Below are 144179 nucleotides of genomic sequence, written 5' to 3'. Positions count from 1 at the left end.
CATCATGGTTAGGAGAATGACAAATTGAAGAAATAAAAAAAAAGAAGCGTCCGTTCCCTGGAATCGGACCTGAGGCGTCCGCGAAAAAACTAAGTGCGGTAACCGTTCGGCCACGCTCGGTCGGCGACGCTCGGTCGGCGACGCGCCTATGGTCGCGTTTTGCACCTTGAGTACGGTCTTATTTAAATAATTTTATCGTAATAACAGTGAAAACCTAAGGCGATAAATCTTTTTCCCGAGTTAGCTAACGAAACAGACAATTAAGACAACGGCTTAGCCTGGCACAGTAAAACTCAGCTGCACGTGTCCAGAAGAATCCTAGTGCCGAATTAAATCTTGCTATGGTGGCTCGTATACCCACAAACGTTCATGGAGCTTTTGATTATTTTTTTTTCGTTGGCGGGTTTACATCAGTTGTAGCAGATTTTCTACGAATAAAAGCGGAGAAGCGCCGGCACATGCTGGCAAAATACCCAATTAATCACATTGCACGATTCGAATACAGATTGCTCTAAACTCAAAATGTCTCGTTTTGCCCCGCCTTACCGTCCAAAACAAGCCACGCTCTGCGCTCCTCTCTAGGTAGCTATATACAGGAACTCTACGCTCCTCAAGCTGTCAGCGAAAATAGATATCAAGGCCGTAAGGGTAAGTTTGCTACGTCACCTAGAGAAGGCCTACACGGGTCCGAGCGCTCCCTCCATCGAATGTTATGTGTGCTTTGTAAAAAGAAAATGACAATGCTTTCAGAACTTCGTTTTTTTGTTGTACAAAAACATTTAATTTAGTTGCCCCTTTTTAAATATTAGGTTTGAAATCATGAATGATGTCTTTCCTAAGCTCGCTTTAGACTGAGACCTAGTTACGTAGTTAGGATGCTTAAGAGGCTCCAGCCTCCATTCCCCCCCCCCCCCCCCCCCCCCCACTCTTCCCCCTAAAATATATTTAGGCACTTTTTGGCAGCAATGCTGCGTTTATTTCCGCATAAAAAGAACCTAGAAAATTCAGAGATAGAAACGGCATTACTTACGCGAAGTCTATTTCTTGCGACACAAGTGATTCTAGCCGTTCTAGTATATCACCGCCCGAACGACTCTATGGGAACTCGCGACAGATACAGGCTCCAAAGCGTGACGCGAAAGGAAGTAACGAACATACGTACATTATTAATCTTGTCTCAAAAATAAACAAACAAGAAAAAGCAATAGCGGAACTTGCGCATTGTCGCCTGTGAATCCGCTTGGGTCACCGTGAAACACTGTCGCTCAGAGCCTTCCATCTTCCGGGAGCATCGTCGGTATCTTAGTTTAGATCCGCAGGATATTGCGCTGGCGAACTGTCACGTCGAACGTCGGTCTCGGGCTCATAGTACGTCGCAAGAAATAAACAAAGACACAGGAAGAGTACGCGGAGGCTCGTGAAAAGTAGGCATCACAATGTGGCGTCTCTCTGCCTGAGCATGTCTCTTCGGATGTAGATACTCTGACGCCATTTCGCCGCCCAATGCTATTTTGTGTATATATCTGCTTAGACACACTTGCTACGAAAAAAAGACTGCGTTATAACACGGGGAGTACCGTTACGAACACCATCAGCTCGGCGCTCGGTGGGGGCGAATAGCAGACAAAGCTGCAGCCATGTTTCTCGGGCCCGCTTTCTAAAGGGATTCGCCCGTCGACATCCCATAAATCAGGGTACAGCGACGCAAATGAATATTTTACGGCTACTAATTCGGCATTTACAAAACCACGTTACATTTCATCATGCACCGATCACAAACTAAAAGTACGGATCCTTGCGGGACATCTTTTAATGCCTCCTCTTTGCACCAAAACTCCATCGATTGGAATAGGCTTCCCGTAGTAATAGTTGGAATTACTAACAAAGCTGATTTTAGGAATACCCTTCATAATCTGTTAAATGATGTCTCGTACTATTTTTGTTTTTCGCCTTTTTATCGTTTTTATTTCTACACTGCCACGGTACAAAATGAAATCAAATTTCCTACTCCCTAGCAGTGCTGTGCCCGTTACCGTAAATAAGTAATGAAATAGCGTTACTGCTTAGTATGGACAAAAACTAGCACGTTACAGAGCTCCGTTACCATTCTTCAGACGTAAAAAAATACCGCGGTGTCTTTCCGTGCCATAACTAACGGACGTTACTTTTACGTTAGTTTGTCGTTACTTTGGCTTTCACTGTTAGTATATGACACCTGTTTTTTTCATAAACCGCCTCTATAAACCTCGCCAACAACACACTTGTTCAGGGGAGGAACTCACTTGATCGAATGACGCTTTAGCGAACGCCGACATTCCACCGAATGACATTTTAGCGAATAGTCGGCTGCCGTGAAGCGGCGTTTACGGGTGGGCCAGGTGGGTTAACATTTTTTAGGATTCACTGACGGCAGGATGTGTAGTGTTTATCCTCGAACACATGAGTCCTCGCGAGCGCGATTCGGAAAACTGAACTTTGCCCATAGCACCTGCCTGGGGAGAAGAAATCGCTCTGTAAAGAACGACCGGATGTGAGTTACGCCGCGTAAATGATGCAAAATAGACCTCTTCATGTACTCAAAGTTAATCCGGTAAAATAAACGTTACTTTATTCCTTCACAAAGCAACGTCACATTTCCAATTAACGACACGTCAGCACCCAGCCACCGCTAACAAACTTGTTTTGCTTGAAAGCGGTGGAATGTCAGCGCATCCAAATTTAGTTTATTATTTTTGTTGCTGGCAGAACAAGAATTAATTTGTTTTGAAGAGAAGGATGTGACCAGCTGGAGTAGCTAAGGATGCTGAAGAAAAATCCTTTGAGCGGCGGAAAACTGTTGTCTTCTAAAAGGATGTCTCTTTCCAGCGAGACGAATGCTCAGGGTACGGCGACGGTGATCTTAGCAGCTTCTATACAAAGACTGCACCAAGAACACTTAGGGGTTCCGCACAGCGATAATCTCGCGCCTTTTGGGCCCGGTCGTGGCGATTCTACCGACGTAGTGTCACATAACAATGGGGCCTCTTTAGACTTCGTTCGGTTAGTCACAATAAAGATTTATTAAACAACTGGCATAAAGTTAAACATTAAAATACACACATAAGAAATTAGACTTTGGGGGAAATAATTCTAACCTAAGGAAACTTTCCCTGCCGTCCTCCTTGACCACACACACCCTCAGCGGGGGCCCCGACCACAGACAAACTCAACAAACAAGGTTCCACACAAAGGCGGGCGAGCCAAACTCCTCCACAGCCGTAACGAGTCCCAAGTTTGCGAGCTAGCGGGCGGACGACTCCACAGCCGAAGGGGGGTTGGACGTGCAGGTTGGCGTCCAGAGGCAGAGAGATGTCCAAGGCTTGGTATCCAGGATCCAAGTGCCTTACGGCCCTTCGGCGGCCGCTTATATTGAGTTCAGCAGCATTCTGGGGTCCTCCAGAACACCAATCAGAAAGTTTTGGAAGGAACAATCAAGAGGGGTTTTCTTAGCACCAATCAAAAGGCTCGGAGCCCAAAGCAAATACGAACATTCCAAAACCACGCGCATATACGAGACAGAACACGTTCCAAACGATGCTCACAAGAGCAGCCATAAACAACAGAAAGCACATTCGTAGGCAGAGAAGTAATACACACATAGAGCATAACCACCTCCCAAGTAGAGATCCCAAAAGCAAACATACACAGGACGAAACATTTCCAACGCGGGGTTCTGTAAACTAAGTGTAGCGTTACAGCGTTGACGTTCTCCCCCATTTGGGGCCCCCCGCAACTTCGGTGGAATCCACAATTGAAAAAAACCCCAGACTGCGGGTAAACGACACAACACTAAAAAGTCTCTAAAAAGTACATTGCACATGGTTTTTTCAACCATGTGCAATGTACACCAGCTCGTTTGCGCCCTTACTTTTTGTTCAGGAATCCATGAGCCGTCCTGTGTAGACGGAAAGAACTCTCGGCGAAGCAAGAACATAGAGTGAAGCTAGACTAAATACTCGCGCGAGCAAAACTTCGCGACAAATGACGCCGTTTATACATAGCTTTCTTGGGGTTCCTTTGGCACTTTTGCGTAGTGTACATAATAGAAAATATTTTATTCTTAAACAATCATGCGGCCATTTTTAATGAAAAGTAACGTGTAACGGGTAACGTAATTTGATAGGAGATACCGTGTAATAATAACGGCATTACTTTACGCGCTATTCATTTGGAATTCTAAGGAGTATGTTAGTACGTTAGTAAAACAAAAACTGAGGCATTACCAGTAAGGTCGTTATATGTAACGCGTTAGTTTCAACTCTGATCTTAAGGAGCATGTTTCAGGCAACTATCACTTATAGCCGTGTTCCGATATCCGCTTTTCCTATTTATACTCGCTTCATTCAAATCATATTTTCCCTATTTCGGGGAAGAGAGCTATACTACGCATGTATGCTCAGATCGCTGCTATCCAGTAGACGAAGATGGCCACAAGGCGATTACTGGAATGGTCCGTGGCTCGACCTCGAAAAAGGCGCCATGAAACAGCGATTTAACGGAACACATAAACATAGCTTTCGCAGCGCCCCCATTTTCATTTGTGCACCTCTGAAGGGCTTCATAACCTTACACTATGCAAAGGACAGTCCGCAGACACTGTCTGTTTCTTCCTGGCATGGCGGTCACACAAAATCTCTAGATTCGAACCATAGATATGTGGAAAGCATGCATAAGCCGGGGTCACACCGCTCATACATCATACGCGAGTCACCGCAACATCCGTCTACCGAATGCCGCCTGCCCTAGTTTCCTCCTTGAACTCTCCGTCACGCGGCATTCGAAGCACGCATCACGTGGTGACTTTAGTTCGAATCTCTATTCAGGCTGTCTTTTGGTATGATTCAGTGGGACCCCGGCTTACAGGTGTGTTCGCAGACAGTTCTGTCATCATGTCTGCAGTGACGACCGTGTTTTTTGTATGATGTCAGTGTGGCGGCGGCTTTAGCAATATGGGCTTCGCCGTAACACTCCACGACTCTAGCACACTCTATAATAATACTGAAAGTGACGCAAGCATTCCAAGTATCGGGCTCGGTGTCACATCGGCGATTCCCGTCGGAGCGGGAATGGGACCTCGTGATCTCCGCCTCAAGCACCTATGCTTGCATGGGCGTACACGCCAGGGGGTCGCTCGAGTCAACCGGAAGACCGATTTCACGCAGAGTCGCTCTAGAAGTGACTAATGCACCGCCCGGTCTCCTTGACGTTTGCAGAAACGGCTTGGAGGTACCCTCGCCCTCGCAGCGGAAAGTGGGCACGTAAAATAATCACTGCTTGCTACCTAGGCTGGACTCAGGGGCGATAAAGAGAGAGGGATAGGGGGAAAGAGAGAGAGAGGTGACTGCAATGGGGAGTTCAACCAAATATTGTCCCTGGGAGCCGAGATACCAACACCGCGCGGAGAGAACGCAGACTGGGTTTAGAGACAGTACACGAGCTGAACTATGCAGGTGTATGAGCTAACACCTGGGAGGACGGAGAAAGCGATACCCGTGCTGCGTCGCCTTCAATCATCGCCTATCTCACGCGCGTGCATGGCTTTAGAGCCGCGACTGGATGGTCGAGTAAACTCGGTTAATTTCCAGACTTCCGCTGTCTTTTTTTTTTTTAAGTTTGAGATCTTCATACATCTAATTCAGATCTGCGTGTTTGGATTGCAAGTAACCCGCCGACTCGTAATTGGGATTCTTTAGTGTGTGTTTTTTTTTTTATAGATACATGCCTCGCATAATTCACGGAATAATCGTACAAGTGATTTGTTTTGCTTCCGGAGGCAGATACCTACACCAGATATCCGGGGCGCTTTGTTGTATAAAAAAAGCGAGTTTACTGCTATGCGAATGTTGTTTTCGTTAAGTGTTTCTCGAGGTGGGCGAACATTATATGGGTTTACAACCGACAGAGTTAGTGGCCTAACTAATTAAGATATTGTCGTGTACTATGTGCGTGTTCGTCACGTATAGCAAACACGACCTATTGAGCCCAATCGACGGCGGATACAACCGGAGACGCCGGCGGGGGAGAGCGAGCCACGAAGAGGCACGGGATGCCTGGAAGCCAAAGACTGTGGGCGCGATCCTAGACCAAAAAAGACGTTTCTCATGACACCAACCGATTGTAACCTAAACAGTTAAATAGATATAGCGTTGCATTATCCCAATTTGTGACGCAAAAAATAGAGACTATAACCAAAAGCTTAATAAACATTTACCCGACGTTTCGGGACCAGTTCGGTACCTTGTTCAAGGGGGAGTGACGAAAAAAAAATAACACGCGTCGCTTAAATTCACATGCGAATGTAGGGAGCTTTGCTCACGTCACGCAGCCCCGAGGCGTAGCTGCTGGGCAGGGAGCACGAAGAACGATCCCAAATTGCCGGTACATCACAATAGCGACGAGGATGGGATCCATGCAACAAAGACGGATATAAACAACTCAGCAACATCGGAACAAAGGAGAAAGCGGTAACTTGACTGACGCCCTGTCTCAAACCTAAAGAATGCCTCGCATCGGGAAAATGAAAGAGTTCGATCAGAAGTCGGAATCATGGTCTTCAAACATTGAGAGGATCGAAGTGTTCCTTCTTTGCGAACTACATTCCTAAATCAAAGCGAGCCGATGTTCTTCTCTCTATCGTCGGACGAGAAATGTACGGACTAATACGGAACTTGACGGCACCTGGCAAACCAAGCACCAAGACGTACAGAACAGATCGCTCAACTGGTGCAGAACCATATCGACCCAATGCCCAATGAAACGGCTTAACGCTACTAATTCCATCACCGAGAGCAGCTGGAGTCCGAAACCATCGCAGACCCTGTAGCTGCGGTCAAACAGACTTCGAGACAAGCTCATTGACGGCATGTTAAGGACGGAAACATTGTCGAAAAGCTGCTGGCTGAACCGTCGCTGACATTCAAGGCAACGGTGGATCTTGCCACTTCGATGGAGGTAGCCATGAAGGATGCGAAGGAAATAAGGAGCGAGACCGAGACCCAACAAGATGTCAATCGCTTGGCGCAAGGGCGGAAATAAAAGACGTCATTTCCGTAAAAGGTACGAGAGGGAAAAGGAAAATCTCGCACGAACAGGACCTCATGTCACCATTGCGGCAAACGGAATCATGACCCTAAATACTGTTTTGCAAGGAAAAAGACTTGTAAAATACACGGAAGAATAGTACACTTCCAAATGGTCTGTCGTTACAAGAAACGAAATCAAAAAGATTCGAGGAAAAAAAAAGATAAACCAAACTTCACCAACCATGTCACTACACAGAACTCAGAAGACGAAACTCCGTGTCACTTCATCGACTCAAGCTACCCGAAGCGCATCGCAGTATCGGTGTAGATTTGCAACATGTCTCCCCTATTGAAAAAAAAAAACAGCTAGAAAAGCTGGTCAAGCTGGCTTAGCTGGTTTTCTAAACGGATTCGGGCTGGTTCGAGCTGGTCTAGGTGGCAATCAAGCTGGTTCAAGCTGGTTCGAGCTGGTACTGAAGCTGGCCCAATCTGGTTCGAGCTGGTCAAGCTGGACTCGCTGGGAGCGCGCACGCCAAGGTCGGCTAGAGCTGGTCGAACTGCCATTGTTTGGAGCGCGCGCGTCAAGGTCGGCCTGAGCTGGGACGAGGCCACGTCCTGTTCTTTGTTCTCTCGTTTTTGGTAGACGACCGGGTGCTTCAGGCGCCCTGCGAGCTTCCTTTGTGTGCGAAAAAAGAGAGAGAGGGAGAGAGATTGGTAGGAACGCTGAATTTGAGTCACGTTTGGCTATCTTGGGCAGATTTTCGAAAGGACGGCTGTGTGCGCGTTGTCTGGAGACTACTTGAACGGCGGTGCAAGCAAAGCGAGATTTGAGGAGACAGCGAGCGGCAGTTCCTTCAGTGCGCGAAGAAGACTGAGGTGTCGTGTCGCGTATTCGAACATGCGTGTGCTCGTGCATGACGGTGGTGCCGAGAAGCATCGCCAATGCCATCGAAGCCACATGGATTTCCTGGCCTTTGCCGACTACGCAAGAGGCCGTTTCGCCCTCATTACTGGCGGGACCCAGGTTCGCTTCTCTTATCCGAGTAGTATTTTTTTATTGTTATTGCCTGTTTTGGGCTTGTGTCTAGTATTTCTCGTGTTGAGATAAGCAATCTAGTTTTAATAGCATTGTTTTTTTTTCACCGACAACCGCTGTCTATACTTCGGCTAGTACTGTGTCAGCGCCAGAGATGGAAGTAAAGACATTTCTGTAATGATGTAATGAAATTACAGTAATTAAATTACTTTTTGTGGTAATGAGTACTGTAATTAATTACTTTTCTACGCTGGTAATTTAGTAGTGTAATGAATTATTTTCAGGCAGTAATTTCGACAAAATTACTCATTCCTTTTGCAATTACTTTTATACCAAATGATGAAGTTGGTTTACGAGTTTAAAAAAAAAGAGAAAAATTATTTTGTCAAGTGATATTTCGTGAAATATACATGAGAGATAATGAACGACGGTCATTTGTGAGCAAAGCCTTGTACGAAGAGCTCGTCAGATGCACAAAAGCGGTCTGCAAAGGCGAAGGAAAGATTAACATTAAAAAACGAGCGTTTTGGTAAATACTTAAACAACCGGAAAGAATAAACACAAATTCGGGACGCAAACAAACGATACAACTCTTTCAACTCTCAACGACATTTATTTCGTCTCCGTTCTAACGACGGCCATCGAGCAGGTTCTGGGGAGGGAGCGGAGAAGGAAAAAGGGGAGGGGGGTTGAAAAAGGAGGAGGGAAAAAACGGGTTAGTCACGGCCTTCCCTCAAGGTCTCTGGTCTCTTCCGGCCAGTTCAAGACGGAGGAATTTCATCTCCCTGTCGGAAAGGGCCAGAGAGGCCGAGGCGACGTTAGTTACCGAGCTCTTGATGGCGTACGATTCGGCGACTTCCCTGCCAAATCTCTGACGGTGTCCTCCCAATACGAGCGTACCTTCGTATCTGGGCGAACAACTGTCGCACGTCATACGGTGTACAACTATTGGGTACGTGGAGTCGTCGGGGGGTTTGCTCACCTCCCGCGAGTGTTCCCTCAGGCGGTCATTTAGTCACCTCCCGGTCTGCCCTATATACTCCCCGCCACACGAAAAAGGGATGGCATAAACCACCTCCTTCCTGCACTTAACAACCTGCTGTCCGTGCTTCTTGTTGCATTGAGTCGCGGAGGTTGCGGTATTCACCATTCTGCACATTTGTTGAAGCTTTTGCTTGCAGCTAAACACTACCCCTACCTCGAAGCGAGAGGCGAGTCCCTTGAGGCGATGTGCGGTGTTGTGCGAGTAGGGGGTAACTGCAAAACGTTTTTTGCGAGGAACAGTAGCTGCTGGCGGTGCCCGGGAGGCGGTGATCAGCGCCTTTAGAGTATTTGCCACGAAGTCTTCAGGGTACCCTGCCCTCTTTAGCCTCTCTGTCTGTAGACGCACGCTGTGCGCGGAGCGATGGGGGCACGACCTGGTTCCAGAGGATTTTAGGAGTGATTTCACGAGGCCCCGTTTAACTGCTTTGGAGTGGGCACTCGTGAAGGGCAGGACCGGCTTTTGTGTGCGCTGTCTAAACTCCCAGCATATCCCATCCGAGCGCATCTTCAGGTGCAGGTCCAAATATTTAAGACCGTCTTCAGACGGGTCTTCTCTCCTAAAGGAAAGTCCGGTGGGTCTCGAAGCGAAGGCCTCAATCACAGACTCGGGAGAGGTCTGCTTCGGGTGCACGATCAGATAATCATCTACATACCGGAACACCCGGCTCTCCGGCGCGGTCTCCTCTATTCGGCGTCTAATATCCCGGTCCACATACATCAGGAAAATCTCGCTCAGCACAGGGGCCAGACAGGAGCCGATGCATACGCCTGTCCTCTGGGTGTAAACGCATCCCTCGTACTCCCCCAGTGTCGAGCGAAGGTACAACTCAAGGAGAGAAATGAAACCGCTAACAGGTATTCCCGACGAATTCTGAAATTTGCAGGCTCCATGTTCGTGAATGGCGTTGTTCACGGACTCGAGTAGAAACTCGTTGTCTAGACTGTAGAACATGTCCTCTATGTCCAAAGAAAACATTGCTAGTGGTGTGGGAGAGTCATGCAGGGTCTCAAGTTGGCCTATCAACTCAGTGGAGTTACTAACACAAAAAGGCTGGGAGAGTGTCAGGGACGACAAGTTTTCGAGGAGGAAAGTGGCCAAGTTCTTCTGCCAGCATCCGTTTTCGGAAACAATGCTGCGAAGCGGGACGCCGGGTTTTTGTGTCTTGGCCGAGAAGAATGCAGTGAGATACTGTTTAGCTGGAGAGGCGATCGCGTTCCTCAGGGAGGGCAGGTTTAAACTCATGCAAAGATCTTTGGCTTCGGACCTGAGGGACCCCGAGGGTCTTCTTTTTAACTTTATGAGGTTCTTCCCCAGGGCGGCTTCCACCTTCTCACCAAAGCATCCCTCGTCCATGATGACAAACACTCCCGATTTGTCCGACTCCAGTAGTTTCAGCTTAGAGCTTCGGAGCTCCTCTACAGCCGCACGCACCAAAGACTTGCCTGGCGGGGGAGGTCGGTGGGCACACACGGCCCTAACTGCAGACCCGACAAAGTCCTGGCGGTCCTGTTCCGGGATGGAAGCGGCGACTTGGTAAACGGAGACCAGCTGATCCACTCGTGATCCGGGCAGGTCAGGAGCAAACTTGGGTCCGTGCGAAAGGAGACGCACGGTGTCCGGAGAAAGCTGCGTGTCTGAGAGGTTCACAGGAGGAACCAGTCTAACGGGTGAATTCCCCTGATGAAAGGCGCGGTGCTCAGCTAGGATCTTGATCCAAGCAGAGTCCAGGAGACGAACAGCGGACTGCTTGATGAACTGCTACGACGGGTGTGAGCCGAATCGCGGTCCGAAGAGCGCTGTCATGTGGCCGGGAAGGATCCTACTCATCAGCTGCAACTTCTGCGATATCTCCTTCCTCGAGATCTGCATAATCCTGTAGCTTGATGCCCAGTTGTCGGAGTGGAACCCCAGAAGTAAGTCGACCGATGGATGGGGCCTACTCTTCCTCAAACACAGCCCAAGTGCTCGGAGTCGTAAACGCAGAAAGTTCGCAAAAAACGTTTTGCAGTTATCCCCTACTCGCACAACACCGCACATCGCCTCAAGGGACTCGCCTCTCGCTTCGAGGTAGGGGTAGTGTTTAGCTGCAAGCAAAAGCTTCAACAAATGTGCAGAATGCTGAATACCGCAACCTCCGCGACTCAATGCAACAAGAAGCACGGACAGCAGTTTGTTAAGTGCAGGAAGGAGGTGGTTTATGTCATCTCTTTTTCGTGTGGCGGGGAGTAGATAGGGCAGACCGGGAGGTGCCTAAATGACCGCCTGAGGGAACACTCGCGGGAGGTGAGCGAACCCCCCGACGACTCCACGCACCCAATAGTTGTACACCGTATGACGTGCGACGGTTCTTCGCCCAGATACGAAGGTACGCGCGTATTGGGAGGACACCGTCAGAGATTTGGCAAGGAAGTCGCCGAATCGTACGCCATCAAGAGCTCGGTAACTAACGTCGCCTCGGCCTCTCTGGCACTTCCCGACAGGGAGATGAAATTCCTCCGTCCCGAACTGGCCGGAAGAGACCAGAGAGCTTGAGGGAAGGCCGCGACTAACCCGTTTTTTTCCCTCCTCCTTTTTCAACCCCCCCCCCCCCCCTTTTCCCTTCTCCGCTCCCTCCCCAGAACCTGCTCGATGACCGTCGTTTGAACGGAGACGAAATAAATGTCGTTGAGAGTTGAAAGAGTTGTATCGTCTGTTTGCGTCCCGAATTTGTGTTTATTCTTTCCGGTTGTTTAGGCGAAGGAAAGCTTACGTGTAATCACATCGCAGGAAGGTCACCGCTCACGAACTGCACGCAAGACAGATTCACGGCGTCACGTCATCATAGCGGTAATATAACTTCGTTCATCCCTAAGCTGACAGCGCGGTGAGAGCTACGAGCTCACAAGAACCAATCAACCACCTTGCTTTCATCATCTGACTTCTCCCTTTCCCTGCGTGTGAGTACACTCTAAACACACCAGGGCGTCTACTCACCTGCAAAACACTCAGAGAGCCAATCTCTGCAATCTAAAAAATGAGCTCAGCGAATGATGAGGCGGAACATCCGTTTTGACCTCAAAATGAAGTCTGCGCTGTGGCATTACACTATGCAAAGCGTCATGCTTGCATTGGGTAATGCCACAACGCAGACTTAATTTTCGCGTCTTAACGGATGCTCCGCCTCATCATTCTCTGAACTGATTTCGTAGATCGCAGAGATTGGCTCTTTGAGTGTTTTGTGGGTATGTAGATGCGCAGGCATCTTTTAGAGTGTATGAACGAGAGCGCGGTTACGTGGCGAGAGGTAGCCGTCTAACTTTTCCAACGAGCACGTAGCTTCCACCTTACTGTCAGTTTAGAGATAAAGGAAATTTACGCTACAAGGGCGAAGGGCACATCGCCAGTGAAGTCAACATGTTTTAAAACCTGTGAGGGCCGGACAAACGGATCTCCAACCTTCTGGCTCTTTAGTCACGCTAGGTCAAACCGTAAGCTTCGATCATTCTGAACAACGAACGATCGGAATAAATAGCTAACCCCAAATGCCTTGTCAATGCCCCTGAACGTTTCGTGCGTATCCTTGGTCTGCTTTTTACATTCAGAAAAGACGGGAATCGAGCAAACCAGGTGCCGCCAGCGGTATGCCTCTCCGCCTTTTTTGGGGAAGTTTATTCGGGAATAAGAAAACGAGCAGATGTCTCCCTGTTTGTTGGGAAAGTACATATTTTAGAAAGCTAGCGCGCAATAACTTGGGCCCTTCGGGTGCTTAAGAACAACACTCCTTGAGAGGAATGATCGGGAAAACAAAAACTGGTGCCCCTGCAAGAAGAGGATTACACTGCATCCGAGGCGGAAGAGAACCGTTTCTCGTTGTAAGAACAAGCTGAAATGTCCCGACTTAACATACTGATACAAACTATGACTTCTTGTAAATCAAGAAGATGGAAACATGTCCCCCTTTAACTAAGGACATTTACCTTAGAATGAACAGCAAAACCGGTGAGTCGACTGTCTTTGAGTCAGATCTAAATAAGAAGCTATTCCTAATGTTCACCACTTATTTCGCGTGCCCCAGCAAAACAGCTGTTCAGTAGGGTTCACTTTTTGGCGCATAAGGTTGTTGCGGTGTAAACAGGAAATCTAGGCTTTGGTGCATATACTGTGAATAAAATGAGCACGGATTACTGCCTTAAGGTATCGAAAAGTAATGTCAAAATGATTTCATTACTTTTGGAAGGTAATTGTAATGTAATGTCGTCACTTTTAGTTTGTGGTAATTTGTAATGTAATTTGATTATAGTTTGGCAGTTTTCAGAAAAGTAATTAGGAATGTAATTTAATTACTTATTGAAAGTAATTTTGCAATCTCTGGTCAGCGCAGAGGATGTCTAGCATCTGAGCTCTTGTGAGGAGGCCGCGAGTGCGACAATATTAAATTGAATTCCGAGCTGGCTTTTCTGAAGAGTTTGGCTCGTATATCCTGTGTATCAATTTAAACTGGTTAAACTGGTGGCGGAGTGCACCAGCTTAACCAGCATGACCAGTTCAGCCAGCATGACCAGCCTGCCAAACTGGGCATGCTGGAGCAATAACCCAGCATGAAGCTAGGATGCTGGGACCAGCTTGTGCTGGTTTTTTCGATAGGGTCGTCAGATGGAGATTGACACAGGGTCGCCCGTGACTGTGATCAAATTGGAGACGTTTCAAGAAATTCTTTCAGACATTCAGTTGAAAGTTTCTCAAATAACATTGAAAACACGTTCATCACCCCATCGAAAAAACCAGCTTAAGCTGGTCCCAGCTTCAAGTTGGGTTATTGCCCCAGCATGGCCAGCTTTGCATGCTGGTCATGGTGGTTGATCTGGTCATACTGGTCATGCTGGTTGATCTGGTTATGATAGGGATGCTGGTTGATATGGTCCCAGCTTCAAGCTCGGTTATTGCCCCAGCACGCCCAGTATGGCATACTGGTCATGCTGGTTAAACTGGTCATGCTGGTGGACTTCCCAACCAGTTTAACCTGTTTAAATTAATACACAGGATAAAGAAGCCAAGCTGTTCAGAAAAACCAAATCGGCATCCAATTTATTATTTTCGTACTTGCAGACTGATCAGATGAGCTCAGATGCTACATATCCTCGGCGCTGACACAGCATAGTAACTGACGCACAGACAGTGGTTTTCGGTACAAAACAATATTATTAAAAAGAGACTGCTTATCTCTCAACACGGAAAATACTTGACACAGTCGAAAAACAGGCAATGTGAATAGGGAGCCTGGGTCCCGCTCAGTAAGGGGTGCGAAGCGGCCTCTTGCGTGGTCGGCAGAGGCGAGAAATCCGAGTGGCTTGGATAGCATTGGTGATACTCCTCGGCACCACGTTCATTCACGAGCACACCCACGTTCGAAGACACGAAGTTACGCGTCAGTCGGGACGTCCGGCCTCTTCCCGCACTGAACGGACTGCCGCTCACTGTCTCCTCAAAACCGGCTTCGCTTGCACCGTCGTTCAAGTAGTCTCCAAACAACGCGCACATAGCCGTCCCTTCGAAAATCTGCTCAAGCTAGACAAACGTGTCTCAAATTCTTCGTTCCTACCACTCTCTCTCTCTCTTTTCTCACACACAAAGGAAACTCGCAGCGCGCCTGAAGCGCCCGGTTTTCTACCAAAAACGAGAGGACAAAGAACAAGACATGGCCTCGTCGCGGCCCAACACAACCTTGGCGCGCGCGCTCCCAGTAGTGCCGGTTCGGCCATCTCTAGTCGACCTTGGCATGCGCGCTCCCAGTAAGACAAGCTTGACCACCACGGTTATGAGTTCAACCAGCTTCACCAGCTTGTCTCTCAGCTTGACCAGCTCGTCTCCCAGCTTGACTACGCTGGCTTCATGAAAAACCAGTTTGACCAGTTAGGACCGAACTGGCTCCCAGCTATACCATATTGAATCTAAAACCAGATTCTAGTTAGACCATGCTGGCTTAACCAGACTGATTTGCTCAAATTCTAGCTTGCCCAGTTTAAACCAGCTTGATTGCTAGTTAAACCAGTTTGACTTCCACATTGTCCAGTTTGACCAGCTTAGTTACCACCTTGACCAGTTAGATTTTCATGCTGGTTTTTCCAATATGGCGGCAAGTCCATCGTTCCAGAGGGAATGGTTCCAGTGAACATGCGGTACAACGAGCAAGTCAAGTGTCATGAAATTTAAGTGTCAAGAATGGGGGACCTCCTATACTGGGAAGAACATGGCTTCAGAATTTTCCAGTGAACTAGGAGGAAGTCCACATCGTGCCTACTGCTTCATGCAAAACTCTATCGATTACCTAAAACATGTCGTAGACAAGCAAAGAATCCACGTTCTTGAGAATGCGTCCACGTTCTCAAGAACGCGGACGCGATCCTACAAGCGAAGACGTCCAAAGACCAAAAGGAACTTGGAGCGCTTCTGGGACTTCTGGACTACTACGGAAAGTTATTCAGCAACGCAGCCGACATCCTGCCTCCGCTACATGAATTGCTGCGAAAAGATAAAAGGTGGGAATTCTCGAAATCGTGCCAGACAGCCTTCAGCGAAGCGAAGAAACAACTCACTAAGCAGAGTCTGCTAGTGCACCATGACCCTGCACTTTCTCTGGAACTGCACTGCGACACATCGAGCCATGCAATTGGTGCAGTACTTCAGCACGTACTACCCAACAAGCAACGGAGGCCGATCGCCTCCATCTCAAAAACGCTCTCGAAAGGTGAGCGAAACTACTCTCAGATCGACAAAGAAGCGTTGAGTCTAGTTGAAGAAGTAAAACAATTTCACCAGTATTTGTTTGGACGCCACTTCATGCTGTGGACGGACCACAAAACCCTGGTGTCGATTTTCAATCCTAGTAAGGGAGTTACAGGCGCTGCTGCAGCAAGAATGCAGCGATCGGCAATCATAATATCAGGGTATGACTTCAACATAAAGTATGTGTCGACCGATAAGAACTTAGTCGCAGACATGCTGCAGGATTTCCAATGACTGACGCCGGCGCTACAAAATGAGAAACTACAATAATGGACGAAATAAAACGTCTCCATCTGGAAAAGTTTGTGGCACTTACATAAACACATTAGCAGATCAGCAGAGAGACATGAAAGGACACTGTGTCCTTTCGTGGCAAAGTTCGTGGCAAAGTTCTAGGACTCATCATGGATGGATGGCCGGAACAAGTGAATTCCGATGACCTCTAGCCTTATTTCCGTCACAGACTGGAATTAACCGTGGAGCTCAACTGCCTAATGTGGGGAACACGTGTCATCGTACCCTCGAGGTATTGAAAACAGGTTTTGAGCGACTTGCATCAAGGTCATGCGGGTATGTCAAAGATGAAGGGACTGGCACGACATACGTGTGGAGGCCGCTTTTGAATTTTGACATCGAAACGATGGTCCGAAGTTATCGGCCGCGCCAGGGAGTGAGTAACGAGGCACCTAAATTTCCCATACAAGGGAACAGAAAAAGGAATACTGAAAATAGAAATGGTAACGTGTGCATGCACACTTCGCAGGACCCTTTCGAGGAAGGAATTTCTTGATGTTCGTTGATGCATGTTTGAAATTTCCCGAGCTAGTGCCCTTGACCTCGACGACTTCAGCAGCCACCATAAGAGTGTTTCTAGCTCTCTTTGCAAGATATGGACTTCCAGAAAGGATTGTGACAGACAATTTCCCGCAATTCTGATCAAGCGAATTCCGGGATTTCATGACAAGAAACGGAGTCCAGCAGCTATTCTCACCCCCGAACCATCCCGGAACGCAGAAAATTTCGTGGGGACACTCAAGAAGTCTGTAACCGCAAGCCTGAATGCTGACCATGAAAGAGGCCTGCCATAACTTCTTCGTGCCATACCAGACAACCCCGCACACGACAACTGGTTCAACACTTGCCAAAACGATGACAGGAGACGAATTTCGCACAAGGTGTGATGATCTTAAACAATCAATAACTGATATCGTGTGATCAAGGCAGGCGAAGAAACACGCCTCGTGCAACACTAAAGAACGACACCTACATCTGAACGAAAAGGCGTGGGCTACAGGAACGGCGAAAAATGGTCGAAAGGAGTCGTCGTCCGCGTTCTAGGAAACCGAACGTATGGGATTCGCACGAGCGACGGCAATACCTGGAAACGGCACATTGAACAGCTGAGACATGTACCCAAGAAGGAAGCGGGACTATCTCCGAATCAAGACGATAGCCTCAGGCGCAAAACCATCGAGAAAGTTCACCCCTTTCCGCGGCATCAGTCACCGAAAAACTTCACCGTCTTCGATTTCCAATGACGACTTTCCAACCACGATTGAAGACAGTCAGAACGATCCTGCAACACCGGAGGCAAACAAGCAGAACTCCTCTTCTCAGAAGATCAACACGGACGCGCCAGCTACCTATGCGTCTGGGCATTTGAAAACGTGTTTCTTTTTTTTTTTTTGTTTAGGGGGAGATATTGCCGTGTATTATGTGAGTGTTCGCACAAGTTCGCCACGTATAGCAAACACGTCCTATTGAGCCCAAACGACGGCGAATGCAACTGGAGACGCCGGCGGGGGAGAGCGAGCCACGGAGAAGCTCGGGACGCCTCGAAGCCACAGATTGGGAGCCGGTCGCAGACCAATCAAGACGCTTCTCATAAGTAACACACACCGATTGTAACCTAAACAGTTAAATAAATATATCCTTGTATTATCCCAAATTAACCTCTACATCACAGATATGTTATTAAGTTTTGAATAATGGTTTGATGGGTCGCTTTACAACTGCAGTGTTGACGGAAATTACTATTAGTGAGGGGGATCGGTGGCAGAGTACGGGCTAGCTCACACCAGCTCGGAGCACGTGGAGCGAAAGCTCGCGCTGCAGAACCCAGTATCAATCCCCACCTCTGCCCGTTTCGATCTGGATGAGCATCGTACCGGCATGCGGTCGTGTATCCCTACGGCGTGATGCACGCTAAAGACTCCAGGCTAGCGGTGGTACTGCACTGGCTGAATTTCTCATCTACAGCTGGGAGACTCGTCACCCGTTGAGTAAGACCAAGTTCTAGAATGTTACACAAACTCCGATTTTTTAGAGCGCAGCTCTTAGGTGCATGTTTCCGGCATGAGCGGCGACGGCGTAGCCGTCGCCGTCGGCGTAATTGCGCGGTGCATTATGGGAAAGGTCCCATAATGCACCACGCGAGACCCCAGTGACGTCACGTGACCCTTGTGACGTCACGTGACCCTCATGACGTCACTCGTGACGCCCCGAGTCCCACGCGTTGCATTATGAGACATTTTCTATAATGCACCGCGCCGTGAGGAGAAGGGAAAGGAGAAAGGAGGAGGGGGAAGAGGAGAAGGGAAGAGAGGAGGAGGAGAGAGGGAAGAGGAAGAGTACGGAGGAGGGGAGAAGGGTAGCAGGGAGGATGAGGAGGTGAGGAGGAGGAAGGAAGGGTATACCCTCCCCTCCCTCCTCCGCATCAAGAGCTGCGCTCTGATTCGGCGTTACAGGGTCTTGTAAACGTCCTTCTTGTCTTTTTACTATTAGTGAGAATTTCAATAGAACAAAAAAGATTGCGAGAAATAAATGGTATAAGGATATTAACCGATCAGTTTTCACGTTTTTGTCGACAGATTTTGAGATCTTACGCAAAAATGGCGCCGGAAGTCCTTCCTCTATTCAGTCGAGTGAGATGGTCGTTTCAATTACTTTGTCCTTATCTCGGCATATATTGTCCTTAGTGAATGCACCGACGGCGTGCTGCTGGGCTAGTGACGAGCGCCTGAGAAGAGTATGTCACCCTTCTGAGCATAGTACTGGAAAGGGCTCAGGTGGTACTTTTTTAGATCGGGTTTCGGAGTCAATTGGCAGAACTGCAAAAATCGATCAACGAATACGTCGAAGCGCAAAAAAAGGACAGTCGGGAAAGCGTATGTGCAAAATAGGACAGTACAGCCACGCTCAACGCTAGATGCACTGACTCTTTTCTTACTGGTTAAAGGGGCCCTGCAAGGACTTTTTTACAGTTTTTTTTAATTTGCAACGAACCTGAACGCGCTGAAGATAGTAACTTAATAAAACTTTTATTTTCTCGAATTTCGCTTTATTTTAGAAGTTATAGGCAAATAAAAATTACAAGAACAAGCGAAAAATAACCTCCTTCATGACGTGTTTGGTTGCTTGAGTGGCCGTGAACTAGCGGAGGGGTAGTTAGCTGAGCGAGCGCCCACTGCTGCCGCACTCCGTGTCCAGGGTTCGAGAGGGCGCCATTAAAGCATGTTCTGGATAGGCTGTACGAAGCGGGCCGCCAGGGCGGCTCGCATTGCATTTGCTGCGCGATTAAACACTAATTCGGCATGACACTTCATAGGCCACAAACGACAGCAAACCTGGGGTAAAGATCTGTTCAGGACGGGAACCACTTCTCGCTGCAATACCGCCAAAGGGCCAAACCGCAAGCCAAAGCTGCTCGCCGAAGGCCTTCGGAACGCTCGGAACCTGTCGGATCCTCGACTGCAGCGCCGCCGCGTACATCCGGGAGCTTTCTATTCTCGCCGCTCGTTTGCGCCTGATCCCACGTGACCTTTCTAGTATGCGCCGCCTTTTCCACCGTTTGATGAAGGGTATGTCGACGGGTAATTTCTTGTTTCCGTACTTTATAAACTGCATTTGTTTCTTTTTTGATCTAAAATACTAAACAAAAACTACTTTTATAAATAATTGAAACGACTCGCGCCGGTTATATTTCGTATTTCGACGAAACAGAAGCGTTTAGCGGCTCTGGCCAGTAGAAATGCCAGGACCTAAAACGTCACGATGTCGTCACATATTGCTCGCTTTAGGCGCCGCGGGTTGTCCCCGTAGATGCAGGAAGTTTTCGCGTAGTCCAATTAAAATATGACGGACTGATATTTAGTTGCTCTCTCCGTGCCCGCTGGCTTGCCCGAACCCCAAGAGACGTGGAAACCGCAGAAAAAGGTAGAGGCTTAAATATGATTGCAGGTTCCCTTTAACGAACAATAAAAATTATCAAGAAAATGGGTAAAATACACGAGGTGTGTTGCACCAGCAGTTCAGCGCTTCGTTTTGTTCTTACAGCCGCACCTTCTTTTGCTATACTCCGTTTCGGCATATCTTGGGTAGTGGCGTAGGCTACGGCCCCAGCTGTTCAATAAGCGCTTGGGAGAAAGACATGTCACAACGCAGCTGTGCCACTGTGTCGATTCTGACTCTACTCTTGGCTGGCCGTGGCTTTTGACGAATGCCGATATATGCTGAAACCAAATGTAGCGTCGCTTCGGCCTTCATTTTTGCTTCATCTTGAAAAGAAAAGAAACGCGCTGCAGTCTACGCACAGTAACGCCTTCCAGCCTAGACTCGGTAATGCAAGAAACTACTATTTGAGCGGGAGGACACTAACGTTTCTTGGTTATTTTTTTTTTTCTTTACCGCCTACGTGTCTGCTTCGCACCTTTTTAGACGGCCATCAATCATCTGCGGGTTGTCATATTCTGGAGCACCATCAGTTGCCTGGCGTCCCCTCCCCCCTTAAACAATAGAGAGCGAAGTTGTAGTTTTGAAAGTACTGAGGCTGGGTGGCAAGACCCGCAGCTGCTCGGTCGAGTTTCCAAACTGCCAGTTACGAATAAGGGCAGCGTGTGTATCAGGGCGACACATGGTTCACCCGTACAATTAATTATCTCAGAATAAGCTGAATTAAGCGAGAACCTCTCATAATAGACGGAAGTTTGCTCATTCCGCATTACCACCACTTTATTTCAATTCAGGTTTCATAACAGCTAGCAGCAAGTCGATGAATAGCACCCGTATTTTCCGCACCAAATTTTACACTCGGTAAATGATCAGCGGGAGCTAGTGCAAGTGGAATTTTAAAAAAATAGCTCAAACATGCTACCAAGCTTACATCCAGAGGTACAACACGCAGGAAATACAAATAGATTTGTCGGATATCTCCATTGAAAAGGTATTCTGTGACTACTTAACCCTAAATTAGGAGTCACAGTTATTTTAAAAATGGGACAACGAACAACTTGTGCCTCTATAATGCATAACGAAAAAAAAAAAACGGCAAACAAAATTACGAAGGAAGTCGAAGCTGGGAACATATAACCTGGAAAGATAATTTTCGTGCAGACTTCGGATTGACATCGGACGTTTTTCTGGGAGTTAACTTCTCTCAGTTCCGGGAGGCAGTTGGCTTCCGAGAAAGACGTCGACAGCCACTATGTTTTCCGATTCTTTTCAAGTATGCCGGACGTTCTACCCAGTTTCCCACGACTCCCAGCGTTGTCACTTTTTCGGGATACCCTTAGAGAGGCGGCGAAGTTTTATTTTATTAAACCTCGTATTTCTAGAGATATAAACTAAATAATGTATTTCCGATAAAAAAAAAAGTGGCCCGAGTTAGACGCAAATACAAAAACAAAAAAAAATAGTAAAATTAGTCGAACAAAAGAGCTTTGACTGAAGGTATTCAAGCCGTAGAGTATGCGGGTTGGGGAACGTCATTAAACGGTCTTCTAAAAAAATTGCTGTTTAATTTTGCAAGTAATAAGAGAGCATGTTGGTTGACCATTCTGAAAGGTTTTTGAACGCAAATATACGGACGAAGGACACACAGTGTCTGTCGCCATTGTTTGTCCTTTTGTCCATACTTGCGTTAAAAACCTTTCAACATGTTTAATTCCGTTCCTTGTCATTACTGGATCTATTTAGGTCCCTGTTTGCTCGATAGATTCACAAGAAGCACTTGTGGGATCAAATAAACAAATAAAGTAATAAAAAGATGAAAATGTCATAAAAAAAACGGTGTTCTGTCCTTCAAACGAAAATAGGATTCCTCACACGAGAAAAACGAAAATAAAACTATAACATATATTATATATTGTATATATATTCGAGCCTGTCCCTCGGATAGCTTCCCTGCATCGACAATGCAGTCAGACCTACAACATGTCGGTCAATTAAGCAGCCGTATCCCCCATTCAGAATCATCGTCATCCCCCCCCCCCACCCCCCCCCCCCCCCCCCCCCCCCCCCCCCGCGACAACGGCGTCAGTTCCGCCTCGCCGCAACCCCGGACGGCGAAGAACGCGCAACAGCATCCCCCTCTGGAACAGCCGGGAGGGATACGGCATGCCGTGCCGGAATCGGACGTACTCGTCTATAAAAGCTCGGCTCCGCCAACTCCACGAGAAACATCTTTCGCCCCCCGAGGATCCGGACGGCGCGTGAACGGTGTCAAGGGGGTCGTAGCCAGCAGACGTGGTTTTCGGCAGTGTCGAGGCGTTAGAAGCAACGACGTAGCGCGTTAGATTTTCAGTGGCGTCCTCACGTACTCGTTATAATCAGGAGTAACTGACCAATGAAGTAATTTTGTTACTATTTTAGGTATTGTCTATCAAATTACGTACTCGTTAATTCTAATTGAAAATAGTCATAGTCGCGTTTTCGGTCTCTTTAAATGTCCAACGCTCTATCGGGACCTCGCTTAATTCTACAAATTCAGTAACCGAAGGATACAAATATAGTGGAGTCGCTCTGTAATCATTTAACTGCTCTCAAAATTCGCAGCCGCGGCTCATTGCTGCCGAATTCCGAAATCGAAAGTAACGTAAAAGTAAAATTCGTTAGTCCTTGAAAGTGACGGTAACGATATTTTGTTACGTTTGCAGGACGATAACGAATCTCAGTAAGGCATTAATTTTCGGTGAGCTAACGAGCAACGAACGGTTTTCTAGGCGTCGTAGCCAGCAGTCGTTAAGCGGCGCTGACCGTTTCGCCGAAACAGCGGAGCAGCGCCGGCGATCCCGACCGCGTCGACCGCCGCCTGCCTCGCTCTCGCCGTCGGCGCAGTCACTAGTCGGAGCTCAGCTGCGGCGGAAGGGAGGACGCCGCTCGCCCGCCGCCGAAGGATACCCACGCTCTCGTTCCGCGGCCCCCCGGCACCGACGGCAGCGACATGCGGACGACCGGCTGCTCCGCACGCCTCCTCCGGAAACACGGTTTCGGACCGCGGTGAGTGTCCGAACCAGAGTTCACTCTCTATCCGCGCTTGCCGCTTCGAATTCCACCCAACCCGGCACGAGAGGGGGCGCTATGTAGCGTGCCGAAAGAGGCGACTTTCGCGACAGGGCATGACGTTTCAGCCGTCTTCGCCTGTTTGCGAACTTTTCCAACAAGGGGGAAACAAAAGAGCAGACTGCTTTCAGACAACGTAGTAAAGTTGGCACCAGGGGCATAGCCAGGGGCGGGGGGGGGGGGGGGGGGGGGGGGGGGTGAGGGCTTTTGGAACTTCTGCTCCCCCCCCCCCCCCCCCCCCCGAAAAAAATTCCTGGCTACGCCACTGGTTGGCACCTCCCCTGCTCGGTCTCGTGTAGTCTCTCCTTGTGCAACTTTGTTATGATGTCTGCGTGTATAGTTTGATGCATTATTCATTGTGTGCAGATTTCGTAATTGTACTTCATATCTGGTATACATGTAATCTATGCCCTCAGTTTGCTGTAGGCGGTCCCAGACAATAGGAACTAATTCCTGACTTCATCAAATAGACATTGAAATATCGAATCCTCGAGGTGGTACGGCAAATTTGGCGGCAAGTCATAGAACGGTTCCGGCTCTTCCCGCCGTTTCTGAACTTTTTCGACAAGTAAATTTTGGAGAAATGCTCGTGACGCTGATCTCAGCCACGGTGTAAGATACACTCTTTAGGTGAGGACACGGCGGGGCTGAACGCGCGGCGCGAGAAATCAGATAGTGTTCGTTCGACGGGCATCCGAAAGGCTGCATCATTCCGCTGCCACAGTGCCCGCGGCTGACAGTGTCGCCGGCGGCCAATCGGCGAAACTGTATGAGAGCGAAAAAAATGATCTCGTTGCCATGACACCTCGGTACACCGTGGTCTTTCTGCTCGTGCGACAGCCTCGCTGGAGCTCTGCGCGTGTGGTACATGAGGCGACACAAGGAGTCTTGTAGGTGCCCACGGGTCGACGAGTCACCTGCCGGCGTCGTTTCAAACCATAGTGAGAGAGAGAGAGAAGAGCGAACTTTATCGGGCACGTCGCGAGGAGCGCGCTGTCCTCACCTGAAGAGTATTATCTTACACCGTGGTCTCAGCGTACGTCATTTCCCGGACAGTTATGGAAAAAGTAACTAAGTATCGCTTACTCCGTTAGATGCGTACAGAGTAAACATACTATCATCACTGTCATGCCATTCCTTTCTTGTCATCGACAGCTAATAGCCTGAATTATCAAGCACTCGGGAGTTCCTACTCAGACGACTCGGGCCATGGAAATTGTGTAATTACTATCGTGGGAAAAAACAATACAAAAAGACGCGAGTTGCTATTTGTAATTCCCCTCAGTTCAGCTTTACTGAGTACCATACGCATAAATGTCAATCTAACTAAAGCACAAGCCCGGTAATTGGTTTGACCTGACGCTCGTTAATCCCTTTCATAATGCGGCCATCTATTGCGATAAGATATCCATTAAATCGCGTGTCCTTGTCTTGTGGGCAGCCTGGGGATTCCAAGCGTTTGTCCCAGTTTGCCCCTCCGACAATCATGTGTGGTCATCCTGACCACAAGTGTTCCAAGGGCGACTGGCCACGCGAGGGGCGCTCCGCCGCTGATAAAGGGCCGTCGCAGGCGATAGCGGTCATTAAATGTTTACGTGTTGTTGAACCGGGGTGCCCTGTCATTCCCCGAGACGAGTAGCAGCAAGAGAAATCCCACGTCTATAGACTGAGTTATACGTGGCGTACGCAGCCCAGACGTTCCTTACCGGAGTTCGACTTAGTAGACGCAGACACCAGCAACTCCTCGCCTACCGGCTGCACCGGCCACACGGCCAGAACATGCCGCCCTTGTTTGCCGGACACGCCGGATCCGCCCTTGAAAAGAGGTTTGCTCGCCCCTGTCCCCGAGCCTGCCCTAAGCGAATTACGGATCCACACTGGAGTGTGTTTGTTTTGCCGACCCCCGGATACGCTAAGCCGGACGGGAAGAACCGCGAGTAACGATGGTTGCTCTTCGGCGTCTCTTTGTAGCTTGGACCGGCGGCGCGCTTCCCCACTTGCACCTGGCTGCTCCTCGGTCCTGCTACTTTCGATCGTGGCTTTCTTTTCTTTTTTTTTTATCGCTGGGGGCAAATCCGGTTTTAAGGTTCCTTTCACTTTTCCGCGTCTTACGTTGTTGGTGCTGGGTTCTTGCAGCTTACACGAGCTACATGGTGTATTCGAAGTCGAAACATAATTCATTTGATCGTATCCTATAGGGATGAGAAAGAAATATTCCACCCTAAAAAAAACAAAAAAAGCAAAAAAAAAAAAAAGGCAGGATGCTATATTTTTTATTTTGTTCCATGAGTCTTTTTTGTTTCGCATCTCGCACCACAAGCATTAGTTAGTGGAACTCTCGTTTCTTTTCTCAGTCGAAGGTTGCTCTCTAAATGCAGCAACCCTAGTGTAGAAAATTAGGCAGCCCGTCCGACAGGAGGAAATAGTAAAACTTGACAAAATTAATATTGTTGGAGACTATCTCGAAGTAGAAGTTTTAGCGCGGGGCACATTTTTGACTCAGCTCGCATTTCGAAAGGAAATTTGCCGGCCCTTTTGTTGTCGGAAGCAAACATACTTTTTGTCGGAAGCAAACACGCACACCACGAACCGAGGCTCGGTAAAAACAGATTTAATACCCAGTGCTGTTTATACACCTGCAAACTGTATATCACCAATTAAGTTCAAAAACGTATCACTCCCAGTGTTATATTTTTAATGCTAAATTTGCTATTACATATGTCGAAGTTGAAAGCATAAAAATCGACTGCAGCAGAACTCGATGCATCAATTGCAAATAAGAAACAGCAAATTTTTTTCGGGTGATTATTTCCTGTCAACGCTTACTTTTATCAGCATGGTCCTACACAAATTTTGAACATTATGCTCTTTTCGACCTTTGTGACTTGCAGGCTTTTTGCCTTGTGTGGCTACCTTCACTAAAAATAAATTCCACAACAACCCCTTCGCATTGACACAGCGATATGAAAATAATTACAGTAATTTATATTTAAACTTTTGGCGAGCAATTTTCTCTTACAATATTTTGCCACCAAGGGGAGAGGCACAACGGCGCATGCGCGTCGGTTCTCTTGCAAAAGCGACGGTCCCTTCCCGCTATGCTTGTATAAAAGATAGCGTACCATTGCGATTAACACGATTACCAGCAACCTCCGCGCTTCCCCGCGCCCCGCTGTTCGGCAGCCCCATGAGCTGCAGAGTGAATTATATGACAGTGTGAAATGCGGGACATTTTTAAGATTCGGGAATTTCTCGCGGGACGCGGGACACGAGCCCTCAATGCGGGACAGTCCCGCGAGTCGCGGGACGGGTGGTCACCCTAGGCAGCCCATTTTCGGGTACTTAACGGAGAGGAAGAAATAGTAAAACCGGACCAAATTAATATTGCTAGAGACTATCTGAATGTAGAAGTTTTATCGCGGGGTACATTGTTGTTGGAAGAAAACATTGTTCTTCTTTTTCTCTCCATTTAATTTGACGTTCTCCTCAAAAATTATTGAACTCTCTAGTGTTCCCAACATCTCGCTTGCGGTAATAAATAAATTAAAAAAAAAGCCGAGTGCATATAGCTGATCTTGTAAGTAACAAAAGTGAGCGGATGAAAGCAAAATGCAAGTGGAATTCGATATATATATTTTTTTTCCTAATGGTGCCGCGGTATGTTCTTGATTCGCGGAGTCCGTCGACAGCCAATGAATGTAAAGGGCAACTGCTCGGCGCCGCTTAGCTATGCTTCCGATAAGCTCCGTGTTTCCTGTGTCGTGCTTTATTGATTACAACCGTTTCTGATAAGAGCCACTCCAGATACACAGGGCCAAAAAACGGGCAAATACGAGTTTTTTTTTTTTTTTTTTTTTTTTAGTTTTTAGAGCGGAAATGTCCTTTAGATATTTTTCAGAAACTCTAGAAGTACCCGACAAATCCCTTCAGCAGAAGGGCCAGGCGAGAAATCGCCTCCCTCGCAGAGAGAACGACAGACCATCTGTGAGGACTCACTTTGTGGCATCTCCGTAAGAACAGACCAAGGGAAGAACAGGTGTTGAATAACCCCGTATGCACAATAGGAGACATCCATATACCAAACGCAGTACTGCAAGTTCTCAGTCTTGGCCCTAAGTTTGCGGTGGAACCTACGAAGACGGCACCGGAGTTACTTTCCCTTGTGAGGGAAGACTCGAGACGAGCTCCGGAGACCGAAATGGATCGCTGCACCTCTGAAGGTGTAGACATGCTTATGCGGTACAAACCACCATCTACTCCTCTGCCCATCAAGAGAGTAGAAAGGTACCTGAAAGAAAATTCATTATATTTTTTGCCCGCTGACAAAGAAGGAGGTTTTGTCCTCATGCATACGGACACGTTTGGGGAAAAAGCATTACCAGCAGTCGAATCCCTTTTCAGCAAGCACTCTGAGATCTCCCTGGAAAAAGTTAAAAGGGAAGCAAAACAATTTTGTCACTTGAACGATTTAAAACAACTCTGCTCCTACATCGATCGCAGTAAAAATCTGAGTCTAGAATTATTTTTCAGCGCCAAAACTCACAAAGCGGATTGCCTTCTCCGGGTTATCGTTTCTGAAAGGGGAACATGGCAAAAGTTTGTTGCCTTATTTCTGCAAACACGGCTAAACCTACTTAACATGGATGATCCATACCTGATCCGCAGCTCCTATGAAGTTTTCAACTTTTTAGAAGAGCATCGTGACCAAGACCTAAAGGTGTTCTCCATCGACATTAAGGATCTGTACTATTCCTTGCCCCACAACCGCCACCTAAGGTACTTAGAGGACAGCATAGACACCTTCGGTGCTATTGCCTTTCGAAATGCGTCGTTCTTATCCCAAAGCAAGTTTTTGACCTGGATTAACATCTACCTCAAGTCGACCCTTGCTACTGGGGATCGCCAACCATACCTACAGAAGAGAGGTGTCTGCATCGGGTCCTGCATTGCCTCTGTCCTTAGCGATCTCTATCTAGCGCACACCGACAGGAAGCTAAAATAATCATTAGACACCTCCAAAGTTATAAGAGTGTTCCGTTACGTCGACGATTATTGAATTGTTCTGGCTTCCGACGATCGCAACTTCACCAGCATGGTTGCTCCAACTCGCCCAAACCTCTCTGTTAACGTTTTTCTTCTATTTCACCGACGGTTTTTTATAGTCAAGCTTTTCCAACAAAACCCAAAGATAACAATAAAAAAAAAAAGAACCTTGTGAAGCAATTTTTGGGAAACGAACTGAGAGCCAATGCTTCGCTGATTCGCTGAGAGATTTAGGTTCTTTGAGCTTTTGAGTATAGTTCCGAATAGCTCCGCTGAAATTTTTCTGCCGTCAAAAGTTACCTTTAAGAATATTTTTCGGCAGTGTGCAGGCAGGACAGCTTGAAATAACAAGCGAGCCGCGTTTTCTGTTTATCATTCTAACAAAAGAAGTAAACATACCAGTAGTCACCATCCCTGCTGGTTTTCTGCGAGGTGCTCCTCTGTACATTTAGCTTAGTGGGCAAAAGTTGATGTAATCGAGTAAAATAGAATTCAAAAACTATTTCCGGTGATGTGTCTGCGTTAATTGTGCAATAGGATAGAGGCCAAATACTTGGTAATTATGGTGAACAAACATTAAAGCAACAATTAACACAACTTTTAAATATGCATCGAAAAATTACCGACATAGCAACTAAATCAAGATCTGCAGATATATTTAAAAAAAGAATAAGGGATTATATTTTCGAGCAGATATAAAATATTGTGTAGAAATGCTGCCGGACAATTCATTGCGTTAGAAATATACAAATTTCTTGTAGTAATTCTGTTATGTTCTGGTGTTTCATTTGTATATATACTGTGTGTTCCTTGTAAGCGCTGCGCCCCTCTGAAACTTGCATGGTGTACGGGACCTGGGTCAGGTGCTTTAATACACCTTTTGTCCCTGCCACCCCGAAATGAAATGGCAAATAAATACAAAAAAAATAAAACTGTGTTCAGCAAGGTTTGTATGAAATTTGTAGCCTGTCTTGTTCATGCCTGAGAAAAGTTTTGTACCTTTAATGCTTATTAACATTCTGCACGCGGAGTCACCCAAATCCGCCAAATTTTGCAAGCCACACATCACCCGCCAAGCATAGCGGTTTTCACGTGATTGGAGAAAGTGTAACGTACGTTGCGTTATTTCGCTACATTATCCGGGTGTAGACCGAAGGGGGGTAGGGGGGGGGGGAGCCCCAAAAACGTATTCGACATAATAATACGTAAATACAAAACATGAGTTTAACGCGCTGCCAAAGATGACTCCTGAAATTATATTACGATGTACATTATCGACATTATGATCTGAAACGCCCGACCTCGACGTTCGCTACGCCTACCGTTCCCCCCACAAGCATCCGCTATCGCTGAAACTATCAAAAAGTTCAAAGACCTAATTGCTTCGCCTTCCAAATCCATTTTAAACAAAAGCTTTTTTTTTTTTTGTTTTTTTACAAACTGGCAGGGAAATTGAAGGAACATTGAGGGTTGTTTCAGATCATATCGTTCGCGGTAGGACGCATGCTTTCCGGGTTGAAGTTCGAATCACCGCTCATATTTCAGAATTACGAAAACTCGCGGGTACGGAATCATCAGACACAACACATTTTTCTAAACTCGGAAAGAAGAGTTTGTATTGTCGGAATTTTCTTTTAGGGGCGTGGAGGGGGAGGGGAGGGGGAGCAAGAGAGTGTGCGGCAGAGTCTCGTAATGTTAGCAAGAGCAAGAAAATGTGCGAAGGTCAATGTGAAGTTGAGCGATTGCGGCGAAGCCCCCGTTCTTTCGGCACCCCGCCGCTTGCCCTGTTTCCCGGCGCTTCGGTGCTCGAAATAACGAATGGAGGCTGGGGACGTGTATAAAGGGAAGCGGTGACGAAGAACGGGGGCTGTTCGGGGTGTCGGGACTGTCAGGGAACACTTTTAAAGCTCTGCTCGGGATATCAATTAGTCGTTACGGCCGCAGGATGGAGAACTCGCGTGGCTAGGGTGAGGTGCACGGCTGGAGAATTCCAACAAGTGTCCGAGGAAACTGAAGTGCCTTGCGAAGACTCGGATGATGCCTAGATATAAAGTGTTTGATTGGGGTCCAGTATAGGCTGTTTATTACGGTGCATATTAGTGTTCGAGTTGAGTTAAGCTATGATTTGTTATGCTGAACCTATTTCACTGAACGCCAAGCAAATTATGCATCGCAAAAAATAAAAAGACCAGTATCGAAGATTATGTTTCGTCACCGCCCAGGTTGCGTAGTAAGGAGGTGCATAGCGTTCGGGAAATGAAGTGCTTGAAAAGATTTGAAAAGACATATTTTTAATCGGTAGAGACAGTGCCAGTTTTAATCTTAGTTTCGAAGGGAATTACGGATATCTTTAAACAAATTAGTTAAGAAAAAAAACATTATGACAGGGTGCACGTTTTTTTTACCACGTTTACAAAAAAAAAAAAATCATCTCCGGTTTTAAAACTTTTTTCTGGCTAAATTTAGCGGGGAAATTGACGTCACGTGACTTCAACATCATTTCCGTTTTTCTGCAAAATTTAGCGCGAAAAATGACGTCACATGTCTTCGTTCACGTCCCCTATGAACAAATTGAGTTTCTCCTCTGGATTTAGCGGGGAAATCTAACAAGAGTAAGAGAGGAGGAGGAGGGGGCATATCCTCCCCTTTGTACCCTCCCCTCCCGTTCTCCTCCTCAAGAGGTGCTCTTTCATATCGCATTACAGAAATTTGTAAACGTCTTTCATTTTTTTATTTACCGTTCGTTTATCATTGGGTGTTTTCTATGTGCATTTTATTGTATTTAAATCCAAGAAGATTGAAGGAAGATTTATACAAAACTGAACGTCAGAAAAAAAAACAAAAAAAACGAGCTCTTCTGTTAAATTACAGCGCTGAGCTTGATTTCTACCTTTAACTCTGTTCGGCAGCTACGTAATGTTCTGTTACAAACAAGGCAGAACTCAAATGCGAATGAAAAAGTAAATAAAGCTTTTAAAATATATAAAAAGGTCGGACTGCTTTAGTTCTAATAGAGCAGGAAGTACATTACTAAAAAGTGGTTTATTAAACCATGCATTAAGTTCAGACTTGGACGTTCTTCAACTACTCTACTCAAACTACTGTAGTTTAACTACTTTCCGAGTAACTTGGTAACTTTCAATTACAACTTTTTGGGGATATTAAGTAGCTTAATTTAAGTACGTGTTTCAGGTAACTTCTACTCAAATTACTAACTACTTTCGAAATCTAGCGCTAATTTTGCTCATCCCAAAACTTTGAGCTCGAGCGGAGATTACGGCTCTGAGCTTGAGCGATTAGAAAACGTCTACTTGAGATAATGAGGGACAAGAGAGGTATGTCCCTCGTAAAATCGTCTCGGAATGGCGGGTCTGTTGGTGGCGTCTCAATGGCGCACGTCCCTCGTGGGACAGCATCGGACCGTTTCGGAATAACAAGCAGGGATGTCTGGCTCGGTAGACCGGTCTTGAGTGTCCCTTTTCTTCCGGTGGGAACGAACCCCGCGCGCACCAGCATGGAGCGAAGTCGTCTCGTCCTTTTTATTCATCGTCGATCCGAGTCGTCGGACGCCCCGGGGAAGACCTGGCAGGTGTTGCACATTCACGCGTACGACCAACACCGCCTAGAAGACAAGGCCTGCGCATGACGTCATCGTTAGTGGATCTCCGACCTGGCCCACTGCGGCAAGCACGTTAAAGCTCGACGAGAGACGCCGCAACGCGCCAGGCGCGTTCTTCATTGCCGCTTTGCCGCGTGCTCGCGTCGCCTTCGTTATCCCTGTTGGAAAATATCGATGATGGAAAGATGATGGAAAAGGCTCATACAAGCGTAACCGTAATATGGGACATCCTATACAAGCGAAAAGGCAGCTCCAGTATAGTGGATTACGGCGGAACGATACAGGTTGGCGGAACCATACAAGCGTGTCGTATTATGGGACATCCTATACCGGCGTAGTGGACTATGGCGGAACCATGTAGGCGGACGGAACCATACATGGATAACGTAATATGGGACATCCTATACCAGCGAAAAGGCGATACCGGCATGTTGGAGCCATATGGCTCCAACATGGTGGTTTCGCCTTTTCACTGTTGTACACGGCAATTTAGTTTTAAGCTTTACATATATGTTTAGAAAGGCCGTGAAAGCTAAATTAATGCGATTTGTGCAGGAGAGTTATATGGCCAGGCGTACGTAGTATAGGGACCTAGTCGTAACGATCAGTCATATAATTAAATACAATTTGTTAATTAACTTTTTAATTAGTGAAAATGAAACTATGGTTTCTATTGGAAACTTGCCGAGTCACTGAAAACCACAAAATCAACTCTTTTTAGAAGGATATAATGCAGGGGTAGCATTTTACGCGTTCTGTAAAAATGCTTTATTTGGACGAGTTTCTAGGTTTCAGTTTCTTATCAGAGCTCATCTTTGCGCCCACGGTCCTGTTCCCCAGGGGCTTAGACGCGCAACACACGTGCACCTTGCTTCCCTCCATCCTACGAGGGAGGTGAGGGGGCGGCTTCGCACTGCGGCCACCGGGCAGCAGGACCGTAGGTGCAAAGATGCGCTCTGGTAAGAAACCGAAGTCTGGAAACGCGTCCAAATTGACCATTCTTTTAGAACACCATAAAATGCTGCTCTTGTCTTATATCTTCACAAAGAAAATTGATTTAGTGTGTTTTGATGATGCTTAGAACTTTCTAATTGGAACCATGGGTCTATTTTCACTGATTAAAAATTTTAGGAACATACTATACTTAGAGAGAGGCTGAAGCGGTTTTGTATTTGAGAAAACACTTTTAAATCTTCTTCATTTGACCTCCAGAATCTCAAATATCAAAATTATTTGCTAATTTAATTAATCGAGGCTGCATAGAGTCATTTTTAAAGCGCTTTGAAAGCACTTCCCTAGAGAGGGACGTCACAAGAGCAGCTTTCAAAATCTTTGTTCACGCATCTTCAGTGCCTATGAAAGCTATGCACGCACATGCTATTTTTTAAAGGGGCAGAAAAATGTGTCACGACTGGTGCCAATGCGGGAGAATATACCTAGAAAACTTGCGACTGGACGCGCGGCCCTTAAGCGACATACACTTGGCGGCTGAAAGGTCTTCTTACGATGTCATTATTGGTAGGATGTTTTTTTTGTGTTTTCTCACGTTTAGTTATATCTTTGTGGAAAACGAACGGGATATTCAGATTCGCGAGATAAACCTATGCTACAATGAACCTCCATCTAGTTTTCTGAAAGAAGACTGGCACATCTCCGTAATAAGCTGACTGATCATTACAAATTAGCCTTTTATACTATGCCGCCCTGGCCATATAACTCACGTGCACAGACCGCGTAAATGTAGCTTTTACGGCTTTTTTAAAACAAATCTGTAAAATATACAAAAAAACACTCTGTAGAATGTCCCCCAATACAATATGATTGTATGGTTCCTTTCCCGCTTGCATTGTTCAAGAAAGACTTGTGGATATCCAGCGTTTCATTGGAATGCTGGATGTCAATAAGTCTCTACATCAGTGAGTGGTTTCAAACAATTATGATGTTTGCACCCCAGTAAGCTCTCATCCGAGGCTCACCAGGAGCACTAAGAGCAGAGGCAAAATGTCGTGACCTGGTAAATTTGGTTGCAGGTATTTATTTTTAGAAGAACTGCATGCAGCAAAGCTTAACTTTGCTCAAAAGAAGATAATTAAAAATTCAATACTGAACAATGGTGTCCCTTGAGCTGTCAGACCAAACTCCCACTCTTGTCACTCAGGAGTTCCTAACTTGTGCGTAGAGGATCAGCACAACCCAGATTTGTGCTGCAAGCGCACCTGCAATATAAAAGTTGAAAAAACATGAGATGAAATATGAGACGTTTACAATTCTCTGTAATGAGAAAATACAGTACAGCTCTCGAAGACGAAGATGGGAGGGTATGCCCCTCCTTCCCTTCCCCTCCTCCTCTTCTGCTCCCTCCCATTTAGGGGGAAATTTCCCCAATAAATTTAGCGGGTTAAGTTTCCCAATAAATTTAGCGCGGAAATTGATGTCACATGACCTCAACACAAATGCAGTTTTTCCGCTAAAAGTAGCGGGGAAAATGACGTCGCATGACCGTGTCACGTCATCCATAAAAACACTCAGTTTCTCAGCTAGACTTAGCGGAAATATTAACGTCACATGACCACAACATTAATTCAATTTCCTGCCAAGTTTAGTTGGGCGGTTACGCCGACAGCGACGCCGCGAAACGCGGAAACGGGTGCTAACAGCTGCGCTAAAAACTAAATGCATCAGGTGAAATAAAGTGAACATTAGATATACTGTAAGAAAAAGGAGAATCTAAGATACCGTTCTCAGATCCTTCCTTTTGTCCGTTCTCAAATGTTTTGATATCAAGAAATGTTTATCTCTTTATTCATACCCAGAGAATTCCTCCCAGTTTCAGCATGAATGCAATAAATCAATGCAGACTAGACCTAGTAAACTATAATGCACATGAAAATGAATGTTTGCCACATGGTCATGTATGAGTCAGTGGCTCAGATCTCTAAATACATTTGTATTGAGGAACATTCTTGAATAAAACTTCTGGGCTTTGAATTCGACAGTTTGTACTTCCATAAGGAACACTGTATGGCACTGATTTTTGTTGTGACACATCAGAAACAGCACAGCAGTGTCATCCTTGCATACCTAACAAGAATTTGTATTTTTTTTTTTAGCATGGCATGTGCTATTCTAGTGCTTATACAGCCTCCTTTAACAAAATTTCCTTTGTAGAGCTTTTTATTGGTTCTTATTTAACTCGCACGACAGATTCGGTACCTTGAATTTTCACTCGGCATCAACAGTTTAATATATTGATGTATTAGTGAAAGACAAGATGTATGGTCTTGAGTACGGCCCAACAAGCACAGATGTTGAGAAAAGTACTGAAGAAAACTCAAATGTCAAAATAAAAATAAGCTAGAATGTGGATACAATTAAGGACATGGTCATGAATACAGTAGCAGATTCAATATGAAGAATACGTGTTAGACGCACGCTCAAAGAAACCTGTTGCATCTATATTCATGCAAATTACTTCGCAGAACCCAGCGCTGCAGTCTCGGGTGCGAGTTCGCTGAATGAGTCCACTGAAAATGAGTGCAGACGGAAAAAGCAGTTTGATCTGCGACAATGAGCATTACATAGGCAAGTGACATGTCATTGTTACTGATACAGTGCCGAATGTTTCAAACTGCCAGTCGCATCATTCTGGAATTCCATCCGTATATTACAGGGTTTGGCTCTCTCGAATGCTTTGCGAGAAAAATTATCAACTGGAAATGTCTAGCGTAGTTCTAGAAAAACTACTTCCAGAATCCTAACTCAGCATCGTAAAGAATATAAAAAGTTTCTAGAGATAAGGTTAGTGCAGGAGTTGAATAAACTAAATACTTAGTTTTGCGAAACCATCTTGCCGTAGTAAACGTATGAAGTTCCCCTAGGTAGAGCTAGTCATTACGGATGATTGTGCCCATTGCATACTATAAAAATTTAATTTGCGACCTACAATATTTACAGACTCAACCAACTCTGAACAAGTGGAACACTTGGCACTAAAGATTGGTCTCACCATGACTGTCTGCAAACATCCACATAATAATTTCCACAAACCTACGTATTTCAAGAAAATATTTGGAGCGAGCTGTTTAAACTGACTTAACACTTTTTAACACTAATAGAAAGCCTGTAGTGGGCCATAACTTAAGCAGTTTTTACTTCATTATGAAGGGCAATAACAAATATGTGAAGCTTAAAACTAGGCCTGCACTGAATTGCTTTCTTAAGTTGAACGTGCTATGCTCGGTTCAATATATTATCTTTGCAGAGCTGACAATGTGCAAGTTCCCATTTTTTTATATTTCACATCTCCCGACTGCTGGGTGGGGTAGGTACATAAGATTGATGACACCAACGTAACACAATGATTATTTTAAGAATTTGTTTGTGTATAGCACTAGCGAAGCCATCTGCGGGAAGTTATTTCTGTGACTCTGTCGAACCTACATCCGTGGGCTTTAAGTTCACATGTGAATCATGTCTGCAGACGCCTTTTTGTAATTGGAACTCCATCCAACCCGAGATTTGAATGTTTTTTGCATTTTAGGCTTAGTAGTGCTTTTGCTGTTTCACTTCAAGAAGAGGTAAGAATGCTTATTTCGAGTAGCATACCTAACACTTGGTGGCATGAGGACTCCCTTGTCGTGATGCTAATCGAAAGTCACAGGCAGGGAGATACTGTGATGCTCTTGTTGCTGGGATTACCTCCCCCATGGTCCTGGCCGGACCACAGAAGAAGATTGAGTCCAAGCTTGTGGCCACTAGGATCTCCAGATCTTGAGGCAACCAAGTAGCTGGAAATAAAAACAAATCACAATCAAGTACTTGGCAGAGCTACATTAGAATGGCTAGCATATTCTTTCGTGATCAGCACATAGATCCTTTTGTTTTTATACTTTGTACGTGCACCTATTAAAAAACTGCTCCTTCACAGCCACAGTCATAGACACACCCCAGGACAAGGCCACACAGGCCTTGAAATGATGGGTACCGAATTAAGGCGAATGATCAAATGCATTCATTTAACCCTCTTTCACCCCAACCAGGGAGATTTCTGTCAAATATTCACATTTAACTCTAAAGACTATAAAAAAAAACTACTACTGCAATGCAGAGCCGTATAGTGGGAGAGTTTAACCAGTGGGTGTGGTGACAAACGTGACGGAGAGGAGGAAAAGGAGGAGAGCGCCGAAGGCGGGAGAGAGAAGGCAGCAAAAAGGAGACGACCGCTATTTTGACGCAACGCTGTTGGCGCAAAGCACTGCTGAGGCTATGTGTCGTCTGCTACTGGCTTAATTGATTTTTGCCTTTATAAAACTTTGCGTTTAAACATGAAGAAACTTCTTTCTTTAGGTTTTTAAGCCACCGAGGAATAACACTGTATTATTTTATTGCCAAAGCCTGCCAAATAAAAGCAAAGGGCAGGTGTCTGGATAGAAAGAGTTTAGTTGGCGCACCAAGAGGCTAACCAATAAAAATGGGTACCACTCTGCGCAAAATGCCTAAAAAGCGTGCATCTCTACTTGACACTAACAGCAGCACACACTATCTATTTTACTGACTAAAGGGTACTAGATCATTATTTTCAGCTAACTAGTCAAAACAGACAACGGCTAAAAAAAAAGCAATGGCAAAACCAACAATCGAATTCGCCTGCTCTCCAGTAGCACGACATCTATAGAAGGCAGACCTGCAGAATGAACAAGCAGTCTAAAGAAAAGTATGTCCCATGTATAATTTGTTTCCATGCTGCAAAGCAAGTGCTGGAAAGAGGTTTCACGACATTAACACAAAATTTCTTTCAATCAGTTGAGAACAAGTTAGAGCAGTGAACTTGTCCTTGCCCTTGGCATAACGTTGTTGCCCATGGAAACTCAAATAAATTTGTGAATAAAAACAAAAAAAGACTAACCTTCATAAAAAAATCTAACTTTCGCAAAGAAAAGTTATCTTGAACAAAATATGCGGGATACAGTTGTACAGCATCCATTTTTGTGCTGAACCAATTTTGAGGCAAATCTGCGACAATGAAAAGAAAACGCCCGAGTACAATTAAGGGAAAGACAGAAAGGATGCATACCTACAACAAAAAAATTTAGAACGACCACGGGCAGGAACCTCTGCTGAGGCTCTCGGAGTGACTCCCTGCAATGGGCCTGCGAAGACCAGAGAACAAGATCGGTCACAGCTTGCAGCCATAAGGTGCTTCATACCATGAAGTTTCAGAAGTAGCTGCACTTGGAAGCAAAGTGCATTTCATTTCTCTGCAGAATGGAGAGTTTAATAGCTAGTTTGCATTCATAAGGTGATACAGTCACGAATGCAGATTTTTCAATGCAGCACTATATCACCAAATTGTTAACCGTGCCGGGCAACACTAAAAACCGGGAGCATTATTCCAAACTATCTCAGTTTAAAGTTAACCACGGCAAAAGCTGCAAGCCATGTGACCTTCTAGTTGGATGCCATGGTACGTCGAGCTTATAATCATGTCTCACACTGTTTTTGCTGCAATGGCTTGTAGTGTCAAAAGTGGTCCAGCTTAAAAGAGATGCAAAGTATAGACGTTTGTGAGTGGGGCCCTGACCTAGTCTTCGGTTACATTGCGAGGTAGGATGTTCCAACCGGGATGTTTGCTGCCTGTAACCACACGACCAGCTTGTGCACAGCGATCGCTCGAGCCGAGTACATGTCCTCGACAGTGCCATTATTTGACAAGCAGTTTTATGAATGTTAAACATGACTGACTTGCAGAGAGACTGCATCTCAACGACTAATGACTTGGGATACCTAACTGAATACTGATATATTAACTGAATGCAAAACAAATTACCTGGCAGGCATTAAATTTATCAACAGGGTGGGTTGACTCCGCATTAAGTTGGAGTCGATGCGTCAGGCACGTAGCCAGGATTTTGTTTCGGGGGGGGCCCCCTCATGACAAAATGCTGTATGAGGGAGAGGGGGGAGAGGAGGAGCCATGCAAAATGGAAGATATCGGGGGTGGGGGGGGGGGGGGGCGGGCCTCATAAGCTTCCCCCTGGCTACGTGCCTGCGATGCGTAATAGGACAATACAAACAAAGATATGCCTTACAATTCCTTTTGCACCCCCAAAATGATGTGTTTTTGAAGGTAAGATACACAATGTTCTTGATTCAGAAAGTGCCCCAGCTGTACCTCGGCTATTCTACCTCAGCATATGCAGTAAGGGCACTCGCCAAGCCTATTCTCCTCAGCTCTGTGCAGGTTAAGCTAAGTTAGAGTATAGAGGTACACGCTCACTGACAGCATGAGAAAGGCAGGGAGAAGTCTCCGTTGTTCCACCACCAGCCCGTCTGCTACCTTCGATGACGTTTCAGCGCCTCATGAGCCTGGAGCAAGCACATCTGTCCAAAGTGGGGTGAAAAGCACAAGCACGTGCTGGAGGACGCCCAGCCATTCTCTTTTTGTCATCGGCTATTCTACATATTTTAGTATGACATATTTTTAAGTGAGAAAAAGTATTGCAAATATGCAGTCCAACTTTGACCATAATACAGAAGTCTGACAAAGATAACAGTTGCCATTCACCATTTTCCAAATAAGTGCTCCCACCTATCGGAACATCTACACATGTGGTGCGTGAGTGGGTTCAGGACTGAGACGCTAGAAAATGAAGCGCTCACAAGGCTTGTCTGGCCCTTGCAACCATGCGGGTACATTCATCGCAAATCCCAGATTTTTAGACAAAATGATTTAGAATAAGCAAATCTTATCTACGCCCGAGGTAGAACATTGAATTGTGATTCCCCCATATTGTGCCAACCATCCTTCAACCTGCGGTACCACCTGCAAATGAACTATGTTGTGCTGTGGCACGCGTCCATGCTGCCTGCTTGAGAAGAAAACCACTGCTCGTGTTGAAGACGACATCCCACAATGTACAGGCAACAATGTTTAACGAACTAAAACAAAATTGATATCATTCAATAGACACAGATAGGCTTACAAAGTGTCGACACCATGATTGTTGTTGTTGGTTTTACTCCTGCACACAAACATAAGTGACTTCCTCTTTCCTCCGATGTACAGTAAAACCCCCTTATCTTCGTGGCCCCTATTTCTTCTCGAATTGGTCACAGAGGACATAATCGCAGCCACTGAATTCTGCAAAATTAAAGGCCGCGAAAATGAAAGGTTCGCCAACATTAAAGAGTTTACTGTTCTTCCGTGTGTCACATAATGTTAACATTTCAAGGAGGCTGAAGGTATTGGTTTAAAGACCGACCAACGAAACCATTTTCCGCAAGGTAGGAAAATGCCCCTCGCGCCCTCCTCTTTACACCCTCTCCCAAAAATCACGTGACGGCAGGGGCTCGTTTTGTGTCGGCTTTTTCTGTAGGGATAATCCTCAAAAACCGCGAAATTAGCAGCTAGCTGCGAGCGCCACAACGACCTTGAGGCGTCCAGGTGTCCTCCCTCGTTGACGCGGGCACGCTCAATCCGCGAGCTTGAGGAAGCCGGCGCGACCGAACGCTTTTTCCCATGAGCTGCAGGTCCGAGGCCGCTCGGTCGGTGGAGATCGAGGGGTCTTGGTATGCTGGGTTCGTTCCAGCAGCCGCTCTCTGGCATCGCGCGGCTGCTGGAACCATTTCCGTGTCTGCACATGGACTGGCTTGCGCAATAAAGAGTTCAGGTCGTCGATAATACATTTATTTCCAAAACTTATCAATCAAGTGGCTTTCCCTAATTTCTTCATTACTGTTTGAAACACATCTCTTCTCATAGGTTGTTCATCCCATTTTGGACTCTTTTACGTATCTATTCGTCCTTACCTCTGCTTGATGACTGTTTTATAACTTGATAAAGACCTTTAAGTATTGGCGCGGGCTTGCGCGATCGACGCTGTTCCTTATTTACCCGAAATTGGAAAGATCGGCGTCAGGAGGAGTTGAAGAAGCAAACAAAAAATCTTGCTCCTAATGAAGACGGCACAATCGTAAGATCGGTCTATGCTTCACTTGCCTCCACAGCGCCCCACGTTTGCACTATCGCAACTTCTCAGTGGCATTGCTGTATACCACATTTTACTGATGGTTACTATAGATGTGGCCCCACAGGGTTTCCCGTTATCTGCGAGTCGACTTTTTAACGACCGGCGACTCACCTGACTGAGAATAAATATTATCACATTCCCACAACATCCACACCTTTCTCTCACCCCCCCCCCTCCCCTCCCTTTCCCGAGTTAGGGAAATATCAGGCCACTAGCACGAAGCAGCCGGCAGACTGCGCTTTTCGGCTGCTCATTCTCAACACATACGAACGTGGAAGTAAACACACCGCATGACCGACTCCCAGTATATTTGCAACCTAAATAATGTGGCTCTACTGTTGGGTCCCAATCAATTTCATCATCAATTATTATTTGTTATGACTTCATGGTGAAAGTGAGTTCATCGTGATGCCACAAAAGTGGTCGATTCAAAGGGAGAAATAGGTCCTCGTATTTATTTTGCGGAAATACGCCCTCTTGTGACGCTCTAGTGCGTAAGGTCAACGCACCCGAGGCAGCGCGTAATACTTTAAAACTGTCGTTGACGATGAAATATTTGTGGGAAGTGCGTAAAATTGTTTACACCACAAAAGCATACCAAAAGAAAACAAAATATCGCAATGGCTAAAAAAAAATAATAAAAAAATCAGCTTGCGAAAACCGTTGCTTTCCTCTCTCTCTCTCTCTTTTTTTTTTTTTTTCGCGCCACTACAGAAGATGGCGGCCGAGCAACGAAATTATATCAAAACCTCGCTTCTTGGAGAAAGGACAGTAGGCTATATGGTAGTGAATCTGCCAGGGAGTTTGTAGAAATAATAGGCGACCATTGAACCTAGCCTTCTGCACAAATCATGCCCGGGATATTTCCATTTTCCTTCCACGCGATTCGAAGGCAAGACGCTGGGAGAATTCATGTGCACTAACATGCTGCTTCTAAAAGAAATTACCAGATTTATAGTGCATATCAATTTAGATGTAAATAGTTTAATCACTGTGCACAAACATTCGCGGCCTGGAGGATGACATGGAAGCATGGCGGAAAGCAGCTCGCTGAAAATAGAAGTCTCTGTTGGATTGCAGTGGTGTGAAGAATTATTACGTATTTTTGTCTTATTTCCGTGCCAAAATAAAAGAAAATTGTTTAGAAACCGAACCCTGTGCGTCTTGAGGAGCGCCGAAAGCAAATAAAAAACCGGGACAACCAGAGCTTGTCCTGGTTCCTTGTTTGTTCGGAGGCTTTCAAAAGGGGATGAAAAATTATGAGCTGACTGACCCGACTTACCACATTAGAGCAGTTCATTTCCATTGCGACAGGCTGTCTTCAACCGTCTTGCATAGTCCAGCTTGTACTCGTCCGTTTTTATTTTCTGTTCCTTTCAAAACGTGGGCTCTAAGCCACTGGACCAAACTACCACATTCATTAACTGCGGAAGCGGAGAAGTGAAAATGCAACAAAAGAAAGAGAAAAGCGGACCGGATAGAAGGGGGCCAAAATCTCATTCAAGAAACAACCAATCTTCTCTTCAATTCTGTCTTGCAATTTGATGTGAAGGTGTACTTGGCTATGGCATTATTCGTTTAGGTATCAAGCGAAACTTTGTATCGGATCATTATACGTCTACGTTCGCTCCCATTCGATGCTTATCATGTTTTCGACTATGTACACGGGGTGGTTTTCAGCGGTAGTTTTTTAATCTGATTTCCCGCCAGAGTGCGAGCCAGAATTAACGCACTACAGCCGCGGGCTGTCGCGCTCTTCTGCTTCTTCTCCGTATCAATATACAATCAAAAACGCAGGCGGTGCCGTCAATCGTGCTGGTGTCGGGAACCAGTAGGTCTGACCCTTGAAATGCAGGCGTGACGCAAAACCCAGAGGCGTCTCGTTCGCCCACTTACGTTCTTCCCAGGCGGCGGAGATTGTCGTTTAGAGGGGATTATCTTCTGAACGGATCCAAGTTACTCGAGCAAGCTCGCATTCTGCTCGCAAAGCCCAACCGCTAAGCAAAGGTAACGGACGGTGGTTCGAGAGGCGTGCAACCCTTGCCCGCTTGGCCCTCCCAACCACTTCTCCGCTTCCGTAAATTTTGAATGTTGTAGGTTGGTCCAGTAGCTTAGAGCTCACCTTTTTGAAAAGAACCGAAAATAAAAACGGACCAGTACAAGCTGAACTATACAGGACGCTCGAACCGCTCATTCACACTGGAAGCGGATCCGCGTTCGCAAAGCGGTTGCGAACGCGGTTGTATAAAGATTCAGTGCAATGGCACGCGCACTCGATGGCATCAGGTGCGCGTGCAATTGTACTGAATCTAACCGCGTTGGCAACCGCTTTGCGAACGCGGATCCGCTTCCAGTGTGAATGAGTAAGAGAGCCTGTCGTAATGAAAATGAACTGCTTTAATGTAGCAAGTCGGGTCAATCGGTTCATAATTTTTCATCCCCTTTTGAAAGGCTCCGGAAAAACAAGAAACCAGGAAAAGCTGAGTGACGCAAGGCGCCTCGTATAGTTCAGGTTGTCCCGGTTTTTTATGTCCTTTCGGTGCACCTCGAAACGTACAGTGTTCGGTTTCTAAAGGCTGTTTTTATTTTCGCACAGAAATAAAAAGAAAGTACGAATTAATTTTTCACACCAGTGCAATGCAATAGAGACTTATATTTCCAGCAAGCTGCTTGCCGCCATGCTTCCATGTCATCTTCCAGGCCGCGAATGTTTGTGCACACTGATTAAACTATTTACATGTAGATTGACATGCATTAGAAACCTGGTACTTTCTTTTAGAAGCAGCATGTTAGTGCACATAAATTCCCTGCCTTCTAATCGCGTGGAAGAAAAATGGAAATATCCCGGGCATGATGCGCAGAAGGCTAGATTCAATGTTCGCCCTTTATTTCTACAAACTCGCTGGCAGATTCACTACCCTATAGCCTGGTGTCCTTTCTCTAAGAAGCGAGGTCTTGATAGAATTTCGTTCCTCGGCCGCCATTTTTTGTAGTGGCGCGAAAAAAAGAGAGAGAGAGAGAGAGAGAGGAGGGGGGGGGGAAGCAACGGTTTTCGCAAGCTGATTTTCAACAATTTTGTGGGAAGTGCGTAAACAATTTTACGCACTTCCCACAAATGTTTTATCGTCAACGACCGTAGAAAAGTATTACGCACTGCCTCGGGTGCTTTGACCTTACGCACTAGAGCGTCACAGGAGCGAGTATTTCAGTAAAATAAATACCCTTTAAATCGATCACTTTTGTGGCATCACGACGAACACACTTTCACCATGAAATCGTAACAAATATTGATTGATGATGAAATTGATTGGGTCCCAACAGTATAAAGCCACATTATTTAGGTTGCAAATTAACTGGGGGTCGCTCATGCGATGTGGTTTCTTCCACGTTCGAATGCGTTGAGAATGAGTAGCCGAAAAGCGCAGTCTGCAGGCTGCTTCCTGGAGTGGCCTGATATCTCCCCAACTCGGGAAAGGGAGGGGGGAGAAAGGGGTGGATGTTGTGGGAAGGTGATAATATTTTCTCTCACTCAGGAGAGTCGCCGGTCGTTAAAAAGTCGACTCGCTCATAACGGGAAAGCCTATGGGGCCACATCTATAGTAACCATGAGTAAAATGTGGTATACAGTTATGTCACTGAGAAGTTGCGATAGTGCAAACGATGGGGCGTTGTGGAGGCAAGTGAAGCATAGACCTATCTTACGATTGTGCCGTCTTCATTAAAAGCAAGATTTTCGGTTTGCTTCTTCAACTCCTCCTGACGCCGATCTTTCCAATTTCGGGTAAATAGGGACAGCGTTGATCGCGCAAGCCCGCGCCAATATTTAAAGGTCTTTATTAAGTCACCACACAGTCATCAAGCAGAGGTAAGGACGAGTAAATACACAAGAGTCCAAAATGGGATGAACAACCTATGATAGGAGATGTGTTTCAAACAGTAATGAAGAGATTAGGGAAAGCCACTTGATTTATAAGTTTCAAAATAAATGTATTATCAACGACCTGAATCCTTTATTGCGCAAGCCAATCCTTGTGCAGCCACGAGAATGGTTCCAGCAGCCGCGCGATGCCAGAGAGCGGCTGCTGGAACGAACCCAGCTTACCAAGACCCCTCGATCTCCACCGACCGAGCGGCCTCGGACCTGCAGCTCATGGGAAAAAGCGTTCGGTCGCGCTGGCTTCCTCAAGCTCGCGGATTGAGCGTGCCCATGTCAACGAGGGAAGACACCTGGACGTCTCAAGGTCGTTGTTGCGCTCGCAGCTAGCCGCTAATTTCGCGGTTTTTGAGGATTATCCCTACAGAAAAAGCCGACACGAAACGAGCCCCTGCCGTCACGTCATTTTTGGGAGAGGGTGAAAAGAGGAGGGCGCGAGGGGCATTTTCCTACCTTGCGGAAAATGGTTTCGTTGGTCGGTCTTTAAGAAAAAATTGACCTATGAAAAAAAATGCCCTTCTCCAGGTTAGGCACGCGAGGTTCTTTTGCACTACCTATAAGGCGGCAAGTTTGTTTCGGCAGAGCTTTTGGTTAAACGGAGTCACAAAAGTAGCTATACTTGCAGTCAACCATTTTGTGCTGCATTATAAAGCTAGAGTAAATTCCACTGTGCTTCTGCACAGCACTGTTTGTTGCGAGAGCATATGTGGTTTAGTGTTGCATCCCATTTGCATGATCTAGAGAAACTAGCGCTGACAGAGTTAGAGCACTAAAAAAAAAAAAAAAAAACAGCCGACTGTGGAAACATTGAGAGATGCACACATGCGAACTGTGCATTTCTTAAAAGTGGATTTGAGCAAAGGTAAAAACAATATCTATACTTACGGCGGCCATACTTGCCTTTCCCAAGCACGACCACTTTTCCCTCGGTAGCACCATCCAGTAAGCACCAGCAACACGCCCATGAGACGCCGCCGACTCATGGATTGAATGACGACCCGCCTGAGGTCTTGGAAGGAGATCCGGAACACTGCTTTAGGCCAGATGTTGTATCTGGAGGGGGCAGGGACTAAAAGTAAAAATTAACAAATTTATCTGAAGCGCTACATTCCTATAGCATAAACTCTAGGATAGCAGTATTTTTTTTTTGAGGTCAGTGATGCATTTTAATTAAACACAAATGGTTGGTTTATAACTTTATATGATGAACCAGCAGCCCCTACTTTCCTTAAGTGTAACGGAGTGTCTAACGTTACGTCCGACGGAACCCGAAATAAAAATTAAAGTTACGCCCAACGTAACTGTCAAGCATTCGAGTTGCGTCCGACGTAACCCAAAATAAAAATTAAAGTTACCGTATTTACTCGAAAATAGGTCGAACCCTATTTATTGGATCCACCCAGAACAAAAAAAAAAAAAAAAAAAAAAGAATTGAAATATAGGTCGATCTTTTTTTTTATTTTTAAGAACAGGGGAAATTTTGGGCAAAAGAAAGAAAAAAACCTTTATTTGCATCACTCTCAGCTAAATCATGGGGCGATGCCAAACACCTCATCACCGTCAGAACTTCTGGACATGTTATCATCGTCCCAAGCTTCGTCAGCTGGGTAGACATCCTCGCAAATTCGCAGCAATACTTCACTGACACCGTTGTAAAATGACGACAAGAAACGAAAAAAGGTGCGAAGCGACAGAAGACAAACTACGAAGACGCAAGCAAAGCCGCCGTGTCGCCATGAGCAACACGCGAGCCGAGCCGCCTCAAGCAACTAACAAAAATAACATTTTTTTTTTTTTGTGCGCGTTTGCGAGGATGGAGGGTAAAGTGCATGGCGCATCGCGTTCCTCTCCTTACCCGTTGCCCAGCAAGGGGAACGCTAGGGGCGCGATGTCGAAATCCGACGCCCGACCGGCCACCGCGGGCGGCGAGCCATTTCGGCAACCAAAAGCTTTTTGAAACAAGAAGCGGCGCGGCTCTACGGCAACGCCGGCTCGGTGACTCGATAGTTTCATGCCTCCGGTAGGGTCGCAAAATTTGGTCGCGAATGTAGGTGTCGAAATTCTTTAGTCACAATTTCCAAAAAAAAAAAGAAAAAGAAAAAAAAAAAAAAAAAAAAGGTCGATTAATATTGAATAAACACGGCAGTCAGCCGCGCGACGAGACACACATTATGAAAGCGATTGGTGCGAGCGACCGAGGCGATGAGCGACGTTTTCTAAAAGCCCAAGAACCGAGCGGCGCAAGCAGCGAGAGTGAGAAATCTTCGGCGCTCGGCGCCGGCTCTCGTAGCTTCTCGCCGTCGCTCGTCTCGTTGATCGCTATATTGCTAACATGCCGTTCAAAAAGGCGCTCTAAGTGCTTACCATTGCATTGGGACCAGCCTCGCTTCCAACCGTAACCAGTCTTTTTTTTTTTCTTAGCCGCCCAGGTAGAAGTTAACATCGTACATACACCGTTTTCAAGCATGGCTCCTCGTTCATTGCTCGATTTACATTTTCGGCAAATGACCGCAATGAAGCACAATTATTCTAGTTCAATATTGTCACGAACACTTGGCACGCATGCTTATACTGTAGCGCACCTAACGTAATTTAAAAGTAGAACGAAAACGGGACGAGATTCGCTTACCGTTTCACGGATCCTAGGCCTAACGGCCGTACTTGGAAGTCGCCTGCGGTCCGGCGATCGGACGAGTCGAGCCGGCCTGACGCAGGCTGACCACGCCTGGTTGAACTATGAGAGGTGCGGTCCAGTTGAGAGCCAGAGACGCAGTAGAAACGGACCGCAAAACATCTGTCCCGTAACCGTAAACGAGCCAACGAACCAACACACCGCTCTATCTTCGCCATCTCCGCGACGACCGGAAGTGGAAGCCGCGAAGCTAGAAAACCCGCGGCAGCGGAAGCCACTGGGCGGAAGCTTTCAGTTTCGGTTTCGCTTTTCTCCAACGCAGGCTACGGTCGCTACGGTTTCGGGCTGGTGGGTTTGTCGGGTTTGTGGCTGGCTGCGACGACGCGAGGGGCCACGAAAAGACGCCAAGTTGGCCGAGTACGAGTCAAGGCCCACGATACGAGCAACGGGCCGTTTGCCGTTGTCGACCGGCGATGAGGTATCCGCGGCTTCGTGTCACGATCGGTTTGTTGCCGTGCACGTTGACTCAAAGCTCGAAGTTATGCAGTTCCGTTCCGGCACCAGCCGCACCACGTTTTCCGGTGCATCGCACGTGGAGGCCTTTCGACGCATTCAGTGAACGTAAAGATCGTGCCCGCTGTCTTCGGTGCTGTGGAAGAAGTTGGGAGACGGAAGGCGTTTAGGACTCCAGGCCGGGCCGCCGGTTCACTCTGAACGAGAGGCGACGTGTGTGTGCACGCTTTGAGGAAGCCTCCGCGTTTCGCCGCGCTAGACCTCGCCGATCGCGACCAGACCAACCGGACCCCGAGTCCGAGAGGCTCTTGCGGAGCCAGGAACTGCACCGAGGTAGGAGCTGCTCGTTCTGCGCTACCATGCAGTGCTCTACAGTGCTCGGAGCTCCCGGTGTCATTCGTGCTTGCACCGAAGCCTTTGTGACCCCTTCGGACGCGCAAGTCGTACTTCGCAAAGGTTTGGACGGGGCCGCCCTCACCGAGCAGCTCCGCCAGATTCCGCTTACTTATGATCGCAATAAAAGCTTGCGTTCTCGGAAAAAAAAATTGCGGGACCGCTCTCCGCGCCGCCGACGAGGTTGGCCGCCGCCATGTTCTCAGCTGTTCACTCGCTCCCGCAGCGAGCGCCTTCCGATAATCCTCCCCGTTCCAAAATGCGATGCGCTTTGCGCATTATGCCGTTTACATGACCGCATATTGAATGCGGCAACTGGATTCAATACGACTAAGTCGCATTCGTGTAAACGTGGCTTGTGTTCTTTTTCGACATGTATGGTGTATGTAACGACAGCGGTGGTGAACGACGGACGTTTTTGTTGGAAGATGGCGGTCGTCTTTCTGCATGTATGATTTGGTTATACCGGTGGTCCCGTGGTATAAGCGTTTTGTTGGAACGACGGCAGTCGCCTACGTCATCGGACGCAAAATCATACCAGCCACACCGAATCATATCGGCAAGCAAAGTGGCTGCCAGTATAGACAGACCCGGAGCCATAGCGGTGCCGGTATCTCCAGTTACGCAGAACGCCAAACCAAACTTGCTGCATGCGTAACACAAAGAAATTACGGTGGTGTCATACCAGAACTGTACAAGCAGCAGGTTTGTTTCTTGTACGTTTTTCCAATAGGGATGAGACAGCGGAGAGTTTCAGACTCACATATGCGCAGTGCGCATAGGTGAGTGTAAAACTCGCATACACGCAGTGCGCATATTTAAGTGGGTTAATGAGAAATTTCTAGTAAAAGCGCACCCTTTGAATCTGGCTTTGCGGTTACGCTTGGGGGGAAAGACGCAGGCCCTGTCTTCCAAGTGGTATTGGTACCGCACCACTTTTTGTTTGGGTGTTTGTGTCACTATTGGCATTGCAGAGTTTATTGCGGTTACTTGCAAGTCTAAAATCAACTGAGCACCAATGAGCTCTGTTTATGCTGACATTTAAATAACTTGCGTCGCATCTGTCGGAAACGACAGATACGACGCAAGTTGTAATGCTAGTGAGTAATGCTAGCCAATGTTCACTTTATCTTAATATATCAACAAAATGTAACGTGTTTCTCCTAACATTCAGTGGAGGGATTTAATTAGGCAATTTAGTCATTATTTGAATGTCTAACCTGTTTTATTAATTTTTGACATGCAAACGTCCTTCAGTTTATAACGAGCTTCTAAGGCAGGGCAGCTTCCCAACACTGCAAGATGATCGATCACTTCCTTGTAATCCAGGCGACTCACTCCGCCTTGTTGCTTTCTCGGTTGCAGACCTTATTACATTCTTTTTTTTGTAGCTAAGCTCATTGTGATGTGTAGGCTGCAAGCCGTCTGACACAGAGCAGATTTTCGCGCATTCTTCGACTCGCTGCGTGCTGTGCGTACAATGTGTGCTCTGATCGAGGGGCTTATTGCTGACAGTTCATTGGTTCGACCAGTTTAGTTATAAACTAATAAACTAATATGACTAGGTAAGGGACTAAATATTAATTTCGTTACAATAAAATAGCCCCAACTGCAACAGTAAGATAACAAGATTTTCGGAGGAATTTGTACGTTCCGTCACTTCTATATCTAAAAAAAAAAAGTGACGATGTATACAGGAGATGATTTATATAAAAAAAATCAAGTTGCAAAACTGAACGCTTGCTCAGATATCGCAGCACCATCGACGTCATTAGATTGCATAACCTGCACTAGCGAGCAGAACTCGGTCATATATAGAAGCATTTGTAAAACGAGTGTAATTACGTGTACTTCGTAACTACGTGTACTTTGTAGCTAATTTCATAACAGGTCAAGTAACTGCAATGGTATGGTATTTACTTCCTAAAAGTAACTTTTCCATGTCTGCAGGCCCACACGTAGCCTCCGCTTCAATGTCAGGTGTGAAAACGAGGGCACTCGGCATGCAGATCAGGGCCTCTCGCCGACGTGACGCGCTTCTCGAGGATCTCACGCACTCTCCCTGTCAGGCCGCCACGCATTTCAAAGAGGGGTCCCTAAAGCCGAGACTTCTTGCTTTGTCAGGAACTCGTTACCGAGATGACGCAGAATTCGGTCTCAATTGCGGTGACTCGCGATAAAGAAAATAACAAATGTGCTTGGCTACCGTAGGGCCGCATGCACGAACTCAAGTTCCTGACGTGAGGCCACTGCGGTGTCGCTGCGGTCGGCACTGCGCTTGCGCAGATGCTTTTTCTCGAGCAAGGCTGGTTTCTGCGCAGGCGCAGTGTCCCCACCTGGTGTGGGCAACCGCCTGCTTGTTTGCTGACAGTTTCGAGGAAGGAAGAAGAGGAGGCGACGTATGGGCTCAAGCCAGCCAGACGAGAAAACGCTCAGTGAAGCCAGAAGTAAAAGTGAGAATGCACCACCAGGGGTGACCAAAAAAGCACATATATGCTCTTGGCGCCACATCAGCTATCCTTTCCGCGGCGTATTTTGGTTTTTGTCATCGTTGCGGGCGTGCCCCTTCAAACCGGAAGTCTCCCTCTGCTTCACTTCTGGTAGCGTCATGTTGTTTCCAGAAGCTTCCAAACTTTATAGTTAAGGCGTCACTGACACGACACCCCAACATTTTCTTTATATTTTTTTTTCAGGCGACTTAATATGGTGTCGGAGGATGACCCTATCAATATTTTGCTACAGCGCCACGTATAGTTTTTAAAAAGTAAAGGAAAAAACGCAACCGCTTGAAACCGAAACCGAAACTGGTCTGGGAAGGAAGAAGAAATGTAACGGAGGAGAGAGCTGCCGGATGTCACGTGACTACACCTGACCGCGTTTTCTTTTATTTTTTCCTTCGTTTTCCCGGCCGTGCGAGGCAGTCAAAAAATTCACACGTAGCAACAACAAACGTTTGTGCGTTTTCCAAGCTCTCATACCAATTCGTGTTCGTAAGATGAGCGATGTCTTCAGACTAGGGAAGGGACGACGACTCGGCGTCGTCTTCGCGCGAATCAACTCGGTGGTCGGGAGTGTCGTACGGAAATGCATCCTAAGTGTTCTGATTGGTAAACGATTTCTCAATCAAAGATAGACAGGTTCGCCAGTACCGCGAACAACAGTTCTGAAGTAGAGTTCCCACGCCCGTGGTCCGCCGCCCTCGCTTCGTCCACCTCTTTAAGCCGTCCATCATGCGACTCTCGCCACTCGCGGTACGACGCCATGTTGAGGATTACGCAGGGAATGCACAGAGTGCTTCCGGTTCTATGTGCAACTTTCTATATTACTCAACGTATTTCGGCATTTTAGACAAACAATGGGTCTCATATTTGTTTTTAAATTTTTTTTAATATTGGGTGTGTGCCTTCGATGACCCACGAATTTGATTATATTTGGTGCGTGGTGCGTGTGTCTACTACACCATAGAAAACTGCACGTGGCCACGTGCAGTTCTCTATGGGGGAGTGAGCGCGACCAAAAGCGGCCAGGGCCTCTAATCTGGACACTTTGACTTCGAGGAAATCGACCGCCGTGTTTGGACGGCGCCAAAGTCAAGCGCTGCGCTGGCCGATCCTGGCCGCCGGATTCCACGCCGACTTTTTCGCCAAGTGTCCAGGTTAGTGCCCCAGTTCTCGATGGGTGGTTTTGGGGCGGAAAGAAAGCGAACTTCGAACCGCCAATTGTGTTTAAGGTAGTTGGGCTCTCATATGTTATGTACAAATAGAAATCTTGGCAAACATGTATACCCTGTCAATAGGGAGCTTTAGTAGACCGTGTTTCCCCCTCCGCCAACCCTCCACAACGAAGAAACCGCCACTGCGCCGGCGTGCCGATGGCCTCGACTGTAGAGTTCCGGGTAGCGGAGGGGCGTAGCGGAGGGCAAACCACGGTCTACTAAAACTTTCTAACGTCCCTTTAACAGCGTGTTGCTCTCTATACAATACCAATACTTACCGGAACTGAAACGCCGTGTCGGTTCAGTTACGTAGATTTCTGAACATGGTGGTGAGCAGTTTCTGCCATTTGCCCTCTTCGCTGGCGTATAAGCAATTGTTTGCGTCTTTTTTTGTATGTTTGAAAAATTTGGGGATATGGCAAGCGCTCTCGCCGACGACCGAACTCAAGCGCCAGGATAGAGGACGTCTTTGGAGCAGCAATTGAACACTAGATTACTCTGTTTCCTTTTTTTTACGGTTTGCGTTGTGTTGCACAAGCATATGCTTGACTGCGAAGAGAGCGTTCAGGCTACGCAGGGTCATTCAATTCGAGGTTTTATATTTGACCGCTGCGCCTCGCCTAAACACGCATATTCCGTTGAGGTTGAAAAAAATGCAGTTCGCCCTAGAAGCGTGGCCGCTTAGGGTGCGGGCTAGTGATGTAAATAAAATATTCTTCTCGCGATAAAACACGAAAATTCAACCTAACAACAAAATTAAAAAAAAAAAAAAAAATTGGTGGGTGTGTTTTGTTTTCCTGGGTTCCGAAAATGCATCCAACTTCGACGCTCCCGAGCAGTTTTTCCATCCATCCTCTCCGTTTCCGTACCGCCAGCTTGGCGCCTCTAGCACACGGGGTAACCTTAGTGTACCACCACTTCTGATGCTCTCCAAATCTTTCTAAACTTTACTTATTTAGCGGTTTTCGAGCACGCTCAGCAAGTTTGTGGTTAGAACCAAATATTTACTTTCCCTAACTAAGACATTAATTAACACGTATTAGTAATTATCCGACCTATCATGACGATTAGCCTCCTACATTATGTCTTCTTGGCTGTATAACTATACATGCAGAGACCGGAGTAATGCAGCCTTCGGAGCTTTGTTTAAACAAAAACTTAAATACTAGGAACAAACATACCTATATCAACTCTCGGTGTACCGAGTGTATTGAGGTGAAGCCTACGCTGGGGAACTTGTGGGAGCGAACCAGCTTCGACTATGTGCTTTCGGGGCTTGGTTGGTCGCGGAGCTTTAAAGTGTGCACTTCTTGAAAGAGCCTAATAAGCATGTACACGCAAATTAGACGCTCTGCAGAAGTGCGCGGCATTTAATCTGACCACGAATCGGACATGAGCCTTGCGTGTACGTTCGCCGAGCACTCTGATCAAATCTCACGCATCGTTCCCGGGAAATGGCGACGGCCAATGTGGCTTGATGGGGTTTTGAAAAGGCCCCACCGACTGAAGACTACCGTGGCGGTTAATTCGCCAGTTCGTTCCGTTTGACAATCTCATTATAAAAGCCACGAAGAAACCGGCAATGAGCGCTCACTCCACAAAGCCCCGGCACTACCCGCCGGCCGTCTGCAAGGCGTGAGTATTCAGACGCTCGCCGGTCGCCGTCCTTATCGAGACACCGCGAAGTCGAATCGAGAGAGACCCGTATCTCGCGCAGAGACCCTCCCCTTCTTTCCGGCCGTGCGCGTCGGGCTCCTTCTCTTTCCTAATCGAGGATCACGCGTGCTCGATGCGGCGGCGATAAGCTTTATTGGCGTCCGTACCCGTTTCCAGTGGGCGGGGGTCGGCCGACGTTTACGGAGGTCGACGGTTCTCCACCCAGGGGGACGGCGACAGGTGTTCGGCGTTTCCGAACCATTGAGCAAGAGCATTCGCTCGATCGGAAGGGCGAAGCGAAAGCTGGCTTACTGTCTTGTTTTTGGGACGGCGCATTACGGCATTTTGGGAAGTCCCTTCTGGTTTCGGTGAAGGTCATAAAACCACGTAGACCGCTTGAAAAGCGCGCTGAAAGCGATTTTTGAATTTGGAAGTTAACGATGTGCCTTTATTGTTGCATCGAGTGTGCCCCCTTTTTGGTGAAACGGATACAGTTCTGCCGGCCGTCAACGCCTCGTTGTTAACAGAAACAAATGAAACCAGGCCCAGTAAATATATCATTCACGTCCGAAATCGCCGAAAGTGCCGAAAAAAACAAAATTATGTCTTTCTCCAGCTGTTTCATCCCAGCCATACTACATCTCATGAACATCTGCATTGCAGCACTGCCGATATAGGCACGGGGGCGAGCACGTACACTTTCGAAAATGTCTTTTATACGCGAGTTTTTATTTTTTATTTTTTGTACATGTAACACTCTACTGAGCCCGGCCCAAGCACCTTCGCGACCACTGTTCCAGCACCTCTGTCTGCATTGTAGACATTTATTAGAGGGAGCATAGTTGAGTAAAGAAAACAAACCAAAACACGAGAACAGCTTTGTTTTAACGAATAACAATTCTCACATTTTAGTTTCGAATACCCTTGCTGCACGGCAAATTTCATGACGTTTTCATTGAATGACATTACGTTATCGGCGAATCAGCTCACGATAATGATTACGCGCGTTACGAGTTCATGATTGTGCTGGAGTGGCACGCACTGATTGGCTGATCACAGTATGTCATTTGATGGGTTAACTATGCCGTCGAGGAGGGGTAGTGGATAGAGTAGTGAACATTTCCTGCGTAATTATACGTTTCAGTTTTGTTTCATACCAAACCAAACACTGGCACCTGTCCCCGCTTGAACTGGTCACACCGACAAAAACGGCGCGGTTGCCGGTTAACGACAACCGAACCGCGGCAATCAGAATCGCGCCACAATTTTTGGCACTGTAGCCTCATGAAACTAACTATCAAAATAATACTGAGCATATGCTCATACGCCCATTTTTCGCAAACGCCAGCAATGAAACAATAGGGAGCTACAGTAAAGCATATTCGGGAACCCGTTGCTCCGACTTGCGTGCGCTAAGCGTGCTTCGGAGAAGTTGTGCCCAGCACCAATATTGTTCTAAATTACGGCCTTCTGAAGCTGTCATAGAGTCCCTCGTTCGCGTCCTTCTTAATGAGGTGCTCAGCGCGAGTGCAATAAGACCGGTTACCGGGATGATGCCGATTATTGCCGTACAAATTACTTCGAGCGAGCCGGCCCAATTGCTATACACGAACTCATCTCTGTTACGTCACGGCGCGGTGGTGGCGCGTCGGACGCACTTCCGGTCCCGGGCTGTGGGCGGAAGTGCCCATGTGAGACGTGTATTCCGGCGTTGTTTTGAAAGAAACCAGACAAAAACCTGTCTTCTCGTCAAAATGCTGCGACTGGGGCTGTACCAAAAGAGTCGAGAAAGGTTTGAAGGTCAGTTTTCATGCGCTCGGTTCGCCCGAGAACGCGGATATGTGCCGTGAAAAGGGAAAACCAGACGCCGTCAGACCACGATTGCTTGGGCGGGAAGCATTTTGGGTTAAATTCACGGATACTACTGGCCATCAAATTTATTTGTTTTGTTCCAAAATGAACGCCGGAAAATCGTCAAGTTGTACGGACCACCTGCGGACTACGTTCAGTGCGTCTTCAAGTTCAAACGGTCGCCTGATCGTTCAAACTGTCGTCTGCTCTTTCAAACGCTTCTGCTTGTCGTCTGCTCTTTTAAAGGACACCGGCCCGTAGACCAAACGTGGGCCCGGTACTTGCGATAAGAGGTAAGTGCAGGCCTCAAAAGACTTAAGTTTGAAGGTTGGTAAGCAGACTCGACGTAAACAGTAGACTCAAGGTGATGTTGATCATTGTTACCAGTGGCCATCACCGATTTGTTATGCCCGATTCACTTGGTTAGATTCTGCTTGCGATTTTCAGTATCGACATCAACCATCTCAGCTACGGTTCACGCTTTTGCAGTCCGAGCGACGTCGCTACTGAAAATTGCGAGCGAAATCTCATCATGTGAATCAGGCTTTAGCGTACGTTCTGCGGCGTCCACGCGGAATGAATCGCCGCACGTCAGATTATTCACGCGAAGTTTTGCGGTGTAACGAGCCTCGTTAATTTCGCTAACGCCGCTCAAGTAGTCAAACATCGCTAGGAGGACGTAGAATCAACAATTCTAACGCGAAAAAGGGCAGGGGGACTCACACCGACGCCGAGAACATCGCATTTCAATGGTTTGTTTATGGGCGACGGCGAGCTCAGCGAGCTTCTTGCCCACACCCCCATCGCGCATGCGCGGCGCCGGTGGCGTCCGCTAGGGGCGCTCCGGTTTGTTTGTAAACATGAGTTGGTGTATACTCTCACCTCTGAAGGGGGAGAACAAACAAAAGTATAGCCGTGAACGTTCCAACGTTATTGCAGTAACATTATTGCGACGACGCAAGTTAAGGTTGCTCCGAAGATACCAAGTACACTCTATAGCTACTGTTTATCTAGGGTCGCTTTTATCTGCACAGTGTCAACAAGTTTTATCATTTATGCTCGCGGGGTATCGTCACGCAAGCGCGCAATTCTTATAAAGCCAAGTTAATTCGGAGTCCTGTCATGGTAATCTAGTAATAAGGAACTAAAAAAAAGAACTTGTATAAACATAATGATGCAAGTTGTACAGCCAGAAATATTGTGACCCTTGTTAAGCATATCGAGTAGTGTATAACATTGTATTATAAAAATAATACATTATACCCGTATCTTGCGTGTTGTAATAAGTTTACTTCTAGAAGAAGTAATAAAACGGAAAGAGGACGACACATATTCCCGCCTGTGTCTCACCTTCTTTTTGTTTTCGTTGTTTCTGCTGGAAGTGACAACATTATTTAATTTCCTTTGTTCGCGCGACCTCCACTGGTAATACCTTTTATATATTGCTAATGTAGTCGTTTACGAATTTAGGAAAATGTGAGTACCTTAGGAATTTTTATTCTTCCTCAACTGGAATCATTATGCAAACACGTTTCTTAATCGCAGCCGGACAGATTTGATTCGCTTCCCAGTAAATTACTCAAGTCGCGGTGCGGTGCGGCGATGCATATTTCGAAGACAGGAGTGGAGCACCCGTCGGTTGGCGAAGGTGAAGAGATTTGCGGTCGCGAGTGCGCTTTCAAGCGTGACGAAGCACACGAGAAGAATTTACTAAAACACACGTCCACTATCTGTGGCTCGCTCTATCTGCCCCTAGTGGCTGGAAGAAAACTCCGTCGAATATAGTAAATTTCCAAGCTGGTAGCTCAAAATTGTGTGCACGGGGCTTGCCGAAATTATGTAGGATAATAATAATAATAATACGAAGAAGAAGAAGAAGAAGAAGTAACAAAAAGTTAAAAACAAGGATAAATAAAAAATAAATAAATAAATAATAGATAAGTATAATAGTTAATAATAATAGAAAAAAAAACAGCGTTAACAGGGGATATAAAAATGCCTAACCACATCTGTTGGGACTTGTCATTTGTAAGGTTGGAGCAGGGTCGGCGTTAGGGAATGCCGGCCCTGGACAAAAGTTAAAAAAACAAAAAGAGCTGAAGCTAAAAATAAGGTTTTATATTCATGTAACGGTTTCAGAGGTAAAGCAGAAGTGTGTCCTGTTATTCTTCCTGCGACTATATCGTGCACTCCTGGCGTACACATATCAGGCTCCGCACTTGATCCTCGGGAACAACGTTCTGTGGCAATGTGGTCGAAGATAAGGGAACGCGTGGCCTCGCCCACCTTACATACGCTGATTGCAGAACTGCGATGTTGGCTGTGCGCGCCCTTTCCTCCTGTTTTTCGGAAACGCCACAGAAAGGTGTACCTAAGTATATTATGCCTGTACTTCTATAAAAATAACCTATTTTCGCTCTTTGGAAGAAGAGAACACTCGGCGAAACCCGTTCTCGATCATCTGGGTTTCCAAATGGAAGTAGGTTGCTCTCGCTGCTTGTTAGCTGCGCTTGGCACAATCAACATACCGTTAAGCAGATTTAGTTAGTATTTTGTAATCGTCTTAATGCGGCGTCGGACTATTCGTATTTCGTGGATCTGTCCTTGATACGGAACGACGCGTGCTTCAAAGGCCAACTCATCTACTCGATAATATTGAAAACTCTTCGAGAATCAGTAGCGTTTTCTTTCTAGCTATTATCGACGACTGGATTGCCGGTTGATGTCACCGAGCCATACGCCAATTGAAAAAGAAGCTTATATTATATTGTTAGAGGCACACACTAAAGTTGACACATATACCAGAACAATGCAGCGGCAGTGCGCAAAGTATTATCACGACTAACTTCTTTTACTTTTTGGCGAATTACTAATACGATATTTTTAAACATCGCACCAAGCTCTAGTGGGTTCACATAGCGTTGCCACTAGAAGCTTATGAAATCAACTCGCGCGCATGGGTAGCTGCTTCTAAACCTGGTATCTCGCTTATTTGTGTTTATTTTTGTCAATGCGTGGCTCGCACTAGCATTAAAGCGCACCCCATCAAACTACCTTGCAGCGATGTACACATCACCTCTCGCAACTGAATTATTGTTCTTGACAGAGAAAAAGAAACTTTTGCACTTATGCTACGTTTTTTTGTCAAAATGACGATGACCTAATCTAACATTTTTGTCGAGTATATTATGCTATCATCGGATGAAGGAAGGGTGCGCGTGGCTCGTAATTAAAGGGACCCTGCAAAGCGTTTCTGGCCGTTTTTTTATTTTTAATTTTCATCGAGTTTACTCGGACTTTAGCAACCATTAAATATATAATAAAAAAAAAATCTGACGCATTTTGCGCAAAATAGGCAAAATAAGTTAAAAATTTTGAGCACATTTTCTATCGCTGATGACATCCTTGGTCTGAACCACTGGAGAACCGAAACGACAACAGCGTGCAACGACGATGCGCGATCTTCCTAATTATTGGAATTAACATCTAGTTACGAAGATGTGACGCCCCACCCACTTATACTGGCGTTCTAAGCAACAAGTTGAGTGAGGGTCACGCGCTTGAAAGAATCTCTGGCACCTATTCAGCCAGCCCTACCCATAGAACTTTACGTCGTCTATATCCGCTAGACCAATGTCGTCGCTGAACGCTCCTGTTTGACGCTGATAGGCACGCCCTTCGAGGCAGGATTTGGTTTTCTTTCTTACCTCCAGAAGATATCCAGCGCGCGCTGCAATATTTCGGGAAACACATTGCGGGCGGTGTTTGACAAAGTTTACGTTTCTATGAATTCGATCGTAGCGCATCAAATCAAGCAGGGACCAATTGCACGCAGCCCGTTTTCCTACTTTTTCCTTTTCTACTCATCTGCTACCAATCAAAATAGTCAAATGTCAATTCGATGCTCTGCGGTCGCAACCATGTAAATGCAGCCAAAGAGAATGACAGCCTATAGACCTTTTTCGCATCACCTCATACCAGCGCGCAACTAACGTACCATCGACCCGTTGCATTTTTGGATTACCCCTCTGACACAGGTATATGTAACCTCCAAGGGTATGGGCGAAGAGGCTTAGATGCGGACGTCGTGCGTGAGTTAGTTCCGAGTGCTTTTTTTTACCGTGTTACAATATCCGAAAATCTACGGATATCTGGATATCACTGTGTCGTCGTCTGCACTCTAAAAATTTTAAAGTCTGTGAGTCTACTTTCAAGCACAACACTCGGAGAACCAATCAGCGCAACTTACGGAGGCAGCTAAGCGAATGACGGTGCCGAAATACATGTTTAGACCAAAAAAACGCAGACTGAGTTGTGACATTAAGCAATGCAAGCGTGACGTTTTGCATTGCTTGATGTCGCAACTCACACTGCGTTTTTCGGTCTAAACATATGTTTCGGCATCTTCATTCGTTGAGCTTCCTCCGTAAGTTGCGCTGATTGGCTCTCCGAGTGTTGTGCGGGAAAGTAGACGCACAAACTTTTTTTAGAGTGTGGCGCGCAAGTAATTTTAATGAGCATAGGGACAATCGCGGAAAGTGTGCGATGAGCGCTAGAAGCCGCAGCGCGAGTGTGGCTGCGATGCTATTCAGCCTCGTATGTTCCCCAGTGATCCTTATTTATGAAGTCAGTCGATTACGAGCGTGAATCACAAGGGCTTTTTATCAGATTCATCATCACGTTTATGCTCTGAAGTACTTCGCCTGCGGCAAGGAGACAGATTCCAACTGCTTGGAGGTTTTCACTGCACAGCGTGCTATTACTTCATTGCACGGGAGAGGTATGAAACCGTCTACGTGCCGTCACTCAAGATGCAGCTATCAAATACCTAGAGCTTATTTTCGTAAACTACATTACTCTGCTCGTATGTATACTTAATTGTGGAAACTCGATCAAAATACCCCACCGTCTTAGTCCTTGTTCTTTCGAGGAGGCAAGGTTCCGACCTGTAATTAGCCAGCACGATTCAGCCGGCCAAGCTGCAGCCAAGTTATTGTAGCCCACCATAGCCAGGTCTAGCCAAGTGCCTCCGCCCCCCCCCCCCCTAACTATACCGATGCGCACACCCAGATAGCTGTGCTGCCATAACAGGCCGGCATTGCAAGTTTTATGTCGCTAGACAGCGCCGTCGGCACTGCAACTCTCATTATGGGTGCGCCCTAAGAAAGAAAAAGAAAGATATATATTGTTTAAGCTAAAAAATATTTACCCAAGCGTAAAGCGAATCGCTGCTTGTGGATTTTCCCCTTGTGTTTGTTCCTCCAATAGGTTACATCGCAGAAGCCATAGAATTTCAATGTTGTCTCCAAAAATGTTTATAAAATAAAAAAAAAATGTTGCAATGCGTTTTTTGCGCGACTGAATACAAAAATACGCTCGTTGAGTCCAGTGGCACATCTCAACGGGCTTTGTTTGTGCTGTACTTCAAATATTGATATTATTAGAAAGAATAAAACGCTTGAACTAAAAAAAAAGCAACTCTTTAGTTGCCGTCAAATATATGCCCACAATTAAAAATTACCGCCCAGTCCTGCTGATTGTAAGGGATTCCTATACTGTGTTCTGACAGGACACGTGGAGACCTATCATTGCCATTTACGGAAAGAGAGCATCGAATGACAAGGCGCTGAGAGCTTTCTAGCTCAGAAATGCGATTTGCGTTGGGGTCTACCGGTACCTTGAGATTTGCAAAAGGCTTTCTGTAAATGGCCGCGATGTTCTGTTCCTCCGCTCTGCCGTACAATCGAAGCGCGGCCGGGCATTGTTCACAAAAATGCTTGAACGATCTGCGATAGATGAAGGTTAATAAAAAACTTTTCAGTATTTTTTATTTTTTTTATTTTGAGAGACCTACTGGCCTTATTGTACGTAACATGAATCATAATTGAAAGAAAGCTGTTCTCTCATTCAGGAACTCTGTTTGAAGCGGAGGTGGGCGATGAATCCAACGTCTTGAAACGTGAAATTTCATTTACCTAGTGAGAAATGAAAACCCGAACGTGCGCACATTTGTATTGGTTTTTGTATAAATAATATAACACCATATAATCTTGGGCTTTTATACGAGTGCCGCCAAGAAAAGCGTACGTTTCGAAGAAAACGGATTAAGCGATTTTCCCGAGAAGGGCGCTCTCGTCAGTAAGGGCGCGCCGACGACCCGATCGAGAGCGCGCCCTCCTAATGAGATTCTTTTCCAACTTGTGCTACAACAGGCGAGGGGACGATCATCCGGAGTGGTTTGTGCCGAACCGTGCTCTTGGTAAGCGAGTTGCAGATGATACGCGGATGCCGAGGTTTCGAGGACTTTTTGTCGACTTTTGGCCCTCCGAAGAGCGGACTGCGCCGGGGGACACTGCGTCTGCCCCCATATGCTCCGAGGGCGATCAAGAGCGGAAGTGGAAGCCTCTCGCTTGTATTTGGTCCAGACCCACGGCTAGAATTTCTGCCCACTTGAGCCAATTGCGGGGCACTTAATAAATCGCGAACCTCGCGTGAAGACCCTCAATAAGAGAAAAATGAAAAAAGAGGCCCGCATGTTTTGCGCGCGAGCTTCTTCGGGGCTTAACAACGCTTGAGGGTAATATTCCACTCGTCCTAACTGAATGTTCGAGTGGAAAAATTAGCCGAGTGCTGCCTCCTCTTAATGGATGTAGGAGAGCTGAGTTTAATTTCTGTTTGATTTTATTAGCTTTATTTGGACGAGAGTGTATGCGAGCAATGCTCTTTCTCCGTGGCTTGGTCGGTAGCGTTCTGTTGATGAGGGCGCCTGACAGCGTCTTGTCTGCACTTGCAAGTTAAGCAAGTTACTTCGAGTGATTTCATACTTTGTTTGGCGGGATACCGTTGGGGTGTCCCGCAAAACAGCAGTTGCTACCAGTCTAGATTAATGCATATTCGCTGCCACCTGGCTCGAACCCCGGTTGGCGCCGAGGAACGTGTGCGTGAAGCGTTACAGCCCAATCACTAACCACATGGGAAATGTTTCATGGGCTTCGTCTGCGCCAGCGTCACCACGCGTTTGCGCGCGTCGCACAGTGCCGATATCTGCCCCGGGCAGATCTCGTCGTCGGCCCGCGCATGGCATTGCTGTGGCTGTCCTAGAGCAACGAATGCTAATAATGACGCAAACAAAACGCGTAAAAAAAACGCCATGTGTAATTGGGCGCTTTATGTAGCTCGGTACCTTTTAGGTAGTAATGTAATTACTTTCTTAGTTCTTTATGCTTCGGGAACAGGAAGAAGTAACGTAATTTAGTTAATTTTCAATCGAGTAATGTTGACACTATATTTAGGCATTGTACTCTGGACAAACATGTGTAGCACCAACGTTGTTTTCACTCAAACGTCTGCCGTATTTGCGTCACAATCCGGAAGCGCCGAGAAACAACAACAAAAAAGCGTAGGCACAACAGTAGAGAATACGCCGCACATTTTGCTGAGCACATTAGTTCTATCTGTTTGTCTCTAGTTATTGTATCGACTTGAGAAACAACAGAATTAGCTAAATTTCCTTCAGTTGACCTTTGATCAGTCTATCTTGCTTTTTTAACTGCGTCTCTATTACTAGTTTTATGTTGACCACCACCTGTTACCCAATTTGCGAAAGAGCCAGGAATTTAACGTGTTACTCTTTAAAGTGAAATAATTTGTTTTTTGAAACTGCGTAATTACGTACGCTATGTACGTGGTTGCTAGTGCACCGAAGAGTAAGTAAAGGTACCTCGTTTTTTTTATTGAAGTGCAGAGATGTTAGGTTGCTGATCCGTGTTCTGAACTATTGCGAGCTTATGACGAGGGTATAGAAGGCTGCGATTCACGGATACACAAAGCGGAAGAAATGTTTTCGTGCTTTTTTTTTCAACGGCGCCAATAAAACATTTTTTTTCTTTTCCTTTTTTTTTTTTTTTTTTTTGCATTCCGTCCTCATTTTAAATAAAACACGATTTTATTTAAAATCGTGTTTTATCGGTTTCGTGCCAAGGTTTCTGATGTTAAACTCGCTGCAACCCACCTGCGTTTTAAATCGTTCTTATTTTTCAGATGTCTTTTATTTATTGTGCAAGTCGTGCTGTGGTGAAGGGCTGGGCTGATTAATTCAGACACTTTAATACATTACTCGTACGAGTTGCTAAAATAATGCATCGAAATGTTTCTCTTGAGCTAAGCAGGCCGAACCACTTTTAACAACCATAGGTGCGCTGATTATTATTTTAAATTTTTCGTTTGGAGTAGCATACCCTTTTTTCATTTTCTCTTTGCGGTCGCGCGCGTTTTCGATTATGAGCGGGCGGAATTCCAATCTCCCCAGAAGGTGTCGTTTGTATTTCACCGAGGAAACGTGCCCGCGTTTTTCTCTACGCTAACGCATTACCTCTTGTCATTAAGTTGTCACGGTTATGCATATCTAGACAGGCGCGTAGAAACTGGGACAGATCGAAATTAAGTTTGTGCTAATTAGCTCTCGGAGGTATCCACGCGGCGCCGTATCGTTGAAAATTGTTATCAGCGGGTGCTGGGAACTATGCCCATTTATCGTCCACAAGGAACAACTATCTTGATTGGGAGGAATGCACGGTTATGCACGTTTAGCGAGCATTGCGACCCAATCAGGATTCGTGTTGTTGGCAGACAAAAAGTGTCAGCTGGTTTGGAGCCTGCGCTGCAAACAACGGTATATAGAGGTATATACGGGACGACACCTTTGTGTCGTCCCGTATATACCTCTATACCAACCTGCCCAATTTTCGACCAGCTGCTATTGTTGTTTTAAGTGCATGTAGCTTTTGCAGCGCCCATTTTGCATTGCTGAATTTGTCTTTCTATGCAAGAACGGATAGTGCGAGGAGTTTGGCGTGCGGGCTTTGTGTGCTGCACATTGGTCCGGCACTATAGGGGTGGGCGGCCTAGGCGGTCGCCCAGGGCGCCATCAAAGAGAGGGCGCCGCCGCGTCCATCCATTTCAATTTCGTTTTAGCTGTTCGATTTATTTTAACACTGTTCGTTTTTACAATGTGGTAACTACTCACATGTTTACTAACAACGTAATGCCGTACCTAGTAGATTGGGGCGTACAAGAAGGGCGGGGGGGGGGGGGGGGGGGGAAGGTGGGAGGGTGCCCTGGCCAGGGTTCGCCCAAGGTGCCATGATGCTGTAGGGCCGGTCCTGATTGCACACTACAGTACTGTCCCGTTAGGTTGCGGCTTTCCCTCGCTCGTGGGGATGACCAACGTCTAAGATTTAATTGAAATATGTAATTATTATGCTTCCAGCTTCTTTAGTTAGAACAGTTGACATATTTGCGCACATTGCCTTTTTCCTAAAAATCACGACGAATAACTTGTTTTTTTTTTTTTGTTTTGCTTTTCTGTTAAAATAATCGGACTGACGGGGCACTTAAAACACTGACTAATGCCGGTTCACTTGAAATCCTTATACAAATGGGCCACGATACAAAAATTATGTATTTAACATTTTTTTAATCTTATTAAAGGTATAACATGCTTTTTTACCATAATTCTGATGGAATCCTCAGGTCAACTTTTAGTTAAAAAGTATGCAATGTTCCCTCATTAGTGGAAGGATGAGGCAGCTAGCACAACGGAAGCAGCTAGAACATTGCAGAACTAGCAAAGTAATGGCTAATATTCTGGGAGTCATAGCTTGACGTATAAAATGCGGTAACCAATGCATGAAGAAAACATATGCTCCCTCGATCGCCATGTATTATTTTTACTCTTCTTTGCATTGCTGAAACTCTTTCATAGAAAGGTCACGTTTTGAAACTGAAATGACAACGCAGGGCTAAATAGCTTACCATGATGTTTTTAACCCGAGACTGGGGCAAAAGGAGGAAAATCTTTTAACAGTAGAGAGTTTTAGGGAACCGGAACAAAATACGATCGATAAACAAAAACGATCGATACCTTGGATCGGGCGTGTGGACCGATCGTGTGCCCTGAAACGGCTTTGGGGGAACCGTATTTGCAGACAATAGCAGACGATCGGTACAGGTCGCGCCCCCTGGCAACAGAAGCCTGCATCTGCCTCATCGAGAAAAGACAAATTTGCGTGTGTTTGTACAAATCGCAGAAACTCAAGTAAATAAATATCGCACCCTAAATATATAGAGAACCAAAAAAATAGCATACCTACTTATAGTTCGTCTTGTTTTTTTACTGGAAGGAATGCGCTTCCGTAATACAAAAACTGGCGCACCACGGCGTGTCGCCCCTAGCACGGCGAAGTTCTAAAATGTTCGTCTGCTAAAGAAGCAGACGAGCTTTCCGACAACAATGGCGCTCGATCTTTTTGACCATGACTTGGAGTTGGCTCTATTCAGCGAAAGCAATTTAGAAAAAGTGATTTTGTACGACTGTCTGCGCACTAAGTGTGACGTGAGTCTCTTTTGAACTTCCCGCTTTCTATAAGCGAGGCACGCACGCGCGTGCCGTGGGGCCCGTGACTTGTGCAGGGGCACGAGGGAATAAACATTCTTTTTGGTTTGCCGTGACACGGAATCAGTCGCATTTCTTTCGGGTGCCACCGAGCACCGATACACTAAGAGAAGGCGCTTGTTGGCGGCAAGGCATAGGACGTTCAACTTGGCGTAGCTTTTGAGTAAACAAAAAAAGTTGTGATACCAGGAATGATGTGCGGATACCACGAATGATGTGCCAGCGTATTTTGGGTTTTTTTTTCTTTCAGTTTACCAGATTTATATACTTGGGGAATAAAATAATGCCTCGACCGTACATGGTAACTTGTTTTCAAATAGATCATGCGTTCTCAGCGGGCAAACTTCGGTGTTTTACATCAACAAATATGATGTTTACACCAACCACCTCCTGATATGCTGAAACGTTGCCGAAAGCAAACTCGATTTGGCACAAGAACACGCTCGCGCGCGCTTATCATCAACATTCGAAGTCATCTGCTAGCGATCCTGTCTTTTTCCCTCGAGGCCCAATGCAGGATGGAGTATTAAGAAAGCTATGGACAAATAAAACTAGAAATATTAAATCTCGAAGAAAATACACAAATAACCAAAATATACTCACTTTCTTAAGTTGATGTGGTCATTTTTCTTGTACAAAGCTAATTCAATTCAATTTTCAATTCAATTTTCAATTTAATTCAATTTTTATTTTAAGATCAAGTCATATAAAATAAAGAGCTGGCCCACAAAAGCAGCATTCCGTTTGTATGTGGGGCCAGGCGACCAACTACAATACATGTTGTTACAAAAAAAAAAAAAAAAAAAACACTCCGCAGCACAAAAAAAAAAAAATGACAGGAACACAAAATTAGCAGCACAAATAAATACAAAAAAGAACACTTTAGAGCATGAAATATAGGTGTTTATAGCCAAGTCTACTCACGCAACCATGAAATAAAAATACGAAATATCTCCAACGGTTAGGCTACGATATCTACAGCTCAAATGCTTGACACCAATTCCTTAATTTCCTTTTTAGTACCCCAGTGGATTCTATATTCATAAGGGACTCTGGGAATTCGTTACTTTCCATACAGTGTGTATATTTTTGAAATGACGCATCTTTCAGTACGTCTTAAATCTCTATTTTTATTTACGAGGAGGTCAATCCGTTCCTTCGCTCCTCGCAACGATAAGTTCTTTTTCAACGCTGCGTCATTCCAAAGTGCTGGAGCGAAAAAGGAGTAGCGCCTAGCAGCTCCTGAAGTAGAAAGATGTTGTCTACTACTTTAAATCGCTTGCGAGGAGGAGGCGGAGGGACGGAGGTAGATGCGGCGCTCATGTTGCTCTCTTACGGTACAGATAGCAGAAGATCACGGTCGTACGCCCGCGTACCGATCGTTGCGCCGTGTACGGTACGACCACGAAGAAAATATAAAGGAAAACCTGTAACTTTACTGCTGTGCACTTATTAAAACTATCACCAAATATTCAAAGGGCTCGTTTTATAGGATATATGTGAGTAGCATTTGTACAGAAATTTTTAATTCATGCAACATTTTTAAACTAAAATGTATCCAGAGCCTTGATGCAGAAGGCTGTTGCACACTCTGGTGCCACTACAGATAATCCTGTCATAACAGCAGCTCTAAAAAACGGGTGATAAGCGCTCAAAATGCACATCCAATGTTTGTATAAAAAAAAAAAGAACTTATAATATGTAAAAAAAAAAAAAAAAAATTAATAAAAAGAAAAAAAGTTGTCCTGGGCGAGCGGGATTCGAACTCTCCACTACCGGTCCTCTACGAGCTGAAGAAATCGTCGCTCCAATCCACTAAGCTACCAAGCAGACGAATTTTGGCTGCGCTAAACACCAATTTATTTCTATCGAAAAAGTCCTATTGCGTTTTGTTCTTTATTCTTTTTCTTTTTTGCTGACTCAAACTTTATAGACTTGCTGTCACACATGGCGCTCCTGCCAGGCACTGCCACGAGTTATTTTATTCATGTTTGGAGCCACGGCACGCTCCCTCCGCCAGCGAAATAGCCGTTTTGCTAACGAAGCGAGACTGTCCATGTCGGCCATTGGTCGTGCCGGTCATGCCTTACGGTTCCACCAGCGCATTACGGTAAGATCGCAGAAGACAGGCGCCTGCGCAGTTCGTACCGGAGGGCCCATCGTACCGTATCGGATGTGCAAAAACGGTTCCCTAAAACTCTCTAGTGGTAGAAAGAACAAATACGGGCAGGCACGTCTCTATAGGGACGTGTCTGTCCCTGTTTCTTGTTCTACTATCGTAAAATGTTTTCCTCCTCCTGCTCCAGTCTCGGGTTCAAGTCATCTTGCTAAACTTCCGCCAGCTCGCCTTTGCACTGACCCTGTCTAAATAGATTCTCGGGTTCTAATTATATTAAATACGTAAATTATTATGAGTGTGAAGAGTTAACTAGCGTTCCCTGTGCGTCGTCCTTACAATCTCGACCTCTTCCAGGACAATCTTCTCAACTTCCGATATTGGCCCCAACAAATCCGCCTTTTTTTTTCTTTTTTGTGATAATCCTACGGTGATACTACGTTTTGTTAAAGAAATCGCAGGCACGAGCGTCGGGAACTCGCTATCTCGGAGAGTATCGGCGAGCGTGTACGGTCGGATCGTTAAACCGTGATGGAGATGTCGCCTCCGGACATCGCTGCGTCGTGTAGACGCCCCGGATATTTGTGCACGGGGGAAGTTAAGGCCTCGGAACGAGGCTGGGGTAAGGACTACCAGGAAGTCGTCGCAGAGAGTCAAGCAGAGGAACCCTACGCTGTCTGCGCTCATTTTGAACCCGGTTAACAGAATGAGCCACAGGTCTTATAATCGGGGGTCACCCGCAAAATGTATATGCGTAATACAGGAAAATTATACCTCAGAAGCTAGCCCTCGAATTGTTTAGTTAATAGTATAGGGGGGACGCCAAACGATTGTGAGATATTATTCCCGATTAATATTAATTTTTGCGTTGTTCGCTCGAGGCAATTCTGGTGCTACTTCTGAAGCTGAAGGAAGGGCCAAGCTAATTATCGGTTGGCTGGGTCTTGCGAAACGTGCGAGTCAACATTTTCAGAATTTTCTTTGACACGAACAAGTAACGCTTGACTTTGTACTGCTTATGTTCTTGACTATCGAAATACCGTGATTATTTCAGTGTAATAATTTTGCGCTTTCGGGTTTACTTTTTTTTCTAATGTATGACAGGAAGAAGGAAAGAAAAATGGGACTGAGTAACCTTCTTTTCATCACAGGACGTGTGAAATGTTGACATGCACAGCGCACTCGCACCATGCTTTGCATGACAACTTTTTATGCTGATGACACTACATGCGTATTTGTTCAATTCGTAACGTCTATACAGCCGTTGCAAGAGGGACGCGGCTCGTAAAGAGAGCCACGTCAACAATAGTACGTTCGAGATACACGCTCCTCGAAGTTAATCTTAGCGTGACCCATAATGCCATTTATATTGACCAATTCCTTCTAAAACTCAACGATGAACGCTGAAGAAGTGTCTATATGATCAAGACACGGCTTTTGGTTTTCGTTACGTATGTGCTGTCAGAGGTTTTTATCAGAGTTGCTGGTTCAATAGATTAATCTCGTTATTTGCACTGGGCTGTTTTTTAATTTCATTGTACGGCTGTTGAAAAGAAGAATATGCTGGTTTTAATCGTCGACGTGAGCACCTATAAACATATGCTTACTCGTATTTTCTACGAAATAAAAAATTCTGTCGACATAAAAAAAACACAAAGTTAGAGCGACAGGGCACCGTTGAAACCAGCATCGCAATGACTGATTTGTGGCCAACATGTTTCCCATCTTGACAGATGTTTCTTTGGCAACCATATGTTCCCTTTGGTCGCTCTAATTTCCAACCGATGCGGCGCAAGGGTTGCCCTGTATCAGGGGACAGCCTCTGCCCTGCCGTCATCGAGTCTAACATGACTGCCCGCATGATGCCGATTTCGGTGAGGGACTGCGGCACTTCGACGCTTGTTTAGACCAGGAGAATGCGACTGATCTTCGCCCTTCCGACAATTCGCTCGACAGAAGCAACTAGACATGGTTCGTAATGATGTCACGTCAGAGGTCGTGCCGCAGCACGCATTTCGCAGAAATGCACTTGTTTTTCTCAACAAGGACAAGTAGGAATGATCCGGAATGAGCGTTAGCGCAGCGTGAGGACGTCAAGTGCATGTCATGTATAAAAACTAAAGCAGGGGATTCGTATCCTGGTATTTTTTTATATATATGCGCGAGTTATAGTAAGTACTAAAATCTGGCTCCCAAAGGTTGTTGACAAAGAAAGAAAGAAAACCGAGTGCTCGATGATATGCTTCGTTTATTAGCATTAGGGAGTTTTAGTATATCGTCCCGATAATTCCGATAACGATACCCCATACTCTCTGGCCCCCTTTCCCACGCACCTTATTGTAACGAAGAAAACTTGAATGGTTTCCTTTGTTACTTAATTGAATCGCTTTGATACAAATATATCTGCCTCTTCAAAACATGTCTAGAAAACTTCTTTTACAACTCAAGGCTTAAAATGCAAGCCTTTCACCCTTGTTTGTGTTAGACTGGTGGCAGCTGGTAAATCCTGTTTGCTCTACTGACATGTGATCCCTGGTTAGCTCACTTGGTAGAGCGCTCTAATTGGAATGGAGAGGCCCCGGGTTCGAAACCCGTATTAGGCGGAATGTTTCGGCGGCGCACCAGTCGCGTAGCTGTGTTTCGAGATATGTGCTTGTCCTTTGCCCCTCTTGTTCCCCTTCTCTAGGGATTATTTCCGACAATAGACAATCGGACAATAAGCCCAACAAGGCAAACAGGAATCCATACAAAGGCGGGCGAATCGAACTCCTCCACGGCCGTAAGGGGTCACAAGTTTCTGAGTTAGCGGGCGGAAGACTCCGCAGCCAAAGGTGGTCGGACGTGCAGGTTGTCCTCCACTGTCACAGTGACGATCAAAAGCTTAGCGGCGGCTTATATCGACTTTAGCAGTACTCGCGAGCCATCTAGGCAACCTATTTTTTTCTTAGCACCAGTGGAAGGGCTCGTACTACAAAGCAAACGTGGGCATCCCGAAATCAAAAGCACACGCAAGACAATAACTATCGAACAAAGTTCTCAAAAGTGGCTATAAACTATGCAAAAGACATTCGAAGCCAGGATCACAAGAATATTCATACACAGTGAAAAGCTAAAACTAGCCCCCAAGTGGAGATCTCAAAAGCAGACATGTACAAGACAAAACACCTCCGAAATGGGGCTCTATAATAAGTGTACCGTTGCAGCGTTCACGTTCGCCGGGGCCTCCCGACTCCTACCCTCATTTGGGGTCTCCAGGCTCCGGTAGAAACCAAGCGCTGTGCCAAAGAGGCGATTATATCATCGGTCAAAGAAACCCTCACAAACCCACGACAAAAAAATGCACAAATGTTTAATTAAACACGCGCGTAAGCACGACTTCGCGACAGTATTATTATCGGGTATCGTTTTCGGAGGTAATAGAACAGTCCACTAACTCCCTGAGTATTAGTACATTTTAATAATGAGTTATAAAAAGATACCGGTCAATCTTCGGGGGAGTATTTTTGAAAGACCAAATCAGTAATTTAATTTATGGATGTGAGATTGAGAGATTTCCTGATCGGCCTTTCAGAGAGGAAACATTTATAGCGCTTCACCAGTGCAGACCCAAATAACCTTGGACGCCTCTTGAGCGTATCTAGGCTTAAACGCTTCAGGCACACATGCAGTCGGGGTAGTTGTCGTAGATGCGAGGAACCTCGAAAGTATGTTCCTCTTCGTTACGAAGGTCGTAATTTATGAGAAAGCAGTTGTTTGTGCGTCTGACTTGTATAACAAGATTACAGCGTTTACTTTATAGCGCGACGCTTAATTTATGTCCCTGCCCTAAACGAATAGTTTTACTTCATCCTTCGCATCTCGCGATGCGCCTCCTTTTCATCGCGGCAAGATTTACGGCGTCGCTCATTCATTTAGCGAAGGCGGTACGGGACCCAGCTTTGAGAAAAATTTTGAAGGTTTAGAAAACTCTCCCAGCTCGCCGAAGAGGGGTTCGATAAATCTTTACGACGTTTGGAACAAAGCCAGTATGACGTCTCAAAGAAGCTGTCTTCTTGTCAGTAGACAGCATTCCTCGACATTCATGCCCGGGGAAGCGGCGTTTGACTGCCGTTAGAAAGGCCCCCGAGAGAAGTTAGAAAGGCAAGACAGTTTTCATTGCAAATAATAAAATGAAGCTGACGCGGTAGAACACGGACTTACTCGGGATATGAAATGACGTGTGGGTGGAGGGATGGAAGTTTGAATGGCACATTTATGCTAAATTGTTTTCATAATCGTGAAACTCTCCTTTACGTGCAGTATACTTTTCCCCGATAAAATATAATACAAAAACAATTGGAACATTTGATAGCGAATGAAACTGGCGCGACAAAGATAAATAAAACTTCAATCGTGTCTGAACTTTGCAGGGAATGTTTTTGGGTGCGTGTTCATTCTTGGTACGTTCGAGCAAAATATTTGATAGGGCTTTACTGGAATTTCGTGTCGAAGTAACAGCCCATCGACAACTTTTGATTCGAAAAAGTTCGAGGTTTCTTTGAATCAATTGCTAGTGGCGGATCCGAACGTCAACCTTACTCTTTCCTTTCAGAAGCTCATTGGTGTGTACTAGCACGCCATGCGACCAAAACACCAGCAGACGTATGCAGCAGACGGCACCATACCGTGTTGCAAGTTCAGAAATGCAGGGCAAGCTCCTCCCGCTAAGGTCTTAACCCTTTCCCCTTTAATGGAGCGAACGCCGGAGAAGAGTGTTGCGACGAGGCGAGGAGGGACTCGCCTCCTCTCCGATGTTTGCTCCACCAAGTGGAAAGGGTGAAGGGCGTCGAGGGAAGGGAGCTTGTCACCACCGACTGATTACGTCATCGACCAACATGATCGTTTAGCGGTAGGTACTGTAAGCACTCGGTATTTAGCACCCGTGTCCCGAGCGCCCCAAGGCCAGAGCCGTATATGTGGATAGTGCGGTCATTAATTGGTAAGAATAAAGACGCGTCACTGACCGAAATTGTTTCGATGACCTTTGGAGCAATGATTGATAGCTCTTGTGACCAACCACTTAGCCACGAATATTCCCCTAGTGGGAGCAATTAGCTTAACTTATATCGTCCCATCCCAATTTCTTGGTAAGGATGTATTCAAGTATTTCATTTCAGCCCGTTAGAGTTGAAGGTTGCAACCTTCATAACTGAAAGGACAACGCACGTGACGTCGTCGTCCCGGCGACATTCAGAATGCACTTTATACTTGATTGCAGTCGCAGCCGCGGTCACGACCGAGTGGACGGTAAAACCCGTGGACACTGCTCTGTGAAGATTTTTACCATTAACACCGAACGCGCACCCCACATTCGTAGTTTCGCCTCATGTTTCAGTAACCTTTTCTGGTCAGCGTCACCTTTTCTTTTTATTTTTTTTATTTAGGAAATACTGAGGATGGTTTTCCACTATCCTGGCAGGAGAGGGTTATAACATGTTTATAAGAAAGGAGTCAAAATTATTGGACGTTGAAGCATTCACGCAGTCCGACGGCAGTGAGTTCCAGTCTTCAGTGGTTGTCTAGTGTCTAACATTTTTTTAGTGGTTTAGCCTTGCTGAGCGCTGACGAAATATACAAGCCTTTACTTAAGCTGGTTGCGTTATTATAAAGTTTATAAAAAAATGCTTAATCTTGCAAATTTCCGCCTGGCTTCGAGAGATTCTAGCCCATATCGATTCAACTCTCAAGTCAGAAAAAATAAATCGTGCAGTTAATCGCTGAATCCTCTCCACTTTTTCTATGTCTTTCTTTAAATATGGGTCCCTCACGATTGACGCATATTCCCTAACATGGAGAACTAGGGCTTTGTAGGCTGAAAGTTTGACAGTCCGATTGCACTCTCCCAATTTCCTTCTTAAAAAAACACAGTTTTTTGTAGGCCTTGGCGCAAGTATTGTCTATCTTAGCCCAGCTAAGTTTCGTATTAATAGTTAGACCTAAGTATTTTACGTCATTCATAGATTCAATGACTTTATCGCGGACATGATACTTATATTCGAGAGGAGATTTCTTGTGTGCTATCGTAAGAGTGCATGTTCTTGAGCAGTTTATAACCATCTGCCACCTCTTACACCAGTCAGCAATTTTACACAAGTTTTTGTTAAGCGATAATTGTCCCCAGGCGTTAATCACAGTCGTATAAGTCACACAGTCGTCTGCAAACATTTTCACCGTCACACCCGAGTCAAGGTCGTCAGCTATGTCATTGACGTATTTTTTTTTATTTCTCTCCAAACAAGGGGAGGAAGGGAGGTAGAAAATAAAGCTGCTATTGCAGCTTGACGAGGCCTCTACCTCCCTTTACATACACCGCATTACAGGACATCTGCAAATGCACATGCAGAACCAAACAAATTCATAATGAACACTTGTACCAGATTTATCACGATTGAAAAAAGAATACTAGTTACGTCAAAAAAGGGCATTTTCACATTACGTTCCTCATTCACAAACGATATCACTCTCCCACCAGGAGTTCTTTAATATTTCTCTTGAAAATCGGAAAAGAACACTGAAAGTTTACCTTTTCTTCAATTTTGTTTAACAAGGAGAAAACTTGATAATCCAATAGTTGCTTGCCATAATTGGTTCTTACCTTAGGTTTTTTTCCAGATATTTTTTCTCAGTGCATGTTCTGAGCTAACATTTTTCGGGATTAGGTATAGTTTATCTTCTTGAATAAGGTGAAGTAATTTACAGTAATATATTTTATTAGCCTTTAGCATAGTGAATTTTTCAAAAAGGGGGTCCGTACGCAAGTCTCGTTAGTTACCCTGAAAATTTTCGAGCATGCGAAGCATTCGTTTGTGAAGGACTATTATTTCATTATATTACGTCATAGTTCTGGTACCCCATACCAATGCACCGTATGATATTTTTGAGTAACATAAAGAATAATATAAAGCCTTCTTTAACCATGGAGGTAGTAGTTTATGAATTCTATATATACATCCTATTGATTTGGATAGTTCAGAACAAAGTTTTTGCGTATGCGTCGACCAGTTGAAATCTCAATTGAACCATATGCCAAAAAATTTTTGACCTTTGACCTTCCCTAAATGTATCCATCAAAATTAATAAATAAAGATGTTTTGTGTTGCTTGTTAATTGGACGAAATATTATGTATTTAGTTTTTTTAGCATTAAGTTGTAATTTGCTACGCTTAAGCCAGTTAGCCAGCTTCTCCAAATAGTCATTGGGCAATATTTGTAATGCATCTTTAGACCGTGCTTTAAAGAATGCGTTAGGGTCATCTGCGTACATAATTAGTTCTGGGGAATCCTGCATGTTTGCCATATCATATACATTGATAAGAAATAGCAGAGGGCCTAGAATGGATCCCTGCGGTACTCCGTGCCGTACTTCTAACTTATCAGAATCTGATTTATCTAAATGCACATATTGATACCGATTCTTTAATAACTTTCAATTAGTTTTAATGCAACGCCACGTTTTCCATAATATTGAAGCTTAATCATTAAGATATTGTGCTGTATTGTATCGAAAGCCTTTGTAAAGTCTAAAAACAAACTTAATGTATAAAATTTATCTTCAATAATCCTGATAATTTTGTCTTTTATGTGAAGTATGGCTTGTTCTGTATATTTTTGCTTTTGAAATCCATATTAAGCCTCACTTATTACATTATACCTACAAAAAATGATTCTAATCTAGTATAAATTGCATTTTCAAATATTTTGAAAAAAATTGGCAGCATAGAAATCGGTCGATAGTTGTACAAACTAGTGTTCCCCGCCTTTAAATATTGGGCAAATTCTAGCAGTTTTTAACGCGTTCGGAAATATTCCTGTTTGTAGCATCCTATTGGTTATGTATGACAGAATGTGACTAAGTGATTGTGAGACACGTTTCAATGGAACCGATTTAAAACCGTCAGTACCGGCGGCAACGTTATTTTTTAATGTTCTAATCAGCACTTCAATTTCGGTCGGCGTAGTTGGCTTACACATTATAAATTCAGCAAAGGCGCTGTTCCAACAACGACAAAAACGCTCGCGTCATTTTCTTCACTTCCACCCACACTGACAAAATGTGCATTAATAACATTTGCAAGATCATTCCCTTCAAACCTCTTATTATCAATAATAATTTCATCGATACACGCGAAAGGAGATTTCGTATTTGTGATATCATTCACTGCGTTCCATATCTCTCTCGGCTCGTTTCTTATATTGTGAAACATATTCTGACGATACTCACGTTTTGCTTTTTTTTATCGCGGCTGTTAATTTTTTTTCTTTCTTTTTTAAACCGAATCAGAAGTTGCTGGTCACGTGTTTGACGAAGTCATTACATATATTTTTTTTTCATTTATTCTTTTATAAAGACATTACGTTATCCATGGCTTCCTCACTTTCTGCTTTTTATTTTTGGATTGTATAAGGGGGCATGCATTGTCATAGCATATTTTAAAGAACTTAGAGAAGGGATTATATGCCACATCAGGATTTCCTTCTTCATAAACGCTGCTCCAGTAGGCACTGTCAATCAAGGCAGAAAAGTGGCAAGAACAAAAGGGGTCCCAAGACAGAGCCTTGGGGAACACCTGACAGGAGATCGAGATTTTGCGATTGACAACCGTTAATTTCTACAAACTGCGTTCTGTTCGTCAGATCCGCAAAAATCCAGTTTACAAGGCGGGGAGAAATTCCTACACGCTGCAGTTTTTTTAGTAGTAGATAGTGCGGTACCCTCTCAAAAGCTTTTGATAGATCCAAAAATATTGCATCACTTTGTTTCCTTTTGTTGATAGCATTGGCGAAGTCATGTACAACTGATACGAGTTGAGTCGTGATTGATAGCTTTTTTCTAAACCCATGCTGAAAGCTGGCTAATATGTTATTGGATTCTAAAAACGAAGTTGTGTGGCTGGAAATTATGTGTTCGAGCAGTTTGCAGCAACTGCTGATTAATGATATAGGCCTGTAGTTCGCAGCCAGCAGTTCACTCCCGTCCTTGTACACCGGCACAATTTTTCCACACAGCCAATCGGGAGGCAGGCATCCCTGGTCCAAGGATGCATTGAACAAAACATATAAATACTGCGAAATCATGTCCGCGTAACGCTTCAGAAAGGCGTTGGGGATACCGTCAGGGCCAAAAGACGTTTTTACATTAAGTTTTAAAAGGAGAAGGCGAATGCCATTCACGTTTAAATTTATGTCTTGCATTACATTAGATGAAAGAGAAAAATGTTCGATTGTATTTTCGGCCACGCTCCGACGACTAAAAACACTATGAAATGTGCTGCTAAGCTCATTGGCGACATGGTAAGGGTCAGTAACCCCACAACCATCAATGTGAAGTTGGTCCACAGTCCTATTGTTGCCAAATAGATATCCCCGAAACCTTTGCAGCGAAACAGCTTTATCATCCGCAACGGAAAAGTTAAACACACATTTACTCGTATGATTCTTTTCGACAGGACAAATATTTGAGGTAAGTAAAACAAGCTCATGGTCAGAAATACCATCGAAAACACTCACAGTAGTGTCCTCTGGGAAATTTCCCACAAATATAAGATCTAGTACGTTATCCGTGCTTTGAGTGACTCTTGTAGCCTCTTTAACAAGCTGAATGAGATTAAAGTTTAGCACCAATTTAAGCAACAAGTTGCAGTTTTTTACGTCCGTCGTACCTGGGTGTAAAGTGTGCCAATCAATTGTCGGTAGGTTAAAGTCCCCCGCTAATATGACTTTTTGATTAGGTTTGTATTTTTGCTCCAGGTAAGAGTGATTTTGTTTTTCAAAAACAACTCAGGCGAGGAGGGGGGGCCGATAGATCACGCCTACAAGAGCCGAGAACCCAAGATAATCCATTTGACACCACACACTTTCATTATCGTCTATTTCGTCCATAGTAACGCAAATAATTTCCTTATAGACTACTAAAGCAACTCCCCCTCCTCGGGAGCCTCGATCACGTCTAACAAGTGTGTGCGTTTGGGGAACTGCTTCGGAATCTGATATGGTATGCTGATAATCAGGTCTCTGTAATCGCTATGATTTGTGGATCATATGTAAATATGATTTCTTCAAGCTCGTCAACTTTATTGACAATGCTTCTGGCGTTTATGAGAACAACGCGCAATTGTTTGCAATCGAGTCGGTCATCGCTGCTTCGTTGTACTTGAGAGCGAATACATTTTAGGCAATCATTCTCCTCGTCCCATTCATACACATCATCGTTCACTCGCAGCTTATCGTAATCAAGAGACACTTTATGACCTCGAGCTTTAAACTCCCCAGAACGTGACCACAGCTTGCTACGCTTTGGTAAAGTGCCTTGACAGAAGTCGCGGCTTATCGATGCTGGTGTTCTCTTTGGTTTATGGAAATTTTTTAATACCTTCAACTTCTCGTAATAGTAAAAAAAGTTCATGATTACAGGTCGTGCTTTATCATGTCTTTTTTTTCCCCCAATTCTGTGCACTCTTTCAACTGAGTTGACAACCACGCCGAGTTTTTCCCCCATCAGCTCCTCAATTATCTGTTTTCTGAGCACTGCAGCGTTTTCACGATCAGGCTTGGGAAGATCAAAAATGATAATATTACGGCGCCTACTTCTGTCTTCCAAGTCGTTGGGGCCTTTTTTACGCAGTTGACGACTACTTTTGAACGATGTAGCTTCGGCCTCTAATGCCTGTATCTCTACTTTATCTTCCTTAATTGCTGCCATCACTTCACTCATTCGAGTGTTAACTGTAGATTCAAGCTTGTCCTGAGAAGCAGCTAAGTTCTCAGTTTTCGATTTCAGTTCGTTCTGGGAGCAACCATGGCGTTCAGTATTGATTAGAGCTCTACATAAGGCCTAGGATTTTGCTCAACATCCCCAGCAAGAAGAATCAAAATGGCATTCCACGAATCCACAAGAAGACATGCGCATGTCGCCGGGCACGGCAGGACAACAATGCAACTACAGTCACTACGAAAGCAGGTATAAACGTATATGCCACAAACCGGGGTGAAGAATACAGAGGGATTCAGCGATATAGCCGTCTCGGTCCCGCCGTGCCCTCTGAAGAAATCGTTGATGCGGTCGTTTTTATACGCTTCAGCAGGCGGCGTTGTCATCAAGTCGGATGTCTCTGACTCAGTAAACGCACTCAGCACCTTGAAACCCCCTATTTTCATCAATCTCTTACAATTATCCATTCATGTACTTTAAGTCTCACCCAGAAACAGAACATACCTGCGTCGCGGTACGCGGCACCTTCAAGGTCATCTCAGTTATTTTTACTTCGCAGTACCACCACGGGGGGAATATCGGCGCTGGTGGCGGCGCCGCTTTCGCCGCTCCACCCCGGCTTCTCCCATTGACGAAACTCTCTTAAGGCTAGTTCACACACACGGGCTGCTTAAAAATGTGTGCCTTGAAACCTCTTAATATCTCTTACGCCGGGAGAACACACTGGCGCCGTTTATAGAGTAAACGTGGAACATTTTCAGATTCTTTATATTGCCTATTTTTTCTCGCATCATTCTCTTTTTTTTTCCTTCTTGAAAACCTTTGACAATATTTTTTCTTGATAGATGTTTGACAAAAAAACATTTTTTTAATATAAATAAGCAGTTTCGAACTCATTCCAGTGTAGAAACCAGATAGCCCACTCCCAAAAGGTCGAGGGCCACTATAAAAACACACACACACAATATTTTCTTTTTACGTTAAAAAGCAGCCTGCCTTCTCAAAGACACCCCAGAGGTTTTCGAAAGAAGAAATCTCGTCCTCTCTGCTTTTTGTAAATTTGCCTTTTTGACAGTGACATCTCTACCTTTGACTTGCTTTTCTTTGGGCCCACACCTGATGTGACGAAAAAATCAATCTAAAACGTCAATGTGCTGGTATTTCGCGATAGAACGAGAGCAACCACACCGTTGTTGTCCTGTCGCACAATTAGACTCAATGGGAATGGAAAACAAGATCTCTTCATACGACAGTTTTGCTTTCCTGTCGATTTTTGTACTAACGTTATAAAAGAATACATGATTTTTTTTAATTTTTTGACGGCTAGAAGCTTGACTTTGTGCCTAATTTTTGCTAATTCCTCCCGCTCAGGAAGAGTTCGTGGAGTTGAGCTGCGTCCTCGAGTAAAGGGCTCGTGCTTGTAGCCTAGACGCGGTATTGTCGTTCCGGTTAATTTGTGAGAAAGGGCTGAGTGAGAAGCAAATATTCAAGCAATGCAATACTCAGCCAAAAAAAAACAAAAAAAAACGAGGAAGTGATAGATGTGTGACTACACTATATGAGCGGAGCCTCTTTCCGAGCGGAAATGAATCGACGATATGAACCAATAGCTTCGGAGCATGCAGCGCTTGAGACATAGGGACGGGGCTCGAAGTCGCGTCCCAGGGTGTCGCGGGCCGCGTGTTTGGGACCCCTGTTATGGATATAGTACGTACATTTGATCTCGCAAATATCGCAATACCTTCGCTCTTGTGAAATGTAGTTCCACGGCCACCTCATAAATAGCGCCTAGGCGCACTCTTGTCGAAAGAGATCCCGAAAGCTCGGTCCTAAGCAAATGCAAGTGTGAGAATGGGCCCCTTTGGAATGACTAACAAATCTTAGTGAGGGAATAGGGCTAGTTTAGCCGGTGTTTAGTGGGAGGCTAGCGCTCAGCGCCGTGTCCGACTCCCATCACCGCCAATAGCTAGCTTTGACAAAAAACATATTGTCTTGGAACGCCGATAAATAATTACCGTAAGAAATGTAGCAGCGAATGTTCTGGGTATTGCCTTGTTTAGAGGTCAGAGGTGCCGCTGAAATGATCTCAACAGGTCACTGAAGGACGAGAGAGGCTGCAATTTACGAGCACTTCCATCTTCATTACGTCGCTTACAATCCGGCTTTCTTCATGTCGTCTTCCGATGTTCAAGTTTTCCTTTAATTATTTCTGTATACAACCAAGCCATAGTTGTAATGCTTCATTTTACGTATGTCTGAATAATACGTTTTACGCGATAAACGTTTCGTCCACACAGTAGCATTTTCCGAGTAACCGCCTGCGTGACCTTTATTTTCCAGTCACTTTCGCTTATTACACCTGACCAGACAATCACCCACTTCCTGGGGGCAAGTTTGCCCCCCAGGAATACTGCCAGGCCTAATCGCTTCTTCGTCGCTGATTAGTCGCGCCTGGTGAATACGGCTGCAATTGTTGGCTTTCCTTTAATTAGCTCACATATCGAGAAAGCACTACAGCTATTGGTGTCTCAGCGGCAAAACTTGTCTTGCTACGGAGACTGATCGTTAGTGTATAAGGTAGCACTTACCATTCTGTTTGGTTAAGCCAATTAAAAGAAGGCTGAGGATTTATGTTTCGAGAGCATTGTGGGGAAGCGTACGCTTAGGGACTTTTGAGAGCGTATATCCAATAATATCTAAAATACTACATGAATATAATGCACTCGGGACTGATCTAAACAAAGAATCATCATTATTTATATGGTGCCTTATAAAGTGTACTGTATCCGCAGTTTTACTTATCGAGTTTATTCGATTATCACGTTATGCTCACAGTTTCTTTGCTTCTTTTTTGTTTGGTTTAGGTATCTCACGCTCTTCCTAATCTTCCTCACGGCAACATTCCAAGCGGGAGCGTCAGAAGCCGAGAACCTCGTGCCCAACCTCTGCAATCTCATTGACCAAGCGCTATACTGCCGCTGCGACACGGACGATATCACTGATGACGCGACCGAAGTGACTTGCTATGTGGTGAAAGAAATCACCGAAGACGACATCGTCCTCAAAGCCCTCGCGAAGCAGCCGTCCATCGTCTCGATCGTGTTCAGTTCGCTCAGTGAGGACCTTCACTTAAAGTTTGTTCCTTCCGACGTCCTGCCACACGCTCCGGTCTTGGAGCGTCTCAAGTTCTCCCAGGCGGAGTTGGGTGTCTTGAAAACACACGCCTTCTACAACCTGACGAAACTGGCCGTACTATCTCTCGACTCCAACGAGATCACGGAACTGGAGACGGACTGCATCTCGCATCTGCCTCGCCTCAAGAAGCTGGAACTGGCGGACAACAAGCTAAAGAAGATGCCTGCGCGAGCCCTGTCTCACCTACCGTCTCTGACACACTTGTTCCTGGAGCGGAACAAGATGACGGTCATAGAGGACTTCGCTTTCGCGGGCCTGGGCAAGGTTAAAGAGCTGGACCTCAGCGACAACTCCATCGAGGCCCTCACCGAGCACAGCTTCAAGGGCTTGTCGCGCGTCCTCAGGCTCGACATGTTTCGAAACAAGCTGAAGAGGCTGGAAGCCCGCGTCTTCGGCGGCTTGTCGTCCCTGGTGGAGCTCGACCTCAAGTACAACGAGATCTCCGAGGTCGATCCGCTGGCCCTCGACGGTCTGCCGCACCTGACCATCGTGTACCTCTCGTTCAACCGGCTCCGCGTTCTGCCGGCGCACATGTTCATGGGAGCTCCCAACCTTGTGACCGTGGACCTGTCGCAGAACCAGCTGGTCACGCTTACCTGGAGGACTGTCCAGGACTTGAGGAAGATTGACGCCGAGTCCTTCGACATGAGCCTCACTGGTCAGTGTTTTTGTTTTGTTTTGTTTCTGTTCCCTTGTACTCGAGGAAGCTTCTGCATAGATATTGTTCCATGGAATCTTCGCCACGTTCTTTCGAACACACTGCGCCGTCGCGCCAGTCGACTCTACGAGGTAATGGTACCGATCAAGCAGCGTTAAAAGTGTAAGTCGCTAGGCTTTTTTTGTTTATGATTGGTTAAAAAATCAGATAGCACGTAAACAACGTGACGAACGCTATGATGGTCGCTTGAGAAGTTGTCTGATTGGTCCCATCAGCTCGTAGCGTCGGCTGCGTCGGGACGTAAGCTGAAATGAAGGTTAGTAAGAAGTACGGAAGAATGTGCCACTTCTCTAGACATTTTAAGTAGTCTAGTGCCATCATGAAACACTTAATATTGAATTATTTCCGCTCAACTATAAAAGCAGTAAGTGACGAGAAGCAGACGTCGTCATTTTTATTCGTCTTCGGTGCACTTTCATAGCAGCAGAGTGCATTAGCTTACAAATGTAGAACAAAAATCAGTATAGCTAAATTAAAATAAGCAATTGATGTAGCAAAATATTTTAATAGAAATGGCATGAAATAATTTCTGGTATTTATTTATAAAAAGACACGAGGAAAACAATTTTGAATAAATAAGACAGAACCCGTGTGGAGCGTTGAACCTTTAGTACCTATATACATGGCCTGCACATGACGTCCTTGTTAGGAAATCTTCTACCTGCACCAAGAGGAAAACCTGCTGAATTTATAGAGTCACCGCATGGTGGCAGGCGCGTCCGTCTTTGTGTCGCATAGTGCAAGGGTCGCGCTTAATGCGAGACGCTGCGAGACGCTTTGGCGGCGATGCTGATGCCAGCTAGGTTGCGCTGCGTGGATCATGACGTTCTGGAAGGAAAGGCGCAGGCCTTCTCTCGTATAAATGGTATTGGAATTTGCTTGAATTCCTCATGCAGAACGGTTTAGGTGCTATACTCCGTTCATGACCAAACTGAGACTGCAGTGGAAGCTACGTGCCCGCCGAACCAATCAGCCGTTTCCCTCTTATCACCTGACCCGGCTCTCTGCGCGTGGGTAAGGGCGGGAGCGTGATGACGTGCCGAAAGAGAGGCGTATGACTGGTCTAACAAGGACGTAGCTTTCACCGCAGTCTCAGCTTAGGCGTGAACGGAGTATAGTTGTCGGGCGTGCTTACGTCTTGATAAGTCTAGCGGCTGAACCTGAGTTTTGTCGTGATGCTTTTGCGCGGGGGGTGCGGAAAGGAAAAGCTTAGGGATATACTCTACGTTAAAGGGCAACTCCGCTTAATTTCAAAATTTTTGAGATAGTGGCCGATTTTGCTTTTTGAAGCACTCAAAAACAATCCCCAATCCTTTGTTTCGCGAAAAATAAAATATTTTTCATGTGATTTTACTCTAGCCATGATCACAAACCGAAACCGAAACGGTGGCAAAGCCGGACAACATTGTATATTCGGCATCACTAAGCATTTACACCCACGTGATATACAAGGGGAAGAAGGAGCTTCCCTCTTACCAGGATCCTCCTTTGTGCCTCCTGGATTGGCACCAGGCGTCGCTATTCTCCTCCCAGAATATTATAGAAGATTAACCTGTCACTCAAAATTCTTACAAAAGCAGCTTCCCTCTCCTCCTTTTACTTGGTGTTCAAAAGTATGCGATGTAACACAAGCCGCGCTCAACGAGGCGATCGGCTTATCAGCAGTATCAATAGTCGAGCGCCGGGCCGGCCGAGCGCGTCACTCACGCCTTCCACGGCGCTGGCGCCACCCGTGCTCTCCCCGGGAAAGAAAACAAAATTGAAAAAAAGAAAGAAGCTGTACATGCTTGATGACGTCGCGGACGTACCGGGAGAAGGAATTTGGAGGAAGCGGAAATGCAGCCGGGCAGTGTTGTCTGGCCCGCACGTCTCATCCAAAACCAGCAGATTCGTGCTTGTCAAACTTTGACAGCGATTTTAATGAACTTCTAGGCGGAATATCGTCGTAATATTTGCCATGGGGGTTTTGTAGATGATAACAAAGAGAACTGTATAGTTTTGCACTACTGGAAAAGAAGCGGAGTTGCCCTTTAATAACTACCAGTTTGGATAAGAGTCGGAATGTATTCCCTTCCGATAGACGCTACAAACATTTGGCAGTGGCCTAAGCCAAAGTAGGTGTCCTCTACTTATTCGTACTGAACCATGTACGAGTTACAAAACGTAACCGAGTACCGTTTCTTATACTTTATCATATAATCACAACGTGCGGGACTCTTTACGTACTTTGTTACTAAAAAAGGATCTATCTCAAAAGTAAAGCGCTGTATTTTTTTTTAATTTGGAGTAGCATATTTGGTCGACGTAAGTCGGGAAACACAGATACCATACGAGAGTAGAGCAAACTGCTTAAAGGTTAACCAAACAAACTCCGATATTTTTCGTTTTGTTCTCAGGGTTACGAGCGACAATTATGTGATGCGTTTGTACGAATTCGACGCTTATGGCACTATGTGCGGCAATGTACTGGGAAACTTCGTAAACGTTGGCAACGTTTTCACAACGATGCTGTATATCACTCACAATTAGGATTTCTGGAATTCTTTCGTGTCGTCGTCCTCACGGAAAAGAAAATCTTCAGCGATTGAAGCGAAAATAACATATCCCGCATACGAAATACAGCACAGCATTCGTTTCGATAAAGTACAAGCACCGAAACAAGCATCCGAACTAGATAATTGATAATAATACGCTCCTGATAACAATGCGAATCACGCAGCGCTCACCGTATACGTTTCTCGGTAAAGATTACCGTTGCGGAAGCTGTCACGGCGACGGCAGCACGTAAATTAAATAATATTAAACAAATAAAAAATTTAAAAAAAACTGCGGACAAGTAAGTCAATCGTGTTTGTCGTTTTCTTTCCGCACCACAAAATTTAGCGCAGATAGTTACTTGATTACCGAAGAAGGAACAAGCTACAAAAGTAACGCGTTACGCTGGCTCTCGCTGTGTCTTCCATATACAAGCCGAAGGTCAGGCATGAATCTTTGGGGCAGCGAGGACTCGGATAGGAATAGGTATGAAGTTTTTCCATACATTACTTCGACGTGGCGCCACGCAAATGAACTCTGTCTACTCGGCTTAACCGTCGCCCTCAGCCGGCGATTAGCACGCCTTCGAGAGAGCTCTAAAATATGGCATTTGGCGTTTCGTAAGAGAGGCTGAGAACAGCTTTGAAGGCGGATGTGCATCGCATTGCGAGTGACCTTGGACGCTCTTAAGGATGGGCTCGAATGAGCACAATGCTCCCGAGTGAGCACATCGCGCCTAATCTACGGAAGCGAGAGATGACGCGAACGTCGTTTTAGATTACCGCCGGGCCGGACAACTTTCCTTGTTTTTCTGGCTGAAATTAGAGAAGTGACGGCTACTCTCTTGGTATAGAGGCTTCCTGAGAAAGAATAGCAAAATTAATATTAGGAGGCGTGTTACACTCGCCTCGTCTTAACATGGACGAAGCGGAAAGGCTAGAAGTGCGAGCTCTATGCATTGGAACGCGCCTCGGCTGCACGAGCGCTCATGCAATGGGATCACCAGTCAAATCTACTCTCTCGTGCTTGTAGCCTTGCGATTTGTCCATGTTTAGGTCAGACGAAAGATAGAGCTTTTTTGACTAACAGCTATGGGTGTATTTTGGAATACACCAGTTCATGTTTCGCGCGTTATGCCAAAAGGTTGGCGCCGGCTGTAAAACCGAACATGGCCAGGTGCTTTGGTTCTCTGAAGGTGGGTTACTACGCAGACGTGGCTCTACACTTTCCGTAGATAAACGGGCTTATCTACAAAATATGATTTGGTGCATATGAGTGATGAGGCTGTTTCCCAGTCAATGGGCACGTACTGGGAACGTGTACATAAAAGATGACAAGATAAATACAAGATATTAAACTATATGAACATCCAATATGAATGCCAAAGAACAACATGTTTGAAACTTTGTTAATAATGCAGGAATGTTTCTTCTTTTAAATTCAAGAATGAATATTAAAATTAAACGAAATATTTGAATGTGTCCACTCTAACTTGGTACTTTGTAACATAACATGCATGTCAAGGTCTTCTGTTTAGTGGTCCTGAAAACATGATGCGTTTGATAGTATCGAGTTTTATCGGTGCTTAAGCATAAGAAAATGAAATCTTCGATTAATATATACGCATTATTTTGTTTCTCGGCGCGAGTACATTTGGTGGTCGGAATAATGCCCAAGGAGAGCTTAACGTACCATATTTGTTGTATGTAAACTACAACCTGTGTACATATTTTCTACCTTGTTTATTGAAGAAATCCCAGGCAAAATGTTTATAAATTAAAATTTACTGTAATAATGTTTTACAAACAGGAATAGTTTTAGTTCGAAGAAGAGTACACCGGAAGAGACATTTTAAAACCCGTATGTCGTTATCTTATAAATTTAATACTAATATTTATCCCCGTGCATGTCTACTCAAAATTTTCGAACCAGTTACACATTAATGCTATATGAGAATGTCGTCGCACACGTTTTGCGTAAAAGTACATTACACTGTTTTGAGTTATTTAAGCCATTTTCAATTTCCGACACCAGGTGAGCTTTTTTTTTTTTATCTTTGTAAACATAATTTTGTTCCTGATAGGATTCAACTTCGTTTTACAAAACATAATCGTATATAAATACAATATATTTAATATCTATATTTGTAATATCGGTAACGAAAAGTAGAAAAGTCAAGTGCCAAATGAAAAAGACCTGGGGCAGCCTGAAATCAACAGGCATATAGGAAGATTTATGGCCTTTGATAGATCCTGTTCTCTCTCTTCTAAATACGAAAAACACTTTTAATGATTTCTTCGTGTTGAAGATGGCGTTTCGTTTCCGAAGAAGTTTCTTGCCAGCAACTTGGTGTCACGGGCTTTGTATAGATCTATGGGGAAAATAATCATCTGATTCCTGTTAGTTATTAACTTCACTAAAGTATGCCCTACTTTGAACGTTCTCTTCAAACGAAAATTCTTTTTTCTAAAGCGGTAAATCCTTCGTTATGCCTTTGGGCAGTGCGGGATAATCTTTCAATGAAGAATAAATACTGAATTTAGAGAATTTTATTTTACGTCTATGCATACCAACGGCGAAGACAATGAAAAGCTTGGTCTGCTGAACAAGTTGGTAATCGACATTCACATTAAAAATAGCGCAAAAATAGTCTTTTCCCGCGATTTTTAAATTTTAATTTGATGTCAAGACAATAAATTTTGCTGCATAACAATAAATAAATCTGGAATTGTTATTTTCGAGTAACTTTAAACAAAGACTGGTTATGAATATCTGCCAGATATTCGCATGTGTTTGTCGTCTGATTTAAGAATAGGTGTTAGCTATTTTTCCTCCATTTCGGAACAGCACCTCACTTCAGTAATAATTATAGAGATTATCATGATTTATTTCGAAATTCATTAAGAAGAATATTTTACCTTAAGGATTTGTTAATGAATATTAACAAGTATTTATCCGCACCCCCTCCCCCATTCTTGATAACGCACCAAGAAAACGTCCAAGACTAAATCCGGCTCAGTTAAACTTCCAAAATCGATAATAATAAGCAAATGACAGATGCCTTTTTTCTATTAGAACTATACCAGTGAATGGGGTTAACGGTGCTGTTTACAGCTCTTCATTATCTAGAGCACAACCAAATATAAAGTGTTCAGTCAAACTGTTAACAAATTTTTCCTTCTAATTCCTCCGTAGTCAATTTTTTTATAGTTAATGCAATAAGCGATTTCTGTTGACCGACACTTTGCCGGGGAGACGACCTCGGGAATCCCTCTTCAGTAAAGCAATAACAACAAAACTGCGTGCGTTTATTTGTTAAAAATACAAAAAAAATGTTATTTTACAGTAACATTTTTTGTGTGTTTGTATTTGAACCAGCCGCTTTCACTTTGAATAGCTCGAAGATGTTCAATTTTATATGGAACGAAATTAGTTATGCGCATATCTATAGGACCTTTAAAATATGCGAAACTCATCTATAATGGCGTCACAAGTTTATTTATAAAAAAAAAGATCGGCGTACTCATCAAGTGACTAACCTGACAAATTTATTACATAGACGGTGTGTCCAGTTGTAAAAGATATCATCACAGTTGTGTCGTCTTAGGCGCACATGTTGTGGGCGTGTAAGGTAACACGTACAACTCTAATGTTTGATAAATTTACGCCTCGTTGTTCTAAGAAAGCTTATAACGGCCGAAAGACTAATATAAGGTTCGAATCCTGAAGCTGAATTTGCTGGAGCTTTGTCCGGTGTGCTATAAGCAGTGAGTTTTACAATAGCGTACGCAAAAGCTTTGCGTATGCGAAGAAATAGCGTCTTCGCCACGTGACAACGTTATTCCTTTGCGTGCGCTATGTTTTTGCGTACGTCTAAATCTCGCTATCTCAAAACTGGAAACCCGCACATGTCTGTCATTGTTCCCTTTTTGTGATTTGCGTTCGTCTTCAAGAGAAAGCACGTAAACACACTCGTCAAAATACTCGTTGGTGGGTTCGTTTTTTTTTTTTTTTTTCGTAATTATGTTAAGACACTGGGACAGATGCGTGCATATATGTATTTTCCTAACCTGCGAAACTCCCATTGCGTTAAACCCACTTGCAAGCTTATGCTTGCTCACACTTCTGATTTGAAAAGGCTCTGACTACCTTTCTATTTATGGCACAATGCGGAACATTAGAAAACTGAATAAAACGTATATCCTACTCTCTTGGACGGAACCATTCGCTCGCTAACAGATTGTTTCGGTCGCCAGCGCCACTGAAATGTTCCCAAGTCGGAACTGCACTGCACATCGGAATGGTCGTGTTCAGGTAATGGGAGGAACTTGCTCTTTCCGGCTCTTCAAACCAGCTACTTTTAAAAACAAAAGGAGGAGGTAAAAAGGCACGAATGAACAGAAAACGAAACAACTACATTTCTCTCAATGCATGACGTAGTAAGCGATTTGCTAAGATTCCCTTTAGTTTTCCTTTTTTTTTGTTTTAGGGCTCCAAATGTCGCGGTCTCTACTAAAAAGAAAAAAAAAAGAAACAAAGAAAATAGTGGAACGAGAGAGAGATTTTTAGCCCGATTAAAAAATCAAAATGAAAAGAAAATGGCCGGGGAAAAAAATAAAAGCAAATGAACGGGAACGTTTCTGTGTTTTGGGAAATGTCGCTATTCCCTTTCCTATTTGTCGTATGGGCACATTGCTGAATGCTGTTTTCGCGCCCAACTCTAAAGTTGAAATCGGGAGGCATGTCTTCTAGCAGCAGCCGTTTGCCGAGTTGGGGAAGGAAACCTTCCCAGCGAAGGAAGGATCTGAAAATAAATAAGAACAAAAACAGACACTACAAACCGAGTTAAAAAAAAGAGGAATAAAGGAGTGTAAGGCGTGTTCCACTGAGATGGGGAATGGAGAAAGCAGAAGTTAGGGGTCAAAAATACGCGTGCTGAGCCGAGTTAACTTCTTCTGCCGTTTCAGCCACTCCAGTGTTCCAAGCGAGCCTCCTCTTTGGGCTCTGTTGTCACGGCAGTGGCGGAGCTCCCCGAGCGAGCTGCGACTGACTTCGATTTTACGCTAACGTCGATTTCGAAATAAGTCTGCTAGTGTTTTTTATTCCGTCTTATGTTTTGTATCGACGAACTGAATAGCAAACACGCGAATTTAAGTGTTTCTTGATATGAAGCGAACAGACGGAAGTAGAACCGAAGTTTTGCTTCGTTTTGTTCTTGGGGGTTGTTTTGTTTTGTTTTGCGAGTTCAACTGCGATACGTTTATTTTGGGGTAGCTTTCTAGATCTATCGCTTTAGTTATAGATTATAGACGTTGCTTGCTTTGTTTGCAAAGGTCTATCGTGACGCTTGTGCAAACTTGTTATTTCGAGGGTAAATTCTCTCTTGAGTAATGCGTAATTATTTTACCTCACTGTACGACCGAAGACACGCCTGTGGCGTCACGCTTCAAGCGGTGGCGCTGCTGACGCTGCAGCGCACGCACAGACGGGTCAGATGTCGCGTATCTGGTTTCTGAGCGCGCGCACTGTTAACACCCGGTGTAAACAAAAGCGCATTTATTTGTAAACACCCGTGCACCAATTACCTCTCAACCTAGTAACAGTCTTCAAATTTACGTTTTCTTTGTGGAGTACGCAAAAAGAAGTCGAGTCCAATGAGCCCGACAACACCGCTAGGTTAGGGAGCATTAATGTGTTTGCCGCTGAATAAGCTGCCTCGGGAGTGACTTTACCGCTGCCTGTCACTGCTGTCGCCATTGACGACGAGTCTGGGTCAATGGCGACGACGTTCGTAGGTTCATGATTGATTTCGCACTTTACAAGGCGAGACGCAACCATCTGATTCTCTGCCCAATGGCAATTAGGTGACAAGTGCTGGCCACAGACTGCGCCTTTTAGGTATTCAACGATGAGAAAAGATGTATGCCGCGCCATGACCGACTCTTTCATCGGTCGTCCCTCGATAAGACCAACCGATTACGAGGGGGCATGCTATCGCTCCCCAAGAGTTATGCAGTCCCAGTAAACGAGGATGTCCGCCCCTGTCACCGCACGACCGTCTGGCTATTGGACTCTGGCACAAGTTGCTTCCTTCGTACTGTTTGACCCGATTGCATAGAGGCACATACGATTGGTACTACGAGTACGCGGAGGTGCAGCCAAACAATTCCACTGTAAAGATGATGCACGCGCAGCAGTCATCGTTGGCGGATCTCCGACCCATCTGAAGAGGGGAACATGTTGCAGCTCGACGAGACACGGCAGACGCGCCATACAACTTGCCAGCGCTTGTCACTCGGGCAAAAAATACCCAGTTACCGGGCTGCGGGCCCATGTGCGGTGTCTCCGCAGTAGAATGATACTGCGCATGCTTAGAACAAGGATCACAAATCACACGCAGTAACGTCCGAGAGTTTCAAATTAGGTGTATGCACTTCGAAAGAGGAAACGTTTTTAGAGAACTCTCTTTTAATTCCCACCTCGGTAAGCGACATTGTATTCTGTCAATGAATGAAACGCAGCAAGGGTCGTCTGCTAACTATTCTTTCCAGTAAATCCTGTAGAGCTTTCTTCGATATAAGAACTTTTTTTTTTCGTCTTCGTTGTAATCAAGTTCCTGACATTTCTGAAGTTCCTGGAACTGTCCGAGGCACTTGAAGCTCCGCTTCCTCTGCCATTCCTATACCCAGTCTCGGACAATTCTGGCCGGGACGCTTACAGCTTGTCCCACCGGGTCTCTTTTGGCTGCCGCTGCTATCAGCGCCGTCCCTCTCAATTACTCGCGCTTTTTATTTACTCTTTTGCGGACGACACAGGCGAGTCGCAGGCCTTGTTTCGTTAAATCTTAGAGGAGCCTCTCGGATGTACAAGCGGTGCGTGCCTCGTCAAAAATTACGCGTTACTCGTAACTCGTTGGCTTTTTCTTTTCCTTTATGTGACGAAGTAAGGATTTTGTTACCTCGTGTGAACAGCAGCGATAACATGGTTCCCAAGAAGCGAAACTATGCAGAGGAGCTGATTAGGAAATATCACATCTAAACCTCTCCTTGTCCTTCTGCCAGGCCACTCGTCTGATGACTTAAATGATGAGACCATGTAATAGTATTTTCTTGCTGACAGCGCAAAGAGCGTAAACGTTTGTTGAATATGTTATTTGTTTCCGGGGAACGTTTACACAATGTCGCCCTTATCTCCCCCCCCCCCCCCCCCCGTATACGGGCAGTATTTGCGAGTCACTATACAGTAGCGGCTGGCGTGCCCTTCAATATGAGACTCGAAAGCCACGGATTGCTCAAGATGGGAGCGTTTAGTCGTTGGTCCCTATCTCTCTCTCTCTTTCTTCCTCTAGTAACCCCGAGTTGGTGGGAAAGATACAGTGCTCGCGTTGTTTAGGCGATGGCGACAGCGGGGCGGGGGTTGGGGCTCAGTGTTTGGAGGAGGATGTTGGACGTTTGCTGGAGACGTTTATTCTAGGAAGCTTGTTTGGGCAGAGCGGGGAGCATGGCTGGGAAAATAAGCCAGACGAAGGTCAAGGACATCGCGAAGAGCGCACGATCGCCTACAGCAACGAATTAATATCTGGGCTGAGCCTATGGCGAAACCGAAGTTCCCTGCTAGTCTGAATTGCGAGTGTTGTTCTTATTGACCTTTCCCCCCACCCTATTTCAACACATCGCCGTCCAATTAAATCACCGAGCTACTTGAGTGGAACGTTTTTATGAACCCGTCAAACACATTGGTATTTGCCATATTTTTTTTTTTATAGTCGTCGCCGGTAATTTGCAGATCTGAATACAGAAGCAGACGACGGCATGGAGTCGATAGTGGAGTCATCAGAGAGAGACCGCAGCCAAAAAGGGCCACTGCGCCTGGTTCTGTTGTATAAGGGCGTACTATCCTAGTCAGAATAGGGTTTTCGCAGTTCAATTTTCATTCCAGAAAGATAAGTTTGGGAGCTTTGGTATTTTCTTCCAACTACTATTGCTACACTCAGGTAAAGTTGGGTTTTTGGCAATGGTAGTTTATTGTTTTAGCTTCGGTATTATCTTCTAACTACTAGGGCTACACTCAGGTGAAATTAGGCTATTGCACAAGATAGTTAAACTTTTTTAGAGGAAAACGCACCTTTTTTTACGTAAACCTTCTGAGACGTCCTCATTTTGCCTAAAAAAAAAAATACGAATCTGGGCCTTACCTAGAGATATACCAGCGAGTGGCCTTATCCTCGCCGGCCAAACTTGCCTAAACTTTAAAGGGACACTGACAGGGTGCTTATGCATGCCGATGTTTTTCTGTGAACATAACTTATGAGAACCCAACTACCCAGAATACAGTTTGCGGCTCAAAATTCGTATTCTTTCAGTCAGAAAACCGCCGGCCCAGAATTGGCCGCTTCCAGGCGTTGACCATTTTTCTATGGTCGCGTGCCGTTCAAACTAATACGTGCCAAATATATTCAGAGTCGTGGGTGATCTAAGCACGAATTCAACATTAAAAATAAAAATAAAAAAGAATATAAACCCCAATTTTTGTGACTTCCAAAAAACTGTAAGTAGGTTGATCGAGAAAAAAAATGTTGCACAGAACACAGGAAGCACATGTACACGTCATTGTCAATATGGCGACGTGCGGCGGGCTTGACGACGCGATGGCGCCGCACGACGGACCAATATCTCGACGGACGTGGGTCCGCTACTTGAGAACTGTCGTTCGTGGTACCGGCCAATCGATCTTCAAGCGCAGAAAATCGAGGGGAAGGGATATAAGTACGAAACAGTCGCACGGCAGACGGTTGAGGCAACGTCGTCGTCGTCAGCATAACACGCCCGAGAAACCATAGAGTTATTATAATGTACGCTAGAGGTTCAACTGGCGCTAGTGTGCTGTTGCAAATTGAAGCAGACAGCAAGCAGTTCGAAATTGACTTCCGGTAATGCATTTCTACGGAAAAAATCGAGTGCATTTCCTCTCTGCGCTCGATAATAAGAACAAATATCACGAATAATTCGTACATACTAGGCACATTGGAACATTTCCCAGACACGTACATGAAATAATTGGTCAGTTACGGCGTTTTTATTTTAAAATCGTGTCATGAAAAACGGTGCTAAAACCGCTTCGTACATGCATTTATGTGCCCTGTCGGACACTGTTAGCGCGAACACTGCGTCGGCGCTTTCCAGCATGGGGGATATACGTGCCAAACGAACGAAGGACATGTGGAAAACCAAGAGAGACGGCAAGAACTACGCAGTAACACTAAATAACTAACTCCTTGTGCTTGCAGACGATCAAAATAAATTGAAAGTCACGTAATATAGTCCGATTTGCAATAAATAAGTACTGCTTTATTCTTTCTGCTCATGAATATATGCGAAGATGCTTGTTCCGTCTTCAAATCATCACTCGCACGCTCCAATTCTTTGCAAATAGGGGGAAGCCAGAGGACAGGTGCGCGATAAAAACTGCCCAACATAGGTAATAATAAGGGAACACACCTTTCGTAGCCCACGTACTTTATTCTTTACGTTTCGAACGTTTTTTTAACCACTCGTAAAGATTCACGACGGGGTCATTTTAATATAGTGAGAGGACAGGCATATTAGCAATATATAAGCACCAACGCAATGCTGGCGAACTTTGAACTCACTCTACATTCCTTTCGATTGTTATTTTGCTTAGAGTCGTCGCTCGTTTCTACATATTTGCCATGGAACACAGGTTTGGGCCTGAAATATAGCGAAGTTTAACATCGTTCAGTGGTAAAGGAAAAATGCTGTAACTAAAGCAATTAGACCTTCACAATATTAATAAAGGTACATACTACCCGGTACAACCGAAATAACAAAAGTTATTCATGTTATTTTCCGGCGAGGAGACAAAATTCACGCGCGTTTTCCCATAGGAATGCACAGGAAGACTGGAAAAGTAGACTGCATGCTGTCTGCTTCAATTTGCAACCTGAAGTCCCGTAGACACTAGCGCCAGCTGAGCCTCTAGCGTTTATTATAATAACTCTATGCGAGAAACGGAAGAACGAGAAAAACTGGGTAGGAAGCGATAGCCACGTGACTTTCGGCAACTCTCTCCTCCGAGCCTCCGGGCACATGTTTCAGTTTCAGTTTCGATCAGTTGAATGTTTTGGCTTTACTAAAAATACACGTGACTCTGTAGCCAAAGATTGATTGAGAAAGTCTCCTGGCACCCTATCCGATAGACCCTCTCACACAAACCCAGCGACAAAACCAAAAGATGCATTTGCAACCTACTCTACACTGCCTTTGTCCCAACAAAAGAAACAAATATAGGAAAACTTGCGTTTCTGCGTGAGCGTATCTGAGGTTCGAATTTCGAGGTTCGCCCTCTTCGTAGAACCTTCAAAACGGTCGGAAACATCGGAGAGGTTCGATTTCTCAGACAGTGTTTCCCGACTTCGACAAAACATTTCTAAATGTGGGGGGCAATTATTTACGCAATATCGTGTTTCATGAATTTTAGAGAATAGTTGCCAACGTTTGCACAAGCACGGCCGGACTGGAAGCGCGCGCTCTCTTTCTCTTCTTACGGCCTTTGCAATTGGAGCAATTGCCACCACCCGCCGCAATTGGCGGGAGGCGCTGTCACCTCACCCCTGAACTACTCTTTGCCGTTTCCACAGAGCGCGTCTGACAGTGAATCTCAGCGCTGTCGCAACTAGCGCCCGAGATTTTTATAGTCTTTGACGCCTGATTCTTACGTTTAGACCCTCAGTCACTATCTAATGCGCTTCTGATGAGTCCAAAATGGTGAATATATGACGCACATCTCCGAGAGATGCGGGTGTAAAAAGTAGTAAGTATATAGAGACAGCGAATGCAATTGCGGAAAAACTATACTTGTCTTTACCTCCAGGACTCCTGTCGCAACTCAAGAACAGGAGGAGGTGGACCCCTTCTACGTGGAGGAACTTTAAATGATCAATAATTCGTACTTTCTCGTGAAATGTAAGCACGCCCAATCTATCTATTGCCGCGGTCTGCATCATCATTTCATAGGCCGCAGATGAAGGTGGTCAGCTTCTCTAGACGAGGGTGTAGTAGGCTGTACAATTTTCGCACAGTGCATATTGCAGCCTAAAGTGCTTCCTTGAGGGCTTGTGCACATATCCAACTGATTTTTCGGTTCTGTCCGTGACCGTTTTTGCATGGTTAATCAGAAGTATTCTGAGGAACTTGTTGCAAATTAAACCAGCCAAGCGCTTTGAGTGACTATACAGACAAGTACAGAGGTCCCGTAAATGTCACAGGGGAACGCGGTTTGCTGACGACACTGCCTGTCGGTAGAGTGACTTAAGTCGGAAGTTCAATAACCCTTTGCCAAAACAACAACCTACGAAGCTCGAACACCAGCGCAAAGCAGCTCGAAGGGACTCTCCGAGTGGGGTGAAGTGGGGTGAGGTGGTTGCGCCCCTGGCTGCAAGCAAGTGAACTACTACAAACGGAGAAAAAATGCCATTGACTCCCGGGCGAATGCAAAGGCCGTAAGAAGAAAAAGAGAGCGCGCGCTTCCAGTCCGGCCGTGGCACGACATAGAAGCTGACATTTTCAACTTTTAATTATTTAGTGTGTTCGCTAAAATGGCGGGCGCACAGTTCCCCCTCGACGTCAGTTAATTTACGCGCGTCCTCGCAACAGCTGAACTTGTGTCAATCTTTTCGTAGAACTTTTAGGTAGAAAGTTAAAACATGTAAAACCTAGTCGCATTCCAAGTTCGGCAGTTTCGCTACGTCCCTACTACAGCGCATGAAGCTACGCCGAGTTGACACCGAGCAGCCTGTTCATTTGGAATAGTTTTGCCCCAGCGGCCCGCGGGGTCGGTACCCTCTGGTTTGGACCTCTCTCCTCGGCCGTACCTCTGAGCCCGGCTCAAAGGGAGAAGGCGAATTCAAAGCTGCGGCCCTCGGCACGTCTGGTCCATAAATTCGGGCTTCGGCCGCTCCGCTTGACACAGCGCAGAAAGGCGGCCCCTGTGTTCTCTGGGAAGGCTTCGGTGAACCGCGTTCCGACAGCGAACAGCGTGTCTCCGTATGATTACTGCTCACTAAATCAACACGCTTCGGGCAACCCTGCCTCCACATTCCTGCAGAAAGTATCTCGGATCTCACGGCGGCAGAACAGTTTCATGTATATTAAAAAATCCCCCCCACCCAAAAAAAAAAAAAAAAAAAAAAAAAAGCTATGAATATAGAGAAGAGCGAAGAGCTTACAATTTTCTCTATATGTATGGATCATAGAAATCAATTGTTTATGGGTGAATGTTTACGTTTCCGCTCGGAATGACGTGTACCAGACCCCCGAGGTTTCGGCGTATTTGCCAGCTCCTCTGCGGATGTTTAAGCGCCGAAGAACGGATGGTATTAGTTAATTTCCACTTTCCTCTCTCTCTTGCTGGTGTCGTTGAGAGAGGCTGATGTTCTTTGTCGGGTTGCCGCCGATGTGATGATGGCAACCCCCAATTCCGCCTTGGCCAACGGAGATGCAGTGGCAAAGGGACACCCAGGTGAAGGATACGACTATATATATATGATTTATTTACATATATAGTTACGGACTGGGTTACAGATCTTAGGAGCTACGCGAGACCTCTCGGAGTCCTGGTGGCGTCTTGCCCCCTCCGATGCTCAGCGTAAAACTGGCTTCCTCTTTCCCGCGCGCCCCCAAAATTCCAGGGATCGTCCCCACTTTCCCGGGCGTCTGGTCAGCATCGCTTGTCACCTCGCCGGGTCGCTCCGCACCCCCCGCCGTGTCGATCCGGCCCGGCGGTTCTTCTCACCGACTCCCCACATTTCCAACCCTGGTGCCCGAGATTCGGGTTACTTCGGAATTCGTTAATTGCCGTCGCGTCCGGGACTCGTAAACCATTGCGGGCCCCCTGTTTTCTTTTGAGCCCGTCACCAAAAAAAAACCATACAAGAATATATATACAGAACACAGTTTCCCCGAAAGTCCTGGGACCTAACATCTCCCCCCCAACTGTGTTGCTCGGGCTGCAAGAACGAGCAACACACCAAAACAAAAACACAAAGTCTCAGGACCTAGACGCGAAGTGTTCACCGTGCAGCCTGGAACGGCGATTAGCTCTAACCTTCCCGTATTACAAAATGAAGCTCTACCCTTCCGGTACATTCGTAGTAAAAGCAAACACGGAAACACAAACACACACACAAAAAAAAAACACGCATTAGCACTAGCACATAATATTATACGGTTAGCACAACTCATATGGGAGGCCCCAGCGATCACTCCACCGAACGTCATGTCAGCCCGGAGCCATACCTAAAGGCCCGCCGTCTCTAGGTCGCAACTCTAAGCCTAGACAACGCGTCCGCACACTGGTTCAATGACCCCTTAATATGCGATATAGTTATCTCGTAGCGCTGGAGCGCAAGGGACCATCGCGTGAGACGCGCGCTACTCGGGGATGTGAGGGTAAGGTACTTCAGTGGATTGTGATCCGTGACCACCTTAATTTTAGCCCCGAAAAGCCAGGTTTCGAGTTTCGATAGCGCCCACACGATCGCGAACGCCTCTTGTTCGATTGTTGCCCAGCGAGTCTCCGTCGGGGTTAGTTTTTTGCTCAGGAAAGCTATGGGTTGTTCCCTCCCCTCCCCATCCTCCTGCGAGAGACAGGCCCCAACCGCAAACTCGGACGCGTCCGTCGTCAAGACAAACTCTCTCATCAGGTCCGGCGCGGCCAGTTGGGGTGCCTCGGCCAACTTCCCCTTCTCGGTCAGGCGTACCGCACGATTAATTTGAGGCTCATCATTGGCCCCGCCGGACTCTCGCGCAGGGACGTACTCCAGTGCACCGAACGCATCGTCAGCGTCAAGGACAACGCCCACTGCATTCATCCTAACGTAGTACCGCCTTAGTTTGTTTGCGTGTACAAGCCGCGCCCTTCCATTCGGCAACTTCACAACATAACTGTGCTCCCTGACCCGCTGTTCGATCTTTACCGGACCGATCCACTTTCCTTTTAACTTACCGCTAGAGTCCTTCTCTAGGATCAGCGCTAGGTCTCCTACCGCAAAGGACTTGTCCCTGGCTCTCAAGTTGTACCGTGCCGCGTAAGCCTGCTGGTTTGCCACGGTATTATCCTGAGCCAGATCAGCGGATTCTTTCATTCTTTTTCTCAGATGCAGGAGGTACGACTCAGTGGACGAGTTAAGTCCCACCGGAGCCGCCCATTCTCCGGTCCAGTGCTTACTCAGTAGAGTGAGTAAACCGCTTGGACTTCTGCCGAACATCATTTCGAACGGTGACACGCCTGTCGTTTCATTGGGTACCTCATGATACGCCCACAATAGATATGGAACGTACTTGTCCCATTGCCCTCTGTGATCCTGAATTACATGACGCAGCATGGCTTTGAAAGTCCCATTCCACCTCTCAACTAGACCGTTGCTCTGGGGGTGATCTGGAGTCGAGAACCGCATCTCCACCCCCAGCCGCTCTGTTAGCAGTCGCGTCAGTTTTGCCACAAAGTTTGTGCCCTGATCCGAGCAGATTAGTTGTGGCGTTCCGAATCTGGCGAACACACCCACCAATGCGTCACATGTTGCTTGCGCCGTCAATGATCTCAGGCAGACTACCTCGGCCCACCTCGTACACAGGTCGACTATGCAAAGCGCGTACCGGTGACCCCTTGCCGAAGGAGGGTCAAGCGGCCCGATGCAATCTATGAAGATTGTTTGAAATGGTAGCTCAGGCCGCGAGAGCGGTGTGATCGGCACTCTATCCAGTACGTTTGCCCTCGACTGTACCTGGCACGCATGGCACGACTGGCAGTGTTTCCTGACATCTTGAGCCATCGTTGGCCAAAAGAACGCGCCCTTTATTCTCTTCTTGGTCTTCTTCTGCGAAAAGTGCCCACCCCACGGGGAGTCATGCGCCAGCTCGAGCACCTTTTCGCGCCTGGACGCCGGCAACACAACCTGCTCACAAGGTCGGCCATCCACGTCATCTTTGTGATACAGGAGCCCCTCGCGCACAACCATGCCGTGTGTCCCGTTCTCAGCCTCCTTCCAGGCATCCCCGAGTGATTCGTCGTTGAGCTGCTCTCTGCGGAATTCTGTTACGCTTGTACCCTCTCCTGCATCAGGCGGATTCGTCACGAACTGCACCTCGGCCTGAATTTCGTTCTCCTCAAAGTCTACCGGCTCACCCCCGAGCCCCTCGGGCAGGTCGGGGCCCAGATCACCGGCTTCAGCTTCAAACTCGGCCTTCGCCCTGAGGAGTTCATCGTACACGTCGGGTGTTATGAGCGCGTCAATTCCGTCAGCCAGCTCCTCTGTTACCGCGCACAGGGTTATAACCTGTGGTCCGGTGTCATACTCGTCACAGTCGGCCCGCAGCGGCACGTACATCAAGTCAGCTGTTATTGACTGACCGAAGGCTCCGCGGAGAACAATGGGTCCCGAAGTTTCAAGGCTCCCACTTTGGATCACACTCCGCCTGATCACCGTGATATCCGCCCCCGAATCCAACCTCCCCTGGAATTTGTTATGCTCGGATACCAACGGGACCAATTGGACTCGTGACCGAATAGAAGTGTTTGCCGCGATGTCCCTGTCGTTTGCCATCACCCTCCGTAGCTGTTCCTTGCGATCGCGCCCTACCCCAGCAACGGTACCGCCTTTAGAGACCTTATCCTTAGGCTTCGGGCAGTTGGCCCAAATGTGCCCCAACTTCCCACATCCGAAGCAGCTTCTTTTCTCTGTACCAGAAGCCACGCCTTTATCTTTCAGACTCGGTTTATTCCCCTCGCGATTTGGGAAAGGTGGCCCCTGTTTAGCCCTCGATTCCTTCTGCGTTCGTTCATAGTTTACCGCAAGTTTGGCCACTTCTGCGGGCGGTAACCAGTTTCCTTTTTCGCTCAGGTCGACATATGCTCTCGTGTCTCGGTGCATCGTGCGCTTTAGCTGATCAGCTATCAGCAGCTGCCTCAGCATCTCCATAGATGTCACCTCGCTACTTTTCAAATAATAACCAAGAAAATCGCCCAGACGAGATGCAAACTGTCCCCAGGACTCCTTTTCGTCCTTTCTAGTTTTGTAAAACAGCTCCCGATACTCCGCTGGAGCAAGCTGAAGCTCCTCAAGCATCGCTCCTTTTAAGTCGTCGTACGACGGCATCGCGTCAGCAGCGATTCGGTTTGCGACCGATCTCATTCTCTCCGAGAGGAAGGGGAGGATCATTGCGCCCCTGATGCTTTCCGGCACGTGAAGGCTATTGAACATACTCTCCACCCCGGAGAACCACGAAGGCACCAACGGTTCGGACTCTGGCATGTTGGACAATACGCCCCTTACAATCCGCGAGTACCTAAGTACCTCGTCCCCCTCCGTTCGGGCAGCGCTGGCTCCCGACGTGGTGTCCTGCGCCCTGGCAAGTCTAGCCACTTCCAGCTCTAGTTTTAGCTTTTCTATCTCCATCTCCATTAGTTCCTTTCGGAGCTGCAAAGCGTTACTGTCCATATCGGACTCCCCTTCTGCCCCCATTTTACTACTGCTTTCAGACGACTGGCCTTTCTTGGTGTTAGCTCGCGTACTCAACATGACGCCCAGAGGAGAACAACAAAGGAACCTCCCACCTGGTTGTCGTGTCCGCCACGATCACGGGCCGCTGTTAGTCCCGTATAGCTGCACCAGGCTTGGCCGCTGCCGACTTGTGGCACTGTACAGATCAGATGTCTTGTGGAGCAGCGTCTGCAGCAGTCACCAGCTGCTTTCCCGTCGCACCTGCGGCGACGGTCGAACGTCTCTTTTCCGGCGAGCTTCTTCGTCGCACCTGCGGCGACAGCCGGACAGTCAACGTTCTCCGATGGTCTCGTCGACCTTGCGTCGCAGTTCCACGACGATTGGATGCTTGTTTCCGTATCCGCCAAGCTCTCCCAGCTCGCTGTCGCACCACCAGCGACAGACGGACACTCAGCACTTTCCGACGATCTCGTTGGCCTTCTTCGCAACCCTGGCGACGGCCTGACGTCTTGTGTCCGGCGAGCTCCTGCGGCTCCTGATCACACCTCCGGTGACTGCCGGGCACTCCACGTCGTCTGGTGTTCTTGACCCCACGCCGCACTCACGGCGACGGTCGGACGTTGAGGTGTCTGCTCCCAAGGAGCTCCTGCGGCCCACTGTCACGCCTTCGGCGACAGCCAGACACTCGACGTCCTTCTATAGGGTCGCAGCTTCACTTCGTCACTCCAACGGCGACGAGTCCCAGTCATTCGTCATCTTCACCTGCAAAGCTCTCGGTGTCCCTTATGATGAAGACAGCTTTCTCATCCGAAGGGCGGTGGCGGAATCCTGCCGACTGCGCCAGTTAATTTCCACTTTCCTCTCTCTCTTGCTGGTGTCGTTGAGAGAGGCTGATGTTCTTTGTCGGGTTGCCGCCGATGTGATGATGGCAACCCCCAATTCCGCCTTGGCCAACGGAGATGCAGTGGCAAAGGGACACCCAGGTGAAGGATACGACTATATATATATGATTTATTTACATATATAGTTACGGACTGGGTTACAGATCTTAGGAGCTACGCGAGACCTCTCGGAGTCCTGGTGGCGTCTTGCCCCCTCCGATGCTCAGCGTAAAACTGGCTTCCTCTTTCCCGCGCGCCCCCAAAATTCCAGGGATCGTCCCCACTTTCCCGGGCGTCTGGTCAGCATCGCTTGTCACCTCGCCGGGTCGCTCCGCACCCCCCGCCGTGTCGATCCGGCCCGGCGGTTCTTCTCGCCGACTCCCCACATTTCCAACCCTGGTGCCCGAGATTCGGGTTACTTCGGAATTCGTTAATTGCCGTCGCGTCCGGGACTCGTAAACCATTGCGGGCCCCCTGTTTTCTTTTGAGCCCGTCACCAAAAAAAAACCATACAAGAATATATATACAGAACACAGTTTCCCCGAAAGTCCTGGGACCTAACAGTATTTCTTTCTCTCGTTCTCTTTTTTCGCCTTTCGTCCGATATATTTTATACGGCGGTTTCACAAAAGGGTCATGTTACTTCAGGCAAGCCGTCCGTGCTGATTGTATGAACTTTTCCTCTCATTTACACTGAAGCAATGTTTTTTGCGGGCGACGTTTCTGGTGTCGGTAAACGTCTTAAACATGAAAGGTGGCTCCGCCGACGATTACTCCCGGGAACCACACCCCGGCGTGTATTTGGCCCAGATGAAGCCGCACTCAAAAAGAGCCTGAAGAGGTTATTGAAAAAAAAAAAAAAAGCGAGTTAGAGGCGAATTCTACAGTATTTTTATCCCGTGAATCCGAATATATCGTTCGTTTTTCACGAAGATGTAACTAAATGAGAAAAAAACGAAAAGCCTCCGACCAGTCGTTACGTCATAAAATTATCTTTCTGCCACGAAGCGCGTGCCGCTCGTGTGGGCAGCGCGTGCAATTGCGAGCTTGCCAGGTACATTCCGCCGCGCTGACACCAGTGGCGACATCTTTTCCTAATATTTTTTTTTAAAATTGCAATCAAGCGCGTGCATAGCTTTGATATGCGGTGAAAATACGCGAGAGCGGAGATTCCGTAAACTCTTTTTATGAAGGGAAAGAGTTCCTTCTGCGGTACATTGGAAATGATTTTCTGCAGCCTGCGTACACAGAATGGGAAAATATTCTCGATATTTTTGACCCTGGAGGTCAAACGAAGACGATTTAGGTTTTTTCTACTCAAATACAAAAAACCGCTTCAGCTTCCCTTTAGTCCTGATTCCCATGGTGTGATTTTACTTGGGATTTCGCAGCTAAAACGTCGCTCGTGCGGTGAAAGAAAAAAAAAAAAAGAGCTTGGAGGAAGTTGTGGTGCCCGTCGTAGTAGCTGTAAATTTGCAAGCAATATCGCGCCGTGTGAATCTGGTTTTACTTCGTTTTTTTTTTTCCCCTTCGAAATGGTATCGGGCATTGCAACGTCGACGAGCCAACACAACATGCTCGAGCGCCGCCTCGTCTTAACCGGGAAGAGCAGCCGCGGCGTCTGTGAAAACCGAGTACCGGTCGAGGCTCTCTTATGCCGCCGACTCGACCGGCGGGTGTAATCCATTCCCACACAAAGAACCTGGAGCGAGCCGAGAAACACTGCCTCCGCGCATCCAAAGGCGTAAGGCCAAGGCTCCCAAGTATGGATCTTTGCAAGAGTATAAGCCAAGCGTATGTCACTTGAGGTCTCCCTATTGGAGGGATAAAAGCGCGATCGGTGTTCGCGCCTTCCAGCCAAGTGCCCTTACTCGTTTGTCATCTGTGTAAGCACAAAAACAGGCCATGAAGATCAGCCTGCAGGTATTCTGCGGTCTAGGATTCACTTTTGTGGACATAAAAAAATAAAGAATATTATTATTATTATTCGGACGAATTCCTTTGTTTCATGAAAATTATGTATGTAATAGTGGACGCAGAATATCTGGAAAAGTTTTTTTTTCGAACCACCACCTCCAAAACTCGGTGCCGCGAGTGGCACCGAATTTCGGTAAGTGGAGGCGTGACAACCCGCGTCTCCTCAGTGGCCTTTGTAGTCATAACTTTGAAAAAGAAACATAACTTTTTTTTTGTAACAAATTGGGAAAAAAGAAATTTGTAAGTTCTTTGGCTAGTAAGCAATAACGAAAGATGGCGTCCAGAGTACTGCGATCAATATTTCAGGCGTAAGGGGACATTAGTGTACTTAATGTTTTTTTTTTTTTTGATAAGATAACCTGTAACCGCAAATTTCAATGGGCTCCCTCATGGGAGAATGGTCAAAAACAAACCCCGCTGTCAAACGTTTACAGGATGACTGTGGGTTGGCCAGTATATGCCAGAAGAGGAGTTTCGGTACTTTGGAAACCTATCTAATGAGTAGCGAAGAACCTACAAAAGAGAACGCTCTGAGCCTAGTTGTTGCGCACGCGCTCTCGTGGGTTGAAAGCGTCCTGCGAGTCAAAATATCGGGCTTGTAGCATCAGCTTCGTTGGCACTTACTTTGAGACCGAATGGGTACAAGTTCGTTAGACCTTTTGCCTTCATCCTACGCAAAACCTTTCCTAGCGGGAGCTCGTGTTGTCACTTTGAGCACGAGCCGAGCACGTACCCGCAGTGGGACACTGCGGGTACGTGCTTTCGGCCCCCCTGAGGGCACAGTTCGTACAAAAAAAGCCCTGAAAATTACGGACACGGGTCCCGCGAAGGTTTCAGCGTACTCTTTTGTCTCCCCCGACTCAGTCCGGCGGTCGGCGTCGGCTATCGACAGCGCCCGACAAATCAATCTGCACGTTGCGTGCCAGGGGCCTCGCGGGTAAACACACACGTTCACAATGAGCGCGCTACGGCGGAAGTGGGGCAGGCCATCGGAGAACTCGCGCGCTCTCGACGTCACGCACTGTTACACGCATTGATCGAGAACGGCGAGAGAGAGAGACGCGTGCCAACGACGAGTTTGAACAGACGAGCCTCGCGTTGGGGCTATCTCCCGAGCGATGACCCAACATCAACGCGACCTGCGACGGTGGACGCTGCAGCTGGCGGCTGCGGACGTTGCTACCGCGTCCCTCCGAGCTTTTAGTTTCCGGGCTGCGGATCGCAGGGAAGGGGCCCGCTATTCATTGTCGCCGCTGTCGTCCCTTGTTCGAGGTTTTCAGCGGGCCATGTCTCGCTCTTCCTTTGTTTCGAACAGCGGGTTCGCGTCTCCGGTGCGGAGAGCAGCCTCTCGTGTCCGCGCTGGATATTCCCACCGAGTCTGTAGTTGCACACCGTTGGGATAGTTTTTCGTGTTTTTTTTTTTCGGCCCCGGGGGCTAAAGGGGGCGTGTTTTTGGCAGGGTGGAGAATGAGGTTCAATATGGTTTAAATCGTGACTTAAATTGTGATTGAGATCACACCGGTTTACCAACGATGATATACATCCATATCTTTCCCGCCCAAATATTCCTCCAAATAGTTTTTATTTACTGTTTGCCTATCATCTGACGCTTTCTATGTTCATTTGCTTATTTAAATCAAATAATAATCGAAAAAAACATATTCATAACGGGCTGAAAATGAGCAAAGGGCGGGGCTGTTCCGGGCCAATCGAAGCGTTACTAGGGATCTCTCTCTACCTTCTATTTACTTCTTCAGTTACATAATGTCCCACGGGAAGAAAATCAGGAAGTGGAATGAAGAAAGAAATATGAGGAAATTAATGTCATACTGTAAGAAAATGTGAACATGACAAAAAACAAACAGAGGAAGCTTACTCACAACTAGAAATATCAAGTTGCATAGCGGGGTTCACACAAATAAAACAGTCGCTTATTTGATTGCACGTTTATACGCCATTTTTCTTTCCTTCTGCATTGTTTTCAGTGATTGGAGGGATTAATTAATGGATCAATATGCCAAGTTTAGAAATGCATCCAGCGATAAAAAAATTAAAAAAATTTCTGGTTAGTAATTTATACCAAATTAAGCTAATAGAAAACGAAATAGTCTGATTTAGATGAAATATGTACGATTTAAATCATATGATCTGATGTAAATAATTTCGAAATCGAATATCTTGTTTTTTTCTTTCTCGTTTGTACGTTTTAGAAAAGACACGGTGTTTGGTGCACGCGTGATGACGGCATTGTCTGCGTACATGTCTCAAGCACCATAGAAGCCCGTTTGCTTCATATGTGCGTGGAACACGTCTGTAGGCAGTTTTTGTATGACCAATCTGAGCGTTGTAGGAGTAAGACAATTTCTGCTGACTGCGGGAGCGGTCTGGGCTCTTTGTTTCTTCCAAGTTTGCCAGTCGGGTTGGTCTAGTAATACGGGCTGAGATGAACATCTTAAAATTTTCTGAAACGATCAGTAAAGGGACCAAATGAATGGGCCTATAGTGACACTCGGCCGTCCCCGAAGGTGAACGCAGTCGCGGGGAAACAAACGCCAACTTGTCTTTCCTCTCAGAGAGGATAGGCAAGACGAGATGAAACGAGCGGCGTCGGGAGCGGTCACACACGTAACCGATACGTGTTCACGGATCGCGCGCAGAAATTAGGCAGGGCGACGTCAACGTCGTCGACGAGGCTGACGTGTGGCAGTTTGCCGAGAGAATGAAAATTGTATGGCAGATTGCTGGGTACGTGAAACGTTCTAGCATAACGTGACATCGGGTCACGTGACGTCGATTCCCTCGCGAAATTTAGCGGGGAAACCAAATTGGCGCGTAGGTCACGGGATGTTAATAACTTAATTTCTCCGCTAAGTTTAGTGGGGAAACTGAATTGCTGTGCGGCTCGAGGCTTCCTCCCCTACTGCCCCCCCCCCCCCCCCCCAAAAAAAAAAAAAGAAATGGAACGCGTATTACTTTGAAAGACAGGTTTCGGTTTGGTAGTCTTGTGCTGCTGCTATGTTACGTATAATTGGGCTGTTTTTGACTCGGATAGATTGAAAGCAGTTCGAGTTTTGTTTATTGCTCTGGAAAAAAATTTGAACCCCCCCCCCCCCCCCCCCCCCCCGCGGCTCTTGGAAGTTTTGTGGTTTTGTTTGCGGCTCTCAGGCCGGGTCAGCCTGGCCACCCCTGCCATAATGCAACACTGCGCACGTTGCATTGTGGGACGTGGCAGGCAGCGGCTTCACGAAATGTGGTTTCACGAAATCCGGAGCAAGTATTGAAACAACGTTTTACAGTAAAAACAGATTACGAAAGAAACTGTAATCTCTATGCATGTCTGTAAAAAAGAAATTAAAAAACAAATAACAGTGAAATATTGCACTTTGCAGGTCTTTAGCCTTAACGCGCGCTTACGTATATCTTTGGAAGGTGCACCACACACACACACACACACATGCGCACACACGTACAAATATAATAAAAATAACAACACCAATCACTCCAACACCAGTATTTACAGGTGCGAAGCGCGAAGGGGGAAAGACGTGCAAAGCCACGGGGCGCCGGTGAATAACGCCGCCCCCATGACCTTCTTGACCACGAAGATGGACGAGACGCAGAAGAGCCGCGGAGAGCAGCGAAAGGCCCGTGGCCGGCACAGGCAACGTAAGCACTGCCCTCCTCCTCCTCCGGTTCCTCCCCCGTCCCAGACGTCGGCCCTCCGTCACGACGGGATGGAGCCCGGTCACGGCACTGCAGACAGACTCGCCAGCTTTCAGCGGCTGCGCCGGCGGAACAGATCCAAAGCCTCGAAGCTGCTGCCGTGACAGCATAACGGAGCCTACGAGAGAGGCTGGGGCACTCAATCAACAGTCCGTCCGGCTCTCGCTCGCGGCACCCACATACACGAAGCCTGCTAGCGATTGGTCCAGCCATCGAGCTCAGATTGCTCCTCGCAGTCAGCTTCCCTTGATGTGAAACCGGGCATGGAGCCTGACACGGCGAAGGCGGTTGGAATCCGAAGTGCGCTTGGTGGCGGCGGCGTCGTCGGTGCCATGTCTGTCTGGGCGCGTCATTTGTGGGCATGGCCCGGCTTTCACCGACCAAGTCTTGCTCGGTTTCATAACCGGTTGTGCGAAGCATTGCGTCGCCACATTTTTTTTTACTTCGTTGGTATTCCGATTTGACCGTGCGCTATGCAGCAGGTAGCGAAAGAAACAAACCAAAAACTTTGCAAGATTGTTATTGCGACCATCTTGCGAAGCTAAGCTTTTTTAACGCCTTTTGAACTTCGAGAACGACAGCCTTTTCGAGACTAGTTAATTGCAAAACTAAATTAAAAAAATTATAAAGACCATGCCTTCATTATACTGACTCGAGTGTCTCTAGACACTAAGCGAACTGGCTGAGTTATTCTCTTTGCTTTACGAATGGTGGCAAGGTAGTGTCGTAACCACGAGACAAATGGCGATGAACTCTGAATCTTGTTGCGATGATTGAAGGACAACTCCGGTCGAAAATTGAATCAAATACAAATAAATTGCCGGCATCGTCTCTGAGGCACGAAGTATGATCGCGGCCGAAATATTTGGTCAAAATGAAGCCGTATACTCCGCTAAAATCAATATTAAAGGTGCGACCGGTCGCTCTTTTTACCAGCGGGTTAGCTGATAGTCAAGCAACGCTAGGCTGTAACTAGGATTCCGTGTTTTTGGAGTTGATTTATAGTAAAATTCGGAGGGTGCTTTTCGGAGTTTATTTTTCGCTGAAAATTTGGGGTTTATCTGAGTTCATTTTGTTAGATTCCCTATTCTCTGAACTTCGTACTTTATTTAACTGGGGTTCAAATAAAAAAACAAAAAAAAACGTAAATAAAGCGAATAAAGTTCGTGCACCCTGACCGGTTGCCCGGAAGGAATGTTAACGAGCTAAAAGGAAAACCTTTTTTGCCAGTATTTCGAGGTTTCAAAGGACACTGAGGTTGCATCTTCTCAGGACCACTGACCCTGTGCTCTTGTAAAGCATTCTGGAAAAACGCCGTCTTTTTTTTTGCTTTCTATTTTGTTAGTGTGACCTGATAATTTTGGTTTTTTTTTGTTGATACATCGAATTTACGGAAAATAAAACGGCGAGCATTTTTCTGAATTTTTAGGATTTATCCGAAAACACGGAACCCAAGCGTCGGTGCTTTGGTTCTTTTCCTGCAAACTCTCACCTGCAAGCAGTCGAACAGCGTGGGAAATCAACCTGCAAACGGACATGCAGGGTGTGAAACTCGCGTCGCTCAATCGCATGATGCAACTGTAGTCATTTTCTCCCCTTATATACAGTTTTTTTTTTTTTTTTATTCTTTACATATTTGTTTAAGAGAAGCCACGAAAGCTACACTTATTCGGTTCGTGCGAGTGAGTTATGCGCCCAGGTGGAGAGTATGTGGGTGGCTAATCTTTGCGATAATTCAAATGGTTAATTTAAATTTGTTAATTAACTTTTTAATTGGAGAAAGTGAGATATGGTTCCAGTTAGGAACTTGCTGAGCGTTATTGAAAACCACTAATTCAGTCATTTCAAAAAGACTTTCAGCGCGTCAGAAACGTGGTAGGGCACTAAAGTTACCACTCGTGAAGCAGGTACAAGGCTAGCGGTTGCGGTAAGGCGCCCGCAGTTTTCCCTCTTTTATCTAGCCCCAGCCTTGTACCTGCTCCACGAGCGATAACTTTAGTGCACTACTGCGCTTCTCACGAGCTGAAAGTCTTTCTGAAAAGGACAGATTTAGTAGTTTTCGATAACGCTCTGCAAGTTACTAATTGGAACCATATGTCTATTTTCACTAATTAAAAATTAACTAACGAATTTTAATTAATTAGCCGACTTCTCGCAGAGACTAGCCACCCGCATAATGTCTCTTTGGGCGTATAACTCACTCGCACAAACCGCGTAAGTGCAGCTTTCATGACCTCTCTTCAAACAAATCCGTAATGAATAAAACAAAAAAATTAATAAAAGACCTTGTATACCATCGATTTTTATTTCCGCGAGCAAGAAACAGAAATATATCCGTACTCAATTTCAACGTTCTGTGGCATCTTAGAAGTTAAGATTGCGTGTGCACAGTCTTCACCGGGGCCATTCGGTTCTCAAGGTGTGCGTAGGCAGGGGCACCCATAGCTTTGGCTTCACTGCCGCTCAAACTTGCAGCCACGGTGCATTCCTTGCGCCGGCACTCGGAACTCGTACCGCGTACCGCAGCACCGACATGACGCCTGATAACCAGCGTTGCCAGCCGTTTCAGATAGTTGCGGCTTTTGTCGTAGACGCCTGCAACCAACCCCAGAGACATATTATTTACTAAGCTACACTACCTATCGAGCGAAAAGGAAAGATACCTCGTAATTTAGGGACATTCGTACTCGGTTTCTTTTTTTTTTTTTTTAATATTCACCCGAGTTTACCCGCTAAGATCACTCCGGGTGACTCACGTAGCCTGCGCCGCATCAGGTGAACACGTGACCCTACATCAGAAGCAGTTTCAGTCGATTTCCCTGTACAGTAAAAGGAGGAAACTGAACTGGCCGAATAGCTGCACTCGCGATGTTATTTTTTTTTTCTTTGTCCGAGTGGATTTATGTTACGAAGTTCAGCTTCGTGTATAATGAGCGTGGGATACACATGTGCAGTATATGAAATGTTTAGTCTTGCGCAAATAGTGCATTTTGAGTTCGAAGCGAATAGTGGTTTTGGCCGAATATTTTCGATTCAAATATCGAATAGTTTTTCCACGCCTTTCACTACCATTGCATAATGCTTAGACGAAAACCCAGCTAAACTTGTGAAGGTTGTTCCACTTGTTCATTTATAGGCTAAGTTTAATCTATCTGACCCAGAAGGTCTGATGTCTTGGAATGGCAAGTAAACGACGGACTTGACATAAAATGAGTCGTATAGAGATGGCCAACTATACCAAATTGAGTGAATTTACAAATCTTGCTATATAAAATATTCTTTCTTTAATCTCGAGTAAAATAGAATGAATCGTGCATGATGAACGCAGGTTGTAAGGGCATCTCTGCCTAACATATAGTATACTCTTGCATAACAGTTTAATTTTAAACCTTTTGCTGTAATGTAGATATACACATTCACAAAGTTTTAATTTATTTTCGCATGCAGTCGGAACAGGTCCACCATCCCGCTTTGAACGTATGCTTTACTTCCAAGCACGCAATTACGATATTCATACTTTTCCAAGTGTTTATCCCGGCGTGTTACCCCGTTTAGTCCGCTTCTTACCAAGCGTCGGTGTGCTGCGGAGAAGCAACATTCGCGGAGCTCGCTTCCGCGGGTACTGCTTCTCCGCAGCGCATCGGTGCTTCGCAAGAAGCGCACTCAACGGGGCCAAGCCGCCGCAATCAACACTTGGAAAAACGCGAATAGTGCAGTTCTTCTCGAAGCGAATATCGAATAGTGTATTATTCGGAACTACTATTCGAAATTTCGAATATTCGCACAACCCTTAAAATGTTCCAGACGATGTTTAAACTCACAGTCACACTGATGATACGTCATAAAAAAGCATCGCAAGCGCAGTTATTCCTGCAACTCATGACGATGCATCATGACACGTACGATTACAGCACGTTTGACGCATATTTACTTCGTACATGCTTTGAAAATAGCTGCAGATAGATTTTGTGACCAAGAGACACGGCGCAGTCTGGCGGAGGCGTGTCGCGCAAATATTTGTCTAAACATATTCATTTATTTTCTATATCGTAGCTATCTCTCCCCCTTCCCCCAGCCCAAGTTTCTGCCCAAGAAGTGCTCCTAGAAGCCTAAAGCAGCATGCAGTCGCCATGCTCACAGATCATACAAAAGTGTTCTCTGAAGACACAGGCAGAAAATTCTGCGGACACACTTGAAGGATGTTCGAAGCATGTTCACGTCTTACGTATGTGTGCTTCCAACATGTCTGTAGGCAATTTTGTATCACCAATGTGACAAAGAAAAAAAAAACACGCGCATTCTAGGCTGTTTCTGTAAGCTGTCTCTTATGTAACGTATCAGCAGTGTGACCACGGCTTTGCAAGCTACGTGAACAGTTCTCTGCTGTGGCGAGGTTTCCAGTATAAGTTCATTTTCGAATGCACGTTTACAACCGTCACTCGGAGGGGAAGACGCTACCTTAGCACGCTCCGTGAAAAAGCAGGTATCACTACGCGTATTTCATGTGTCATCCAAAACTGTGGGAAATCTCACTGTTGCTCCCCCCCCCCCCCACACACACACACGCACAAGCACAGACTAACACAGACGCACAGTGGCAGAAAGAGCTCGGTTCCTGGTATTCACCTCGCCCCCAGTAAATGACAAGCATCGCGTGTCAGATCGCGCCCACTTGTCTGTTTTTTTCCATTGTTTCCTTTGTGGTGCGGTCATTAGCGCGAACCCGCGGAGCGCACGGGGAGCATTCGGGCGAGAAGTCTCCCTGCACCCGGGGCGAGCCAATGCCACCTAAAAAACAAGGCGTGCTCCTTTCCCCTCAAACGTCATCACTAGTGGGCCCCCGCAACGCCGCCTATATATATATAGTATTCTATATAGGATATAGCTAGCGTCCGCGTCGCCACCATCGCGTCCTTCAGCGTCTCACAACGAGCGCGACGCTACCAGACTGCTACGCCCCGACGAAGGCGTCCGCCTCTTTGCAGTGACTCTGGTAAAGCTTCGACGTGTTGGCCGCTTTCGGCCGGGAGCCATTAACGATGACGTCACGCGCAGGCCTTGTCTGTTGGCCGGTACTGGGCGAGCCCGTCGCTTCTCAGCCGGAAACGATGCCTGCAATTAGCGGTCAGGGCCGAGGTCTTCTCAATTGACGCGCCTTTCGCTTGGTACCGGACGAAGGAAGTAATCGACCGAAAGGTTTGTCGCTACCGCGCTGGTGCGAAAGAGAGAGAGAGAGGGAGGAGGCGATTAGTGGAGTGTTAAGTAAGTCCGAGGGCCATCCCAAAATTGAAAGGCCGAGGGGCAGGCGGAGATTGTCGTTCGAAAAGGCCATGGTGAGGTTTGCGCGGGTTTGTGGTTAGCCAAGAGGAACCTGTCTTCTCTTCGGTGGTTCGAGTTAGTTATGTCACTCCGCTTCATCGCGCACGTTTTATATCTCCAGTGGAGAGAGCGTATTTGCGAAACATTTTTAAACAATATATTTTTTTTTTTTTTATTTTAAGGAAACTCTTATTCTTGCTTTCCGATCGGGCACACCAACCACTTTGTGTTTTCGTCAGTACCCCCCCCTATGACCGTCGCAACGTTTGTGGAAGGTATTTTATATCCCCGAAGCCGGCAGACCAGGTCGATAGATACAACCTCCGCATTATTGATTTATCGATGTATCGATGTATTGATTTTGTTATCAAAATCAGATCGCGGCATCCCACTCGGTGGCAATCACAGCGCGCAATGCTCAATTGGCTAGGCAGGCCATACTGAAACGATGTCGAGGTTGTGAAGCACAACTTCGACTGCTTCGAAGAACAAATAATAGAATGATTCAGCAATTAAAAGTTTCGTTTCTGCGATGAAGTTTCCCAGTCTAAGTTCCCGTTTAATGTCTGTCAATTCTAACGGCACAGTTTCTGGCGGGCGACAACGTGTGTCGGTAGACGTGTTTTTTAGGCCTAGTTTTTTTCGCGAAGACTACAAAATCGTTGCTACAGCACGCTCGCCGGTGCAGAGCAGCGGTGCCACTAGGGCGATACAACATGATAAGGCTTTTTTACTTTAGCTATCGGGCACTGCACCCTGATGTGTTACAGGGTGCAGCATACCTTAGGCTCATGGGCACGACGAAGGATCGTAACTTCTCATATCAGCACAGCAGGTAAGAACGCCAGAGGCGTGCTGACTGCGAAACACCACATAAACACATGCACAAGAAAAGAAGAAAAGGAAAGGAAACGTATAGGAGACGTGAGGTCTGGAAGTATTTCGAAGCTTTACCGCATGATGTCAGGAGCCACTCGGCTAATACTATTATTGGGCCTTTTGTTGCGAAGACGACCGAGGCAGCACCGCGATATTCCTGGGTCGCATACTCGCATCAGAGGCACGTCACATCCTGACGTCACACCCGGAGGTCTCTTAGGAACGTGGCGGTTTCTTTGTTCTTATGCGTGGTAGTTTTGGCCGGGAAAACCCCACGAGTTTTGACTCTACAGTGTGCTTTCCGAGCGCCGATTCGGGCGCAGAAAACCTCTGTTTGGATAAATCAATAAAAACGAGTGCAATTCAACTTCTTACAAGGGGTCTTTGGGTGGTGTATTTAGCAGACTTAAATTTGACGAGTATAGGTTTTATAAAAGAAAGGTAAAACCTAAAGAAGTTGTTTTTTTCCTCTGCACGTGAGGAAAACGGCGAAACTGACTGGTTGACAACGTTGCTACACGAACAAATGTCACACCACACAAAAAACAAAGCTTTTTTTTTAGTTTTTTTTTTTAGATGAGCTTTTGAAAACAAGTTTAGCAGATCCCAATGTGTGTAGTGTCGTCTATGAGCAGCGGCGTCAACCAAACCGTTTTTGCCGTCATTCCTCCCGTGCATAGAAAAGAAGCAAAAATATTCTTAGGCCTAATTTTTTGCTCGTAACGTACCGTTATACAACTTGAGTATGATAAATGCACAACCTATGAAAACCTCTGTAAAAAGTTTCAATGCACTCCGTCGATCGGTTTATTCATGCGAATAGTTTTACGCCCATACAGCTCTCAAACACCCTGTAGATGTAACTGTTTTGTGTCGGGACAGCGTCCCCGGCTCGAAGCGTACGTGACCTCTTGGCCTTGTCGTCGCGTCTTCTGTTTGGCAGGAAGCTAAAAGAGTCCGAAGAAGCTGTCGACCCGTCGGCGGCCTCCCTTGATCCGACGTCTCGAGTCCGATGCAGTTACACGTTGGTGACACGCTCCTGCAGCGAAGCGCATCCGCGCACTGCGGTCTTTTGATGTGACACTCGACACAGTCTGGCGAGTGTCCAGGAGGGCCACTGACACCAGTAAGGTTGAGCGGATCGAGCCACTTCCATGTCGCAGTTACCTATTGTGTTTCGGTGGCGTCCTCTTGGGATTTACGTTCGTGACTTCACAACCTGGGTCAGGTTCTTATTTCTGCCGATGGAACCAACATTAATTCAAATGAGGACATTATGGAGGGCGTTCGACCAATCCCGAATGCCGACGACACGGTCAACTTTGGTCGCGCGCGTCGCCAATATGGAGTATTCACTTAGTATACACTGGCGGAGGTCACGTGACACTCGGAGGACATTGGACGGGCTTCGTTGGCTGGTAGCATCGTCTGCAGTGCATCGCAAGATGGAAGGGGGTGTAGCCCAGCCTAGTGAAGCAACATGTTGTCGCCACGTTCGCGCATCAACCCATTGACCCCGTAACATTTTGGATATGCGATGCAGGCTTCGACAGGTATTCCTCAGCAGTTGGCCAACTTGTTTGAGATTTGCTTTGCTGCAATTCTGCCACGTTGTGAGAACAGCCGCATAGGATGGACGACAAGAATAATGGTTTGCGGATACAAAAAGGGCTCGATATGAAAATGTAGCGATGAGTTCGTGCTTGCGTTATAGAAAATGACTGACTGTCCTGTCGACTAGTTAAAAAATATATATATTTTCTAAAGACGAGATGCAATACAAGATGATTCTTGATGATCGGGGTTCCAATATGAAAGGCAAGATTGCTTGAAAGCATTCCTCACGTAAAGCCGGAAGCAAACGATAAAAAGGCAGAAGGTCTCAAAGATATGCCTTATTTATATGGCAACGACTGCCCGAGTGTCCGTTAGAATTTCTAAGCAATGGCCGCTCGGCCGAGCGCCACGCCACGGTTACGTTTGCGACTGAAGCCGTCACTAGAAATGGATATTAAAAGCGTAGTACCACCGCGCAGACGCTAACGAAAGTAGCGTAAGCATCAGCGGGCTCATCTATCTCGATTGAAGGCTATGGGAAAAAAAATCACACGACATTTGAAACATAAAACCTTGTTTCAGCAGTGTCTTAAAAAAAAAAGAAGAAAAAAGCCGTTTATAACTCCCTGTAACACCGAATTGGAGCGCAGCTCTTGAGGAGGAGGAGTGAAGGGTACTGAGGGGAGGGTAGACCCCTCCTCCTCCTTCTCCTCCTCCTCCCCTCATTCTTTAATATGCTCCGGGGGGTCACGTGACCTCGGGAAGGGGGGTGCCGCGTGACTTCGGGGAGGGAGGGTCACGTGAACTTGAGGTGACCTTGGGAGGGGTCACGTGACCTTGGGGAGGGGGCCACGTGACCTCGGGGGTCACGTGACCTTGGAGGGGTCACGTGACCCCTTCAAGATCACGTTCAAAGAGGGGTCAGGTCACGTGACCTGACCCCTTCAAGGTCAGGTCACGTGACCTTGAGGGTCACGTTACCTTGAGTCGACCTTGGGAGGGGTCGCGTGACCGGGGGTCACGTGACCTTGGGATGACCTTGGTTACGCCGACGCCGACGGCGACGGCGACGCCGCTCAGGCTGAAAACGGGCGCCTAAGAGCTGCGCTTTAAAAAAGAACGAACTGCGCGTGGGCGTTTATTGTGCAGAAATCTCCACTATGTTTTTAAAGCTGCCATAGATACTTTCATTTTCTTGAAAATATCGTGGAAACATTCTTGCATGTTTGAACTTTGGTGCGATTTTCGGTTGGGCCTTTTTGTATATGTGCTCGGCCATTAGACCTCTACCTTTCACGCTGCTAGATTCAATCCAACCGATCGTGGCGGTGGCCGCGGTAGGACTTTGAGTGAAAGGTTTGACCGCGGACTTTTCACTCAAAGGGAAACACGCGAAGGAAAGAATAGGTATATTATTTCTTCTTGTTTTATATTTGTTTCAGTAAGTTATTACTGAACGCTGTACCGTGGTGGGTCAATCCTCGGCTTGTCAAACACACGCGCACTCACTTTGCAAAATCATAATTTAACGATTGTTCACACCGCACACCTGTCGGGAAACAAGCCGCCGAAGGGCGACAGCGTCGTGTAGCTCGAAGGTCGATGTTAGCGCAATATGACAAAGTTGCGGCAAACATGTTGATCTCTCATTTACGAACAAAGTTAATTCTCAGGTTATAACTTTATTCTTATGACTGAAAACGTGCGACCGAGACATCCGCTTGGTTTTTGCGCAAAGTTTGTATTTACCATTTTCTAGCTTTAGTTTAATGCAATTATTAAAAAAAAAAAAAAAAGAGAGAAGTCATGTTCGTTAGCACACTTCCCCTTGTCGGTGGAGGGTTTGGTAGAAGGAGGGTCAGGGCACCGTCGTTCGCCGTCCAGACGCTCCTTCGTGAAACTCGTCGGTGATGTCGGGTTGAAGGGCGAGGGCCGCACCTCCTTCGCAAGGCCGGTCCTTCGCCGGTCCCGCCGGAGCCACGCCATGCCCTTCGTCCCCGATCTCTAGAGCCCCCTCTTCCTCCCTTTCTCTCCTCATTCGTCTTCCTGACCCGTTAACTTTCCTTTCTCTCTTCTTGACGTCGGTTTATTAGACACATAATTACATTATCAAACGGCTTCCTGAATATGCCAGAAAAGAAAAAGCAATTCGTTTATTTTTGGAGAGCATGCGTCGACGGTCAGTCAGAGTAATGAACGAAGCGTTTGGCACGGACGCGGGTGCAGTGACACGCATCATGTCACTGCACCAGCTTAAGTAGCGTTGGCTTCGGTCAGATTCCCATCGGACGAACTCGTTTAGTTTCACTTCAAGCAAGTGCACTTCAACGTATCGAAGTCACTTCAAGTGCTTTCGATCTAAACAGCAAAACGTAGAATCACTTGGAAATGATGTCAGTGATGATGAGTAAAGCAAAAAGCACGCGAATTATCAAAATATTTACGCGCAGATTTCTCAATAATATTTCTTTTTCATCCCTTTGCAAAACATGGTACGAGACATTGCTGCGTTAATTGAAAGCTTTACACAAATTTGATGAATATATTTAGCCATGTCGCAAGCCGAGAGGAGTACTATACAAAGCAGATTCCTCATTGAGACCTGGGTCCTTAATCTGGAGCCTTGGCGAAAAAGTCGTCGAGAAATCCTGAGGCTGTGATTGACTGGCGCCAAGGTCAAGTGGGGCGTCGGCCCATCACGGCCGCCGGATTTCTCGCAGACTTTTTCGCCAAGCGTCTAGATTAGGGTCTCTGGAAGACCTTTGCACTACAGAAGTTTTCCAGGTCTGATCTCAGCCAAGGTTTCCTTCTCGGGCCGTGGGCGACTTGGGGTTCGCGGTGCTATTGACTCCATACTACAATCCGAAGTTCGCGATTTCGCGCTCGAGGGGTATTTCCTTGGCCCATCTTTGAAAAACAAAAATGGGCGCAGTACATTGTTGCGCAATCGAGTGCAATCTGTACGTCGAAAAAACTGAGAGCCAGGTTACCCTCTTTTTTTCCCTATTACTTTCTGTTGGCATGAAACAAGCGCATGTTCATGCGGCTTTATTGCTTTCTACTAGGTTTCCTTTTTACTCATGAAACACTGCTATCGAGGCTACAGACTCGGTCTGCTGGATAGAATATAGCGCGTTCTACAGTGAGTAAAACTACAAGTTACCGTGTGGCACCGCACGAGTGACACACTAGGAGTGAAGTGCACTCGCCTCTAGTGACACTAAATTAGCCGGTCTGGCAGGGGTATAAGCTCAATGCGTAAAGAGACGTTTCGTTTTTCTCGCTTGCCACCCTGTGGTTTATGCAACTCTAAAGCCGGGGAGGGGGGGGGGGAGGAGCCGGAGCGGGGGAGGGGGAGAGGGGGGGGGGGGGGTCACACTGCTCCCATCCTGCAAAAGACAGTCTGCAAACACGAATCACCGCAATGTCCGTGGTTCGAATGCCGCTTGACCAAGTTGTCCTCGAACGCATTGGTATGCGGCATTCGAAGCAGGGATCTCGCGGTGTCTCGCTTTCGAATCTGTATGTAGCCTGTCTTTTTTTATAAAAACAGTGTGACCCCGGGGCAGTCACACTGCTCACACATTATAAAAAGACAGGGTTTTCGCTGCAGTCATTATGACAAGATTATCTGCGGACGCGCCTAATTATTATGATTCGGACATGTCTGCAGACAGTGTAACCAGTGTGACCGTCAGAGTAAAAGGAATGCCTCAGGCAGTGTCTGCAGACTGTCTTTTGTATTAGGATGCGGAGCGCAGGTTCGTCTGCTTCTTGCACAGGGGCTGCGACGATGTCGGAACGCCGAGCTTTTATTGGCTGATTGAAAAAGGTATTTTCATAGCCTAAAGGCATTCAGTTTCTAACCACTATCCTTTCAATCTAGGCCAATCAGAGCTCGGCATCGTTCTGACGTCACCACCCCTCCTGCTCAAAAAGCAGACGAAACACTGCAGATTGTCTTTGTATTAGAATTGCCTTGATTATGAAAATATTTCAGTTCACTCCGCTCCAGGGTTCACCCTTTTAACGCCGCAAGTTGAAGTGCACGGTTGACAAAGTTTTCACAGCTAGTTTCTCTCCAGTGACAGCATTCCCGAACAAACTGAAAATAAGAGGGCTGTGGCCGCGTGCTCCTCCTCACGTTCCACGTCGAAGAATTTTCCCCGTAGGAAGCCACGGCCGCGGTTCGTAGACGAACCTGGACTGTTTATTCTCCTTCCCAGGAATAGACGGCGCATTCCCTTCCCATCTTATGCCCCTCTCGAGCTCCCAAGCTAAATTTGGAGAGCCACCGGACATCCACTCGCGTTTTTCGACGTGGGCAGTCCTGACAATGGAAATGGGATTCCGAGCGCCAGAAACAGAACGTACGATTCGCACTTTCCCGCGACGAAGTTTCCAATCTAACGAAAGTGGAACCAACCACTCGGAAGGTCTTGTCGCCGCAAGTGTGTCAAAGCAACGCACTTGTCTGTTTTTTTTTTTTTTTTTTTTTTTTATTTGGCGGAACGGCATGTTGTCTGGGGCACCTTGGAGAGCATGCATGAAAGGTGTCGTCTGCAAAGAATTCTTCGCAGACAACAAGCCGTTACGGCAGACATTCTTGTCATTTCATAAAATAAAAGAGTCGTGAAATATTTTGTGCGACATTCTAATCGTACGAAAAAGTTTCACGACTCTTTTATTCCTAGCACTTCACTAAGACAACTTTTATAGGAGATAACTGCGGGCCCTGTAATGGGAAATGGCGTTTATGGATGGCTGCCTTTCAGTGTGCGATTGGGTGTGACGCGGGTTGGGCAATAATGTGTGTAGACATAGACGACGATGCCGGCACAACAGTTGAAAGTAAAGCGCCTGTCCGGTCGACTGTGTATCTTTCTTGTCCCCGTTTCGTTCACAATTTTAACGTTTTAGTCCTGACATGGTTTTTTAGGCATCTAGATGATTATTTGCTTTAGAATTATTACCAACACATGAATATTGAAATCAATCAAAGTTTACCAAACTGTCGCCACGGGTGATAAGTCTAAAATTAAAAAAAAAACTCATGAATTATGAGACACTGTTCTCACTGCGAAAATCCAAACCCGGAATCCAAAAGAGGCAACAGAAGCCTTTTTTTTTTCAGGCAATGGTAATCATGATAATGATGTCAGATTGTTACACGCTAAAAAGAAACGAGAAGGAGTCCTTTCCGTAAAATTTTTATTAGTTGTACCTCGTATTTTTCTAAGTATGACTTTCACCGGGGGCCGCACTTTGTATCACTAATAATAAAATTAACGTACCCTAACACGTAGGTTTTCAAGCTGCAATATAATATGTTGCTCATGATCTAATTTCAAACGTGCGAACAGCTGTGGTGATACTATGTTGGCAAATTATCAGTATGGGTGCATAATGTAGTATTTTAATTAACAAGGTGTAAATTAAAACTAGTCTGAAATCAATTAAAATGCTCTATCTAGTACGAAAAATCCATGTGTAATGACATTAATTGTGGTAAAGCACTTAGTGATATCAAAGTCGCGGCGTTTGATAATGGGTAAAATTTCCAAATTCAACACCTGTTATTTTGGAACGAATGTGGCTAGAAAAAGCGATTCCGTTATTTTTTTAATTACATCATCTTCCATGACATTAATTTTTGTCTAGTTCTTTTCCCCGGATTCGTCTTGCCCAGTTCAGGATTTGCAGTTCGAAGGAACGCCTACCCGCTTGCACGTACGTTCGCTGCGGCCCCTTTCGCTGATGTTGGAAAACCGGTGGAACAGTACAGTCTAAGAAATGCCTGCGCGTCTACTTACCCGCAAAACCCTCAAAGAGCACATCTCTACGATCTACGAAATCAGCTAAGCAAATGATAGGGGGAACATCTGTTTTAACCGCAAAATGTAGTCTACGCAGTGGCACTACGCGATGCAAGCATGACGCTTGGCATTACGTAATGCTACAGCGCATACTTCATTTTTAGGTCCAAATGGATGCTCCGCCTCATCATTCGCTGAGCTGATTTCGTAGATCGGAGAGGTCGTCTCTTCAAAAGTTTTACGGATAAGTAGACGCGCAGGAATTTCTTAGGATGTATGGTTCAAGTCCCATACGGGCTCCTACATTACATTGGTACAGTAAAGAATGCTGTTTGCATTCAAGACTGGCTGTTGGTGAGCCATGATCGCAAGCTGTTCCGCCGTGCCCGCTGAGCTGGGGGCTATGCAAGATGGCGGACCGATGGGGCCGGGACATTGCCCGCTGCGATTGGTCAGCGTCGTGGCGCTGACCAATCGCAGCAGGCAGCAATGTCCCGCTCCCTTCGTCCCTCCGTCTTGCGTAGTCAATACGAGCCCACGATAACCGGGGGACCCCCGCTAGAGCGCTTCTCGTTTCAGCCGGGAGAGGGCGAGCAACGAGCTGGAGAAGAAAATATACCCGAACAGAATATTCCAAACATCCATAAAAAAAAAAATATATATATATATATATATATATATATATATATATATATATATATATATATATATATATATACATATATATATATTATAAGATTTTTGAAATCCACATTTGAAGCGCGAATTAAACCGTATCCACGATGAGAAGTGCCAAGTCCATCGCATTTCATCTTTTAACCTGGAGGAAAAAAGACGGCGCCTCTCTGATTACTTGGAGGGATGTCGTATGTCGGCCTTGTTTAGGATCTCAAACACGACCCGGATGAACAAGAATTAAGTAGGTTCTTTCATATGAGTTACATGTAATCTCCTTTCTTCATGGCGCATTGTTCGACCTCCAGGATCATGCCGGAGCCGCCGGATTCGATCGCTGATCCGGGCAAAAAACCGCAGAAAGCAAAAAGGCGTTTCCTTTCGAGAGCCTAAATTGAGCCGAAGAGGGAAAGTAATATTTCTTCGTGAACTCAGCAAATCCTTGGTCCCGCTTATAATACCTTTCCAACTCGGTTTCCGCGGACCACAGAAAGGTCGAGATTGGCAAAGAAGCGAAATTGACTCCTTTTTTTTTTTGCTATTCGGTGATTCTTTATTTGTCTAGACCCTCAGAAATCTTCGTCTGTATACTCCACCGAAATGAACACGGAACACTTTTCGTGGCTTTTTGATTAATCGGATCAGCTAATGAGAAAGGTGATTGGTATCTTGCTATGAAATCAGTGTTGTCTCGGGGGGCAGAAAGAGGCGCATGCTTTTTTCGCTTCTGTATCTTGGAGACTTTTTCTTATCCCTGCTACAATGACAACCAACAAATCTGCGATGTCTTTCAGTCGCGTATAACCACCACCGCCTGCTCCTCGACAAATTTTTTGAAGCTAGAATTGGAAATCCTGCTGCAGAGGTGATTATCTTATTTACCGGATGGACTCGTTAACTTACGCATGGTGCGAGACCCGTTGCAGGACGTGTTGAAGTTTGCCGGGGTAGCAGAACCGCTTTTGTGTAGAGACAATTTCGCGCTAATTAATAATTCCCGTGCACTAATTTAGGCTTCCCTCTCGTTTTACTCATCCCCAATTTGCTCGTCTAGCTCTCTTATTTATGTATATTTTGCCCTGGTGTTGCACTTCCGGATTTCTTCTTTCTAACATAATACCTCCATTTTCTTTTTGGAAAGCACCCGCTACCGAGACTGCATGCTGCTGGGAGTGGCGCAGTACGGTCCGCTATTCGCATTGGCGAAACCGCTCGCCCTTTTCATTAGCAGAGCTGATTAAAGAAAAATCGATGGCTGACGTTAGGCGTGCATCTTGAGGCAATACACATACAGGAGCTTCTGCGAGCAGGGAATCCATGTACGCTGTACTTCTTCCGAATCAACGTAGAAAGAGTAATGACGCCAGTTTCTTTTTTTGTTGATTCATTAAGCTTTTAGGATAGCTTACTTTATTCCTAGGCATCGCCTAGGCACGCCGCGCAGTGAGAAAACTAGTCGGCTTTTCTCTAAAGCCATGAGCACACTGCTTATACTTCATACAAAAGACGTTGTGCAGACAGTGTCTGAGGGGTACCTTAGTTGCGACTCTGCTGTCACATTGTACGTACGAAGCCTGCATGTTCGAAGTATGCATGAAGCAACATGCTTGGAACCTGCGTGAGACCTGCCCGCAGATAATTTTCTCATCACATGTCTGCAGGAAACAACGTGTGACCGCGGCTTAAGAGGCGTAGAACTAAGACTCTTGGCGAAACAGATCGTCCATTTGGATGATGCCTCCTATAAGAGGTTTATTTTTAAAATTTTACCAATGACTGCTTTCATTGTAGGTTTGTTTGCACTTCCCAGAGAATTTATTGCGTGGAAGAAGCTGATGTATCTCGCGATAGGTTTGAAGGACATTTGGGCTTCCGGACATCTTGATTGAATGTTCCGCGTGTGACCGAGAAGAATGTCACGAACTTCACGAATCGGCTTGCACTTAGCAACTGTATTTTTGGTGACCTGAAATGTGCGAAATTTTTGATGTATTCGTGTTTTCAATTTTTTGGGGCGAAGCTCCTTAGGGGCTAGCCATGTCCGTATGTCCGTCCGCCGTCGGGTCACGAGCACGTGAGCACGTGCTCCCGTGCTCGTGTAGGGCAAAAAAAACAAAAAAAAAACAACCGCATCTCTACGTGGTGAATGATGTTGAGTGGGGCGAAGCTCTGGTGGCGCTTGTCTGCGTAGACGGTGAGCCGCAGCATGCCGAGCCTTTCGTTCGTTTTCATCCATGTCAGAAAGAGAACGTACGGTATGGAACATGGTTATATACCCATTTGATTATTTGACCGCAGCGTGACATGGATGAAAACGAACGAAAGGCTCGGCATGCTGCGGCTCAGCGTCTGTGCAGACAAGCACCACCAGAGCTTCGCACCAATCAATATCATTCACCACGTGGAGATGCGGTTGTTGCATTTTTGTTTTGTTGTCAACTATGGACCTTTTACACCGAGTGTAGCTGTTTTCAAGCACCTGCCCCCCCGCCCCCCCCCCCCCCCCCCCCCAACATTTTATTTTTTCGGAGACGATCAACACTAGGTGACTTATTCTATTTCAGTCAATATCATTTCCTCAGATGTCGGAACAATACATAGTTACTTGACGCTCTACGACCACACGCGTCAGTGATACAAAACTTAATTACACTAAGTATTATTTGTTTGCAACGGTAATTCGCCAATGGATCCTTTTCGAACCATGGTTAAAAGTGCTAAGAAGACGAACACAAGAGAAGACAAACACGGGCGTTACTAACAAATGTATTCAAAAAAAGAAGATAGACGCACACATATACGTATATGTTGCTACACTTATCGTCACTCAGGCTACGCATGCGCAGGGATAAAGTACGCCTGTTGCAGTTCGCGTGCTCTTTGATTGTTGCTTCTACCTAGAATCTGGGTGTCACCGAAGCGTGGCTCACATTTGCAGGCCGTACGGTGCGTGGGCGAATGTGCCCCATCACTTGTCTTCAAATGTTATGCACGCACCCTCAAACGGTCATTGGTGCACCTTGCCGCTTACCCAACGTAAAAGTTTCCACACGTTAGCGGTATTTCATACACGACCCCCATGACGCATTCGATATACGGTTTGACGTGCTTCGTACCACATGCTCGCTCGTTTTTGCTTTCACTAGCCATTCGAGGACACATTTGACCGAGTTTCTTGAGATCTCAAAACACAAGAGACACTCCATAGCTGTTCGCAACCTTTATGAGGTTATGCGTCATTTTGTGTACGTATGGTACGACCTCAAGACTCATGTTGCTTTGTGCCAACTGCGTCACTTTTCTGATTGTGTGGTTTTCACTTTATGTAGGATGGCCTCTGCCAATTTTTTCAAGACCGTATTTGAGGGAAGGCCTTTCATTCACGCCCTGTAGGGCGTGGATGAGCTAATCTGAGCCACGCTTTGGTGACAACAAGATTCTAGGTAGAAGCAAGAATCAATTAGCACGCGAACTGCAAAGAGACATACTTTATCAGGATGAGGGGGCCCCAATGCGTGAGAGACACGTCGATTACATTGTATAATGCCGAGATACGTTTGTTTGATAAATTTATGTAAGTGGTTGAAGGGTGGGTGTCCCTGCACATGCGTAGCCTAGGTGTCGATAAATGCATCTACATATTTCGATAGAAGTGTCGATAGAAGTGCATATATATATATATATATATATATATATATATATATATATATATATATATATATATATATATATATATATATATATATTTCTATCTCCTTTTTTCAAAAAAAGTTGTGCGTAGCGCCCGTGTTTGTCTTTTCTCTTGTGTTTGTACTTTTAGGGCTTTCAACCATGGTTAAAACATTCATCCGCGACTAGCCCAACAAGTACTTTTACAATAAATCCTTTGTTTTTATTCACCCTAAATGTGCATGCAACGCATGATCCTGGCGGGACATAATAATTGGGACGTCATAAAAAGCATAAGCACAGTCAGGCAGTTTGTCACTTACACAGTTAATCTGCCGATTAGTTAATCTAGTCAATGAATCGATCGATAAACGGTTCTCGTTTTCCTCCAGGCAACAAGTTCAGCTGCGACTGCCGCCTCGTGTGGATGCTGCACCTGGAGAATGCGACCAGGAACGACAAGCTTCGGCGCGAGCTGAGGCACGTCAAGTGCGACTTCCAAGCCAGCGGCAACCTGAGCAGCAGCAAGGTGTCCCGACTCAGCGCCAGCCAGCTGGGCTGCCCCGCCGACTACGCCAGGCCAGAGTTCCGCAGCGCCGCCGCCATCACCCACTCCACCACCCGAAAGGCTTCGGCCCGGCCGCCTCCGACAGCCGCCGGGAAAGGAAACAAGAAAGCCGCAGGCGAGTCCGGTAACAGGATTAACGACGGGGCCTCTCCAGATCCCGACATCGATCCCGACGAGAAGAACAAAGCCGGCAACGACGATGACGTGCAGCTGACGAAGAACGACATTGAGGTCGTCTTGAATCAGCGAAAGGGCGCGGATGTGCTGGCGTCATCGTCCAGGGGACAGCAGCAGCACAGGGGCAACGGGGCTGCTTCCGGACGACCGACGGACGCCGGATGGTGCCTGGTCGGCCTCCTCTGGTCCTGTATGGCGGCGGCCGCCATGTCGACGTGTAGCTGATCGCGCAGTGCGACGACTGCGAACGGGGACAGGGTGGTACTGGTCGGTTCTTGTGGTCGGTCCTGGTGCGAGGGACAATGCCGTGAGGACTGGCCGCCGGTCTGTGATCATGAACCGCTGTGGCGTGTCGTTCGGTTGTGTACTTTATTGTTTTTCTTTTGCTGAGAAATTAAGTGTGCGTCGTGCTTTTAATGTGGAGTGTCGGAAACCCCGATAAATTACGGGGTTGAGGTGACCTTGTTTTGTTATTGTCTGTTAACGTAGTTCATGTCACGTGGTGTGGACAAAGCAAAAGCCTCGTCTGCTTATGTAGCGCCGAGTGAAGTTGAGGCGTACGCCCTTTTCACTGTTCGTTCGTTCTTGTTTTATATGATTGTGTCAGTCTTATCTCTACGACTTGAACTTACTACGCTCTCAAAAGCATGGGCATGTATACTGCCTTCCAAGACGCACGGCAGGAACACCAATAGAATAAAAGGTTAAAAAATCGCGATCAAACGGGGACAACGAAGAAACACGGATGACAGGACAGGCGCAGGAGAAGCGCCTGTCCGGTCGTCTATTTGTCTTCATTGACGCCGTTCGTTCGCGCTTTTTTAACCTTTTATTCAGTAATGGACCAACTAGCTCGAACCCAAGTATTAAAGCAACACCAATCATTGGCCTTTTTTTTTCAAAGTATAGCAAACGAGAAGGGCTAATCGGATAGCACCCAATGGCTGTGCAGTGTCACTGGTAAAAATAGGCGTCAGGCCCTTTCGCCATTGAGACTGAAGGTGAATCGCCAGCATGATACCGATATCCTTCTAATTAGCTATACGAAATAAAGAAATAATATTGATCGATTTTGGGAGTGCAAAGTAGGCCAGTACAGATGCAGGGACGGCTGAGAGTATGATTTTAATGACTGCCAAAACTCGTGTTTGTCTTTTTTATGAAGTGTACGAGCAAAGGTACTCTTGAGTGGGTGAGTTTCTTTTGGTTCTAATGAAACCAAGTTCTCCGAGTGATCGTTATTTGTTTTCTGTTTCAATGCCCAGGAGCTAAGGATGCCTCATTTTAGGTTCATTTAAAGAATTACATATTTCAGTTGGGCAATCATGTTTGCAGAATAAAGTGTGTTTATTTATATAGAAAAACCCGGAAATGGGTTAAGATATGAAGACTATTTTAAGCGCATGATTCACCTAGGTTCGGTTTGCTATGTACATGTCGCAGTCATCAATGATAGCTGATTTTTGGGAAGCTCCCGTGGAATTTAAAACAAAATAAAGTTAAACAGCGTACAATTTTTCGTTCGTCGCATCTTACCTGGGTTTCTCAACTGAAACACTGCGACTCTGGGAGTTGGCGATGTTTCAACATGAGCTCTATCTCTCTTTGACAAGATATTGTAACTGAAGTGGGGAGGGGGGTACAAAACCCAACAAAATTGAAGTGGGCTTGTTTATCATTGTGTACGTAATCAACCTAACTAAAAAACACATGCAAAGGCCAAAAAATATTTGAAATGATGGAAAAAGATGGAAAAAGAATGTCTTAAAACAAAATTTACAACGAAAAACAAAAACTTTTAGACCTATATTTATGGCGCGAAATTAATTTATAGTTAGCGCCCACGGGGGTGCCCGCGGAAAAGAGGCCGCTGTTGTCACGTGACTGGCCACTATGGTCACGTGGTGCTTGCGCTTTTCGGGAACTTCATGTTGGCTCTAAAAGTTACTTATAAATCTTCGTCTGAAGTGCAAAAAAGGAATAATAAGTAACTTCTAGATCCCAAAAGAAGCTTCCGAAAGAGCGCAGACACCACGTGATAGACCTCCGCGCCGGTCAGAAATTGACGGCGGTGGCACGCAGTGGTGTACCCTTGCAGCAGCGGCGGTGTGGAGAAACGCGTTAAACCGGCGGCGCGCCACGCTCTGCGTGCAGTGGCTGGGCTGCAGCGAGGCGGCGCACTGATCTACCACGTGACCAGCGGCGGCATACGCGGGTGCCAACTACAAATGCGCTTCGCGCCGTAAATATAGCTCTTAAAATATTTTTTGTTCGTTGTAAATTCATTTTATGGCATCCTGTTCCCGTCCAAGCTGTAATAAAAAGAAATGTTTTTTCTCTTTGCATGTTATCTTTAAACAACCTATAGCATTTTAACGTCTCAAACCCGGCAGAAAAAAAGAAAAAAAAAGCTTTGAGGGACGTTTAAGCGTTGCCTTTAAAGGGACTGTGGAGAGCTATTGTGTGGCAAAGTTTCTCACTTTACACCAGCTTTAAAATAATGGTACCCAAAACTACTTGAACGTAACGCCACTGACCAAGAAACTTAGTCACGCTGGAATTCACCGGATAAAAGTGAACCCTCTCTTTCAGGCTCTCCTTCGCAAAACTTTATGACGGTGTTGTGGGGATAATGCAACAACGCGATCCCTAGGAGTGCGTCATCAAGCTTTGCGATCCCCGTTGCGAAGATGTTTAACTGCTGCCCACACAGTGGACACGAAGACTGCATACGCATTCGATTTTGGCACGTGACAATCAATGCCTCGACACGCATTCGTGTAGCTGCTCGTGCAGAATCACTGAAATGACAGGGGTAGCCGAACTACAGTGTTCTGCCGAACCTTAACAATGCGTGGAACTCAGCGCTCACTGTTGTCTGCCAACCCCGACGCGTGGCTATGTTAAAAACATTGGCGGCATATACATCTTTCCATAAAAGCGTTTTAGGGTGCGGTCATTGCTGTGTTTGTGCTTTATGCACGCACACTTTCTGGCTGGCCGGAACTGTGCGCGAGCGCTGGCTGGGCTGGCTTACATTTCGTTTCAGCTGAAGTTCAGACGCAGCCGATGCTACAAGCGCGAGCTCCGGGCTTTCAGCATCCCTGCGAAGGACGCGCGCTTGTGCAGTGCAAGCACTGTAGTGCAAGCATTGTTCAGGGCCACATGCTCGTGCTTGTAGCTTCGGCCTCGCTCCCACTTAAAGTGAAAACGAGTATTAGCGGCGAGTTGTTTCGGTGGTGCCCTCGTTCGTTACCTTTCCTGAGATCACTACCTTGTGAACAGCAAGCTCGATGGTTTTTGAAATGAGCATTCTGGAAGCCTGAAATCATAGCGGTCTTAAACCAACACTGCCGACACCGTCAAAACTGAAGCTCTTACATTCCTCTTATTTCCGTCGTTGAGACATCTTGTGCTTACGTCATAGTCAGTATTCGGCTACTTAAAGGTGGGCCAACCACAGCGACACTTTCGATCGCTCAAGTCGCCAATAGCACGTGTGGACTGTGATTTTTGTAAGCAGTGGAAACGTCGTTAATCGGATCCAGATCTCGTGGGCGCTTTTTCTGGCGGCGAATTGAGAAGGTAAACGGTGTTCGCGTTTCTCGGATTTTATATCTGCGACTTCAATTGCGTAGAGTAAAAAAGCAGCGTGTGTTTCATAGGTCATAGATGCTAAGGAATAATTAATTCTAAGCTCTATTTATTGAAAGTAGGAAAACTGCTGCATCGCCCCTTTAAGAGTGGAAGGCAATAGAGTTATGGGGCCCTGTTCGCCAAGCCTTTTCATATAAACCCGCGCTCGTTCCCGAGACGTACAGGCGTGCTGGCGTGGTCTAGTCGGTAGCGTCACGTGTCACGTGATGTCACACGTGAGCGTTGCGGGTTGTTTGAAATTCCCGCGCGAAATCATGTGGCGTGACGTCACACGTAGCTGTGACGTTATGACCCAATCGACCCGCTAAATATAACGAAAAACATTTCCGCCAAATTTAAAGAGAAAATTTCCCGCCAAACTTAGTGGGGAATATAACCCTCGTAATGTCGCACGTGACGTCGCGTGTGACGTCACCAGGTGCATGCCGGGATTTTTCGGTCCCACCGACGCTGGCGCCGACGCCTGATTTTCTGCGACACGACCTCCTGAGCGCTATCGCGGTAAATTGGAAAAAAAAAAAATATTGGTACAGCCAGGATAGGCCCACAAAATTGTTGGAGAGAATTAGTTTTTACAATTTAGAAGGGCTACCTCCCGATCTTGTACTAAGGAATAGACATTTTCCGCATGTATTATGATGTTTTGTTTATAACTAATTACTGGAGATTAAATATGAGCCATACAACACATAGAACAACAACAAAAAAAAAACTTCGTCTGCGCGCTTTGACAACTCTAGTGTCATTGAAATAAATGCCCGAGTGTGCTAAATATGTGAATCAATTTAAGCATTAACATCTTGGCCAGTGCGTGAAACTACCAGCTGTTTTATAGTTACACTTTAAACACTGACGAAAATGCTCTTTTTAAATGCTGCATCGCTTTTATATCGTGTACATAAGAAAACAGAGACGCCACTAGCATATAAGGATCTTAAAAAATTACCAACCAAAGGTGAAATGGAGGTCTGACTTGTAGCCATTAAAAAAAAAACAAAAAAAAAACGAACAAACGCGGTTGTCCTTAAAACTAATAAGAACTTAAAGGAGCAGTGCAACAATTTTTGTACTGTGCACAAATACCGCTTAAAACGGATCCCTAACGTTAATGACCTATGAAACACGCGTTCGTTTTTCACCCCACGCAATAGAAGTCCCAGAAAAAAATTTAAGAAAAACGAGCAGCGTTCACCCCCTCAACTCGCAGCCAGAACAAGCGGCCACGTGATCTGGAGCCGATTATATGCCGCCAGTGTTGATCATAGCCACGCGCTGGGGTTGGCAAAGCACAGGACACGCGCTGAGTTCCAGACATTGTTATGACTCGGCTGTTGTCGTCGTTGCAGCGATTGGACACGGGTCACAACCCGAATGCTTCTCGAGCTAGCAATTGTCACGAGCCGAAGTCGAGTGCCCACGCAATGCTCGGGTCCAATCTATGAACCGCATTCAAATATCGTCACTTGGGTGTACTGCGATCCCCGAGTTACGTCATCAAATTTTGCAAAGGAGAGATTGAATGAAAATGACCTCTTTTGTCCTTGAAATTACACCGCAACAAAGGAGTTTCTTGGCCAATGGCGTTGCGCGTGAGTATCCTTGAGTCCCAGCTGTGCCAGTAAGCTCGTGTAGAGAGAAAAACATTCCAATTGAATATCGTTGCACAGCTCCTTTAAAAATAGTAACCAGAGTGCCGCCGACGTTGCCCAAAGGTATACATTGCGAGCAAAGTACGGCTCTCCTTACCACACGAAAGCGTTGCTTTAATGCAGGAGGTAAATACTACCACCTATCGAAAACTTCACTTGGAACTTAAAAGAAGGAATACGTCGAGAAAGTGAGGGACAGGAGCAGACGAGAGCGCGCAGTGACGTCAGAACGCCGAACTCTGATTGGACCGATTAGGGGGTAGACCTGAAGCTAGATTACTTTGGCTATACTGCACTCTCGTCGAACGTGTTAGAACGCGGGCGTCAGGTGTTTGGCTTCATCCTTCGAGAGCGTTCGACGAGTGCAGTGGAGAGAAAAGCAGCTTAGCTTTAGGTCTACCCTATAATCAGACTAATCAGAACTCGGCGTTCTGATGCCAGCTCGCGCTCTCGAACCCTTCTCACTCCGTTTCTCGGCGCATTGGCTCCCCGTCTTTGAGGAAATAATGTAAACATTTTAGGATGTTTGCAAACAATCGCTCCTTGCTTCTCTTTTTGAACAAAAGGAAAAATATAAAAAGGACAGTTTTTCTTAAATTTTTACACTCAGCATACAAAAGATGCCTGGTTGACGTCCATATTTAAAAATCTAGACGTGAGATCGAGCCCACAAATCCGGTAGGTAAGCATCGGAACAATGCACGTGGGACAAGTGGTAGGCAGAAACTCACTGAACAAAACTTTCAGCCTTTCCACTCTGGTGAGGAAGGAAGACCAGCGAAGCTGTACAATGGTGGGAATGAGGTATTTATAGATGTAAGCATTAAAGTATGAATGGGTAATTGGCCATTTGAGCGATTGAAGAATTGGAGATATATATAACGATCTGGGGTTGTTTTTTATGCGCTCGTCCCGTGTGTTTCTTCTTCGTCGTCGTCTGTTTTTCGCACTGTTTCCTACGATGGATTCCCATCAACCAGTGTTGTACACGTTCCTCAAAAAAAGGAACAAAAGGTCGTTCCTCGTTCCTTCTGATTTTTGGAACGCGTTCCCGTTACAAGTTCCATCTGTAAAAAAGGAACTCGTTCCCGTTACTGTTAAAAAAATGGAACGTATCGTTACATATACGTTACATGTGTATATTGCAGACTACCATATTTTGCTAAATCGAGGAAAAAAAATTTTTTTTTATCGATCTTATTTTATGTAAACATACGACTTTGAATGCCATGATGGTAGGGCACCAGGAGAAGAAAACAAGAGTAAGCAGGGTTGATTTGTTGATATATTAAACTTTAAAATCTCAGCTTTGAAGCTTATTCATGTTTGTTGTGGGCGACTCAGACGAGCTAAATGTACTGTTACCCCAGATTGCACGAGGGTTTTACAACAGCCTCACACGTTTCAGTCTAACAAAGTTCCTTGTTCAAACCTAACAGAAGTTGCTTCTCGATATTGCTGTCCTCAAGACGAGCAAGTGAAGAAGAGGGTAGGGCTTTTGGAAGGTCAGTCTTGAAAACTGCAAGTCCTTCTTGGTGAAGGCCGGATTCGTTGTTCAGATCAAAAGTGGGGGACAAGGGGTGAAGGAATAAAGGTTATTTTTCGTGTATCTTCAAGTGACCATCGTTCGTGATACAAGGGTGTGTTCCATGTCTGGAAACCTGTTCGTTTGTTGTAACTGTAGGTTTCTTTGTGGAGGTTCAGTGATGGCTTTAGTCGGCCTTAGATTTCTAGGCGTACTAGGATTCGTGGAAAAAAAGAAACTAGAGTTTGAAACGACCCTCGTTCCGTGTCTTTTCCTTCGACTAAAAGTTTCGCTTTTTGTATCGCAGTCTCGGGTAACGAAAAAAGAATCGATGTCCACTAGCTCTCCTGCACCCGACTGTTACCAAGCGAGGACCACACAAAATAAACCTTAATACAAGTAACCAGAAAGTTAACAAGATCCCGCTCTTCTTAAAGATATGGTTTTTATACTTTTAGAATTTCCCTCTTAGAAATAAAACAAAAATTATTCCACTGGACGAAAAAAAGGAACGCCGTTCCTTTTTTCGTTCCACTAAAAATGTAACGAGTTCCCGTTCCAGTTCCACTGATTCAAGATGGAACGGAGGCGTTCCTTCGTTCCTCCTAAAAGGAACGCGTTCCAAGAACGCCGTTCCGTACAACACTGCCATCAACTCACCCAACTATCCATTATTCTACGATAGCTAGAAAGGTTACCGCCATCTATGAGCGACGGCGGAAACCAGACTGGTTGTCTGGTTGCCACCGTCGCTCATAAACGGCGGTAGCTGTCTAGAGATTTTCCTAGTTTTGTGTCGACATTCGTTTGGTGCCGGACACGAAACTAGAGAAACTAGCCCTTGACAGCTCCGCTGTAAAAGTCGGGTAAGTTGGTTAATAATCTTATAAGATAAAACAGCGCAAAAACGAGACAGAAAATCAAGGAACGCAGGGCTGTGTCTGTGCGTTATAAAAACAAACATACACAGCGCTGTTTGGCTTAAAAACAACAAACAAAAGCGGTAGCTTGCCGGTTCTTCATTGAAAGGGTGCACGCTATATACCCAAGAAAGAGGAAGTTGTGCACTGGGATGCCTAACGCGCTAAAAGAGGATTATTACTGTGGAGCTCTAAAATTCATATTAGGAGACTTGCGCCCGTTCGGACAGGTTTGAAAACCGGAGCCCGAATCAACCGAGTTTAGTCAATATTACTTAGAAGACCAGGCTTGCGCATGACGTCATCGTTAGTGGATCCCGCCGCTAGCGGCAAACACGCCAAAGCTCGGCGAGAGACGCCACAAAGTGGCAGACGCGTCCCTTTTGGCGTCACCGCCTGCTAGTGTCGCACATGTTATGAGACGCTGCACCACGCGCTTGCTGTGATGTAGACCCACTTGTGATGACGTTTGGCGAGGTTAAGGGTTACGCCTTGTCTCCTACACCCGTTTTCACCTCAAGAAAAAGACAACTTTTGCGCATTGTTCGCACGCGGCGAGAAGTAGTTCTTACGAGATTTGGTTGTCGGAGGAAAAACCGATGCTTTTGGCGTTTGGAACCTGTACATCTTAATAAGACAACATATATCTAATCTCAAATGCACCCGGATATATCTTAAATATCTACATCAAAAGGGAAATCTTTAACGCTCCGCGAGAAGCCGGGCCTTATTTTACAACGGTTCTTGAGGTGAAAGCGGGTATAGGTTATATTGGGTCAGTTCTAATCAGAATAAAGGTGAGCCCTATCCTGGTTTAGGCCAGGCCGATTTGCTCCGAGTTCCGCTAAGCTGGGGCTTCGTCTGCAATCCCGACGACCCGGTCTTGCTAAATGGAAAAATGAATGTGAGTATGACTCTGAGGCAACTATTTATAGCATCTTTAAACATAATGAAAAGTTGCAGAAAGGCATGCACTTCGACGTGCATTCCTTCCGCGACTAACGTGCCGCGGATCATTACGTTTCCTACATAGCTTGCCCTGATAACGTGCTTGCATCATACGCCCTAATAAAACACTGTTTTGTATCCAGTTCTTTAGTACACGAGGGCTGCCAGTTCTTAGCTTAGCTCAAATGATAAGGTTAGACCTGAAAATGCGATGAGTGCGCTGTACAAAGACATTGAACATTGAATTTCACTGCACGTCTTTCTTGCGCAAGTCGCAGCTCTTACGCCTAGTTCTATGTTACGCGGTGTCATTCTTTCAAGAACTCTGCCTCAATGTGTATTGCATCTTTTATAGCAAAAAGAAAACTAGAAATTAAAAGTCGGGTCAAAGTTATCGAACCAGGCAGGGTCGTGCCTCGGAATTCCGGTGCAGTTAACTTTTAGGTAAAATTCGACTACAGCCTTTCAGTGGAATTTTGGCTCGATTGTAATACTCCATCTTCCTCGCTAAGATCAGCCCAGGCAAAAGAAGGGCAATCGTAATTAGTGAATATTTAAGCCACAAGGGTATGCGCGCAATTTTTACGCCCATTATTGAAGCACATTTGCTGTCATGTATCCTGAAATAAAACTTCGTCGTAATTTATATTCGCTTAAATTACTTACGACACTTTTTCGAATCCGCGACCCCGTGGAGCATTTTTATGATTTTAATTTATGCGCTTCCATCTTCCACGAGAAGCTGTAAAAACTGCCCTTGTATAAGCAGAGCGGTGCAACCGTAACACTAATCATTGGTTTTATTTTTACTCGTTCAGTCAAGGAGGAACGAGATGTTTAATATGCTCCAACCTTAAAGCAATTGCAATAAAAAAAAATTAACTTTTTTTATGCTGAGACTGTTTGACACTTAAAACGCGAATTACGCTCGTACTTTCATTAGGTGAACTGATAAAAACATGACCAGTAATGAATGTTCCAAGTGCACTCCTGACAGTATACACTCATGGAAACGTTTGACAGTGTAGCTACTGAATGGATTTAAAAATGTTGGTGTGGTTCTTCCTGATTTTTTTCCGGAGATATTGTGACACCGAGTTGGGACTCAACGAAATTATTTCAGAAGAACATTGCGCTTCTCATTCTAATCACTCGCCGACAGAAAATGCTCCACGGCATCCTGATTTTGGATAGCGTACGCCACTCCAAGGATCCAAACATGGTTGTCGCGAAAGAGAACATTCGGAAAGAACACACTCGCGCAGCACACGACACTCTTAATCCTGTCTAAACTCTGACTACAATTCTAATTATGCTTGATAATCTGTCCCAGTTGTACGGTGGGGCTTAAAAACTTTCGAAGATGACGGCGCTTAAAGGCGGTTTATTTCTCCCAGTGGAATTTATCACCATTGCTTTAAGTGTATTCGTGTTCTGTCACCGACGGCTGGAAAAGTGCTGTCACTCAAAAAAAAAAAAAAGTTTCTTTGGACTGTCTTTAGCAGTGTTTTAATTAACATTTTGTTCATTGAGGGTCATTTCTTGAACTTTTACTAAAGACTTTTCAGAGGACTGTAATGTTTGGGCCATGCTTTATCGCTTTAATTGCATTCCTGGCTTAATTAAAGCAGAAGCACGCGCTCGCGTTGCTCTGTGTCATTTCTTGTAATTGTCACGAACGCATTTCGAACACAGTTAGGCGGCTTGCAGACATTCTTGCTCGCACTGTCGCACTACTGATTGGTACCAGTACGGCGATTGAAATAATAAACATTCACATCTGGGCCCTACTAGCTGAGTGCGTCCCCACTTCATAACTCTTTCAACCAGTGTATTGCTAAAGGACGACTTCTAAATTACGCAAACAGAAGAATACACGGCTTAGAGATGAGAGAGTATTCATTCGCAGCTACCTCTCTAGTTGCGAAGAATAGAAATATGAAATTATCAATGAGCAGACTTAGGAAGATGGAATTTTGCGGAATAAGTAATAAACAATTTAATGATGTTACAAATGAATGACCAAAACCAAATGTTTTACCCCAGTAGCAATCGCAATAAAAAAGGTTAACTTTTTTTTATACTGAGACGGTTTGGCACTTCAATTCAATTCAATTCAATGTTTATTTACCATTTTTTACAATGGCGGGGGCTGGGAAAAAAAGCTGTATGGACAGCTTGACGAGTTCCCAGCACCACAAAAGTTTCAGCAGCAGCTGCAATGCGAGTTCACACACAGGGTGTACATATTAAAAAGAGGTAAAAAAAGATAAAAAGTTATACAATATTAGCTAATGCAGAGAACAGTGGATTTAAAACCAGAAAAACAAGCAACAAAGCAAGTACAATACAAATGCAACTCAAGTGTAACCATATCACTCGCAACACAAAAAATAAGACCGCAATTCTTTGGGTGAAAGAGTAGTTATGTCTATGTGCTTTAGGGCTAGCATATTTAGCAACTTCGGGAGAGTTATTTTGATTCTCTGAAGACCATAGTTAGAGCGGGAGTTTTCAATGAACCAAGGTTCAGTACTACGAGTTGGATAATTTGAGCTTTTTTCCTTCATGGACGCTAGAGAAATGAAACAGTCTCTATTTTTACTGCATTCTATTTTATATTTCATGCATAACTTAAAGTTGTAAAGTGTGAAGATTTTCATGACATTTTGATTGCGAAAAAGGGATTCCGTGTGAAAGTCATAGCCGACATTGCAAATTATTCTTAGAGCTTTTTTTTGCAAGAGATGTATTTTTTGAAGGTTCAGTCCTGTGGTCGTCCCCCAAATCAAATGACAATAGTTTAAATGGGAACAAAATAATGACTGGTACAGAAGTAGTTTAACATTGAATGGAAGAATATAAGAATGCCGATACATTAAACCTACCACGTGACTTAGTTTTGATGTGATGTGGTCAACGTGAGCGTCCCAGGACATATTTTCGGAAAAATACACCCCTAGTGTTTTAAATGATCTAACAACCTCAATTGGTGAAGAGTACATTATGATATTGGTCGGAATTTCAACAGATTTGTTTTTAGGTTTAAAGCAAATAGCCTTTGTCTTAGCTGTGTTGATTTTTAGCAAGTTTGCGTTTGCGCATGATTCTAGCTCTGCTAGTACGTTATTCGCAATCTTAGCCATTTCATCCCCAGTCCGAGCAGATACAAAGACACTGGTGTCGTCAGTATAGATACAAAATTTTACCTATTTGTTTATATTGACTAAATCATTGATATATATATTAAACAAGAACGGTCCTAAAATGCTTCCTTGAGGCACACCTGAAGATAGATTCTTTACATCTCACGAATAACCGTAAACATGGACGTACTGCTTCCGGTGACACAAGTAGCTTTTTAGTAATGTTAAAGCCTGTCCTCTGATACCATATGTCTCGAGCTTTTGAAAGAGTAGTTTATGGTTTAGGTAATCGAATGCTTTTGTAAAATCAACATAAACACCGAGGACAATATTTTTCTTTTCAAAGTTGTCCAGTATAAATTCTTTTTGGTCGAGTAAAGCTAACTCCGTAGAACGATTTTTTCGGAACCCATATTGTGATGCTGTTAAGATGTTATATTTTTCTGAGAAGTTTACAAGACGATCGTGCAGAATGCTTTCAAGGCCCTTTGAAAACACTAAAAGTATAGAAATCGGTCTATAATTTCCGAGCTCATTTTTGTTGCCTTTTTTATATAAAACTGTCACTTAAAGCAATCTGCATTTTCGGGGGGAAAATCGCAGTTTCTAAACAAAGGTTAAAGATATGAACTAGGCAAGGGCTAATTACTTCAATAACATGCTTGACTGGCCTAATTTGAATTCCTTCATTATCACAGCTGCTGCTGTTATTTGCTTTAAAAATACGGATATTACTTCGGCCTGAGTAACCGGATTCAGGTAGACTGTTTTCATTTTTATTTGCAATGTATCTATAGATATCGGTGTCGTGGCGATTATCCACTAAGTTAACAAAAAAATTGTTGAAAGCATTTGCAAGAGTTTGACCAGATAACTCTGTCCGTTCACATACAGTTTCTCAATGGCGTTAGTGGAACGCTGTGGATTTAGTACCGAATTAAGCTTTCTCCACATTATATCTGTACGGTTAGTCCCCGTATTAAATAAATTAAAGTAATAGCTTTTTCTATTACTTTAATTTATTATTTTTCTATTACTTAAATTTATTAATTTAAAACGCGAATTACGTTTGTACTTTCATTTGGTGAACTGATTAAAACACGACCAGCGATGAATGTTTAAGTACACTATTATTAATTATTTTTGAACAGAAGCAAGAGTCCTAAACCTTTTTTTTTATCTCCAAAGAGAGCACATAAGTACTGATCTGCACTAGATAGATGTTTGCATCTGAAAATATCTTGGTCGTTTGTTCGGTTAGAGCAGTTCGAAATAAAATACTTGTTATTTTGGACGAGAAGGCTGTTATTGTATCTCTAATGCATATTTTTGCCTTTAGTATCTTTTTTTCGCTAAAGTGTTTTTGTCGATCTCTACTGTGCACTTGCATCAACGTTACTATCGATTAACTCAGTTATGGAACCCCCGCGAAGGGTGCACTACCCTCACTGCTTTCAGTTTGCCTTCCGCCGTTTAAAGCGCCATCTAGATTTTCGTTTTAAAACTATGCGTTCTATGGATGGATGGATGAATGAAGGGGGGCTGTTACTTTTGAATCCCGCGGTGACTTGCGCCACCTTGTACGGTGAAACGCCATCTTGGTGATGTGCTTTGAGACAGATGTGTTTTATAGAATACGCTGCACTTACCGCAGTGCCCGTTGTCCTAAAACGGTGGCACATCGAGCCACTGGAGGCCAGCCGTGGGGGGACAGGGGGGGGGGGGGGGGGGTAACCACTCTATGGGGGCACCACTGAGCAGCAGTATGTGAATGTCACGTGATACCTGGAATGTGACAATGCCGGATTTGTTTACATCGCGTTCCCAAAAGAGGTACGGCGTGATGGCTGACTTTCGGAGGCGGCAATTGGTGGCTCGTTACTGCTCTGTCACCGGTGGCACAACATGCGCGACCGAAAAAGGTTTAAAGTATAAACCAGATGTAAGCGATTTGGCGAGCGACGAGACAGGCGACGGCGACCCGCTTTGCTGTCACTCGGTCGGTCACGCGCCGAGGCAAGCCGCATGAAAGCGACGGGAGCAAGCGACCAAGGCGATAAGCAACGTTTTTGAAAACTCCAAAAACCGAGAGACAGGACGAGAGACAGCGAGAAATCTCCGTCGATCGTCGCTTACTCTCGCCGCTGACGCCGTCGCTCGTGTTGTCGCTCGCTAAATCGCTTGCTTGCTGCTGAGCATTAATTTTCCATCCATATCTCAGAGCAAAACAACTGGGGAAGTAGAGATGATATTAACAGGACAAAAAGGTGTAGGCGAGAGCGATGGTGTGCTCGAACCACTAATCAGATGCTTTCTCGACGAGTCGTGTTGCATTTTGTACTATGTTTTGCTTTCGGGTGTGTCTGTTTCGTCCTCCGTACGCATTCCGCTGGCGGACCTCACCGCCAACGATAGTCCGACTTTCGTTTTCTCCCGATCCTTAATTTCTTTCTTGGTGTCTTCCGTGTCACCTGTCGCGCTGCAAAGTTGAAAGAATAAGCAGCCTTCTTTATGCTGTCCCAAACGAAAGGACGCTCCTTTATCTGTTCAGCAAATCGGGTCCGGAGGATCCCACATTAGAGCAAATCTTGCCTTTTTTTTAGAATGGTGTATCTGCAATGCAACGATGTGATCGAAAAACAATATGCATGATATTTTACTCTTTAGCCTATGTAGACGCCATTGGGATTATTTGTTTTCGTATAATAAGTGGAGCGTTGCTGAATGTTTCCGCTTAGTACTACAAGTTTTAATCATTCTGAATGGCTAATGACCAGTAGGGCAAACTACCGTGTAACGTCCCATAATAGTGGCTGCGACCCTAGAGCTTGTTGTGTTTGATTGAGAGTATACATTATAACTGGACCACAAAAGTGCTTTCTTCGCACGTAGGTCAGACCTAAAAAAAATCTCGCATCTCTTCTTTTTTTGGTTATATTTTCATTGCGTTCATGACATAATAGCTACATATGTGCAATGTGTCAAATGGCTGACGTTGAAGCTTTAGATGTCGACCAAAATATTTATTTTAAATGCACGATCTTAACAATTTTCCAGTTTTCACTGAAAACTGGAAACTGGAACATAGGCAAGTTTCCAGTTTGCACTGGAAACTTGCCTATGTTTCCTTTTTACCTATATCTAAACATGTATAATGGCGTGTTTCGTTTCTTTTTTTAACTTGAAATTGGGCTTTTGATTTGCGGGCTCTTCAGAAGGGAACATTTTTTTTCCCTTAACTCTGTACATACTCATAGTGGTTCACACTTGATATAATGGGAGGATTCACTTCTCCACTGTAATTACGAAAGCAATAAACATGGTGCTGCTGCTGATTTTATTAAGCTCGGTCAAGTCCAATATGTGTATGAAAGCAAATGGCTGCAGTGCTGCGCCTGCTTTTTTTAAAGAAGCAAAATCGGTACAGACTAGAAGTAATTTTTTTCTAAAACTGTACACTAAAGCTTGAAAAAAGATGTCAGTCCGACATTAGTGAGCTAAACATGAACGACTTCATCGTGCTTCGCTAAAAAAAAAAGAGGGACTTCTTAGTTACAAGCATTGAAACCTGCCAGACGCAAAATATGCAATCGTCCGCGACGAATGTAAAAACATGTTATAGAAACAAAAAGATAGGCAGAGATCATTGTGAAAGGTGCAAGTGTATGCCGTTGTTTTCCGAGAGCAAGATTCTGGCACGGCACAAGGAAAAAACTGTGAGGGAGATAATCGAGGCAGATGAGATTAGGAAGGGTGGTGCAGCATGTGTCAGCGTGGCCTCAATTGATTTACTGGACAAGGAGCGTGCGTTCCTCAAAGACGCGGCCTGGCACCGGGTTGGCTAGTGGTGGAGCAAAATCAGAAACTCGGATGGTATAAAAGTGTCGTTTCACGTAATAAAATCAGTTGTTAGTAGCGCACTGTGCTGTCTGTTTCTCGCCTCTTTGTCCCTGTTTTTTGAGCGCTAAAATATATTCCAAAGTAACTAGCTAGACAGGCGGAAGCGGCAGCGGCGATGGGAGCGTCAAAAGAGACCTCACTTTGGATTGTGCCGAGTTTCCTCTAGATGGCGACACCAACACGTCTCGCCGCGATTGGGCTGTTTTGTAACTGCGCTAAACTAAGCTAATCTAGTAACTTTGAGTCGCAAGTGCCTCCTTCTCGCAACGCTGCACTCTGGCGGAATCGTAGGCTTCGAAGCCGGGTAACGCTGTTGTCGGCATGGCACTTGCGCATACGCTTTACGCGAAACTTGTTTATCCGCATGCGCAGTTCACACCTGGTGTGGGAAAACGCAGACTTGTTTGTTAGTAGCGTGTCTGCTTGTACTATATAATTGCAACTAAACGCTCCCGGCTCCTGCTAATAACTAGATACAGGTAATGCGTTACTTGTGATGCGTCGCGTACAAGTCTGGTCTCGTCATCCATACCCTCAGTCGTTTCTGCATGTCCATTTCCCCACGGTGCGCTCAAAACACTCATAATAGGCCATCGTTTAACCATTTCAACCAATGAGAAGGGTGACCGGTATGTTGATCGAGTGGTCATGAGGGTTCCGTCGTAAAAGGAGCGGACGCCACGTTGCCACTGCTACTTCACGACGATTAAACGCGCATACCATTCGCAGGTCTCATCGGTTTTACTGGCTAAACAAAGACCCGGGATCGATGTCTCGAGCTCACCGCGGAGAACTAAACATACAGGAATGTCTGAGACTGTACACTCTCAATATATTCTGCATGCTTATTCGCATACGATACAGGCGGGTCATCGATCAGTGGCCTTATTTTAACCAATTTAACCAGTGAAATTAATTAGATGTTTCAGCCGCCAAAAGGCTTCGAGGCCGCTGATGGTCATCGAGTTTTATACAATTGTTGCCATGCACTAAATATCCACCCCTGAATATGGCTACAAATATTTCATCCAAAGAATCATCATTTTTAGAGAGAACACATCGTGAAGTTTACGCGTACACCTCCGCATTGCTGACTGCCGCTCTACTGGCAACAACGAGCAGGGTCGCTCGTGACGTCAGCTACAGTATCCGAGAGCAGACGGCGCTCCCTCCTCCGCGGCGATGTGCGTTGCTGTGAGAGTTGTGACCAGAGTGTGCGTATGTTGTTTTGCGGATTGTGTCTTATATAAACTATTGGCGGAATGCGATGGAGGCTGGGGAGACTC

General features: G+C 45.8%; 1 protein-coding gene across 1 annotated transcript; it reads left to right on the top strand.

Annotated features, from left to right (window-relative positions):
- The first annotated feature begins 23014 nt into the window (after positions 1-23014).
- LOC121835633 (connectin-like) lies at positions 23015-128868 on the top strand. Its single transcript, XM_042290063.1, has 3 exons — positions 23015-23179; positions 81808-82796; positions 126796-128868. The coding sequence occupies exons 1-3, from the start codon at positions 23124-23126 to the stop codon at positions 127371-127373; spliced, it is 1623 nt and encodes a 540-aa protein (XP_042145997.1). The 5' UTR covers positions 23015-23123; the 3' UTR covers positions 127374-128868.
- Positions 128869-144179: the final 15311 nt, after the last annotated feature.

Source organism: Ixodes scapularis, unplaced genomic scaffold (genome assembly GCF_016920785.2).
Source record: "Ixodes scapularis isolate PalLabHiFi unplaced genomic scaffold, ASM1692078v2 PGA_scaffold15__6_contigs__length_5221840, whole genome shotgun sequence".
NCBI classification, from domain to species: domain Eukaryota; kingdom Metazoa; phylum Arthropoda; class Arachnida; order Ixodida; family Ixodidae; genus Ixodes; species Ixodes scapularis.
The sequence above is the reverse complement of the archived record's forward strand: the minus strand, read 5'-3'. Positions and strand labels throughout refer to the sequence as shown.

What these genes read in the sequence shown, in the direction of transcription:
- LOC121835633 (XM_042290063.1), top strand. Translation starts at nt 23,124, where the DNA reads ATGCGGACGACCGGCTGCTCCGCACGCCTCCTCCGGAAACACGGTTTC. An exon ending in AAACACGGTTTCGGACCGCG is followed by an intron (nt 23,180 to 81,807) that starts GTGAGTGTCCGA and finishes TGTTTGGTTTAG; the next exon opens with GTATCTCACGCTCTTCCTAA. An exon ending in CTTCGACATGAGCCTCACTG is followed by an intron (nt 82,797 to 126,795) that starts GTCAGTGTTTTT and finishes GTTTTCCTCCAG; the next exon opens with GCAACAAGTTCAGCTGCGAC.